Here is a 119125-nt window from a genome sequence, read left to right as displayed (position 1 = left end):
TTTTCTCTATTGCTTGGCTTTGTTGGTCCACCCCGGGAGCGTCAATGCTTGCGCATTGTTTGCGTATATGTGTGTGTATGTGTGGGTGCTTTGGCGAAACTGTCATCTGCAATGTTCGGTAACCTGTTGCGGAGCAGCGAGCAGCCGACCGTTGACATTTCACGCTGCTGCGCTTAAGTGGGGATTCATTTAAAGGCTTTAAAAGTGCTAATAAATTCAATATTCCTTCCAAGAAGTGATTTTTTCACTTAAAAATACACATACATGAATATTTATTAGAAAGGAAAAAGGATTAAATGACTAAAAAATAATATGCAAATGTGTTTATTAAGTTTACAATTGAGTTAAGGCTTGCCGGAGATATGCGGATATGAGGTATATAAAAGGCTTTGGAGCTTTTAAAATATGGCGTGCCTCAGCTAAGTAAAGTTAATTTAAAATGAAAAAAACAAGGGAATCTAAATTGTAAATGACCTTGGCTATTTATCTGCTTCGATGAAAGTTAATATTAGGTAGTGTCTGGATTATATGACAATGATCAAATTTGACCCGGAGAAATCTAGAAAAGACCTTTTCTTTGGAGAAACTCGTTTTTTATTCATCACAGTTCCTCAAGAGCGAAACATTGATTATAGCGACCCTGCAATTTTTGGATATCGCTTTTGTAGTACGATTTGTTCTTTGTTTCGAAATACGCCACAGTTTCGGCGATCAAATCATCATTCGACGAAAATTTCTTCTCAGATTTGAGAAACGGAAACCCTTGCTGTGGGAGAGATCTGCAGAATACGATAAATGCAGAAGCAATTCGAAACTGAATTCATGGAGTTTTGTCACCGTTATCACCGGCTTGTGAAACGGTACATTGTCTTGGTGGAGCATCCCTTTCTTTTCCTACACATACGGTCGTTTTTCGGTGATTTCGTCTTTCAAACGGTCCAATAACGCTATGTAATAGTCACTGTTGATGGTGCTCATCCCAAAATACAGGCATCACAATCCGACTTGTGCTTTTTTCCACGCTTTGGGGTGGGTTCAGTCCTCTGGGATGATGGAGCCATGTTTCATCCATTGTCACATATCGACGCAAAAATTGGGTTTTTTACACTTAAATATCTCCAAACACTGCTCCAAATCATTAATTCGTAATTTTTTTGGTCAAAAATGAGCTCGCGCGGCACCCACTTTGCACAGATCTTTCCCATACCCAAATATTCTTGAATGATATAATGTACACGTTCAGTTGATACCTTTAGGGTGCCTGCTATCTCGAACAACTTCACTTTAGGGTCATTAAAAATTATTTTGTAGACTTTTTTGGACCACTTCTAAACTTACCATACCAATCCTTGATATTATTGGACCAATTTAGTAAGGAAGGTTCGAGAGTACTTTTCACTAATGAGCTCTCCATCAATTTTACCTTTAGGCTAACAGACCACTGTTGTGTTTTTCAGCCAGAAGTGGCTACTATGGCTGTACACGTAATGCTACGAAGTTCAGCGTCTTTTGGGGAGAGGAGTGTGCACTCCGGCAGCAGAGCGGCATTACCAACGTTGGGCTTTGGCGGGTTATAGCGGAATTGCTGGTAGTTGCGCAAAGCCGATGTGCTTGCCAGAGGAGACAACTTTCCCGGCTCCCTACAAAATGGGACCGAGTTAGATCTCTATTCACATTTTGCATTCTAACACTAGACCAATGGACATCGCATGCACTCCGTAGGCGCTGGCAATTGGACACTGTCCAATAGGCATTCTTGCGGTAATGCTAAAAATCGTGTCTTGCCTCCTATATTGTCCAGCCTCTGTAAGACCAAGGTTGAAACACCTCGGCAGTCTTACCATCGGCGAAATAAGATATATAGCGAAACTGGCATTACTAGTTTTAACAAATTTGTGATAGACTCAAGCCACTTGTCTATACGTGAAGGTCCTATGATCTGTAATATAGGAACTAAAGGAGTCATTCCAACTGTTCAAGTGTGATCCCTGTTAGGATCGATCTCTTAACCTAACCTAACCAAATGGTCCAATTTATATGAAACTTTCGTATTCCTTGTTGAGAGTTTGTCCGGTCGGAAGCAATTCGGAGTGCACCATATCTCGATAATTGAATAAAACTGTCGACATAACCTTGATTTTTGACTTGGCTATTGCAACATTCTGAACCCTTCGGCACCAGAAATTTGATTCCGCACACAAAATTTAATGAAAGTTATTTGTTGAATAATTGCTTCTTCGTTATTGACGTAGACACCGCTTACGTGGTTATAGCCAAGTTTCGACAGTGCGCCAGGCGCTCTTCCTTTTCGCAGTTTGGATCAATTGATATTCCCAGTGCAGGTATGTCCTTCTCCACCTGATCTTTCTTACGGAATGGAGGTCTTTCTCTTCATCTGCTTTCCCCGGCCGGTACTGCGACGAATACGCTCAGTGCTGGAGTTGTTTCATCCATTCGGTCGCCGTATATCTCATACAGCTTATCGTTCCATCGACTGCGGTATTCGCCGTTGCCAATGCGCAAAGGACGATAAATCTTCTGCAGAACCTTTCATCAGATGATGTCATCGTTCATACTCCTGCACCATATAGCAGCGACGACTGTTTGTTTGATAACAGGAGATATTTAGTCTTGTCCCCGTTCACATCAAACCCATTTGCTTCACTTCCTTGCCCAGTCTAGAGAAAGCAGAACTAACGACGCGGTTGTTGAGGCCAATGGTATCAATATTAATCGGCGTACGTCAGCAGCTATTACACTATTATTTTCTTGAAGAGTAGATTGAAGAAGCCGCACCTCGTTTGGTATTGACCGGCTTAGAGAGGTCCTTTCTGATCCTGCCGGAGCTTTTGGTATTACTCAACGTCAGTTAACTCAGCCGTTTTAGTATTTCGAGTATACCAAGTTCAGACATAGTGTCATTAAGGCAGCTTCTTTTCGTGCTGTCAAAATCAGTTTTAAAATCGTCGAAGATTTAGTGTCGATCCTCTTTTCATGGGTCTTTTCGCAGATTTGGCGTCAGTTGTTGATTTTCCAGGCCGAAAGCCACACTCATAATAAATTTTTCATTGGATATTGCTTAAGACAATGTGCAAACTCCGAAGTAAGTTTTCAGAACGCAATAAACTATTCTAATCGAAAAATATTTTATTGATTGTAAGTATAGTTTAGAGAATCTGTTAAAATGAAAATAACAAAACACGAAATATTGAATATCAGCGAAAGTACGTATGTCATTCTGACATTCTCAATTTATATTTCACTTCGATAACAAATTGTTAGCGGTCAAGCAAATATCACTCTGTATTTGTACGGTGGAGAGTCTTGAGAATGTACATTAAACAACAGCCCACCACCCCTCGTTTCGCTAACTGAGCTATGCAGTTCCTTCTTTACATGCCTCTGCATTACCTCCACATTCTAACACAGCTTTCTCCCCCTCATTAATCCAATGTTAATGACGCTGTCATACTTCGCATTTCCGACGACACAAACAGCGGCAAGTGCCGTCTCGTTGTCGTTTAAAATGTCTTAATTAGTTGCCGGCAAACTGAAAGTAATCCAAGACATTCTCTCAGTTTTTTCATATTCGTGACAAGCAGGATTAACGAAAAAACTCGTTACAACATAAATTAATGGACAGTTATTATTAAAACCACAGAAGATTGATTGCCGCAGATATAGATATAGATTTTTAATGATTAAAAACCGTGAAATTGTGCTTTATTGGTCGCATCAAATTTAATACAGTTTAATTCGTAAAAATTACTGATTGAAGTGGATGTGGAACGTAAATTTGTATATGTATGTGTTATAAAAAAGTCAGCCTTGATTGCACTGCAGGAAAAATGCCCTGCCCAAATAACAAAGTTTTGCGTACAAGAACTTGATTTTGATACTTATATCATAGATGTTTATTCACCAGAACTATCTTGATGAATTTATTACTGACATTTTATTCGAAAAAAAAAAAAAATTAAATCCTCTATCTATCTATCTATTTATCCTCTACCTCTGCTTCCCCCGGCGTGAATTGCGTCTAATACTCTCAGAGCTGGAGTGTTTACATTCATTCGGACGGCATGACCTAGCCATCGCAGCCGATGTCTCTAATTCGCTGAACTATGTCAATGTCGTCGTATGAGTCGTACAGCTTATCATTTCATCAACTGCGGTATTCGCCGTTGCCAATGCATAAACACCTTCCACAGAACCTTTCGTAACTTGTCATCGTCCATGCCTCTGCACCATATAACAGGACGGAAATAATGAGTGACTTATAGAGCTTGGTCTTAGTTCGTCGTGAGAGAACTTTACTTTTCAATTGCCTACTCAATCCGAAGTAGCGCCTGTTAGCAAGAATGACTCTGCGTTTAATTTCTATTCCGATATTGTTGTTGGTGTTGATGCTAGTTCCAAGATAGACGAACTTATCTACGACTTTGATGTTGTGACTGTCAAAGTGACTTGGCAGCCTAGTCGAGAGTGCGACGACTGTTTGGTTGATGACAGGAGATATTAAGTCTTGCTCTCGTTCACTACTAAACTCAGTTTCTCCACTTCCTCGTCCATTCTGGCGAAAGCAGAACTGATGGCACGGTTGTTGAGGCCAATGCTATCAGTACCATACGCTGTACGCTCTTATAGATGGTACTTCTCTATTTAGTTCTGCAGCTCGAATTATTTCGTCTATGAGTAGATTGAATAAGTCTTGCGAAAGAAGTCGCCTTGTCTGAAACCTCGCCTGATATTGAACGACTCGGAGAGGTCCTTCCCGTCACTGACAGAGCTTTTGGTGTTGCTCAACGTCAGTGTACACAGCCGTATTAGTTTAGCGGGGATCGCGGCATAGAAGCAGCTCCTTTTTATGCTGTTAAAAGCAGCTTTAAAATTGAGGAAAAGGTGGGGGTCTTTTCCACGATTTGGCGACTAGTGAATATCTGGTCACACACACTGATAAGGTCAAATCAGTTTGATGACTATGGGCTTTAATTTTCACACAGTACGTTCGACAGAAAATGTTAATGTTGAGAAAGCTTATCCACGGGAATTGTGGGGGGTCTCCTTTTTTGTGGATTTAGCAGAACACACTTATATTCCAATCGTCGGGGTTGCAATTCTGTGGTTCCCGCCGCTTTGTCAATCTTCCAACAAGTAATTGCTATTCGAACTTCTTCATGGTCGGGCATTGGTACGACTTCTTCATCGTCATCGATTGGTGAATCGGACTCACCATTTTCTGTTGTTATGCTTTCACTGTCGTTCAGCAGGCTGGAGAAATGTTCCCTCATCGGTCGTTCATAAACTTAAAGATCCCTAAATATTTAGTCTGCCAACAGTACCTTTTGCTGTTTGAAATATACATATTTCGGATATACTTTCTTAATCAACCAGACATTGTGAAAACGGTCCTAAGAGTTATTAAGTTTTCATATTTACCGAGTATGGCATACACTTTTTTATCTAACTATCAAAAATTTTTAAAATGCATCACTGTATGGACTTCCGCTTTTAAAAATGTTATTGCGATCGCTTTCAATCTCATATTTAATCAAATTTAGGGCAAATTATTTATTTAAATATTTGTCTTTGACATAAAATAGAGTTTCCAACCACAATAAATATCTGTTAGTAAAACAGGAAACTACATAAAATGTCCTCTTAACTAAGCGAACGGCAACAGAAAGCAAAAGACGAAGAAGAAGCGTCAGGAGCGCTATGCTTGGCTGTCCATCCAAAGAGCCGACTACCGTTGGCTGCCAAAGATGATTGAAACGTTTGTTGTTTTTGCATTGTACGTGCATAATATGCGCGTCAACAGCGAAGCCTTCATTTTCTGTAAACTATTTTCCAACAGCAAAGGAATCGTAGCAATAATAATAACATCAACGACGGCTGCCGTCTGAGCGCTGACGCAGAAACGAAAGCAGGATATGGTAGCAAAACAAAAACCGTTATAAAGATTGAACCGAGGGGAAAATGTAAAATAAAATTAAATATAAACAAGGTTAAAAATGTGCACAGCTCTCTGTGTGTGTGTGTCAGTTTGTATGTAACTGTGACTACCGGCAGTTCAAGTGGGGAACTGTATCAACACAAACACATACATATGCACACACACAAGTATGTGTGCTTGTATGTCAAAAGAAGTGACCGGAGCTGTGAAAATTTCCTGCACCGGCTGACCATAGCTTCACGTCGTTGCATCCCTCACTGTTTGCAACCAGCCTTTGCAGCCATTACCTGCAATTCAATTCGCCTCAATAACTTCGTAATGGATGGAATTGTAATAATTGCTTTTTAAAACTTTCAATTAATGGAAATTCATTTAAATTGCGCTGTTGTTAATAGTGTTGATAAAGACCAGTGTTATTCGTGTTCGCTTGCTGTGGCCTCTATTGTGGCTGCGTTCGCTGTTGGCGGGGCATGAAGCATAAATGCAATTTAACGGTGTAGCCTCGCACACGTTGTAATCAATATAGCGCTGTAGCGGTCCGTATTACAAGTGTATCGAGGTGGAGTACCAAGCGTCGGCATTAATTGAGGGTTAAATCATTTTTTACATTCAATTTATTCTCACGTAGTAGAACTGTCAGGATATTGTCCTTTAGTAAGTGTTGTGAATACATGGAAGAATATGTGTAAGCGAGTGTAATGTGATAAATTTTGACAGTTGATGGACCGAGATTCGAGTGTGCTTGTAGGTTAGGTTAGGTTAGATGGCTGATCAAAGATCGCACGTGGACTACTATGCAGTCCTTTAGCAAAATGTTCAGTGGCCAATACAAATTTGAACAAGCGTTTAATTTCTTTCAGTTCGATGGGATCTCTGAAGGTATGCGCTCCAAATTGTTTAAATCTTGACCTCCCAAACGCGTGATAGTCAAGAAAGAAGTGTTGAGTTGTTTCCACCTCATCTTTTTCCACCACAGCTTTTGCAGATAGCGTCTCGCAGCATGCCCAGCCTTACTCCATGGACGCCAATAAGACAATGGCCCGTTAAAAGCCCCAAAACTACAGAATGGCTAGCCTCATTAAGAGCAGGGAGATCACTAGATCTTCCAAGCTTTTCCGAAGCCCAGTTATTTAGTCAAAGAACACAAGATGATACGGAAGCACCGATCCGCCCCCATTCTGTCCATAGCGGTTCTAGGGTGCCTTTTCTTGCTAGCTTATCACTTTTACAGTTTCCTATGATTCCACTGTGGCCTGGCACTCCTCCTAGTCTTATCAATTCTATTTATAGCATGGTTAAGCACTCTTTAACTTGCGTTGAACGCACTGTTAATGAGTGCAAGGCTAGTACCTACCAACTTTATGGTACTACAACAGTAGTTTAATAATATAGAAAATTAATACAATCTCGTAGGCAATATCGGTCGGGGATTCGATACGTTCCTGGAATGAAAATTTTGCAATGAAATCAGAGAACTCTTAGATGCTCTATAAGGTGACTGGTCATATCAATTCTGGACATGAAGAAGCTTTCCGCATGGTGTGTAAAGCGATTGCTATCTTTGGAAAACTAGCACAACCGCTAGATCAATTTACAGCAATCTTTGAAACTAGCTAAACGCAATCCGAAAGATTTTCACCGAATCATGGATCCACTAATACACTTCAGAGATCAAAGAACCATCGAAACATCCAACGAATCTGCTACTATGAATGCATAGACTGTCTTATCGACAGAAAGCCACCGTTGTCTGGGCGATGGAAGGTGTAATCCACATTGTAGACGAACAAATCAGGGCTCTGCTATGCCGATATATTGATTATATTGATATTTTGAACTGATTATATGTCGATTTGCAGGTAGAATAGAAAAGAAAATGCAACAAGAGGCAGACTTATACCAGAGACTTCATTTCTTAGAAGCTTAATTTCAATTGCTCGATATCGCTAGTAAATAATATTGACCGCAGCTATTTTAGGCACTATTTTTTGAACCACGGAGAAACCGGCTCTAATTGTCACTTTATTATTTGGATAATACTAAATTTAAATTTTATATGCACATAAATTTCAGTGTTTATGACCTGCCCAACAGCATAATCCTTTGATCAGCACTTCACTAAGGCAATTTACTTTCGATTATCCTTTTCTACCTTTCTACAACAACAAAAAAATCGGTAAATAAAAGAAAATAAAAATGAAATGTCAACAAGTACATACACATACACAGGTTTAGTATCTAGTAAACTTTCTTTGACCTTATAAAAGGCGCGCAGCATGACCTCTTTGCCATCGTTTCGATTTGCTTTGAGCGCAATTACGTAAATACAAATGTATGACTTCCCTTTCTCTTGTGCCCAAGAAATTATAGAAAGTATTATCTTTTTTGTTTTTGTTTTATATAAGGATGTAAGATTTTGTTTTTCAGAGAAATTTTATGCTCACAACTGTGACCTTGAGCCAGAGTGCGCCACAGTTTTTATACAAAGCTGTAGGTGTTTGCTTTAGAAGCTCAGCAACAAATAGCTGAGATACCAACGGTGGGGGTACTTATATTCGTATAAGATGGAAATTGCAGTTTTCAGAATTGCAGCTCATATTTTAAAATTCAGAGAAATTGGGAAACAAAATACCAGAGTTCTAGGAAGCCAAAGAATTAAGCTGAGACTTTTAGTGCACGACTAGCACTTGATGTATTTTAGTCTTTCGAAAATCTACTCAGGCTCGGTTAAGCAAAGTACCGTGACTGCAGGGTTTGTACTGAGAAACAGAAAGATAAATGGTATTGTACAACGCAACAACACTTGAGTTGAGTGATTAATTATTCGAACCCGTAGATGTAGATAAGTGGCTCTTACATGATATTACAAGTTATTTCTGAGACTCCCAGGGAGGTGATATTTTGGAGCATTAAATTCTACAGCTGCTAAGAGCCTTATACCCCCTTAGCTGCTGTAGAATTACACGTGGGTCATCACCATCAAATTAGAATTTGCCAAAGTGCAAATAATACATATTTATCTTGATATCATTACCTGTTAAACTATACGCCTTTCTATGCGAATCTTATCTGTCAAAGTTGCTGCGGCACGCACACAAGCACACATTAGTTGATTGTTGTGTGCAATCAGTAGACCTGTACGCTTGTGCGACAAAGAAGCTCGCACACATGAATTATTCATAATCACCGAGTGTCACGCTGCGTTGCACACACTATCCGATACATACCGGATATGTATATCTACGGAAGTGGGTTGTACAGCAACAAAATTAGCATTTTAATAGCGCTGCATTGGAAGAGACGTGTGGGTGACACACGCACATGTATATGTGTGTGCATATTCTGCTAATGAACAACAACAACAATTTACAAAAGCAACAAAAAGTTTGTGAGCATTACATGCAACAGCTTAATCAACCTACACGCACCAGCACACATGCGCAAATATGAGGGTGGTCTGATAAGTACTACAAAAAAAGTAGATTTAGAAAACTGTGAATTATTTCTCGACAACGAACAATTCTCACTGAATATAATTGGACTGTTGAAGCTTCGATTACTATAACACTTCCGAAAATTGGTTTTCTGGAGGTCTGGAAAGTAGTCTGTAAGTCGGTGCATTTTCGTTGTATAAAAGCTCCTTTTTCGTTTCCAAACGTCACCGTTTTTACAACATTACGGCGTCGAATGAGTCCAAATTTTCGGTACCAGAGGTCTCAAAGACCACTTTGTCTTTTTCCATGTAGTCATGTCATACTAGACATTATAAAACTTAGAAAACGGTAGCCGTCACCAATCACTCCTCCTTCTTCGAAGGAGGTTCGTATAGTATAGTCCGCTGTTTCGATACTTTTTTGGTCTCTGGTATGTACCATCCATGTTTCATCGACGGTCGCAAAATTACGTCAAAACTCATTCATGTTGTCTTCATATTGCTAAGAAGTAGTTTTATGGTTGTAGCTGTTATGCGGAGCGAACGAACGCAACGCTTATCGCGTCGACAGTTTTCTAATATTTCATGCAGGTACCTAGATAACCTAATCTTTGTTCAGCCAACTCGTTCACCCATGTAGAAATTGGTTAAATCCCTTTTAATGGTCGTCCTAGAAGGAAAAGAAAGTCACTACTTACAGGATTCTATCTCTTTTTGTTTTCACCAGGCGATCTCCAAATACTTTCCAAAAACAAAATCTTTCGAATCACCGATCAATATTACTCTTTTTATTCCCTGAGCAGAATATAACGGCGTTTTCAATAGGGACGCTACAAAAGTAAACCGATTGGTGCAACAAACGACGCCATATTTTTTCCGCTCTTTTGTCATTTATCTTCAGTAATCTTTGCCATTTCATCATGGAAAAATATACGATCCAACAATGAGTCGAAATTATTAAAATTTACTACCGAAATTCGGAGTGAATAGCCTCAACTTTAAGAGCGCTACGTCCAATTTATGGTCGTCATAATCGTCCTGTCAGATCAATAATTGAGAATCTACTGGAAAAATATTAATCCACAGGCACAGTACAACATGTTCCCATGATATGACCTTGAACACACTTGTGGTTCCAAAAGGATGGGGCCACAAGCCACACAGTGGATGTCTCAATCGATTTATTAAAAACCAAGTTTGGTGAACGAGTTATCTCACGAAATGTCAATTGGCCGCCTCGGTCATGCAATTTGACGCCGTTAGACTATTTCTTGTAGGCCTATGTCAAGTTTATGGTCTAACAAGCCAGCGACGATTGATGAACTTCGTACGAATATTGATCGTGAAATTGCAACTTGCATTGTTTGAAAACCGTCGAAAATTGGGTTCTGTGTCTAGACTTCTGCAAGCGTGCTCATGGTAGCAATTCATATGAAACCGAGTTCCATTCATAATGGCATCGAATGTACTTTTTAAGCGCTCTTATTGAAAACCCCGTTTTTAAGTTGTAATACTCAGAAGGAAATATCGAAGACCCTATAAAATACATAAATGGTCAGCGTGACGAGCTGAGTCGATTTAGCCATGTATGCCTGTCCGCCTGTCTGTCTGTATATAATCAAACTAGTCCTTCAGTTTTTGCTCATATCGGCCGATAGCGGACCACCGAAGGAAAAATTGTTTCTTCTTCGATTTTTTGCAGTCAGGCTAAGCATTTATCGAACTGTTCTCTTGCGTATACACTGGCAGCCACAATTGCCAATAAGAGACCAATAACAATAATTGTGTATTTATTTGCTAAAGATGTCATTCGGATGAAATGGTCAGTGGTAAATGGTTTTGTGGCTAAGTGATAAGAATAAAATACACATATGTATGTGTATGTATGTATGTGTACTCATTGTGAAATAGACACCTCTGTGTATATATGTATGTATGTATGTATGTGCTTTTAAAAAGCAAAGTGTCATGTGGGCACCAAATGTGTGTGAAGGGAAAATTTTATTAGGACACCAACAAAAACAAAAGAGCTAATAATTGCATGCTGTGGGCGCCACTTGCAAATCCAAATACGCTTTCTAATTAGCAGCTGCATAAGTGATGCACAGTTCGCTGACGCATGTCGCTACGTGAGCTGTACATTTTCGAGTGATTGATGGCCGAGATGTTTTACAAGTGAAATTAAGTAGATGTAGGGGATCATAATATGGAGATAAAAACTCGATGGAGCATATTTCTACCAATGCTAGGACCAAACAACTGTCCCTTGAGTCCGATACCTTATCGGGTTCTTCCAATCAGAGTGGATACTCTGCAAGAGGATGCTAGAAACCTTGCTTAAGAACAGCAACCAAGAACGGCCATATACCGGATATGGATAGCAATATGGATTCCCCCAATCTAAGTGGACACTCTTCAAGAGGATGGTAGGAACCACTTGCCAACGACGATCAACGGCTGCCACTAAGCTGTTATTCAACAAAGAGTCTATCCAATACTGGAAAGTAGTGATAGCCTGCATCATGGCGCTTTGGAGCGGCAGATCCTTAGTTCTCTTTAAAAAGAGTTTCAGGGGAATATCGCAATTTGGTATCTTCTAATCTTAAAATATATACCAACCTAAGCTGTTATTCGTCACAGATTCTACCCAATACTGGGATGTAATAGTAGTCTTACTACGTCATGGTGATCATTCTCTCGTAAGCAGAAAAGAGATGACTATATTTATCCACTTAAAGTATCAAGACACCACCTGTAAACTCTTCGTGAACATTATGGTTAGGTTAGGTTAGGTAAGATGGCTGATCAAAGATCACACGTAGACTAATAATGTAGTCCTTTGTGATGCCATTGAAAAAGAACTCCCGTGTTCGGACTTACAGATTGGCGAAGCGCTTTGTAGCCAATACATAATTACACAGACGCTTAACTTCAGCACCCACCAGTTCGGTGGGATGGCCAAAGGTATGCGCCCCCAAGTGTCTAAGTCTTGACCTCCCAAACGCGGGAAAGTCAAGCAGGAAGTGCTGGCTTGTTTCTACCGCATCTTCTTCCAAACAACTTCTACAGTCGGCATCCGGTAAGATACCCATTCTTACCGCATGTAAGCCAATAGGACAGTGGCCTGTTAATAGTCCCACTAATAATGAGAGATTAGCTTTACTGAGGGGTAAGAGATCATTAGATCTCCTGCGATCTATCCTGAGCCAGAAGGCTTTTGCAACCGCACAAGTACCGATGCTGGCCCAGCATTGAACGAGCATCCCCGTGGCCTAGCTATCTAGTAGTGGTGAAGTGAGGAAAACCGCACCCAATATAACTTTGGCAATCCTCGTAAATAAGTAAAAAAGTATATACAACTTCAACAGGCAATTAGAAAAGAAAATTAAATAGAGCCCCAAAAAACCAAGAAATCACACCAAGTTACCGAAATCTGATAAAACTATTAAAATGTCGTCGATTGTCTAACACCACCGAGCAAACCACGTAAATAACTAAACGTTGCGTAGAAAATTCGTTTTGGTGACCTCACCACCATCCCACTCTCCTCACGGTAGACGTACTATATACATACATATGTTTGGCCCACATTCAGTCGCAGGTGTAAACGCAGTAAATCGCGAGCGATAAACTTTTATCCGCGTAATTTGATATTCCTAACAGTACACACCATACGCGTTGAAATACGAAAGGCAGCAAGGTCAAGGATAGCTCAACAAGCGCCGAAGGCGAACATGCAGCACAACAAAATGAGCGATTACAGAACCGAAGCAAAGCTATTATAATAATATAAGTACCGTTAAAATGTACATATATATACACACAAGCAGAACTAGGAATACTCGGCTTAAGTCAATGAGGTGAGCAATTAGCATTGAAGAAAATCGCTGAAGATTGAGATAAATAAATGGTCAACGATTAGAAAATACTTAGGTTGTATTGATGCTTTGATAATTAATGACCAGAGATTAAAGCATTTTGATTAAGAATTTAAGGGAATTACTAATAAGAAGGAGCATTAAAGTTAAGTTAAAGGAAAGGGCATCATAATATGCAGCTGTTTAGACTTTTTGGAGCTTGGCGGATGTTTGTCAAAACATTTGAAGCCAAGTAGCTCGCAGCTCTCTTTTTTTTCAACAGCTATTAGAAGAGATAAATTACCGGATTTTAGAAAACGCACGACTGAGAGTCGCGGTACCACAGAGAAGACTTTTGCGTTTCATATTTACACAGCTTCATACACGGTTTTAGAACATCGAATTCAAATATAGGGTGATTTTTTAAGAGCTTGATAACTTTTTTTTAAAAAAAACGCATAAAATTTGCAAAATCTCATCGGTTCTTTATTTGAAACGTTAGATTGGTTCATGACATTTACTTTTTGAAGATAATTTCATTTAAATGTTGACCGCGGCTGCGTCTTAGGTGGTCCATTCGGAAAGTCCAATTTTGGGCAACTTTTTCGAGCATTTCGGCCGGAATAGCCCGAATTTCTTCGGAAATGTTGTCTTCCAAAGCTGGAATAGTTGCTGGCTTATTTCTGTAGACTTTAGACTTGACGTAGCCCCACAAAAAATAGTCTAAAGGCGTTAAATCGCATGATCTTGGTGGCCAACTTACGGGTCCATTTCTTGAGATGAATTGTTGTCCGAAGTTTTCCCTCAAAATGGCCATAGAATCGCGAGCTGTGTGGCATGTAGCGCCATCTTGTTGAAACCACATGTCAACCAAGTTCAGTTCTTCCATTTTTGGCAACAAAAAGTTTGTTAGCATCGAACGATAGCGATCGCCATTCACCGTAACGTTGCGTCCAACAGCATCTTTGAAAAAATACGGTCCAATGATTCCACCAGCGTACAAACCACACCAAACAGTGCATTTTTCGGGATGCATGGGCAGTTCTTGAACGGCTTCTGGTTGCTCTTCACCCCAAATGCGGCAATTTTGCTTATTTACGTAGCCATTCAACCAGAAATGAGCCTCATCGCTGAACAAAACACGCGCGCGAAACACATTTCGAACCGAACACTGATTTTGGTAATAAAATTCAATGATTTGCAAGCGTTGCTCGTTAGTAAGTCTATTCATGATGAAATGTCAAAGCATACTGAGCATCTTTCTCTTTGACACCATGTCTGAAATCCCACGTGATCTGTCAAATACTAATGCATGAAAATCCTAACCTCAAAAAAATCACCCGTTATAATGATTTCAATTGCTCAACCTATATATTGCGGATCAGTTACTTGATAACTCAACGAAGTACACGATTAGGTCTTCTACATATAGTTTCGTAGGGTTATATATTTTATATTTGTCGAAATATTTTTTTCTAAGTTGGTATGAGTGTCAATGACATCTATCGGGTTGTATTTGTAAGGCGGAGGTAGCGGTCTGGGAGCATATAATTGGAGAATGTTCGATGTATTCGGACATTAGGGATCAGGGTGGTATGGGGATTAGCTGGACTGATGGACGTTAGATGTTAGCGGTGTTAGGGTCGTTTGCTCGTGAATTGTTTAAGCGGTGAAAGGGTTTAACAAAATTAGGGTAAGCTTCTTGTGTGAAAGGTGTGTGCATGTAATGTGAGTATGGGGTCCGACTCTTGGTCTTCAGTCTAGAGCAATATGGAAGCTCAACTGGTAGTAGTTTCGGCTACGAGGTCTGATTTCGCAAGCTTGGGATTTTCAGGGTGCTGATCAACGCATGGATCTGATCCGCTTTTGAGCGCCGTTGGGAGAAGTCTTGCTGGCATCGTTGGAATATTAGAAGGACGATTAAAATCCGTTTCAAAGGATCATTTGGGCCTAAGAAAAGTGAAAGAATTATTGGTTTCAAAATCACTAACTTTTTTCAATAAATAGCGTCGCGTTAATGCCTGTGAAACATAACTTTCTGACTAATATTACTGGCGATGAGTCTTGGATCTTTGCTTCTGTGCATTTTTTCATTATCTACACATATTCCTATATTTCCATAGTTACTCAATAATGTATCGTGGGTCTAACATTAAAACCGTGTAAAGCCTAAAAAGCACCAAAATTGGGCTGAAACCGTCATTTGGTTTTAGAAAAACCTAAGCCAATATTACATCATACTCGATTTCATATTCAGCCAACTTAACTAGACACATTAAATGTTTGCTATAACATATTATCCTAATAAGACAAACAATATCCCGAAGAAGCTGTCAGCATCCGTGTCAATTTCGGCGGAAAACTGGGGCACATAACCTAAAAAAACGGTAGAATATTAGTAAAGCGGCGGGTTTGCTTTGCTATCGATAGCCATCCAAGCAGATATGCCGTAAATTATGCCGGCAATATGTACCGTTACACATACTAAAATATTTACCAATTTCAATTTATATGCAATTCGCAGCAAATTATAGATGACATGGAGCCTAAAAAGCCTTCTACTTGTATGTATGTATGTCGGTATGTAGACTAATGTCCATATGTAAATCGAAATCATATTTATCTGCAGGAAGTGCTCCATATTACAACAACAAAAGTATAATATAACGCGCTACAACTTGTTCAGTAAATCTAAACTACAAGGAACTCTGATAGGTCTTTCACACCTACTGATAAGCAATGTGTGTGTGTTTGTGGGGAAGGGGGCGAGTGAACATTTCGGTGCGTCGTAGGGTTTTCGAAAATTTATGCGACCGACCTTCGGTACAAGCACGTTCCATTTGAATGCACGCTGTGAATATGACGATAATTTATGCTGAAATAATATGCAAATACAACAGCAACAAATGGCCGAGAAGCATATGGGCATATATTCATATTTATGGGCGGATAAATAAGTACAAATGTGTGTGCGAGAGCTTGTATTTAAGAGCATGTATGGTATTTATATTGATGTATCGGAACGCCGCACACAACACAGCAGAAATAATATGCTGCAACGCGACGATCTTTGAATTATTGAGAATCTGGGTGATTTGGAGTAATAACAGTTGGCTTTAAGGTGTGATTTTGATATGTGTTAAGGGGTTATATTCATATGCAAGGCAGAGTAAACCCATTTTTTACTCTTGCAACCAGTTGCTACAGAGTACTATAGTTTTGTTCACCTAACGGTTGGATCACTTAAAACTAAGATAGAGATAGAAGTAAGGTTATATATTTATAAATGATCAGGAGTTAAAATCCGGTTGACTGCCTGTCTGTCCGTCAGTCCGTCCGTCCGTGCAAACTGTAACTTGAGTAAAAATTGAGATATCTCGATGAAACGAAAAAATTTGGAGTTCGTGCCACGTCAACAAATCGCCATTAACTAAGCACTAAATTAAGATATTAAATTGTAATTTAGCACAGGGTATCGCAGTAGCAAGGTACAGATGTGGGTAAAAATTTTGAAAAAGTGGGCGTGGCCACGCCTTCTAATATGTTTAATGAACATATCTGCTAAACCACTAAAACTACAACAACCAAATTTGATGAGCACAAATCTCATAAGATGTATGTCTATATGTCAAAAATGGGTTCAATCGGACCGGGAAGTATTGGTAGCCCCCATATACTTAATATAAATATTTTCGAACTTCCGGTTGATTTTGTGCCGCATATATCGGTCAATATGTGAGTTATTCCAATGGAAATAGGAGAGCGCGTGTTCCTCATAACTCATATCTTTTTGCCAAAAATAGATAAATTTCAGGATTTTCGAACATCCGGCTGATTTTACTCTATATGATTGGTTTTACAACTTAAAGTATTTCGCTGGATTTGATTTTTGCAAGTTGCATCCAAACTTAGCTCTTCCTGAACTTGAGCAGAGATCTGGAACTTTTGTAGAAAATAGACTATTGTAGAAAAAAATCATTACTTTACTCCTTCAATAATAAGATTTGTTACTTAAATCGATATTAAATGTATTTCGTGGTTATACATTCGACATTATTGAGTCTAAAGGACTCCGTACAATTTTTAGGTAGTGCAAGCTATTGTACCTTAAAAATTAGCCACAACAGTGAGCTCAGAGAAGGCTTTTCACCTTGAGCAGTAGCAAGCTTAGTAAATTCATATGCATTAAAAATCCATGCTTCGATCTTTTGGAATCGGTGTTTTTATAGCTTGTCTTCGCTATTATTTAATTAGCCTTTAAATATTATGCTTTTACTCTCTTACTTTTCAAACTGTTATCTTATCGAAACTGCCGCCAAACGTTTAGTAAAGCAGACACTTACTTTTCGAAAATAATTCATTTTTATGGCTGGTTATAACGTTGCATAAGCACATACATATTCATGCAACGGTAAACTTTTATACCCGCAAGATTACTCCATGCTGATTTCTCCTCTGTCAGCCATGCCTTCATTCCTTCGTTCTTTTTCGCTACCTCCCTTCCTTCTTACACTTGCTTTGTAACTGTTATTCAGTTGTAAATACCCCAAATTTGTAAATCCGATAACGCAAATCCATGGGCAATAAGGGAAATTCGATTTTCACGCATTTATTTTATGATTTATTTTACGTGTGGATTTGTTTGTTTGTTTACCTATGTATGTATATATTTAATTTCCTTAAGCTTGCTATGCAAAAAGGAAAATTTTTGTAATTTTTTATAGAAGATAGGCATTTAACGCTTTAGCACGTTTGTAATGAGATTTATATTATTCAGGATTTTCGTTGGAATCCTGTCAACCTAGAGCATACTAAAATTGTGGAGGGAACACTTCTTCAACCTGCTGAATGCCAGTGAAAGTATAACGCCGACTATGAAGAGTTCGATTAGCAATTACCCGTTTGAAGAACAACAAAGCGGCGGTGGCCGATGGATTGCCGGCCGAGCTATTTAAACACGGCGGCGAAGAACTGATAAGGAGCATGCATCAGCCTCTTTGTAGAACATGGTTGGACAAAAGCATGCCCGACAATAGGAATTTAAGTGTGCTCTGCCCAATCAACAAAAGGGGAGACCCCACAATCTGCGCCAACTACCGTGGGATAACCCTCCTCAACATCGCGTATAAGATTCTATCGAGCGTATTGTATGAAAGATTAAAGCCCGCCGTCAACAAACTAATTGGACCTTATCAGTGTGGCTTTAAGCTTGGCAATTCAACAACTGGCCAGACATTCACCATGCCCCAAATCTTGAAAAAGACCCGTGAAAAGAGGGTCGAGAAGATGGAAGATGAAATATTCCCTGTCGTCGCACTCCCGACTAAGCTCCCACGTCATTGTTGACAGTCATAACTACGAAATCGTAGATAATTTTGTCTATTTGGGAACCAGTATTAACAGCAATAACAATGTCAGCGAATAACGCTGACGATGGAACGATGAGCTGTACGAGTTATACGACGACATTGACATAATGAAGCGAATTAAGAGACAGCGGGTACGCTGGCTAGATCATGTCGTCCGTACGGATGAACACGCTCCAGCGCAGTTTGTCTTTATATTTACCTCAGTCAAAAAACAAATAGTATTAAATTCTTGAAATCTTTTAAAAAAAAGCTTTTCACTGTCATGTTCATACTTTGTATGCATAAAATCGTCTGTTAATTAAGGTTCGAAATTTTAACTTGATTAACTATTTCCCTATGGGACAGAATTAGCAATCGTTAAAAATGTTATATATTTTTCATATTATTTACTATATAATATTCATGAAAAAACTTACTTGACTTTCTTCTGTCAAGATGATAAATCTGGTGGTATTAGCGTAGACCTGAGAAATTTACAATAAAATTACATTATGAATTATAATTTTAAATCATTAATCACTTAAACACATTATATTTTGCGAACGTCAGCACACACACATAAGTATCAGTGCTCTTGGTTTGCACTAGTAGCTAAGCCAAGCCGACAAACAACACTACGCTACTTGAATGCATAATTCACTTTATGTTTTTATGTATAAATTTCACCAATTATCCGATTTTTATTAACAAAATTCACAGTATTCCACTATAACATAATAAAATAAAAACTTTTGGAATCGCGAAGCGGAAACTAATGCAATTTATTGACAGCTAACGGTAGCCGGGAAAAGCTGATGTTTACGCACAGGGTGACACCAGTGTTGAAAAATATAATTAATAAATAAGATTTTGTTTTCTTATTGTAATTTATATCTGTTTCAATTAATATCACGTTATATATTAAAATTACACAAATCAATAAATTTGTAATTAAAGATATTTTAATAGACTTACTCTATATCAGTAAACTACTTACACACTTTTAAAAAAATTCTAGCAAATCAACCTTAAAGAAATTATAGTTAAAAATTTGTTTATTCTAACTAATTAGTAACAATACTTATGTATCGATAATTCTGTTTGAATTGTGTTGAAAGTGGCATCATCATTAAACGCACGTTGACAGGTTAATAAAAGGAACAACAACATCAACCAAGAAAACAGGGTTGATAAGTCTAAAAATTACTCACATGACAATGTGGACAACCTTTACTGATTTTTTGTACTGTTTTGGTTTTTATCTAATATATTTCGATTTTATTCATAGTATAACGTTTATAAGTTTAAGAAATATCAGTAATATCATGCGAAATTATATATATCGTGTCATGTATACGATAATGATTTAACATTAATTTAGAAGGGTCACTGCATTTTTAGTGGTACTTTAAAAATCAACCCTACGAAGTAAAAATTAGTTATGAGAAAAATCAGCCGGGCGCAAGTTTGCCTAATTAGAACAAATTAAATTTAATTATTATAATTTAATTAACACCTGCCTTTGACATAGAAGTGGTATCGTAGGATAATACAGTGTCTATAACTAGCTCCGCGCAATACTCACTTAAAAGTGTCACAATGTTTGAGGATGCTGAGAATTTTGCGGATATTTTCCGTGGTGGACTGCCCTATCTACTGATTGCTCTACCAGTTTTACTCATTTGCTCAGCCAATCCTGTATTGGCATCCAGCGAATTCTCCGTGCAACGGATGTCACAGTTCGATGTAAATGGAGTGGCTTATGGTGAGTGGTCTTGCCCGACATTGTCATTGATATTAAAGTGATGTGTCACTATGTGCAAGTTGGTCAATAACTCCTGTTTTGACTGCTGCAATTAGGTTATGTTAGCGTTCTAAAAGTTTTAATTATCGTGGGTTAATTTATCTTTATAGTTGTTTGGTGCATGTACATTTGCAGTGTGTTCATTTATTAATTGTGTACTATACAAAACAAAAATGCGCTACTTTTGAGGTTAGAATGTATATTGATAATAATATGTAAATATACAGAAAAATTAATTAGCATTTGTAAAATAGATTTATTCTATACTTATATAACATATATCCAAGATATTATATACCGTTTCATTTATTATTTCAGGATGTCGTGCATCTGCATTATCGCTAGAGGCGAAATCTCTCTATACTTGGAGTACTGGCAGGCACTGTGTAGTTGCAAAGTAAATATTATTTTTACGAAATATATGTATTGCTAAATTTATATCTTTATTGATAGATTACAAGATTTAACTATTGATCAGTTCCGTGAAATACGGCAAAAAGCTGGAGGTTTGGTTATACTGCTACCGCAGCATGTCAGTGATATGACATTTGAGGAAAAAGAGGTAACGCGAATGTCCGCATTTATTATCAATATTTCTTTAAACTAATCCAAACTTATTCCAATGTACTTTCAGCACCTCAATTTGCTTGAACAAGCTATGCTGGCACAGCCAAATTCAATTCCCATATATTTCTCGCCGTATAACTCCGAGCTCGAGCGTATCATAACGGATATTACAAGAACAACCTCCAAAAATGTTGAGGGCAAAGCTCAACGCACATCAGCAGCTACAGAGCTGCTGTCATCGATATCGGCCAATGGTTATCAGGTTATTGTATCTGGTGCGAGTCATTTAGCTAGCAAAAATAGTAGAATACCAATTATACAAGGTGAATTGGCGGCCACTACGAAAATTTTGAAGCAAATGGAAAGTGGCGGCGAGTCCAACAGCAAATTGCCATTAATTGTCATAACCTCACATCTCAACACATTCGGATTGTATAATGTAAGGAAACCAATTGTATTCTTGGGAATATTATTAATGAATGTATTCGTTTTTCCCTGCATAGGAATATCCTTTGAACGCCGATGCCGCTGTGTTGCTAACACTCGCGGATGTATTTAGTAAATTGCACAGCACACCTAACGCAGTGCCTAAATATCGCTTATTATTCTTACTCACAGAATCCGGAACACTGTTGAACTTCCAAGGAGTCAAAAAGTGGCTCGATGAGAATGTGCAACTGCAGGTATAGTTGTTGTATTTCTTTTTTAAGAAGAAAATATTATGTTCATTGAAAATAAATATGTAAAACGCTGCGCTATGGAACAAAGGAAGACATCGTGTCTATTACCGGTTCTTTAATTGCAGCCAAGAATCCAACTAACATAATAGACGAGGTTTGACTGTCTACAAGTTAAAGGCTTTAAAAATATTGCTAACTTAACAAACAAATTGGCGTATATTGCTTGAAATCTCTATATACTCGTACTTTAATTTTAGGCTATTTAATATGTAATAATTTATGCGCTAGATGTAATGCTTTATATGTGAAACGTTTACCTTTATATTTCCCATTGATTTTTAATACCAACTTACTTTCTACTTCAGAACGTTGATTTTGTGCTCTGTTTAGACACGATTACCCAATCGTTGAACGCTGAAACTGGCAACCTTTACATGCACGTCTCGAAACCACCCAAAGAGGGCACCGCAATGAATGATTTCTTCAAATTACTTAAAAACGTAGCAGCACAATATGGCAATGTTACAGTCGATGGTGTACATAAGAAGATCAATTTGGCCGATCAGCAACTCGCCTGGGAGCATGAACGTTTCAGCATGCGCCGTTTGCCAGCTTTCACGATATCCGCATTGAAATCACCCAAAGAGCCAGCACGCGCCACTATATTCAAAGACGAAGAAGAGCAAATTATTGCGCAAACGCAACAGCATGCTAAAATTTTAGCTGAAACGTTAGCACATTACGTGTATGGTTTACAAGAGCCATATGAAATCTTTGCTGGGCCAATGGTAAGTGGAATAATTTAATAGTTAATTATATAAACTACAAGTATTTATGGCATTTTTTTACTTTCAGGGTATCAATAAGAAACTCATTAAAGCTTATCTGCAAGTCAAATCTGCGCTACATAATAACGACCTGAAGAACGCTTTCGAAAAGTACCTAAAGAATGTGAAGATCATGTACGATAAACCCGACACACGTGATCCGGACTTTATGTTCTACGATGGTCAAGAAGCACGCCTAAATGTATATCACGTGAAACCTGCCATTTTCGATCTCTTCCTTACCATACTCATATGCGCATACCTCGCCTCAGTGTACTTTGTCATACAATTCTTTCCAGCGTTATACGACACCGTTTGCAAAATGACCAAACCGCAAGTTCTGACGCAAGCCAATTCCAATAATACAAAATCTAAAGTAAATTAGAAAAAAGTGCAAAAAGAATAAATATAAAACAAAAGTAGTAATATTATTGAAGACGAAAACTTTAATGTACAGATGTACAAATGTAAAGAGACATTTTCTTGAACATTTACTAACTATATTAGAACAATTAAAATTTGCAACCAAATAGTGAGTTATATACATAATCTGTGTAAAAGGCGAAATTTTGTATGATACACAACATGGTGAATTTTATAAAAGAGAGACTCGCAATTCAAGTAAGATAAGTAATAAAATCAGTAATTCATTTATAAGTTATATATGTACATAATTTGTGCAAGAAAGGTGAAAGGTTGTTAGTAAAAATAAAGAAATTAAAAATTAAAAAAAAAGGAAAATAAAAACATGATAAACTTGATAAAAAATATTAAAAAAATGAGAAAATAATGAAAAATAAATAAAATTAAATTTAAAAAATAAAAAAATATAAAACTGTTAAGCGGTATTGTAAACGTCATTAATTTCACGACCACCTACAAGTATGTTCCGTTATCCATGTAGCACGAACAATAATTAACTCGACATAAGAAATTGTGCCATTACTGCTGCTTAACTATGCAATTTCCACCTAAATACATCGCTAAATAATAAAAGAAATTTAAAGCGTAATCATTGTGAGTAAACAAATATTCCTAGGAAAGCATTAGGCACACATTTCCACACAGTCCACATATGCATTTACACACTCACCCGCACAGACAGCGGGCGCGGCAGCAGTAACTGTAAGCAATACTTATAAATAATACATTAAATAATGAAATTTTATAACAATAATTAAAGCATAATGTAGTAGTCAAATGTTTTTTCCATATTATTTTAGTATATAATTAAAATATGCATACATACATATGTATATGTATAATGCATATGTTGTTTTGATTATCATCAAATTGTAAGTTCCAAGTAGTATGGCAAACGGTTAAGATGTTCATGATTTCCCAAGTATTACTTTAAACGAAAGTAAAACAAAAAATATAAAGACAAATCAATAAAATTAAAAATAAAAAAGCGACTTACTCCGCGTGTGCTGCTCATTTAATACATACAAACATGCAAATATGCATTGTTTAAGAATTTAGTGCAAGGTGAGTAATAAAATTGTGATGCCTTTATTCTGTTCTTTCGTTTTTTGTGGTAGTGGCTAGTGGCTATCCAAGTCTAATAAACCTCGGTATTAGAATCGCTTACAGAACACGCAATCGAACTGAAATAAGATATGAAATTCCATTCAGCCTTACTGCTAATGGTAACTTTGTACTTCTTATGAAGTTTGATCTTTTGGTAATGCTGTCCCTCGAGAGAAGAGCCAATGGTATTTCACCACTTAATTCCTTCATACGTTGGCATGTGAGATTACCTCACCTCTGCCAAACACTTCTGCTGCAATTTTAAGAAGTGTGTTTGACTACCTGACCGATTAGTAGATGAATTGGTTTGAGGTTAAGCACACGAAATGCTGCCGTCGGGCATGTGCGCATGGCACCCGACACGCAGATGCATGCAAGTTGCAGCTTCGATAGTTGAAGATCTACCGATATCTGCGATCCCTGATCCAATCCTGCCGCTACAACAACAACAACACCACTGATTCAGAGTTTCAAGGATGTTAAAGTAATTAATAATAAACAAAACTAAAATAAAATAAAAAAATATGTATTTGTAAAAAGAGAAATGAAAATTAAAAAACCCAAAAATTTTACAATTTGAAAAAAAATAAAAATTTTAACATTTGAAAAAAAAGAAAGACAAATGAAAAAAGAAATAAAAAAGAGAAAAAATTAAGCAAAGAAATATAAATTAAAAAAAAGCAATAAAAATGAAAAAAAAATAAAAATGAAATAAAAAATATAATAAAATAAAATAAATAATAAAACAAATATGAATTAAAAAAATAAATCATAAAAAAATTAAAAATATAAAAAACAAAATAATAACAAATAGAAATTATTACATATTGAAAAATAAATATAAAAATTAAGAACATTTTTTTAAATAAAAATAATTAAAATTAAAAAAAATAAAATTAAAAAAAATAAAATTAAAAAAAAAAATATTAAAATTATAATAAAAAATAATAATTAAAATTAAAACAAAATGAAAATTTAAAAACATATTAAAATTAAAAAATAATTCGATTTATAAAAAAATTTAGTTTAAAATAATAAAAAAATATTTACAATTAAAAAGAATAGTTAAAATTAAAATAAGTAAAAATTTAAAAAAGAAAAATTATAAAAATTAAAAAAGAATAAAAATTAAAAAAAAAAAAAAAATAAAAATAAAAAAAAATAAAAAAATTAAAATTAAAAAAATTAAAATTAAAATAAAAAAAATAAAAATTAAAAAAAAAAATTTAAATAAAAAAAAGAAATTAAAAAAAAATAAATAAAATTCATTCTAATTCCCGCCACTGCCCGCTGATAGGAGATTTCACTGCATTAGTTAATAACTTCAAAGCGAAATATATCTCGTGTTATATACATATTTTTTTTTTATTTATTAAATTCAATTACATACATATTATTTCAAAACGTACATATGTATATGATAACAAATTTTTTTAGTATTTCAATATTGATAAGAATTAACTCAACCCCTGCGCAAGAAAACGTTCAACAAAGAATTTATTTTCGATTTTATAAAACTAAAATTAATACTAAATATGGAAATATGTACGTATTATGAGTATGAAAATACTTAAATATATATGGAGACGTATGCGAATATTTACTTATTCAGAAGTATTAACATAACTGGAATGCGCATGCGCATCGCTGTTACTTCTTTATCACCATAAGTACGCCGATATCATTTTCCAAATTTGTGATTTTATAGCGACGGCCTGCGGGGTAAATAAACGTACATTAATTAATGTTGTATGCTAAACGCAGTTGCGCATGCGCGCCTTACCTATATTAATGGCTACCATATCACCAACACCGAAATTGGCGCTTTCACGTTCCGTGCTGATCTCAAATGAACCCGTAAGAACAACAAAGTGCTGTAAAACAAATATTGCACTTATTAAATGGAAAAAATAATGGTATTATTATATAGATATATATTGATAAAAGTATTACCAAATGATACTTCTTCGCACGCTTCGAAGGCTTGCACTGCAGTGGCTTGAAGCGCAAATAGCCGAGACTACACTTATCATCCGTATCGTAAAAGGCATAGTCTATACCCTCCAAATCGGTAAAAAATAATTTACCGGCAGTGGCTAGAAAGAAAAACGAAACACAACCACAATTAAAGTCAATGCATCAATCAGCTGTGTTATGTTGTATGACACTCACAAGGTCGCATATCCATAAAGACTTGTCGCTCATTTGTGGCCGATTGCAAATGTGATACATTCTTCAGCCACTCCAGCAACTCTTTACGATTGCTTTCCGTCGTTTGCTTTGACTCACTGTTCGCTGTACTGGTCGACGCCGAACTTGTAGCGGCCGAGCTTGAGGTTGCGGCGGATATGTCACGTGTTCTTAAACGACGCAAACGTACACGCACAGGTCGTAAGCGAACATTACTATCTGTCGTCGGAGTCGAAGTGCTCGATTCTGCACCATTCGGCATAGTCTCCCCGTCGCTCAAATTGTTGGCGGCATTTTTCAATTCATCAAACATTTCATTGAGCTCCTCCAACGATGGCGGTGGTGGCAAATAAACGCGACTACACTCCAACAGTCCTGTGCGATTTGCGGTGTCATCGTCCGGGATTTGCTCTGCTGCTTCCACTGCGTCAGCTTCTTCTTGCTGCTGCTGCTGCTGATTTTTTTTAGCACCTGTAACTGCTTTCCTGGGTCTGCCTCTTTTTTTCGGTATCGCAGTTTGCTTTCCTGTTGCTCCAGTCTTTTTGTTCCTATTTGTTGTGGTTTCCTTGGTTTTAGTTGTGGTTTTAATGTTTTTGTTAATGATGGAGGTGGAAGTGCATGGTAAATTGTTGTCATTTGGCGCTGGTGCGACTGCCATTGAACTTGCCACCACTGCTGCATGGTCATCAGTTTCTATGGATGTTTCTGGAATTGCTTCCAGCTGTGCACTCAACGCATCACTTTCGGTATTTTGTTGTGAGTGCACGGTGCTCGATGTTATATTCGTATCGCCAAGGTAACTAAATGCTGGCGCTTGCGCGATCACTGTTTTTTTAGGTTTACGAGTCCGCTTCTTGACATTAGCATCATTTACTGTGCTAGAGGCGACTGGTGTGCTCAGATCACCACCTCTACTCGCGTTACTGCTGCTGGAGCTTGTTCGGTTTGTTGGCTTCTTTTTAGTTTTATTTAATGACGTTAAATTAAACAATGATTTCAAAAGTGCATGTCCATTCCAATCGGAAGTACTCGGCGCGCGTTTCGATCGACGTAAGCCTGTGTAGTGCAAACCAAAATTTATTTTTATGTAAATGAAATCAAATAGTTGCTAAGAAATTAGATATTTCGAGTGTATTAAAATAAAAGTGGCACTTACCTTCGGTGTCATCTGTGCGCTCAGTTTGATTCACATTGCTGGAGATGTAAGTTTTTGAATCTTGTGGCCTTCGTTTACGTGAAACACGTGGCGCAAGCTTTGTGGGCTTTTTGAACAGTTCATCATCCTTTTGGCATACAACTGTGGTGGCAGCGGTATTATTAGACGCCGCGGATAATGTGTCGGCCTTTGCACCATTCGCACTAATATCCATTGGTTTGTCGGAAAATGGCGTTGGCGGCAAAACAAATTCTTCCGTTGGCAAGCTCGGCAGTACAAATGTGGAAACACTCGAATAGCTCAGTGGCGGCGGCGGTGATGGTATTTGTATATTGCTTAGCGGTGAGATAGCTGGTGGCGGTGGTATTGGCTCCGTTAGTGTCGAATTTTTTTGAAAATTATCTTTTTCACTATCTGAAGCCTCGCTATCTTCGTCAAACGAATCACCTTTATTGTACAGCGAACGCTTGGACTTGTTATACTCGCGGCGTGTTTTAATACTTTCTTCTAATTGAAAATATTTTCTTGTTACTTCAGGCTAAAATTAAGCAAAATATTTTTACAAGTGAATATATATTATTGTGATATACTAAATTTAATTTGCAATTTTTCGTCATAATATTTTTTTCGAGTTTGAAATTTATTTTACAAACAGATTTTTTTAATTGAAATTTACAAGTATTTCATCGAATCTGTAATAAAGGCCTCCGTAAGGACCTTTAACATGAATAAACGAAGAATTGTGCAAATTTTCATATCTTTCCGTGTTGTGGTACGGGCGCTATGAGAACACACAACGAAATAGCGTTTCATTTTTATATATAAAATGAAAGTGAATACCATAAAAATGTATTTTAAACGGACAGCACGATTATACCAACTTGTAAATGGCAAAATATTATTTGAGGTTAAGTACGTTTCTCACATATTTACGGTAAACAAGAAAAACGGTAACTTCGACTCTACTAAAGCTATAATAGCATTTACATGTGTATTTCCTATATCATAAGAGGATTAAGGGAAACGTCGTGGCAAACTTAATATACCCGGTTCAGAATATAAATATATGATTTTGAGTACCCTTGCATCATATTTGCGAAATAAAATTATTCACTGGTTATATTAAAACACTGAAAAAAAAAACTTTGCGCTACAATTGTGTGTTCTCATAAACATTGGATAACAATACCGCACATGCCAAAAAGTCGTTTCTAAGAGATTGAGACACACGTACACGTAAAGAGATTGACACGGTTAACCGTACTTTCTTCTACGATTTTTAACACTTGAACATTAAGATATGCAATTCAAAAAAAGCTTACACATTACCGCTAAATTGTGATTTCACTTACCAACGCTTCTGAATGTTTGCTTCGTTGACGCGTTTTTCTCGCCTTTGTCGTATTTTGAACATTATTAACTTTGGTTTGAACAAAAGTAATACGTTCACTACTCGAGTCATCAACTAATGAGTTGTTATAACATACGCGCTGTGTCAATTGTAGGAGTGTTTGGTGCAGTGCGTTTTCATGGTCGTTAGTATTAACTGCGTTAGGTGCAGCAATATCGACACAAGAATTATCTTTAAACGGTTCAGGAACATCAGGCGTAACTGTAGCATCTACCACATTATTCTCAGTTTCCAAAACTGCAACAGCAGCATCACAGTTATCCTCAGTTCTTGTAGCCACTCCACCTGCAGTATTATCCTTTAATAGTGCCGGTGTTATAGTTGCATTGTCCAAGAAAGCACCGTCTGCAGCAATAATAGTATTATCCTTGAATGCTGCAGGTGCTTGTGGCAGTTCATCTAAGATGATTTCTTTAATTACCTCAACTACTTCAGTCGCTAGTGGCGACTCGACCGTACTAACTTTGTTTTGATTTATCTCATCGTAATCCGTTTGCTGCTGCACCTCTCCCCGTAAACCCTCAGTGTTACCCAATAATTCACGACGCAAAATTTCCAATTGAATTTCTTCTTCAATTTTCAATTTCTGCTCGAGGGCCTGTTTGTTGGCACCTGACGATTTTCGCAAACGTTTACCATTCATTAAACCCATCGAATTGCGTTTGCGCAAATCAAGAATTTCATGATTTGTTAGACGTGCCAAATGCGCTTTCAACTCATCGGCAAAGAGTTCGCCGTTTTTCGGTGTACTTGGTGCTTTATTTAAGGGTCGTCGTCGCCTTAATTGTTGTACTTTTATATGTTCGACAGGTTTAACGTGTTGCAAATTAAGTGGATGCGCTGGCGGTGGTCCTGATTCGGTTTCCGTATCACTTGTGAGTAATGGTGATGACGCGAACGCTTTGGTGGATGATTGGTGAACACGTGTTCGCAATGTGCGTTTAATTGTCCGCCGATTACGCTTCGTCGTCCGTGGTTTTTCAGTGGCCAGATTAAGTGGGCCACTTTTACGTAAGATTAGCCTTTTATTCACAGTGTAATGCATATCTGCCTCCTCATCTTCATCATCAGTTAAAAGCTGTGACATTGTTTTCTCTGTAAGTGAATGCATAGTGCTAGGCGCTTTATTTGCAGTTTCAGTGGGAACTTTTGTTCTATTATTTAATGTTGTGCATGTGGAGGCATCATGATTGACAAAACTTTGTGGTTTAACAAAATTGGCTTCCAAATGAGCTGAGCGCGTAATTCGACGCTTATTGCTTTCGTTTAGCAATATCGAATTGACTGCTGTTGTGTTTGGTTTGCTGTTGTCGGCAACAGCCTCTTGATTACCGGAGGGTCTTGTTACATTCTTAAATTGTACTGAGTCTGTCGGTAGATTAGTTTTTGTTGTTGTGTTGTTACACGTAAAAGTAGGGTGATTTATGGGATGTTTAGGACTATTGAAATTGCTGGCACCATTCAAATTTGCCGCTGTTATTGTATGATGCTGTGTACAATGTGAATGCGAGAATGTGACGCCGTGTATATTGTTGCGTGATATTGCACCGGTTGTTTGATTGGCCTGCGCCTCGGACTGCGTTACTTTATCGCCCTCACATTCAGGATTAGTTTCCTTTCCACCTATCTGTTTGTCTGCTGCTGGTGTTGGTTGCGCATTGTTAAAAGTCTGATTTACGGGTATAACTATTTTTGGTGCTTGTAAATTTGAGTGCCTTAAATCAGTCAGTGTCTTTTGCACTTCCTGGAGCAAAGCCTCGGTAGCAGTCATATTACTTTTAACAACTTCGTTATCAGTTGATGCCGGAACAAGTGCTTGTTGTAATTGTTTTTGTGGCAGCTGCAAATCTGTGGTATTTATAGTAGACTCGGGCGTAACGAGTGTGTGTGGAGGATTTTCAAAACTTTTGAGTTTTTTTATTGTCTCTTCTAGTGCTTCAACCATATCTTTTATTAATGGCTCCTGTTGTTGTTGTTGTGCTGCATTATTTTGTGTGTGTTGCAATGATTCTTTATTTGGAATGCAAGCATCTATTTCCGGTGTTTTCGGCCTATTTAGTGAATTATTTATCCGTGGTGGTGTTTTTAATATATTTGCAGGTGGTGTATGATGCATTGGTGTACTGCATATTGCTGGCGACTAAAAACGATAAATTTTATTAAGGCTAAGTTCAGTTCAAAAATTTTCTGCTATGGGGTTAGGGGCAGTCAGAATTTTCAAATTAAACTGATTCATCCTATAAATGTTATCTGAAAATTTGAAGTATTTCCGACAGATACTTTTCGAGTTACTCAATATACATATCGATCGCTATGGGACGTTCGTGTAATGCTTCAAATGCTATTTTCTCCAAAAATTATGTTTTCTAAACTGGCTAATACTCAACTAATTAACTGTTGTTTTCCCCCCGAAAATATTTTTAAAACTATTTTGTTTGCTTTCGATTTTGGATGAATTCACAAGGATTAGTAACAACAAGTAGCATGTATTTCTTTTAAAATTATTATTATTTTTAAGTACTATAAAGTTCAGCCGAAAACCTATTTATTAATGCTATGATTTTATAATTTTAAATAATTACTTAATTTGTCTACCCCTAACCCCTAATACTTACAAAGTCCGATGAGCAAAGTGTACTTTCGAATTCCGAAAGTAAAGTTCGGCGACCGTTGTTTTCTAGATTTGAGATACGTTTCAACACTTGTCGACGGAGTCGATCGCCACTTCGAAGACCACCACTACGCGACAACTTTGATCGTGGTGTTTTTGGTATAATAGGGCATGGTATTTTTGATTGTTGAAATGTGCCAGACCTAGCGCTAACTGCTAGCTTTTCCCGTAGGTTGGGTCCTTCCAATAGCTGTGGAGAAACTGGGATCATTGGCAATAGTGGTTCTTCCATTTGTTTATTTGGTTCATTTTCTTCTGCTAGAATTGAGAGCTGCAAAGCTTCTGATATTTTCGATGGACTTCTTACTTTAGGTCCTATTGTACATTGCTCCGTTGGTGATTTCACAGGTGATATTACCATACTTTTAGTTTCAGGACAAGTTTTATTGTTAGCCATTGGTAACACAACTGGTACAGAAGAATTAGAAAGCCTTCCATTCTGCTCAGTATTTAATGATTCATCTACAGTTACAAGTGATTGTGGTTCATTTACTTGTGAAGCCTTTTGCTGCAACACTTCTTGTTCAGGAGACAATTCCAACTCCTTATGTTCTTTATTTTGAACATCGTTCTCTTTATCCGCATCCTGCGTTTCTGGTATGACACATTCACTTTCATTTTCAACCTCAGCTGTTGGCACTGGTGGTGAACTTATGCGCTTCAGACGTACATTTAAACTAAATCTCTGTGGTTCAGTATCGAAAATTTGTTTCACACCATTACGCACCGCACCACTTTTTTTCTGCAAAAACTGTGCCAAGCGATGACCATCGGTATCGTCAAGATATTCCGAGAATTCGCTTATATTAAAGCAATCGGATGTCCTGCAGGGATACAACTTGGTTAGTATATATTCATATCAATGTTGAAATTTGTGTATATATTGAGAAAAAATAAAAAAATACGATTATAAGCGAAGCGACGCAAAAATCACATATTTATAGGAGATAAACACGAAGCAAACACAACTACAAAACAATTTGTCAATTCCTTTGTACGCACATCACTTTTTAAAATATATTAATATTCGTATTATGCTCAATATATATATTTAACGCAGCACTTACATATCACAGCAGTTATTTATAATTTCTTGATCTAGAACCAATTTTTGTTGATATAAAAAATTATCTTCGATTCTCTGAAGCTTGTGTTTGGCCTCCACAGAGCCGTTACTGCGCCATTTTTTTAAAATGTCTTCACGTTGCCACTGTCTGTTCGTGCAATGAAATTCCACGCATTTACAACAATATGTTCTCTATAACTTTAATATTTACTGTTCAAGTAATTATATTTAATTCTTTTTTAAAAATGTATATTTATTTAATAACGTTTTATAATATATATACCTGTATGAACAATTTTTTAGTGTGCTGCTGCTCAAAAGCAAATATATAAATTATTGGCAACGCTTGAGTGTATTCCGTTTGTCGTGTGTATGAAACACAGCTTTAACCTGCATGAGAAACATTGGTAGTAAAAAAAATTGAACGTGTAATTTATAAATTTTAATCTTATGACAAATAATTCCAAGTAAAAAAATGTTGTATACATTTAGTAATAATATACATATATGTATATATATATATATAATATTAATTATTTCTAATACATTTAATATTTTCTATCAATCGATAATGATTTGCCCAACAATGCGATTTAAGAAAAATAGCATAGTGGAAAATAAATTTAATCCCAAGAATATAATTAAAAATTAAATTTTTTTTCAGATTTAATATATTTGCGTGTTTCGTACTTACTAAATTTTTAATATTTACAATTAAATTTTAAAACGTAATCGAATTTTTCCCCTATATAATAATAGTTTAACCCTTTTTATGGTGGAGAAAAATACTTGAAAACAATTTAAAAAAAAAAATACCTTGCGGAACTCCTCTGTTAATTTTTCTCAGTTTTGAGTTTTTAGCTCGAAATAGTATGGATGATTGACGAACGCCAAGTTGGTTCATAGTCCACCTCTTCAGTCCTGGAGGGAGCAAAGATTTTCCGATGTCCACAAAGGTGGTTTGCTAGGCTCAGGTGGTGTATGAAGGTCGGTAGTAGCAAGGTCTGAAGTATTTTCACTACTGAGGAAAGGAGAGTTATCGTACGATAGGACTTCCCTTTGCTGGCGGGTTTCCCAGGTTTCAGTAGTGGGACCACACTTCCGATTTTCCTCACATCAGGTATTTGAAGAGGTCAGCGACAGGTTGAGGATCTAGATAAGATAGCTTTCTTTCGCGGAGCTTAGATGCTGTAGCATCTGCATGTTAATTCCATCAGAGCCAATGGATTTGGACTCTGAACCTCCTCATCGATGAAAGTAAGTGGTGCATAGTCTTCTGGCATTTTGCTCAGCCGTCGAGTAAAACATTATTGGCTTTGCCTACAAAAGGGTGTAGTGTAAATTGCCGACTAAAATAGCTCGCGCACTCCTTTGGGTTCAAAGAGGCATGTCCATTGCATTAAATTTCAACTTTGACAGTAGTCCAAAGCTTACTCACACCGGTTCAGGTGCTCCATCCATTTTGTCTGCTTGTGTTGGTTTACTATTTGCTCAATCTCCAAATTGAGATCTCTGATTCGGGGATCACAGGGACCGGTATGGCGTAAGGTGTCGCGTTCAATCGCTAAAACAGCTGCTTTTCTCCGAAATTGGAAGAAGTTGAGCATGACAACATCTGGTTCCAACAAGATGGCGCTACGTGCCACACAGCACGTGCAACAACCGAATTATTGCAAGAAAAGTTTGGAGATTCGATTATTTTAAGAAATTGTGACATTGTATGGCCTCCAAGAAGTTGTGATTTAACACCATTCGACTATTTCTTGTGTGGTTGTTTGTAGTCATTGGTCTTAAGCAATAAACCGGGCTCTCTTCAAGCTTTAGAAGTCGATATTGAACGTGACGTACCCACTAAATCAAGGGAAAAATACTCGTACATTGAGTTCATCGAATTCGTTCCTACAAAGGAAGTCGTGGAGATCATTTAAATGATGTTAAAACTTATTTGCATCGATTGTACTTCACATTAAACAAGAAACATTAACAATTCTTGGAAAGAAATGATTTCACCCTTATTGCAACACCCGTTACGTATGTATGTATCTAGTTCAGAGACTTTTAGTGTCAAGATCAGACTAACAACTTCAAGTAGATAACTTACAAATGCAGTTATCTCTGCTCAACTTTGTAAAATATTGCAATTTATCTTATCAGCACTCCGTTAACTGCTGTTACTTAGTATTTTATAGTTTTTCATTTAAGTAATTAGTAATAAAGTTTTTATGTGCAGCTATTTTTGTAAAGCGTGACATACATATTGTCAACTAAAATACAAAATAACATAACAACACTTTTCATAAGCTTGCAGACGAAGGAAAGCGATATAATAGAAACCACTCATATTGGAACAAATTGTGAGTTTTGGTTATAAAGTGGTTATATATTGGTTACATATTGATTACATATTGGTTACATATTGATTATATATTGGTTATATATTGATTACATATTAGTTACATATTGGTTATATATTGGTTACATATTGGTTATATATTGATTATATATTGACAGCTGAAGCTGAAAATATTACATATGTTACATATATGTATGTAATATGATGTAGTGAATTGTTAGCAATAAAAAACTCAATTTAATTTTTTTTAATTATACGTTGTTTTGCATTTTAGGTGACGATATGTACCATATAAAATGTGGAAACAACAAACAATCATTTCGTTCTAGTTCCAAGTGTTGATAACCTAGCATGTGCTGCCGCCGGCTGATCGTTCAAAGTGATAGCAGTCACAGTTATTTCGATTGTCATTGTTAACAAGCCTCTCAACGCCCAGTAAACACTACGGAATGCGATAAATTTGAGCTGAACAGCCATCTACGGGATATCTCTCTATATACACATGTACCTATAAGCAAAGTCCAGTTGCTCAGAGAGTGACTAGAAAAAACCCGTTGCGAGCCCTTGCTATGCTTACGATGCTGTTCTACTTGAAAGTATTGAGGTAGTAGTCTCTTAAGTTCAGAAAATCAACCCTTACTCTAGCCTCTGCTGATAAATCAAAGCTTCGGAGGCAGCGATCTTGGCAGATTTTTCCCAAAGCTTATTAACTACGAGACTTTGCGAAAGCTGACAATAAAAAGATGCAAAAAAAACCAAACCTTCCGAGAGAAATAAAAGCTCGTCCAAACTATCAACAAAACATTGTCAATAGAAAAACGAATAAATATTTGTAACTGTTTTCTGGGTTGTATCAAATAAACAATGAAACAATAAAAATAGAATACTGTAGACTCACGTGGCAGACATTCAAATATAAAACGTGAGCAGAAAGTTAAACAAAAAAAAAACGAACGTCTTGCTATATTTTTAATCAAATAAGAGGGAAAACTATAAAATTTGCTAACAATGAAAGACTACAGTTTTGCAGTCATAAACATGTAGGAAATAAATAAGAAGTTAAGTAAATATTATTTGAGAGATCAGTGTAGTCGAACGTCTCACGTAGCTTGATATTAAGTTTGTGCTGGCATTGTTTCCGTACTAGACTATTGGTTCGTCAATTAAATTCTCCCTCGTTGAGCATACAAACCGCCGAAGCTATGGAGACTTTTATTAACTTCCTTCTGCCGCTGCAACTAAAACCACATCATTGGTTGGGTCCAATATAACTCGCCACGTTCACTACGACTTTCAAAAGCAGATGAGCGTCTTCATTTCCAATGTACCGGCCGCTCAGAGTTCGAATTAATCACTACAAAACAGGTTAGATCCCAGACAGCTCAGAAGACGACTTTGACTTATTGGATCATCGATCTCTTATAAAGGGTCATCCACTTCGAGGTTAACTATTTTTTTTTTTAAGAAAAAGTACAGAAACTTCAAATTTAATGGGGAATGTTAATTATTATTCGAAATAATAATATTATTTAGCATTTATTCTTTGAAGATTATCTCTTGCAAATGTTAGCCGCAGCTACAGCCTCAGATGGTCCATCCCTTGAGTCCAATTTTCGATGATTCAGTCGAGCGTTTCAACAGGTAACTGGCGAATGACACTCGTAATGTTTTGCTTTAAGGCCTCTAACGAAGCGGGATTGTCCGCATAGTCTTTAGCCCTTACATTTTTCGAAAACATGAAATTAACTGCTCACCGAAGTGTTCTCTCAATAAATTCATTGATCGTTGTAAATTCTCTCAATAAATCCATTGCTTGATGCGATTTGTGGGCAGTGGCGCCGTCTTGTTGAAACCAAATGTCGCCGAGAGAGCTTCAATTTTGGGCATCAAATAGTCGGTTTTCATATTAATTAAGTTAAGTTTACTTACTCAGAAATGGGCCTCATCGCCATAAAAAATTTGGCTCGAAAACGTCGGATCTTCTTGGAACTTCTCTAAAGGCCATAGAGCGAAGTGATGTCGCTTGGGTAGGTCGAGCGGCTTCAGTTCTTGCACAAGCTTTCAGCTCGAGTTGTTGCTAACGGCTCCGAATCGACACTGCGTGGTATGGACTGTAGACTTAATTGTCCCTCAGATTCAGTATGGCTACCGTCAAATAGCAAGAGAAAACAACCTTTCTAAACTTATGCTTGACAATGCCGAGCAAGCTTTTCATTTGCAATTTCGGGATATGTTCACTATATCTATGTACGATTTCCAAATATATGTACGTAATACTGAACGAAAAGACGCCCCTGTAGGAATTGATGCTTAAAGGTGTCCGATCAAGATCCGTGTTCTCCTAAGTGAAGTAGTCTAGTAAGGGTTTGTCTTCTTATCTCATTTATGTAAGTCATCGACGCAAGTAACTTTGAAGGTAGAAGTCATTCGCTTTACCTTATCGGTCCGCAGGAAAAGTTCGCATTTTCAATTTCCGCCATGCGTAAAACTTATTATCTTGCTGTTTATCTTATCACACCGATCAATACATACATATACACATTGCTCATGTACCATATATAGATGAACTACATGTCCAAGTACATACTATGTACATATAGTATGTACATTTGTCTGTCATGTCTTTGCTTGTTCTGCGTGAAAGCGAACGTTGGGAAATTTCTTTGCTTATTTGAACTTCATTTCAATTCCCGATCGACTTATTCAAGCTCAAGGTTTCGAATCTCTCACATTCGCTCACGTTGCCTTGCACTCTTTTGACTTTGCTTATTGTTTTTGCTGTTGGTGTCACGTTTAATCAGCGGATGCTTCCTGTGCATTGCGATCCATGCGGGTCTGCAGTTAGTCACTGTCGGCGGAGAATCGATTGCGAAACATCGGTGTGCATATTTAATGTCGATCGCTGTTTGTGTGCGCGCTGTTTTGGTGCATAAATTTGACCGTTAAACCCATCGGTTGGCACTTTCATTTGCTACTCACATTATATGGGCAAATACGTCCGTATATATGTAAGTATCACTCATTTTTTTTACCCTAGTGTAATATGTTTTACAAGGGTAGAATAGACTGGAAATATCAGCGATCCTTTCTTCCGTCAGATCGTTCAAAAGTGTCTAAAAAATGTTCGGAAAAACTTTTGAGTACCACTAACAACTACGATGCTCCCTTTAGAGCCAAACCGCATTAGCATATCTGAGTAAACTTCGAGAGATCTTGCTCCCCATGTCAATAGACTTAAGTCTCCAGACAGTTCTTATAGACGGACAAACCCCTAACAGTTCAAAGGGGGTGACCAATAATTAATAGAATATTCAACCGTGCATCTGTTCAACCATATCCACACACCTTCAATTTGTACATATACTTATCACTGGAAGTGGGCTAACAATCAGATATCATAAGAAGAATGAAGCCATGTGTAGAACTCAACTCGGGAGCGACCAGAAAGGATTCTTTTTCATACGGCTCAAGCAGCTCACTACTTTCGGTCTTAGACTAAGTATCCTCTGGGTAGCTAACGAACATCCGTTTGAAAGCGAGCTAAATTCAGCGAACATCCCCTCCGCAGGATAGTGCGCTGGGTTTGGGACCAGCTTCGTAAAATGAAAATGAACAACAAGCTTCGGATAAAAGACGGCCATAGCAAGTGAATGAAGGACTACAATTGGCTTGAGGCTAACCGACTTCACCGGTGCCCTAAATATGGTTATCTGTAGTACTAGATTCAAGCATAGAAAAATTCATAAAGCTATCTGACTGTCTGCGGATCGAAAAATTACCAACTAGAGCGATAAGTCTTAAGTCATAATTATTACAATAGGGACTACCCGAACTTTAAAGCTATTAATATTTCGGCTTTCAGTTTTTTGGTAAGTTATCTAACTGTGCATAGTTTGTACGATTGAAAAATTACTCCCGAGTTTGTTAAAGAATTGAGCGGATCACTTGTAGTTCATCCTTTGCTGTCTGGTAGGCTATGGGTATATAGTAGTTAAAGAGCTTGTGGGTTTCCGTTATACTTATAGCGAAAACTAGAAGCGAGAAAAATATAAAACCCTTAGTCCCTTTATGACTGAGAAGCTTTATCAGAAGTCTTTGATGCTTTCATTTCTCTTCAACCGCTTTTACTTTATACCTAGAAGCTTAATTAAATGTTCCTATGAGTAGGAATGCTTGGATGGATGAGAACACACCAGCTTTGAAAGTATTATATGCAGTCGGAGGAAGCAGAGGAAGAGTAAAATCCTTAATCCGTTGGAGACATCTGGTGGAGAAGGTCCTGGCTGCACTTGTTAACTCAAAACGGCACTAAAAAGTGAACAGAAAGAGGTTAACTCGGCTATTATCTACGCCTACGCGAAGAAGAATGCGGAGGTATTCTAATCTCGGTTCGCCGAGCAACCTCTCTATGGTGCAATTCCGCTCGAGACCGGCGCTATCTTACTTTTTATGTTATGCGCTTTCATTCCCTTGGTAAAGTCTTAGATTTTCTTGCGCTTTAATTGCCATTAGTTGGCTTTCTTTTTTAGTTATAAAATACATTGCTGCCAATGCTTACATACATACATATATATGTATGTATATATGTACATATGCGCATATAATGAGCAATACTTTGAAGTCGTTATGTGGTGAAAATTTGCCATTGGCTTTTGCTTCCGCGCACGAAGCGTTGCAATTGATTTGGGCTGGTTGGTTGCGAAATTCCAGCTGTCACGTGGTCGAGACTTGTGACTCTCAATATACATATGTATATTCAGCAACCTCCACTGCATTTCGGCGGCCGGTATCACTATCTGATTTATTTATTTGTTATTTTTACACAAACATACAAACATACATATGTCTGCATGTTTCTTTGTATGTATGTATGTATATAATCTCTAACGTCTGGTGTGCACATCACGAGTGTCTGTCTTTTATTGTTTTGCCTTACTTTTGATTTGAATTAAAACTTTCATGACAATGTGCAATGAACACTTACAGATATATAATACAATATATTTCGTGCATATATTTCGCAACGACAACGGTGGACCGGTGTAAACAAGCGACAAACAGTGGCCTGTACACGTGAGTACCCATAAAAGTGGTGAGTTTATTGATCCCGTCGTAAGCTACCTGCCCACTTACAGATGTACAATGTATGCAAATAGTTGTTTGTAATCGTACATGTATGTATGTATGTATGTATGTTTTTGCAAGCATAGCGATCGCGGCGTTCTCTAATATAATACTTGTATATATGAGTACTCATAAAAGCACTTAGAAATGCATACAGAGAACTGAACAGATTAGATAATGCCCACCGGATGTAAGTCGATTCTCGTTGTTGTTTTTTGGAGCGAGTGCCAGCCTAACATATGTAAATATATTCAGACGTATCTACACATAGTGGAGTTGCAAATTTTTATTACTGTTATTATTAAGAAAAGAAAACTCTTCTGCACCCCGTTCTGAGCTCATTATTACATTCATTTGTTATAAGTTTGGAATTTTCGCGGACTTTTATGCCCTGAACAGGTTTTGCAACGAATATTGTAATACCCAGACTTTATAAAATATATCTTATTCTGGGCCTAGCGGAGCGATGTGATCACTATTTGGAAACATGGATCCAAGGTACTTAAACCTGCGTCTGCAGACTGCTGTGGAGTCAATTAGTAGGTGTTCTGGAATTTCAGACTGTCCTGTCGCAGAAACGGCAATTTACGCAAGAAGCTAGGCTCATGTTGTGTAAATGCTTCTTTAGCTTGCAGTGACCATCTTTAAAATTGTTCCGGTTACTTAGTCCCAACTGTCGTGGGAACGGTGCCGCTTGACTATCCCTAAGTATGGTTATGCATTCGTTGCGATTGTTGCGTTGAAGGTTTATCCCTATGCACCGACTTATGGCAAAGACTTCTGCCTGAAAAATGCTCGGAATACTTCTCATAGGCATGGAGAGCTTGATGCATGGGTCTGCGACCCTGCTCGATTCCCTCCAACGTCTTCGAGCCATCAGTGTACCACTTGATCGAGTTATCTCTAAGCAGTAGCTCGAGAGTAGATCGTCTTATAGAAATGATACCGTTATACTTCGTTTGTTGCCGTGCCGTTACAGGATTGTTTCAGAAGCCCTCTCCTATCATAAAAGTTTTATTTAGACTTAGGTTTTGCTATGAATGGGCGCTGAGCTCAGCTCGCACCAAGCCGAACTCATGTAGTTGTTAGAAATAAGATGAAGAATTGTGTCAGGGTCGGATTTCTGTCGCTGTTTAAGGGAGTCATTCCGGGTGATGGCGGTTTTTTCGGAATTTTTCGTAGTCAAATGAGTAAAGTATTGAAATTCCGAGATTCATCGCTTTAATAGCACCCATGAACCAAACAGGTAGACAAATGTCGGCCATGATTCCAATAAACTGGCTAACATAAAATCAAAAACACAAATTGGATGTTAATATGTGAGTAGATGGCTATCGTATTAGGTTGGTAAAGTTTCAGATAAGTTTTCATCGAGGTCATTCAACAGTAGGCCCAGCAAACGTGCTGTTTCGACTGGGTCGGACCATAGGTAGAGGGGTGTCAGATGTGTAGGGTTAGCTGGGCATGAAAACAGGTGGTTAGAGTCATGCGGGGACTCGTTGCATGCGGAACATAATTTTGATATGTCGGGATCGATTCTAGAGTAGGAGTTTAACATGTAGCAGTATCCAGAACGAAGTTACGCAAGAGTCACTCTCGATTTTCGCGGCAACTCGAGCTCGTCATCTGTAATGGGTGGTGGTTTGACTCCAATTACGGCATTCACTGAAAGGGAGTTGGCAAATGTGTTTATGGCTCCACTGTGAATGGCGGTCAGGGCATGTCTGAAATTAATTGCGTCCGAAGGACCTCTTGATACTCACAGGAGGCGATTCCACTTCAAGCAGGTAATTGCAGGGATGATTTCTACGAAAACACCTCAGCATAAACTGCTTGGAGAGGAGTTCATTATGCTTATTGGCAATTCCCAAGACAGCCGGTTCTACATTACCGGAATCGACCCAGATCTTATCCGGTCTAGAGCGAGATCTAACCTCGTTTGGACCTTTCAAGCACTGACATGTGTGTTTCTTGTATCCTCGAAGATTGTGCTCCCATTAATATTTGTTATCTTCAGCATACTAATTTCCTACTGGGTTGTATTAGTTTTTCTGCAAGATTCGATTTTTCTTTCTATCTAAGAAGACAAAATATTTCGTCTTACACTTACTTTACCTCAACCATTTTTCACACGCTCTTCGGATGTACATATGTATGTATGTTTGTACTCAAGATCAACGTCTGCTGTCATGTCTCTATGCCATGTGCACTACTTTGTTGATATGTCTGTAGTTGAGGTTGGAGCTTTGTAGACAAGAAACAACAACGTCTTTATAGCTTTTCTTTGTTCGTCTTATTCGTATTTAATGTTTTTTTTTTTTTAGATTTGGAATACTTAATGGTGTTTGATGCAATTTTGTTTTTGTTTGGTTATTAGGTAGATACGATTGTTGTCGCTTGCTTTGTGATCGCTACACGTGCTGCCAATTGCGACATACACACATACATACATATGTATATTATGTATAGATATACTTATACGCATTTAGATATATGTATATGTATGTAACGGGTGATCCAAGTAGAGTTACTTATTCAAAAGACTTTTTTTTAACAGATCACGCAGTCATGTTCACTCGGACTGACGTATGGAATGACTTGGAGCTCTTGAAAAGTTCCAATGAGATCCGACGTTTAGTGCAGCGATGAGACCCATTTCTGGCTCAATGGGTATGTAAACAAGCAAAATTGCCGCATTTGGAACGAAGAGCAACCTAATGAGATTCAGTAGCTGTAATTTCATACAGAAAAATCAAGGGTTTAGTTTGGTTTGTGGGCCGGTGGAATTATCGGTCCATATTTCCTCAAAAATGATGCCGATGAGAACGTAATTGTCAAAGGTGAACGTTATCGCGCCATGGTAACTGACTATGCCTGAAATTGAAGCTCGACATTTGGTTTCAACAGGAAGGCGCCACATCACACCCATCAATGGATAAATTGAGAGAACGAGAGAGTTTCACGTTTGGCCGGTCGATTGGGGATATGTAAAGCCAAAATTCTATGCGGACAATGTCTCTTCGATTTAGCTCTTGGATTAAAATAACTCGCGTCACCTCGACAGTTACCAGTCGAAATGTTCGAACGAGTCATTGAAAATTAGACTCAAAGTATGGACCATCTGAGACGTGGCCGCAGCCAACATTTTAAAGAGATAATCTTCTAAAAGTAAATGCCAAAGAATGATCTTTCGAATGATAATAAACATTACCCATTAAATTTGAAGTTTCAGCGTTTTTTCTTTAAAAAAGTAGGAAACCTCGAAATGGATCACCCTTTATGTAGGTACCTGTATATTAAAGTAGTGCCAAGCGGAAAGCAAAAGTGAACATGTATGTGTGTATATTTGTAGATACAAAAAACTGAAACAAAATCAGCACATAGTAGCACAACAACAACAATAGCAATAAAACATTTAAAATAAAGTGATCTGTCTGTATGTTTGTTTACTTTGGTCTGGACGCCACTCAAACAAGACCTGCACACACACACACCTAGCACCGATGCACAGACAGCGAAATCGTCGAAATCGTACACTTAAGATAGCATAGCAAGAAAAAAGTTTGGAAAAAATTAAAAAAAAAACGAGCAAACTGTCTGCAAATTGTGTTTTTTTTTCGCCATGCATAATTCGGTTTGCACATGAGATGCCTTTCCCGACTGGTTTATTTCGCCGGCCATTATTTCGCTGGCTCGTGTTTTTGGTTTCTTTACTTTTTTGCAATTTTTTTTTGTGGTTCGCAGCATGCATAGCGCGTATGGCCATGGCGTCTGGCACGTAGTGTGATTCCCTCTCTTTGTCCCCTTAGCAACTTAGAGCGATCACAGCGGTAAATTGGGGAATGTGTTAAATGTTGTCTCGCATCAGTGGTCAATTTTCTGCTTTTACTAAGTCCGTATTATTTCTATTTATAAATTTTCCACACGCTTCGCTTCGCAAATGTCTACAGTGTTCAGTGTGGGCGAACCACTAAATTATCGCTTTTGTTGTTAGAAGTGGAAGTATTTATAGAATCGGGTAATCTCAGCCGGATAATTATAATAATCTCTGTGTGAGACAACAATGCCATCAATAATTCCTTGTAGACTAGTTTTCGTCACATAATAAAACGGTCCAATTTTTTGTGGGAACCCTTAGTTAGAACAAGTGGTGCAGTAAACTGACCCACTGACTTCAGAAAATACTATATTCATATGCTATTCCGATCCCATCTGATCTTTTCTTTGGAGCTTACAGCCTTAGGCAATGATCCATGCCGCCAAGAAGATATCTGTTCAAGTGTTAAAGTACTCCTTACAAGCATTTGATGTGATACTATAGTGGTATGATAAAGCAGCTTTTTGGTCATAAAAGCATGTGTGAAAAATTTCAGATTGATATCTCAAAAAATGAGCGTCTAGTTCGCGTTTATGAAGACGGGCGGATGTGGCTAAATCGACTCAGCTCGTCACGCTAATTACTTCTATGCGTATGAATAAAACTGTTGATATGATGAGTCGGTCGGAGTCGGAGTGTTCGAGAAGAAAGCTTTGCAGAAGATTCCAGGTCTTTAGCGCATTGGCAACTTCGAGTACCACAATCGATAGAACGATGAGCTGTTCGAAGCATACTTGATATTGGCATACAAGTAGTTCAGCGAATCAAAAGACAGCGGTTGCGCTGGCTAGGTTATGTTGTTCGGAAGGAAGAGAGCACTATAGATTTGAATGTTTTCGATTCAGTACCCGAAGATGGAAACAGAGGATGAGGAAGACCTATATTCCGTTTGAGAGATCAGGTGGAGAAGGAACTTGCTGCACTTGGTATCTCGAATTGGCGTCATATAGCGAAACGAAGAAACGACGAATAAATTTTATAGGCTCTCCAAAGTTTCTTTCTGAGTGTTACAAACTTCGTGGTAAACTTAACATACCCAGTTCAGGGTTTAAAAACGGTCAAGGCCTGACCATTACTGGGTTAGTTTCATTTTGTGGAAGGTGGTTTTAGCGAATCTCTGTCCTTCTGTTATGGCCTCATATAGGTTTTGTCCGGAAAGTAATAGGACTGAGTCGATTTAAAAAATTTATTGAATCAATCGTTACAATTCTTTAAAAATTTTTAAAAGAGGCTCCTTCTTCGTCGATGCAGCGCTGCTACCGCGATTTCCAAGCATTGTAGGCGTCACGTCTCTGGAATGTCAAGTTTGAGAACAGTTAAGTTAAATATATACCTGAAGATATATATTTGAGGTGATCTATTTTCTTTAGAAGGTTGCTATAACCATTGCTATACGAGTGTATAAAAGGTCGCTCTTCGCGATTTTATGCGAACGGACTTTAGCTTTAGATTTTCGATTAATTTAAGAAGGAGGAAGGCGGTTGACTGTGTTGTAAAAACGACGCTATAACTCAGAGCCATCTTTCCGAGGCGAGTCGCAACATTCCGGAATATTATATAATAAGCACATTAAAATATCAGAGCTTATAGTGTTACATAAAAAATTATTTCAATCCACTCTCCATCTCAATAGTTTCAGCTCCGTGTAATGCTTAGCATGTGTTAGGGAACCGGCAGAGTGGACGATTAAAGTCGAGCCGAGTGCATTTTTCCATTTACTCAACACGTGAATTTACGATCGGCTTTGCTTTGAGCTTCCAACCTGCGGGCACCTTTATGCGTGTTATCATTTACGAAGCTGAAATTCGAGAGAAATTCGTTTCGTAAAATTAATTTAGTTATGTGTTAGCTTGCACTACCACGACGACCACATGTTGTGCATCGTGTTGGAGCCACGATTTGCTGTTGCAAGTTGCATGCTTCGTTGCCTCACATTCAAGCACACAGGCTTTTGTGCACTATATTTAGATCCGTCGGCCTTGGATTTTCGTCATTTAGCCTTTAACATCACTCGCCTTCACTTGGAATGCATTCAAAGTGGGGCTGCTAAGAAATTAATGCGTTGCATGGTCAGCACCACGAACACTTTTGACATATTACAAATATATGTTCGCCCATGCTCTTGCATACATACATACGCATGTATGTGTATTTTCTATAAGTATGCTTGTGTATGACCATAAATGGGCCAATAAGTTAAATCAAAGGGTTTATTCGACTTTTGTCGGCGATGTCTCATCGAACAACAGTGGGTTATTGTGGGGTTTGCGCGAATAAAAATGGAAAAAATTGTATTGAATTGCATATTTTATTAAAATATAAAAGTAATTATCATAAAATAATAGTTTCAAGAAAAGTTCGACATATATAAGTTTGTAATGGCACTCAAAAGAGTTGATTGGATATTTCTCCAGCTCTGCTGAAAATAGTCTGAAAAAATAAAAGGTTTGATTACTTTTTGGCCAGTTCCAGACAATAAATCTTTCAATTCTATTTTATGAAACTTTAGAGACACAATCATATACCTATTGAAGGTGTTTTTTCGAAAGATCATCGATTTCGGCAACAATATCAGCAGAGACGATTTAGGCAGACCTGTCTCTCAGTGTATACACGAATTAGTCCCTCAGTTTTTAAGAAAGAGTCTGAATTGATTTCGAATACCTATTGTTATCTACAAAAAGTTGCTTTTTTGGAGTCACTGATATCGTACCAGTATAGATTACAGCTGTCATACAAACTGAACGATCGAACTAAAGTCCTTGTGGGGAAAACTTTTTTATTTGACAAGGTAACTGCACAAAAATTGGAACGAAATTTCGTTATAAGATATCGCAACAAATTTTGAAGAAATTGTTGAGATCGGACTACTATAGCATATAGCTGTCATATAAACCGACTAATCAAACTCAAATCCCTATATGAAAAACATTTTTATTTAGCAAGGTGACTTCACAAAACTTGGCGTAGACTATTATCCAAAGAAGTGCTACCATCTGCGAACTAATTTTTCAGATCGGACTACTATAGCATATAGCTGTCATATAAACTATACTATAGGAATCAAGTGCTTGTATGGACAACTATTTTATTTGACAAAGAATCTTCACGAAATTTGACATAGACTATTGCCCAAAAAATTGCTACAATCTCCGAAAAAATTTTTCAGATCAGACAACTATAGCATATAGCGGCCATACAAACCGACTAATCAAACTCAAATCCTTATATGAAAAACATTTTTATTTGGCAAGGTAGCTTCACAAAATTTGGCATAAATTATTGTCTAAGGAAATACCACAATCTCTGAAGCAATCTTTCAGATCGGACAGCTATACCATATATCTGCCATACAAACTGGCCGATCAAAATCAATATAAAAGCCTTTTTATAACACTTCACGCTATACGGAGAAGCGCGTAAATATTTTTCTTGTTTTATTACATTGAATTAATTCATATATTAAATAAAGATACTTGCTTCAACACACCAAATCACTCCGACTCCGCGCAAAGTTACATAATAATGAAATCAAGCGAAACAATTACTGGCACTCTTACAATTGTTGTTGTTTTTATTATTGCTGCTGTTTTTTATTTTTATTTTTATTTCATTTTTAATTTCCTCTTACAATCGTATAATTACGTTAAGCTTTAACTAAAATTAAATTAATTGCTCGCACATACAAATAACGGCAATAAAAAGTTATATTCCCCAACAATTTAATTCATTCACAAAACACACTGTAGCCCGCTTGTGAGTGTGTGTGTATGTGCGTGAATGTGTTCCCCTATATTTGCTTTTGTTTTTGTGCTTTTTAGAGGCGCTCGTGTGCACCAACATGCATAAATATTTCGCGTTTCACAATAAAATTCGTACACACAACAAACACACACGCACATAAATACTACCTTCATTCATACAAGCCTATGTGTATGTATATGTATGTGTAAAGACGCTTTAAGGTCAAGGTGTAGGTGCGGTTGGTGAAATGGTTTACACGTGCGGCAAAACGGACATTACACTTCTGCCAAATTCGTTAACTGTGTGTGTGTGTGTGAGTTTGAGTGTGACGGTGTTTGCTGGTGTTGGGGGAGTATCTACCTATGTAAGTGTATAGGTATGTATGAGCGCGTTAGCATTGCGAAAAGAAGGCCCACAAAGCCACCAGCATAAAACGGAATGAAATTAAAAGCGTATTATGACAATATACACTCAACCATACATACGTACATACACAAAAGCTAACATGCATACGCACATACTTGCATTCCGCTCGGCACATTAACACCACACATCGCAGTCGGGGTGGTTTGTTTCGGAAACGGTGCACCAAGAGAGCGTACCTCACTATAGTCCCGCGGTAGGGTGGGGGGGTCTTGTCTTTCATACACATAAATATGTATATTTCGATTGTGTATATGTGTGCGCGCTGAGTGCTCTGTGCGAGAGTCGTAGCGGAAATACTTGTGTTTGTCTCTCGAAGTTCACTAACTGCTGTGGTGAGTTTCGTATATACAACACGCCAGTGTTGCTGCTGCTAAGTAGCGTTTGTCAGGCTGAAATTTACTTTGGGGGAAATTTTATTTTACTCCCGTTTTATATCGGTCCAAACGAAAATTCCGAGTTCCGATGAATTATATAGTGTATACATATGGGTTATGTGGATATGGGTGTTTGGGTTAAGGTATTAGTTTTTATTTCAGCAGCGTCTTTTTCAAGATGTACCAACCTTACTCAGCCGAGCTTTTGCTAAAACGTTCTAATTGTCGTAGAATACTTGGTAATCCTTATTCAAAAGTAGAACTTGCCAGGGAAAAAGGTGTGTGTAGTAAGCTTATACATTCATAGGTATGAATGAAGGTATATAGGCCAGATCTGGCCCCAGTGACTATTTAATGTTCTCAGATCTCAAAGGAAGGCTCGCTAGAAGAAACTTTCGTCGAATGAAAAGGTGATCCCTGAAACTGACACCTATTTTAAGGCAACCGACAAAAATGGTATCAAAAAGTTGGATGGTCGCTATAATAAGTAAATCACCCATGAAGCGAATTATGTTGAATAAAATACAAAATTTCTCAAAAAATATGTTTTACTATGAAAGACCGGTCCCCCTTTCAAAATAATGACATACGCGACGGTATAGTTAGTTAAGTTCAACGTTTGATCTACAAGATTTTAACAGTAAAGGTCTAAACTGCCACAAAAAGAGAACGGGTATATGAAATTTAACTTCCGACAGGAGAAAAGAACAGCTAACTGTTCCATTCAAGATTTTTACTAAGAATATAACACCAAGCATTTCTCTATGACTGGAAAGTGTAGGTTGATTTATAATGTTAAAACGACTAGTGTATCGGGAAAGACTTAACCTAGAATCCCGTCGGAAATGCCCTAAGACGAAAAGTCATACAAATTGACCGATCCCACTAAAGTTTTTGTATGGAAAGTAAAAGTGCTCGTCTATCTCTATTATGGTGAAGACAGGCTTTTTGCATATTTTCTTAATTTTTATGGTTTACGGTGTTTAATAATATAGGATTAGTAATACTTTCAAGACCCAAAGGACGTCTGTGCTTTTTCCAAATCGAAAGCTCATATTTTTTGCATGGAAAGCTCAAAGGGTCGTTTTCTCAATGTTTTTTGTATGAAAAATTCTTAGGGCCGTTTTGTCAATGACTGGTAACCAGCCATCTGTTGGTTAAGTTCTGGTTAAAAAAGGAAAAGAAGGAATCTTAGTTAAGTTAGCCAAAATTTCTTTACCGAAACAATGAGTTTTATTTAAGTCAACCAGAACTTAACTGACAGCTGGCCGCTAACCAGACATTGAGAAAACGGCACTCGGCGCTAAAATGTGTGGTCGGCAACACTGATTTCACCACTTTGCAGCCCATTCACATCAACACGGCCAATACAAAAGCGTACGCTGCTCGCGGCTACACCACACTCGCGTTAGCTTGTTCGTACATCACACATCGTTTTAGACGGGTTTCCTTCGCATTCAAACGGTATCGCCGATGCAAATTCTAAGAAAACGAAAAGTCTACCAACAAAACCTAGCAATTTTTGCGACCATAAACAAAAGGCCAAGCAAGAAGCAGAGTGTAAACGGAGGGCACGGGCGTGCAACCAAACATAAACACAGCTAGAAAACACATAACGGGTATTTTGGCATCGGGCGCGTTTAATTCGAGCAGCTGTACTAATTTATGAAAAGGTGAATGGATAAATATTTATCAGAGCCAAAAAAGAGGCACATTGAAATTTAAATAAAAAAACATACATACATATATGTAAATTGCATATGTATGCATGCGTATATGTAAACCGAAGAACTTTGGTGCGGTTATAGCGAAAATAGTGTTCCAAAAAAAGCCGCTTAGCGTCTGGTGGGTCTGCCTTTGCGAAATTTTGCAAAATTTACCACAGTCGACGCACACGCTGCTACACACATACATAAGTACATGCAGTGGCGTTAAACAAGTTTTGGCGAAAAAGTGCAAAACGGAAAGAATTTGCTTTTGTTGCAAACCGATTGTGAGACCAAAAAGTGTAAGCCAAAATTGTGGTGTAATTCCGTGTTTAAAAATAGTCATTCAGCAATAAATCGCTTGCTGTGTCAGCGTGCTACGGCCAAACACAACAAAAGCAACACAAAGGAAAAGCATAAAAAGTTTTGAAGAAAGAAAATAAAAATCAAAAATAAAAATTACAGGAAGTGCAAAACATACAGCAATAAAAGCGAAAATACATTTTGCAGCGGAGCGTTGCATGCAGCAAACGTCGTTCAAATAACGCTGTAAGTATTTTAACCTTTAAGCAGCAACAACACACACACACACACAGTTGTAAATCCCATAAATAGTGTTGAAAAAGTAATAAATGTCTGGCGGTAGACAAATGGCGGCTGGCGGGGTGGCAACGGACGACACGTGCCGCTGCCGTCAGGGCCATTTTACAAATACAAACGCAAAAATATACATTTGTAAATCCCCAAAGTGTGCAGTTAATTCCTATTCGCGTGTGTGTGTGCGTGCGACAGCAAACAAAGCACAACAAAGCGGCAGCGACGACGCGCAGCGTTGTGGCAAACATTGTACTCATTTCTTTAGCTTTCGTTGTTATTGTTGTTGTAGTTTTCGTTTCTGTTTTGACGTAGGCTTTTGTCAATTCGCTTTCAGCGATGCATTCAAGTTGCGAAGCGCAAGCAAAGGCGAATGAAAAGCGTCTACAAATATATGCGTATATTTCTGTATATAAGTTTACATATACATATATATTCTTATGTATGTGTGTATATATTATGCCCTGAACAGGGTATGTTAAGTTCGTCACGATGTTTGTGACAGGCAAAATGGAACCATAAAGTATATATGTATGTATGTTATACAAAGCTCAATTGAAAAGTCCCCGGCCTGACACAAAGATCACGCTATTACAATTAAATCCATATGTTGAGTTAGCCCAAACCTTCAAAAGGCGTGTGTATAAATGTGACAGCTGTCGGATCATTACTTTCTGAATTATAACATTTTGAGTGAAGCAACTTTTTTTTATTGTGATAAAATGGATAAAGAGGAATATGATAAAACATTGATTTTTTGAAGGGAAAAATAAAGTGGAAGCAAAAAGTTGGCTTGATGACGAGTTTCGGACACTGCTCGATCAAAATCAATCATCAAAAATTGGTATGCCAACTTTAGATAAGGTAAAGTGAACACCGAAGACTGTGTACGCAGTGAACACCCAACAGAAGTTGTTATCGTTGAAAACATCAGAAAGGTCCACAAAATAATTTTGGTTGACCATAAAGTGACGTCGTTCGAGATAGCAGACAGTCTAAAGATATCAACTGAACGTGTATATCATATAATTCAGGAATATTTGGGTATGAGAAAGCTTTGTGCAAAGTGGGCACCACGCGAGCTCGCTTTTGACCAATAACAACCACGAGTTGATGATTCGAAGCAGTGTTTGGAGGTGTTCATACAAAATAAATCGAAGTTTTAGCATCGACACATGACAATGAATGAAACGTGGCTCCAAAATTTCACTCCGAAGTCAAATCGATAGTCATTCGAGTGAACTGCACCAAAGAACCCGCTCCAAAGCAAGAGTCGGTTGAAAAGGTTATGGCGTCTGTATTTTGGTATGCACATGGAATAATTTTTCTTGTTTATCTCGAAAAATAAGGGAATACCAACAGCGTTTATTACATAGTGTTATTAGACCGTTTGAAGGGCGCTGAAAAACAGCCGGATTTGAAGAAAAAAAAAACTGCTGTTTCACCTAAACAATCCAGCGTGTCATAAGTCAGTAAAACCCATGACAAAAATCCATGAACTGGGCTTTGAATTGCTTCCGCATCCACCATATTATACAGATCTGGCCCCACCGGTTATTTCCTGTTCTCAGGTCTCAAAAGAATGTTTGCTAGGAAGATATTTTCGTCGAATGAAGAGGTTAATCCTGAAATTGAGATAACTTAAGCTCTTGTAAGGTATATTTTGTATTTGTGAAGGGTATTATAGCTTTGGTGTAACCGAAGTTAATTTTTTTTCTTGTTATACAGATAATTTTGTACATGTTTGCGTGTGAGATCCACGTAGCAGCAACGGCAATGTTGCACTTGCCACGACACGAATGCATGCAACAACAATAACTACAGCCAAATCGTGAATTTTCGCCCACCATTGTCTACACATTTCCATTGATTGCTGAATGTTGTTTCTTGTCATCGCCTATTTGTGTTGTCTGCAATACGCATACACCCATAAAAACAGCGACGCATACGCACATAAATGAGTATTGTATTCATCGTTACTGCTTCAGCCATTTTCTACTGATTATACATTTCATTTTCTCATTCCTTTTCGCTTCTCTTCCCTATTAATATACACATATACCTATATAAAGTAGGTATATTCCAGCTTTATTGTTGCAAGCAGTCGCCGCAGTCGACTTTAGACTGCCAAGGACGAATTTAGGTCGAATAGGACAGACGTGTGAATACGCATTGTTCATTGCGCAAAATAAGCGCGCACATACCCACCTGCATATATATAAAACAGATATACATTTCATAAAATATATATATGTATATACATATATACATGTATATATAGGTGTGTAGACAAGGATATCCTGCTGTCGGCTGCTGGCATTGATTTTGAATACAAACACCAATTGGCGCGGCAAATTGTGTTCCTTAGCATCTGCTCTTTCAGATACCTACATTTATTATGTATTGAATATACATATATATATGTATGTATGCGTATGTGCTAACGAGTTGCACGTTCTTCTCCTGCTTAAGCACAGGCACACAGTGTCCTTAACCGGAATTAAAAATAGAAAATTGTGTCACAGCTATTTTCGGGAGCAAAAAAATTGATATCCCTAATGAAAATGGAAACAAAATTGAGATATCGTTAATAATAAGTTAACAGCGTCTAACGGTACTTGATAAATTTGCATGTACATATATATACATACACATAAAGATGAAAAATAACGTAATATCACATTTCAAAGTTTACAGGAAAATGAAAAACGATATAACAGAAACGACTCACATTGAAACAAAATTTGAGGTTTGGTTATAAAATGATTACATATTGGTTATTATTTCTGACAGCGATTCTAAAATTATTTCTTCGAAGATTACATCATTGTCTTGGACAATAACCCATGCCAAATTTGGAGAAGATATCTCGTGAAATGAAAAAGTTTTCCTTTCCTCTCTTCAGAGATTCCCGTTCCGACAATTAAGCAGCTCTTGATGAGGAACGGATGGTTGCAAATTTTCAGGTTGATATCTCAAAAACTGTATATAGACAAACTTCTTTCTGCTTTAGTGACCCCCAAGAGTCCACGAACTCTTCTTTTGGCAACAATCTTCAGCGAGTTATGCTCCCAGTTCCTCATCTTCAAGGCATAGACCAGTTGGTCCTTTCCACGAGCAGTATTTATCGTTTAGGATGCCTGTGCTTGACGCGAACAGACTTTGCGGCCACACTATTGATACCTCCTCCAGTTTATCATACTGTGGGGACTTCAGATGCTTACAACGTAGTCTAGATGTTGACTCTGGATTTACCTGCAGGGACATTAAAGGCCAGCTCCGCGGCTTTCGCAATTTAATTTAAACACATTTAAAAGGTTGCCTTATGCGTAACTCTGGACAGCACCAACTCCATGGCTAATTCACCTTTATGCCATGTTTACTTTGAACCTTCTTTCCTAGTTGAAAAGTGGAGTCATGTAGTCGGTGTTTGCCCAACCGCCATTACCCGCCGAGCTATGCCCGAAGGTTCTATAAATGTAAATTTTCCTGCAGCCAGCAGTCGTCCAGCCGATTTTGCTGCGCAGTTTTCAGCGAAGAGGTCTCTAGGTGGCACGTTTAGTACCAGTTCAACGGCCGTCGCTGGAGTTGTACTTAAAGCTCTTGTTATGTGCAGCGCAGTGAGCCGCTGAAACCTTTCCATTGACTACCGATGGGTCAATTTTCATACGCATATCCAGAGCATATATTTATCATATCTTGATACTTTCGTCTGAGGTTTTCTTTCGTCTGAAGACTCTTTCAGGCACATCGTTCGACATATTTGAGGCGAAAAAAGTATTGTTGTTTAGTAATAGATTCAATAATTAGTGGCCGGTTTGTGTTTTTAATTTTTATGTGACTTTTTACGTCTACAGGGTGACATTAATGATTAAAAAATAATAATTTAAATGTAATAAAAATATTATTTTAATATATTTTTAATAAAAAGCTTGTTACGCAAAAAAAGGAAATCATTAAAGTCATCATAAATTATTATATTTTTATAAATTTTTTTGCGATAGCAAGGCTGCGTGGGAAAGTAAAAAATAATAACTATTTAATATAAATTGCCAGCTAGTTACTTACATGCGCTTTCTAATCGGTCTCTGAACTTTGAGACAATTATAAATGCTATCAACAGTGTAATATATAAAAAATGTAAGACATTTATAAATAAAGAAGTACAAGATTTTCTTTTGGCTTAACCTCAAAATTGATTAAAAACTTTTTGTGGTAGTCACTCAGCTTGTTCATTACCAATACAAGTTTCGGTGATTTTACTAAATTCTTTCACGGACAATCATGTGGAAACTTGTGTCTTAAATATGGACTGCAAAATACGTAGTTTATTAGTCATAATTATCGAAGACATCACGCTGTAACCCAGTTTAGTCCAATTGGGAAGAATCGACTTCAAGAGCAACGTCGATTGATTTACGGTGTCTCTCATTAAAATAATTTGCATTTGAAAGCAATTTCGAAATGAATTAAACCTAGAAGGGTATGTACCGTGTTTACCACCATGAAGTGCTATAACTCATTGCTATTCTCTTTTCAATTGTTTAAGTCAGTCAGCCCATTGTACTTAAGCCAGTTGCTTATTCGATTTGTCGCACTAAAAGCTGACTTGCAAACAATTAGTATTTAGCATACTTATAGACTTACCGCTGATAACCTAAATATGCTTTCTCTTGCCCCAAAATCCAACCGCTGCATTTCCATTTCAAAGCAATTTCTTTGAAGCATTGATTTCATGGCCTGATTTCACCACTACTTAACCACTGTTCAGCTGAATGTCTTGCACAGCACTGGCACGTGAAACAATATTACGCAGAATGTTAATAAAGAGAATTGTAAAATTTTTACACACGCAAATATGCCGAGAGGCACACGCGCCTTTGACCGCTCGACCTCTAGGGTATATCCTTCTTGTTATTTTCTTCTTTTTCTATTTTCGTTTTGCGTATTTCTTGTCTGCCATCACGGAGGCATAAGCGTGTCTACGCTTTATTTTACAGTGGCATTTCATCCGCGTTGAGGCGTGGGTGGGTGTGGGGTTTTAATGATCTCTGTAGGCATTCGAAGTACGCAAAAGTTAAAGGAAATATTTTAACAGCGGCACGGTGTGTGGGTTGGTGCTGGAATTTCGGTTGGCAAATGCAAAAGGTAAAGTGTGTCTGTGTTTAGGGTTCCATCTGGCGCTGCATAACTTTCGCATGCAAAATAGGAAATGAGCGTAAAGTTTACAGTCATTTTTTTTATTTAAGGCATGTGTCGTAATTTTGAAATTTCATAAGAAACTGGAACAGTAAGGTAAGTTAGAGGAAAGAAGCTAAAAGAAAAGCGGCAAAGCGGGATTTACAGTTAACTTTTGTTGAGACATGTGTTGTAATTTTATATTTTTAGATGAAGCAAAAAGATTATGCTACGTTTGTGGGCTATAAGAAGTTAGTAGTAAAGGGGGAAGTAGGCGCAGAAGTACTTTCTTAGAGGTGTCTAGGAACTTATTTTTCCTACCAATCGAAAAAAAAAAAATTTTTTTTTGAATCATCCTAATATACATAGAGTATATTATATTCTTAGAAACATTTGTTCAAAAAGACTCGTAGAACATTTCCCGCATGCAAGATTTCATAAAAAAGATTTAACCCGCTGCAATGTATATACAAAAAATTTTAAGCATACCCTTTATAACTTATTGCTCTATTTACGCAAAGTAAAAATGACGTTTATTGGAAGCACCTTGCCTTCTATTGCCATAATTGTCATAAAGCTCTAACTTTCACTGTTAATGCGATAACTGACTTATTGATTTATAGTATGAATGAAAGCAGAAAAAGTGCTATTATTATAATATTTAAAACACTTAAAAAATGTTATTTCATACCTTAATAGGTTTAGGTCTTGGCTAAGTAACAAAAGTATTAGAAAAGGGTTTGAAACTTGACTAAAAACCAGTTGAATTGAGAAATAATATTTTCAGTTATGGTATATGTGATTTTCTAGAATATATTGTATTTTTTTTATGAAAAAATTGTGGAAAATTAAAAAAATGTCGTTCAACATTTGCGGCAACCAGAAAGTTAAGATTTAAAATGAAGTTTTGGTTTCCTGGTATCACTAAAGGAGGGTGAATATGAAAACTTAATTTTTTAAAGAGAGAAATCAGATTAGCTGTAAGTTTATGTTTTTCAAATAGTTATTTTAATTGATTTTTAAACACATAAAACAATATTTTAAACTTTTTTTGTTATTGAAGATGCTTGAACGAACAAAAGAACTCTTGAACAGCTTCAGCCTGTGTTTTGTTGGCAATGAATAATACTTTACAAAAGGCGTTCGCAAACGATTTCTTTGTGTTCGAGTTATCCCTGGATTTATGCGTAATCAATCACATATGTATGTATGTATGTATATACGTTCAGTATACAAAAATTCTTATCAACAACTTACTGGCATTGAATGTTGGAGTTATGTATTATGTATGTATATATACATCTTTTATACATATATATAACTTATGTACATATATCGAACAGACTTTTGTAGTATAAAATGTCAGCAAAAATTAAAGAAAAACTTGACATCACTTCTGACATAACCTAAAAACTACAATGTATTTCAGTAACCGCCGCAATTTTAGCGTGATTACTACTCAATTGATCTCGAACCGGATGTTTATATTGCACATGCTTATTAATAACGGCATTTTAATATCCGTTTGTATCATTCTGCATTTCCGGTTTACTTGTAACTTTATTTTTAGTTTTTGTCCAGTTCCTTTTAATTTTTTCAATCGCTTTAACTCCGCTTAAAAACTTAAGTTTATTTCCGGGAATCCACTAACAGTGCGAAATTCTGAAAATTATCTGAAATGTTGAATTTGTAGAATTGCTCAAGTGCTAACTTACTAAGCATGCACACTTTCAAGTGTGTTATTCATATTTATATTTATTTGGTGTAAATATTTACATATATGCCTTTACAATGTATTGTTTTATTGATTTAAGTGAATTTATATGTGTGTATTTGCTTTTTGAAATGTGCTTAGCAAGCAAATGAATAGTAAATAAGGTTGAGTTTATTATACATAAATATTTGCACATTCCAAATAAACAGTCCACAAAGTATTAACGAATTAATTAGCCTTTAAAACTTGTCTAATTTTGGCTTGGTTTTGCCTGTGATATTTTCTTTCCTTAACTTTTGAGCAGCAACAAATTTCACTCTTTAGAAGAACAATACTTTCATGTTAACCCTTTAGTCGAAAAAGAAAGAAAAAATATTTTTTTTTTAATAAAAAACATTCTTTTGAAATTGAAATCAATTAAATAAAAAAAATTAAATTAATTAAAATTAAAAAAATATTATTTTCAATTACTAAAAAATAACTATGAAAAAAAAACATTAATAATTGAAAAATGTGAATGTATATTTTTTTATTTTAATTAATTAATTTTTTTTAATTTTAATTAACTTTAATTTCAAAAAAATATTTTAATTTGATGTGAATACGCTTATTGTTTGACGCAATATTTTTGTTGGTAGTATGCCGTGAAGTAAAAAGTGCTTACATATAATATATACATACATACATGCATTTTTATATTTTTATTTTAAATATTTTTTTCTTTTTTTCACTTTTATATTTTTTAAATATTTTTTTCTTATTTTTTATAATGGGTATATATTTTTATATTTTAATTAATTATTTTTTTTTTCATTTTAATTTCAAAAAACAATATTTATTTCTTATTTTTATTTTTTACTAAATTTTTTTTTATCAATTATTGAAAAATAAATTTATTCTTAATTATTTAAATTTTTTTAAAGGTATATAATTTCAAAATTATTCTTATTATTTTTCTAATGTCGTAAATAACTTGGTTCTTACTAATGAAAATGTTAAAAAAAAAAAAAAATATTTAAAAAATCTAAAAAGAATTATAATAAAAATAAAAAATAAATATTTTTTTAAATTAAAATTAATTAAAATTAAAAAATAAATAAAATTTTTTTTCTTGGTTATTTTTTAAAAAAGTATACTACATATATTTTTAATTTTAATTATATATATTTTTTTTAATTTTAATTGAGAAAATATTTTCCATTTTTTTTTTACTAAGAAAACATATTTTTTCAATTACTAATTAATTAATTTTATTTTTAATTCTTTTAATTTTTTTAATTAAGTGTTGTATCAAATATTTTTAATTATTTAAAAGAATTTTAAGCTTAATTAATAAAAAAAATATTTCTTAATTTGTTAAATTAATAAATGTGCATGTACATATATACACACATAAGTATGTCGAATTTCCTAGTGCATACCGTACTGATGTAGGAATAACCTTCTAAAACAATTCAACTAGCGGATTTTTTAAACGGTCGAGACAAAAGATAAAACTCTAAAATTCATAAATACATCACCTTAAAAATAATTAACTTTTATACAAAACGACGCCATTAAGCATAATTTATTTAATTTCCACCATTTTTCACACTCGCATACAATTCGGATAAACACTGTCAATTGTCACCTTTGTGTTCATGGCCATTACCCAATGGGTGGTTGAGTTCATGGATTGACTCTTCGTTTGCCAAACATAAAATATTATATTTGTACATATGTATATACCGAAACTCATCTACATACATATATACAGACATAAAATATGCAGCAGGGGCACACACAGTTATTGGCGATGGCGCAATGCGCTCAGCGTGACGCTAAAAGTGCTCGGCGCGTGTGCGTCTCGGTATGTAGGCGAGTGCATTGAAACAGAGAAGATTGATTGTTATTTAACTCAATCTATATAGTATATATAAGTATGTATGTATTTACAATATAACATCGCGTATATGTTGAGCTTTATTTCTTCATTTGCAAACGATTTTGCAATGCACACAATGAATACTCCGATCAAATGTTGCCATATTGCTTCAATTAGTTTAGTATTTTCTGAGAATATGCTTATTTCTCCTTTTTTCTTCAAAACAACGCTACTAAAGCAAAAGACCTTAACATAATTTCCACTTCTTGAAAGCGCTCTCTACAAAAAAAAATATAGAAAGAAATATAGAAACAAGTGATTAAATAAATTAGTTTTTTTTTGCCCGTGAGCAAATAATTTTAGTTTCAATATTTACTTTTAAAGCAGGTTAGAGCCGGTTCAAACACTTGCTATAATCGTTTGCATTAGTTTAGTGTCTGCTGTATAGTTTAAGCATACAAATTGGAATTTTTAAGTATTATGACGTTTATTTGCTCAATTAAGGGGGTTTTTTTCCATAAACTGTAGAAGTTCACGTGCACGTAAAAATTCGTGAAAATATCTGCTTAAATGAAAAAAATTTATCTAGGTCTAATTCATCATTCGCAAAGCACATGTTTTATTTTATTTAAACAAATTGCTTGTACACACAGGTATGGTACATAGTATGTATATACATATATGTACTTCCATAATGTCTAACGCCGCAAAGTGTAAATAAAGTTCGCATAGATTAATTCATAATATTTTACGCACATTTAATCGTTGGTAATTTTCCTATCATTCATTATAAAAAACCCGACAATTCAACGCCTTTCACCAGCCACCGGCGTAATTAAAAAAAAAAATTAATTCAAATAAATTCCATCAAACTAACAAAAATTGGAATGAACTAATTTGGCGAGATAGCTTATCTTTTGTGGCACTGAAATGTAAAAATGTATGTATATATATAATATGTGTAAGCTATTTTCATTTCACGGCATATTACCAACAAAAATTTTGCGTTCAATGATAAGTGTATTCACATTAGACTAAAAGCTAATTGCTTATATTTGGAAAATTATAATTTGTGTGAAGGTTCTTTCTCATATGCTCACCTTATTTGAAGTATCCTTGTCAAAATTTGGACACCAGACTGTTAATATTTTAATTAAAAATAGATAAATACTTTACAACTTTCAACATTCTTTGTTAAACATTTCCTATCGAATTCTTCAACTATTTTGAAGTATCCTTGTCAAAATTTGGACACCATAATATTAAAATATTTTAAAAAATAGATAAAGACTTTATAACATCACTTTTCATAAGTTTACAGGCGAACAAAAATGAAACAAAATTTCAGTTTTGGTTATAAAATGTTTATATATTTCTTACATATTGGTTATATCTGACAGCGTAAGTTGAAAATTTTATATTTATACATATGTAATATGATATAGTGAATCGTTAGCAATAATAAACTCAATTTCGTGTTATTTAATTGAGTCACAAGTCATACAACTTTTGTTTTGGTTTTCTTGTTTTGTCATTATAAATATTTTTCTAATATTTTTGTGCTATGCTGATGAGGTGAATATGCCAGAGCGAATACAAATTGCGATTACGCAGACGTCATAAGTTGTGATAACGGTTTCACAGATACTCTATCAGTTCGGTGAATAAACAAAATTCTCCACAGCAGTTCACATTTTGTGTTGGAAGGCAACTTAACTGAACTTGACTTACTGAGTGCTGTTCTCAAGCGTTTATTTTGATCACGTATACATATATAAATATAATCGGTATTTATTGGATTATGTATATATGTACATATGTATACGTAAATATAATCGGTATTTCCACCTCGGCCACTTTGTATTCAAATCAAATCCTCGCTTTTAGCTCGACAATTGCTGCGTCCTATAAGTTTAAAACCACATCCATACGATTGATGGATTTCTGGAAGGTTTCTGAAAGGAAAAATATATTTGTAAGGTTGCCATTGTGTGCGACATATCGGTAAAATGGAAGAATATTTTTTGAGGAGTATGCCACGATTGTAATCCGAGCATTGCAGGGTTATTTGCTTTTGTTTTCAAGCTGAAAGCCGCATTCCAATGTCTCAAGAATTTTAGGAGAAGCTTTTTTTTGCCCAAAAATTTAACGGGAAGAACGTTATTGCCTCCTGAGTAGCAAATAGAAAATATAAAAATATTTTTCGTTGTTTTTAGAAGCCAGCTCGATGGTTTTACTAAGAAAAAAAACAAATCTTTGATATTTTATCGCAACGTTAGTTAAACAAAACGGTATATTAAAATATACAATATATTAAATAAAATAACTGATTGATACACAACACAACACAACAAATCAATCTCCGAAAAAATTATTCGGTTCGGACTCTTATAGCATATAGTTGCCATACAAACTGTTCCATCGAAATAGAGTCTTTGTATTGAAAACTTTTGTATTTGACGAGATATCTTCACTAAATTTGGTATATGTAGGTTCTTGTCCAAAGCAATAATGCAATCTCGAAAGAAATGGTGCAGATCGGATTACTATAGCATATAGCTGCCATACAAACTGAACGAAGAAAAAAAGTTCTATTATGCAAACTTTTTCATTTCTCAAGGGTATTTTTTGGTGCAACTGAAGTTAACGTTTTTTTAGTTTGTATATACAAACATATGTATGCACGTACGTACGTATGTTCCAATGTTGCGTTGTGTTATCGCCGGTATGCGCTTAACACTGATGACTACACACATTTTTCTCAGAAAGCTACGCCCTACTTTGACAAACGGCAACACAGCGACGACACGATAGCGCTGGCAATGATGACTGAGAAGCGCGTGCAAACCCATCTCTACGCACACACATGCAACCATAAAAGATGTGTGTGTGTGTTTGTGTATATTATTCCATATGCGACTTATGTGGCTTGTTAGCTTGTGTTTGTAAGCGTGTTGCTGAGACATTAACACGCTAAATTTTTATTAATTTATGTGCATACATACTTTCGCGCATGCAGACATACATACATATGTACATAAAGGCATATAGTTATGCCCAAGTCTAATACGCACACACCTTCAATAAACAAAAACCATCGAGGTGAACGCGCTAAGCAGTTTTTGTTTACTTTTCTCTATTTATTTCTTTCGTTTTTACTCTTTCGCAGAGGCGAAAACTGTTGAAACAACTACAAGAACAACAACTGCTAACAACCAAATAAGCAATAATATTAAGGCGCACCGGCATGTTGGTATAAAAGATATAATAATGCTAGCAGTGGCGGATATGTATCTGGTTAATGGCTGCGTGAATCACACACGTGCCAGTTTGGAGCGCCGGGCGAAAGTAAAGACCGCCGCGCTGTGCGTCACTGAGTGTGTAACAACATAACAAATATGTACATATATGCGTAAGATTACTGACAAACATACATACATGTATGGTGTGAGCATGTGTGTGTAGCGCGTCATCGATGACTATGTCCAATGGGTGCGCGCTTTAATAGTTATCCGCTGTTGTTGTATCCGTACGATTAAGGCCAAAAGCGGCAACACGTGTAAGCAAACTTAATTAAATATTTAACATCAAAGCTTCTTTATTTGCTTCTAGTAATTCGGTTTTGTTGCCTTTGGGGGTTTCATAGGCTTGTGGCCGACAACAACTAATACCTTTATAATACACCATATATTTTGTATATTTGTAAAGCAAGGAACTTCAACTGATTTATTTGTTTAGATTTCAATAAATGTTTACCCCATATCCCCCCTAAATATTTTAAAGCGGAAACTTGGCATTTTAGCAATAATTCAAAGTCAAATATTCGATATTAAACAAGAATGTACAAAGAGTTCCCCACACATATTTTGAAAATAATTTTAAAAGTTAAAAGTTTCTTTTAAACAATTTCACCATAGCTGTGGTGGAATTGATAACGTATGGATTATTTTATAAAGTAAGCACAGCCTTTTGAAAATAAATTTGAAATATAAAAATTAAACTTAAAAAATTCACCACGACTGTGGTGAAATTTTAAGCTTAAAGATTGTTTGAGAAATCACCACATCTTGTAAACAAGTCTGAAACATAAAAATTGTTTAAAAAATTTTCACCACACCTGTGGTGAATTTAAAATTTAAAAAATATGCATATTTTTGTAAAAAAAAAAATAAATATTCATTGTCTCACTATATACGACGCTTGCTATTAACTAAGCTAATAGTTAGTGTCATAAATTTAAGGAAAATAAAAAGGTAAATGTAAAGTAAAAAACCCTCACTATGACGTACCAAACTGGTCGGTACGTTACGTGAAAATTAATGATGATATAAAAGTAAATTAAAGTTTATTTTTGTGGCTATAAATAACATTCGTTGTAAATAAATAAATTAATCAAAGGCTCAACACCACTAGGGTGAAAAGTAAATATGTACATATACATGAAAATTTGAGTTACACTTAGATATAAAATTTTTGACAACATGTGGCATGTGGGGTACATTAGTTTAGCGTCTGTAAAAATTAAAAAAAGTATAAACGAAATTCACCACCTCCGTGGAATAAAATATAGCAGTGTGGTTGTATTGAACTCCTTTTTGTGATTATAAACAGCATTTGTGCTTTTTACTAGTAGACAACAAAAATTCACCACACCTGTGGTGAAAAACTTTAAATAGTCTATTTAATTGTGTTTGCATATGATGTCGTGCCAGAAAATCGCTTGGGTCACAAGAAATTGTATCATCACTGAAAATTGTATTCTTAATTCTTAACTTTTTTGCAGAAGAAGCAATGTGTTACTATATAAATTGTGCTAAATGACTAAACCCCGCTGTGTTAATATTTCGTAGCGGCGCCTTGAAGCGTTTTGTACACCACATGCGTCACCTAAAAGCGCTCATGGAGGTTTGCAACCAGAAGCCTTCACAATACGCAGCTATTTTAAGCTAAATGACAAGCGGTTCCTTACCACATGTCGACTAATAGGTGGGTCATTATTATACATACATACATACGTATCTGAACCAGCATGTCAATACAATTGCATATAAAGTCACTCACAATTAATTTCGACCACTAAACAACACGACTTAGAATGACGGTTCTACGCTTATAATTCCATTTCACTCGGACCTGCGTTAATCCAATTTACGTCATACATGTCGTATTGGCCCCGTGCAGTTTTATTTGCCTGTCCGATGATTTGCTGCGAATGATTTTCATTTGAAATATTTTTTAACTGCTGCTTGATAGCATAAAGTCGCACATAGTGTGGCGCGTTGATGATTGAAGAGTATATAAATATCATATTGCTTTCAAGATTGAATTAGTAATGCTGGTTTGTATTATTTTGTTGTGCTCCTGCATTCCTGTTGCTTCACTCTGTCTTGTGATAGTATGTGCTTAGCCTTGGCATTCTTCCAGTTTTATAACTCAATATTATTGCGCAAGCAAGCGTGTGATTGACATCCAGTGGAGATTTATAAATAGCTAATTTTGAATTAGAACTTAGATGTTATAGTTAGTTTGCTAGAATCGTCAACTTAGCAGGGAAGAAAGCATGTAGTGTGCTTCGTGTGGTGAAGGCAGCTTTGGTGAGAACTGGGAAACTATCACTAAATTATAGATTCAGAAAATGTTCATAATACAAAAAATTTTAAAAATTCTCCATAACAAAAATGATGATAAATCATATTTGAATATTTTTTTTTTTAATAACTCAATCAACACTTTAATGATATAATATTTAAAAACTATGTTTAAGAGCCAACTAGTGCAAAATTGTTTAAAAATATGTTTTTCTACAAAATACAAAAATGCAAAAAATTCAAAAAAAAATATTAAAAGTTCGTTTTCGTTTTTGCAAAGCTAAACAAAAATATACCAATCGGTTTTTTATTCACCACAGTTATAATACATATTTAATAAATTAGCTGTGATAAAAATTTTAAAATTTATGTACATATGTACACATATTTTGTGAACTGAACTTGCTGCAAATACAACAACAAAATGCCATTAGCCAGAAATTATTAGCTTTCGAATTTAGATTGTTTTTTGTTTTTTCTTTTTAAAAAATAATTGCTTGTGCGAGAGCGAGATTGGCAGCCGTAATATTTTCGGGGAGTACAAAACATGCAAAACAACGGTTGCAATAGCAACTGTCAAATATTTATAATAAAAAAAAAACACAAAAAGCACAAGAACATTGCAAAAAATCCAGCTAAAAGAAAGGAAGACAAAAAAATATAAGAAATTGAAAAAAATTTAAATTTTTATCACAAACTTCTCTATTTTTAAATTTTAAATTATAAAAATTGAATTCATTTATTAAAAAAAATTTAAAATAAAAAAATTGACTATAAACTTAAAAAAGAAAAAAATTTAAAATAAAATAAAAATTAAATAAAAAAGTTTTGATAAATTTAAAAAAATTAAAAATGAGAAGTAAAATGAAAATAAAAAGTAAATAGTTATTAAAATAAATAATATTTTGAAAAATATAAAACTTAATTTAAAAAATTTAAAAATAAAAAGTTAAAACATATTTTAAATCAAAACATTTACGATAAATTTGAAAAATAAAATATTGAAAATAAAAAATTTAAAAATTGAATAACAAAATACTCAATAAAATTACAAAAATAACAACCAAAACAGGAAAGGAGGACGACAAAATAAAAGAATTTAAAAATAAAAAGTTTACGTTAAATTAAAAAAAAGAAAATTGAGAAAATTATAAAAATAAATAGTTATTAAAAATAAATGAAAATTAAAAATATAAAAAATAACAAATTTGAAAAATATAAAAATTATTATAAAAATTAAAAATAAAATTTTGAAAAATAAAAAAGCTTTAAAATAAAATAATTTCTGAAACAAAAAAAAAAATTACGATAAATTTCAAAAATAAAATATTGAAAATGAAAAATATAAAAATTGAAAAATATTAAATTTAATATAAAAATTGAAAATAAAATTTTGAAAAATAAAAAAGCTTTAAAAATAAAATAATTTCAGAATAAAAAAATTTACGATAAATTTCAAAAATAAAACGTTAAAAATGTAGACAAAAAAAATAAAAATTACAAATTTGAAAAATACAAAAACTAAAATAAATTGAAAATACAAAATTTTTAAAAAGAATTTTAACATAAAAAAAATTGCGGTAAATTAAAAATGTTACAAAATAAAAGAGTTTTAAATTAAAAAGTATTGACGATAAATTAAAAAAAAAATTGAGAATTGAGAAAAAATAAATAGTTGTTAAAAATAAATAATTGGAAAATATAGAAATTAAATTATAAAAATTAAAATAAAAAACATTTTTAAAATGAAAAAAATTGTTTAAACAAAAAATTGTAATAAAAAATAGAAAAAAAATAAATAAATTTAGAAATAAGAATAGTTTTAAAATAAGTTAAAAAAATTAAAATAAAATTGTTAATTTTTTTTTTTTAATTAAAAATTCAAAAATTTGTTTAAGAAAAATATATACATACAATATTATAATTAAAAAAATTGTATAATAAAAAAAAATTAAACAAAATTTAAAATAATGCCTATAAGCGTATTCAGAAAAACAACCCAATAATCATTAATCATTTTATTTGCCCATATGTTTTTTAAATTCTATGAAAATGCCATGCCCAATGAACAAAGATAACAATTGCAACCAAACAAAAATGCAAAATAACAACACACCGATGAACGTACAACATAAACAATATAACACGAGCGACAACAACAACAACAACAACCACTAAAACAAAAGCAAAAGTCAAAGCAATAAAAAATAATAAGCAGCGGCATTATGTATGAATGTTTAAAAGCGGGCTACACGCGCGCATGTTTCTCTCACGCACACACACATACATACGTACGAGCACAGGAGAGTATAAACATGCATATATAGAAACACAAATACATACAAATGTAGATGCGCATATCTGTGACCGAGTATTTGGGCATAATCGTGAACGCGAAGCCACACGCGCAACCATTTGATATCAATGACAGCATTCAACGGCAACAATAACAACAATGCTGTTGCGGTTTTGTTGCTGTTGTTGTTAATATTTTAGTATGTAATTGTTACGTAGGAAAGCGTAAAATAAATACGCGTGTGGAATTTGAATGACACCAACGAAGACATAAAATGAAATGCGTACAAGGCAGAAACAACAAAAATAATAACAACAACCAAAATAACAACAAGCAATTAGTTTAGGAAATTAGAGCTGAACGGAAACGTCGACACGTGCGAATGAAAAATGTGTATGTTTGTATGTGAATGCACATTTGTTTATTATTAGTGCCGAAATGACCTTACCTACCCACGTACATATGTTCTAAATATACTTATGTACATACTTAAATGCACATATTTGTATGCATGTATGTGTGGAGAGTTCTCCACCGTTGACTGCTGTTTGCGATTTCAGGTAATCTCGAAGCCACGCTTGTGTACCATTTTAAAATTGTTTGTAGAATTTCGGAATGCTCCGACGTGCTTTTTCAATATTTACTATCAACACATGTGGCCAACTAAATGAGATGTGTGAAATAAATAGTTAATTGCTTATGTGTACAATCTAACAATAGTTGTGTGCGTAAAAATGGCATAATAACGACATTTAAATTTTTGCTCAAATTTGTGTTTAGAAAATTGTGAGAATAATGTTGAAATAATGAGTGACAAATATTTATATAAAATCAAATTAATTTTTTCATATAAATATTTTTTGTTTTTATAAACGTGTAATTTAAGTAACAATAATCAAAATGATCTCAGTGACTGACGGCTGTCAGAGCATTTTATATACATAAATATTTACTACTTTCATATAAGTACATTTATTAATTGTTTAATATTTATTCTATCTAAAACTCAAATCGAAAAAATTATCCAAAACACATTCCTTTTTCTGTTAGCTTTGGTTGAAACCTTTTTTGTTAGCAAAGTCTTCAACCTCATGCCCGAATCGCGTTTCATCTCATTTTTTAAATCATATGCTTAAGCCCAAATATATATTACTTAAGTCTATTATATATTATTTAAGTCTAATATATATTATTTAAGTCTATTATATAATACTTAAGTCTATTATTGCTGGCTTTTGTGAGACTTTCTAAAATTCCGATACCAACCAGAGGGAATTCCTTATATTCGGCAAGCTTTTTCAAAAACCAGAGTTGTTGACCCTTTATTCCGGCTTCTTTTTATAAACAGCTGGGTTGCAAGGAATTCGGGGAGCATCACACCGGGATAACCGAATAAAACTGTCAACATAACCTTGATTTTTGACCAGCTTTGAGTGCTTTTTTCGGCTTCAGCTCAACTTTGCTATGACATTCGGCCGATTGACAGTGTGTTTTCGGTCATAAGCATAGACCCAAGACCCGTAATAATAAGTTCCATGACATCCTGATAGTTGGAAAGCATTGTTTCACAAACGCTCTTTTTTTTAAATTTAGTGATTTTGGAAACAATCGTGTTTTTACGTTTCTTAGGCTCAAATTATCTTTCAAAATGGCTTTAACTGATCCTTGCGATATTCCAGCGATGCCAGTAAGATTTCTGACTGTTGATCGTAGAGTCTGAAGCAACAATTCCTTTATTTTATTGATGTATTGATCATTAGTTGATGTTGTAGGCCGTTCTGGATGTGATTAATAGAATCTGAACCACACTCAAAAACTTGCTTTAGAGAGCAAATTATATAACTTACTATCTAGTTACTGTAGTATATAGTATACCAAAACTTATTTTTAAAAATTTAACCAAAAACCTCTTCAAAAATATTGAAATATTTTCATGAAATACAATTTTTAGACGCAAGCAACAAGTGATAAACGTTTTTATAAATTGATTTGAAAACTACTGTTTTTCAACACACAACTAAAATTATATACATATGTGCATACATATTTATACTTATATGTATGTATGTATGTGCTTTCGTATGCAAAAGTGCTTAACTCTAGTGGCGCGTGTGAGCCACCACTAATGCAATTCAACTCCAACAATCCTGCCCATACGTGTGCGCATTATCATCGTGTCTATTTTGCATTTTGCCTGTAATTAATTTAATTAAATTACGTTGAACGTTATTGTCGTCGATAATAATCGCTGACACGTAACTACTTAACCATAATAATAATGGAGGGGAAAAAGCGTGTCCCGAATGACACGGCAAATATGCACATGTCTTCCATTATGGGTATTAACGTATAGAGGTATGTATGCATGTAAAAAAATACGATAATCAGCAAAAGGAATATTAAATAGACCCAACAACGCTTTGTCAACATTAACTTTAGACTTTAGGAGACATACATAGTAACTTGCTCCCCAGAGTCCGTAGATCGTGAGCAGTTTGCTGAGTGACTGAGCAAATGTTGCGCGTGGAGTCTTGAAAGAAAAAACTACGTACTTATACTCAAATATTTTTCTCAGTATAAAGTGTGTAACGGTAAAGACGGAGCTAGTTAGCTCTGAGGGGTTAAAATTTGTTGGAAATAGTTTTGGGCAATATTACCGCGTTTTAATGCTTTGTTTGGCTTTCTCTGTTATAAAAAGGTTTTTATGGCCACGAATGAAATTTTCAAGAAAAGTTGTAGATAATAACTCTTACATACATATTAAGTGCGCAACTAAGTTCTCACTGCTTTTTTTTGTGAAAGTGCGATTTTATTATAAGGAAATGACTCCAAATGAATTATTCCTAGTATAGATCGATCCCCTCTCACAGCTGGCGCCAACTATTGACAAACAGTGGGAACTTAGTTTTGCATCTAATAGTAATACTGAACCCTTGTCAGTCATTTAGCAGCGTTTCATCGTAGTTTTGAGACGGTTGCGCAGCGTTTTAAAGTTCAAAGTCACTCCGGCCGTGCTTTAGCATTTATTAGCAAGATTTTAGATAAGAGAAAATTATGTAAGGCTTTCCCAGTGAGAGCCACTTTTTTTTTATAAAATGCAGTACTTTTTGAAAATAATTACAGTCATGTCACTAGGCATGAAAACATCATAGTTATATATTAAATACTTCTCGATAGTCGAATGCGCTTAGAAATCATTGTTAAGCTGAAATTGTTGTTGCTGTTGCATGAAAGAATAGCTGAATATGTCAAAAAACAAACAATGTTCGATGCTATTGCCATTTTCGTTCATTAGAGTCGGTGGATTCTGCGTTAAACCTACCTCATACGCCTAAATCTATGCTACTAAATGTTAAATGAAAATTGACGCTTGCCTTCTGAATGGCGTGTTGCAAACATAATTGCTTAACGCATTCAATTTCATTATCGTTAACTTATCCGGTTATCCGGTTATACTTTTAGACTTTGTTATTGCCTTCTTGCTTCCGCCGTAACCGTTTATCTCTGTGGGACAATCACCTTTAACCGAACCTAACCTAAACGACAGTAAGTGACTTACACATACACCAGTCAAGTCTATGTATATGTGTCTGCTGCATATATGTTCATGTGTGTGTGTCTGCATATGTGTTTAGGTGGATGTATGTGCTATTTACAGCGTACAAAGTGTCGACATGTGGTTCATTAGCTGAATGTGATACCTTGCTGAGACGCATATTTGTCGGCTACTTATTACAGTATGTGTGAAAATGTGGAAACAACAACCACGACAACATCAACAGCAGTAATTATAACAATAGCAATGGCATATTGTGACTTTGGTTGCAACAACAACAGCAAAACGCTAACGAGCAAGGGAAACATCTAGTAAGTAGAGACGTAAACAGCAGGCCCACCATTGTTCAAACACATGCATACATATACAAACATGCATGTAGTTGCATCATTACACAATAAGTCGAAGGCAGACAATATTGTGTGAGCCATTAATGACACACACGTGTCTTCAGAATGACCTAGTTGCCATTCGCTTTCGACATTGTACGTACACACACACATGTAAATGTATTTACGTATGCATGTATGGGTGTGTCTGTCGTCAGTCGTCAGTGGTGTGAATTAAAAGCATCAGCACAAACTTATGCAAATCACTTTAAGTAAATACGTGTAATTTAAATAACAAGAATCAAAATAATCTCAGTGACTGACGGCTGTCAGAGCATTTTGTTACACTTTGTAGTTGTTACTTTGTTCTAGGCAGCTCGTCTTTGCGCAAGGTGTTTACCGGCAGCGAAGTGGTTCATAAAGTAATGCAAACCCTTGTCGTGGAAATGAACTTCTCTGAACCTCGAAACTGTTGTATGACTTTACACTACTAGACCGCAAACGACGCCATATTTTTTCTTTTCTTTTTCTTTTGACATTTATCTTCAGTGAGGGTTGCCATTTCATCATGGAAAGATATACGATTCAAAAACGAGTTGAAATTATTAAAATTTACTATGCTATGTCTTATTTATGGTCATCATAATCATTCTGTCAATTCAATATTTGAGCGTCTAGTGGAAAAATTTGAATCCACAGGCACAGCACAAAATGTTCCCGTGCCAGTGAGATTGAAGCCGCTTGACCACCATGTCGTTGTACGTTCGTGAATTTGACTGAAAATTATCCGGATTTTGATCTAAAAAAAATCTTCAGCGAGGAGGCTCATTTGTGGCTGAAAGGCTTCGTCAATAAACGAAATATGCGTTATGTGTGGATAAAATGTGGGACTTTTAATAAATGCTTCCAATTCTAGCGATCGCACAAACATTGAGCTTCTATGCATTGCAGCGTTCAGCGGAAGCTGGAGTTCGAATAACTGTCGTGGACTCTCTTGGTTCAAACCTTATTTTAGAAACAATTTTCGTTAGTTGGTATTCTTATTTGAATGAAAAGTGGGTTTTCTCAGCCCAACTTAAAAGCTTCGTGACTTTCTAACTTTTTTAACCCGACGGAAGTCGAGCTCGCGATACTGTAGCCAAAAAATGAAAAAGTGGGTTTTCTCAGCCCAGGCAACAAGCTTCGAGTTTCAGTGATTTTCCAAATCTGACGGAAGTCGAGCTCGCCGGACTGTAGCAAACTCATTGATCAAATGCGTTGTCACCGACCAATGCGATCGTAGTACTTCTAGGTTTGAGTATGAGTAGTATGAGGGGCAATATGTCGCACGTAGACTCTCAAAAACACCATTTCATAGCTACTACTCGTACTTCGGATTCTATGTACTACTTGTTGTACCTGACTAATCAGCCAGGTGTTTTACCTAAGTGTCTGATTACTTTCTATGAGACAAGCAAACTTTGGTCTTTATATTTGCCATAACGGTCGCGTATTTCCGCAATAAAATTTTATCATTTGCACGAGCGAACATAAACGTTTCGCGAAACTTTCCACGCATGTTGGCACAAAGCAACAATAGCAATGGATTAGAGAGACGTCGAGTGAAAACTGGCATGACGGCCAATAGGTAGGCGATGTGAAGTTTCCGAAATTAAAGTACCCTTTCAGGTCTATGCATGAGTGTAGGCTCGTGTGCCTCAATAGTGGCATTAACATGCGCATGTGCTTAGATAATGAAATTAGCACTTTTTTCTTCGAAAAAATGTGAGCGCAAACAAATATCCACTTCAGTCTGGTGCCCAGCGTTTCCAGTGAATTATGTATAAGTATTATTGTTTGTTTTATTTTTTGTTTTGCTGCAAATTATTGCGCACACGCGCGTTACGCACACACGCAGACTGACCGCACACATACAAGTGAATGTATACTTACACATATGTACATACAATGCTACGCCATTGACCAACTGAGTGCCGGCGACTTCGCGCTTGGGTCGGCTAAGTTCACAGGAAACGCTTTGTCAACGCTCGCTCTTGTTGGGCGATTGCAAAACGCTGTGGCTGGCAGCGTTGTTGTTTTTATTGTTGTTGTAGTGCCATCGTGATTGTTGTAGTGTCATCATTATTGTTGCCGTGCTGTATGTTAAGCATTCGCAGTAAAGTTGTGGGTGTCTGATCACAGCGTCTATAAAAGCACACGCGAAGACATACATACACACAAACACGCCAAACGACATACACGCGCACACCTTTTCAGCGCTTTAATTATGTGAATTTCAATTTTCTAATTTGCCATTTCCTGCGATTGTTTCTGTGTTTGTTCTCATGCCCCTGACAGACTTCCCGTCCATCTTATTTGTTTGCTTGTCTTGCTTGTTTTTATGCGCCCGCAACATGTTGCTACAGAGTATAACTGTTTTGTTCAACTAACGGCTGTTTATAAAACCTAACACTAATCAAGATATATACATTTATACATATATCTATGTATGTACAAGATGATCAGTATGATAAGATGCGTCGAAATCTGTGTGATCGTCGGTCCGTCTCTTCGGGCTAGCTGTAACTGTGGTTCAAAAATTTTTAAAAAGTGTGCGCGACCACGCCCTATAGTAAGTTTAATGCACATACCTTCCAAATCCATAAAGCTAACTCACTGAAATTTGCACAGGATATACATTTTAACCTTCCTTGCACTTGTATAGTGTGAAAATAACCACGCCCACTCCCCATATAACGGTTATATTAAAAACTACTAAAAGTCTTATAAATCTAAAACTAAAAGCACGAGAGACATTCAATTTTACAACCGAGTTGGTACGAAAGGGCTTTAGCTGCTGTCAAATTTGGATGATGGGCGTGCCACCGTATAGTAAAAATCAAGAAGCAATACCATAGCAGTATAGTGATGAAACTTTGCACGAACAGTGTCTTTGAGGTGTGACACCTTATGACCAAAAATTGTTCAAGTTGCACCAAACCTATTCAAGTCCCTAGATACCGAATATGTGAACCACATCCAATAGCAAAGTTGTTATTGAAAATAACGGTCAACCTATCAGATATATTATTAAAATTCCAAAAAAATTCCCGCTTTCATATTTGAACATTGCGAGAGTATAAAATGTACGTTTACACCCACATTTAGCCCCTCCTTACTAAGTAGTTATATATGTATATGTATGTGTGTTTTTCCATTGTTTTATTACTTCGCTGCTTCAAAATTTGTCTTGCTTATCGAAGACATGCGCCGTTGCTTTTCTTTTTGTGCATTCATTAGCATTTCTAATAGCTGCGCGAACTGCATGTGTGCGCACTGTTGTCAAAGGTGCGCCTGGCAACAGCGTTTCGGAGCGCCGCTAGGCTCGGAGTTTCCGTCAATAAATTATTGTTCCAAACTTAATTGCCACCAAACAAACAAACAAGCAAACAAAAATTGTGTGTTTGTGTTTGCATGCATTTGCTGTTGTAATAAACCAATACTGGAGCCGAGCAGCAGCCGACGACGATCTTGAATGAAGTTCGCTCAGTGGCGCATTTTGCACACTTGTCATCGTGATTCATGCTATTTTAAGGCTCGCGCGTGCATTGTGTTGTGTACAAATAATCAGCAAGCACTTTCAGATAGCATTTCCGTTAGTTCGACTGTAATGATATAATAACGTTTAAAAATGGCAACTGTTTAACGAAGCTGTTCCAGCAAATTTCGGTTTGCAGCTACCAACAGTTGATTGCTTTTTAAAATTTTGTGTAAGTCCGAATAATATATTATATTCAGCGGATTGCACTTTTATTTAGCCACAAATCCGAATTAAGTTTTAAGGAATTATACTTATACTTACATATTGTTATCTAAGATACAAAATAATGTAACATCACTTTTCATAAGTTTACAGGCGAAAGAAAATCGATATAATAGAAACCACTCATATTGAAAGAAGATTTGAGTTTTGGTAATAAAATGGTTATATATTGGTTATACGTTGGTTATATATTGGTTACATATTGGTTATATATTGGTTACATATTGGTTACATATTGGTTATATATTGGTTACATATAGGTATCTAATCTAAAAATTGTATGCTACATACTTATGTGTACTTACATATGTACTCGTGCTACGATGTAGCATTTGTAAGCAATAAAAACCCCAATTTCGATTTTTGGATGATATTTTGCATTTTAGGCGACGATATATGTACAAGTATAACACATTTATTTTGCCCAGCATTCCGTCAGCTGACACCAAAGGAGGTCTAAACAGCAACATGCAGATATGTATATAATATATGTATGTATATATATGTATGCATATACATAAGTATGTATATCTCCCTGCATACACATATGCTTGTGTGTATCTGCATGTATCTACCTTCTAATTAACACCACGCAGTAGCCGCCTCTCGAGAATGACTATACAAACAGTCGGTTTTGACAAGCTGTTGGCCAAATTTAAGCGGTCGTGTGCGAACAAATTAAACGAAATACCGTGAGCCTTCAGTCACGCAGTCATACAGCGGCAAAGCCACACGCGCATAACCTCGTTACCTCTATTGCAACGAAAACAAAAAATACCAAAAACAAAAGGCAAAATAATTGACGAAAAAAAATGAATCACAAGTAAGGAAGGCCTAAGTTGAGGTGTAACCGAATATCTTCTACTTTTGGAACTTACAAGCCGGCTGAAGGGGTTATATGCAGTTATAAGGCCACAAAAAGCTAATTTTCCATATTTTTTTTCGAAAATCTTTGAAATTTAATGATAAAAAAATTTGTACACATATTATGGTATCTTTTCACTGTATTGTAAGGGGTTACCTGAGTTTTCTCGAGAAAAAACAGCCTTCTTTCAAGAATTTTTTCTCATGTAAAAAATTAAGTATTTTGTTAGAATTTTTTATTATAAAAAATATACACTATTGACAAAGAAATTCTGAAATTTTTGGAAAAACATATTTTAAACTCGGCCATTACGATACCATTTTCGGTGAAGCATCGGAAAATAGAGGCGCCCGCGTTGGCAGGACAACTCTTTACACGATCATCTAAAGTGAGAAAATATGTGACGAGGGAAAAAAACTGAAAATTAGATTTTTAGCAGATATTTTTACAAAAAATGAAAATTTCAGTGAAAATTTCGGGACATTTTTTTAATAGTTTTAATCAAAAAAATTCTTCATCCAAGCCTTTAAGAATTCTATGTCAAAGACCTGTATAAAATTTCATGAAGATCGATTGTGTAGTTCACGAGAAATCTTGCCTTCCGATTTCAAAACACATGAGAAAAAACACGTTTAAAGACGGCGCACTTTGCCTAGCTAGCCTCGAGCACACAAGTTTTAAAGGTTGTATCTCCGAAACTATAACTCGGATCATCTTAAAAATTTAGGACAAAATTTTTGAGGTATTAAAGAACTTAATAAGGTAAGATAAAAAATTCGACTTTTTGAAATCCGTAAATTCAAGTAACCCCTTAAGGTATCTCACTAACCATACGAGTACCATTTAACATATTTTCAACCGACTTTTTAACCACAAAGATGCAACGTCTTTACGAACTCCTACCTACTCTTTTCCAAGGAAAGAATTATTTAAATTTTTACTCAAGCTACAGCTGACACGGACAGACAAATGGACGGACGGACCGGCCGACCGACGGACAGGCATTCACTCGGATTTCAGCTCGCCTCGTCATCCTGCTCATTTTTATATACTTATCTAACCCTCTATCTAACTCGATTGTTTTTAGTTGATACAAGCAACCATTAGGCGTACAAAACTGTTATACTCTGTAACAACATGTTGCAAGCGTATAAAAATAAAGAAGAAACTCGTAAATAAACACGCGCGCGCATAAAATAATATTATTTGCCTTCACACACACACGCAAAGACACATTTGTTCATACAGGCATGCATTAAAGCCGACAATGCCAGCTAGCATTGCCTGCGATTGCCAAATAACGCGATAAACAAGAAAAATGAAAGAAGAATCACACATTATAATAATAATAACAGCAACAACAAAAATTGTTGTCGTCATTCACGAAGCGCATTGAAAAAGATCAATAAAACTTCAAGTGGGTTTGTGTACAAACAATCAAACACAAACACACACACACGTATATGTATATATGTAAATGGAAAATGTACATATATACCATATAGATAATAAAAAAATATAACCAAGGCGCGTTTTGGGCATAACAATAAGCATATGGCCCGCTAAACGGGTCTGCACACGCCGCTTACAACGGGTAGGCTGGTTGGCTGGCAGGCTTGGTGTTTGATAGCGCGTGTAATGAGCGCACACACGTGTGCAAATACTTGTCGCTTTGTTGGTTCAGCTACTAGAAATGCTTACAGCAGTTTCGTGCCATTTACTAGCTCGCTTTATAAAATATACATATATGTATATGTATGTATGTCGCTATGCCTTCGAAGATGTTCAATTTCATGCCACAATGACTTTCTGGGGTTTTACGCCTAATTTTATGTGCTGCCTTCGATTTGAAATCACTGCTTGAGGACACATGCGCTCCAAGCAAACGAAAGGGCGACTTACAACTATTTAGAAGCACATGAAAGGCGCATTATTTGGTAGGAGGGGATGGGTAGTTGGCAGAAGGGCGAAAACCATGGCAACCACAGTTATGAAAAGCAATAAATCGGCAAGTTTGCACACCGTAACTAATTAAAGCTAATAGGCGCACACGTTTGACCCTACTTTTACCGTGCTTCCTTGTACGCCCTTCATTGCAGATCCATATATACGCAGAGGCGTGTGTGTCTTATCATAACAAGCCAGGCAAAGCTCAGTAAGTCTCGATATCATAACATAACAACCGCTGCCGCATGCCATGTTGCAATGCTCGAGTAACGGTTGTTTGGAAAGTCATGAAGCAAACGTGATTACCTTAAGCACAACGACAACAAAAGCAACAGCATCGCAGCCTCGGTAAACTTTAGTTTGGAGATGTTTCTTAACCCCAGTGGTACTATAGATTATATTAAAAGCGGTTCAGTTGTAAAAACCAGCAAAGTTTGCGAGTTCTCGAATCCAGAAAGAGGAGGCACTATGACCTTTTATACCCTACGGCTTAACTTCCGACAACTAGTCTTGAGTTAACTTTAAAATGTTGGACGTCAATTTCGAGATCTCGACAAAACTTTAGTTGCGCATAAGACATATAGTAATAGGTTAGACTAGGTTAATCTGGTAGGCCAATAAGGCACGCATATACCAGTTTGGTGCTTTGCGATACCAGATGGAGTTTAGTTGCTAGGTCCAAGACGAGTATTCATCCTTTAGGATGCCTGCGCTTGACGTGACTTTTTATAGACTCAGCGCCTGACTATCCGTGGGGTCCCCAGTACTTAAAGCGTAGTCTTGCTCCATTGTTTCGCGGTGACTTGTTCTAGGCATTTCTTGCAGTCCTTTCGAGCTGTTAGCTTCATCCTGATGACGTGTGTCGCCATTTTGTGTACCGATCTACCATTTTGCATATGACTTCTGCAGTTTTGCACACAGGTAGCTCGTTCTACGGATTTTGATTTTCTTTGCCATGGTACCGTCGAGATCATCGTATAGACAATGCAAGGGTTTGCCAAAATTGATCACGTTTTCGGATGATAGCCATACAATATTCTTGGACAATGTCGTTCACTATTTCATTGCCCCATATTTTCGTAGTACGATTGATCCTGTCTCGTTTTGTCACCATTAAAGGTACCTTACCGTACCAAAAATCTTCAAAACTAAACAAATAATAACACAGCTTCCAAACAAAGGTCTTCGAAACTTTTTAATGGAATCTCTATAGATAGAATTCATCATATGTGTTTCACTTTAAACTACAAAAGAAAGACGGAACAATATATAAATCTTCTCTAAACAACATATGGGGTTTCAGTGAATTTATGTATGTTGGAGATTTCCTTAGAAGTTGGACATATGTACATATGTATGTATGGATACTATGTTTGATGAGTGTCGATATCATGTATTAACAGAATAGGAAAGTTTCGATCGAGCAAAGCGACAGAATCTCATTCGAACTTTGAACTGGTATAACATTTAAAGTCTTGAGTCATAAATCTATTATATAAGTACAAAAATATATATGCATGTAATGTGGCTTTGATTTCGAAAACTTGGGTGAGTGCGGAAACGAACAGACAACACGAATAAACTGGCATAATTAAAGATAGTTAAATAGATAAACATTATACCACTTTATAGAGGGTTGCTCATTCTCTCTTGCGTTCACTTCAATTAGATGACTTTATAGTTCAAACATAGCGAGCTGAGATGTCGTGAATTGAAGGCTGATCGAAATGGTCTAACTGGTCTCCGAAACAACATATGCAACATGTTGCTGCAGAGTAAAATAGTTTTTTCACCTAAATGAAAGAAGACGTCAGAGGCTTTAAATTTTACAAGAGGTCCTTTTATGAATCCAGGTCGGAATTGTATGACGAGTGTGGCACCTCCCACATATCACTGACAACTACACTATACTACATATCTCGGAACTTACTCGACTGTTATCGACCAAATTTGGTATACAATATTTGAGTTATATGAATAAAACTGATGGACCTTGTTTTTCTAATATCGTAGCATCTTTCTGCCGAAAATCGTTAATATCGGGTGAAAAGTTGCCCAATACCCCATATACATAACTTACAAACCTTATGCCAGTTTCAGAAGTAGTAAATGTTCGGTTATATACGAACTTAGCCATTCCTTACTTGGTTTTAAATTCTATTATATGTAATTGCAGACGCTACACGTGCCGTCGTTTTCCTTCCGTCATACAAATTTACACTTAGGTATGTCTGAATGAGTTTTCGTTCTGCTTTTCTGGGCCAAGTTGCTCAACACATAGTATATATATACAGTTATATATGTATGATATACAAGCACGTACTTTGATATTATTGTTGTGCGTGTTTACTTTGCCCTTTAATGTTTACAACGCTTTGGCTTAGAGAGTTAATACATATGTACATATATATAAATGCATGGCACGCGTTTGTATATTTGTTCAGTGTCCAAAAGTCGACGATTTAAGTGCACACGAGTGTGAATAATCTAATCTCGCGTAAAGAAGCAGTTATAAAAGAAAATGAAAATAATAAAAACTCCACGCTTATATCTTTGTTGATTGTTTGATCCAGGTTTACCAGGCAGTTTTGCTGCGCGTGTATTTGGATATCACAAGTTTTCAGCTGCTTCCGGTTCTGCTGTTGAAATTTAATGGCCAACTTTTGGAAGGTGGTTGACCGGAATAACCTGCTGATCTTTGGCATGTAATAGAAAAAATAAGTATATATACATATATACATATATATATAGGAGTGTTGACACCTACCATTTGGCTAAATTGGCGACGTCTTAACAGCACATAAATTATTGTCCTACTTTCATTTTACGCCCAGAAAGTAAATCAAGTAATTCCACCTACGAGAAAAATATAAAAAAAGCAACAACGAGCGACATCTTCTACAAATACTCTGGGAAAACGTACAGCTACTGTAAAATACCGCTACTTAACACTCAATTCAAAACTTGAGTGTGTGTTGCAATTTTGCTTATCCCCTCGCTTACTGCTCACTGACATTTTGAGCATTCTCTTGAGCGTGCTTACAAGTATTAATTTTTAATTTCACTTTACATGGACAAGGTATTATAATTTTATGCAGGCACGTGTGGCATACTGTCACGGTCGAAAAATATTTAAGGTTTTGTGTGTGGGTTGACGGCGTGGCTATGCCGAAAGTGGTTTGGAACTTGACTAAAGCGAGAAATATAGTCGTAAAATAAAATAATATTTCAATAAAATTGACGTAGATTAAATTGAATTGAAATAAAATAAATAATAAAAATATGGAATTGATGCAAATGTGGTTCTAGGGTAGGTGGCAGATGCTTAGATGGGATGTTTAGTGACCTGCACGTGGCACATACTTTTGCTGCAACGACAGTACTGACGATGCCGAAGGCTTTTCACCTTCTCACCCGCAAAGCAAAATTAATTAAAGTTAATTAAATTAAAATAAAACAAAATAATATAAAATAAAATAAAATAAAATAAAATAAAATAAAATAAAAATATAAAATAATATTTTATACAATTTATGAAGAAAGCTAAATCAAATTAAGTCAAATTAAAACGAATTAAATTAGATTAAATTATATTTAATTTAATGTATCCAAATGTGGTTCCAGGGTGGGTGACGGCTACTTAGAGGGGCGTGCATTTTCCACCCCCAAAAACAAAATTAAATTAAATATATCAAATTAAATTAATTAAATCAAATTAAATTAAATTAAATTAAATTAAATTAAATTATATTAAATTAAATAAATTAAATTAATTAAATTAATTAAATTAAATTAAATTAAATTATATTAAATTAAATTCAATTAAATTAAATCAAATTAAATTAAATTAATTAAATTAAATTAAATAAATTAAATTAAAATTCAATTAAAAAAATACATTTATTTTAAAAATTAAGTTCTTTAAACTTTTATCTATATTTTTTTTAACTATTTTGCAAAAAATTCAAACAAATTTATTTTTAACTCATCAATGAATATTTTCTACTTTCAAATTTCTTTGCAGACATACTGCATCTACAACAACAACAGATTTTAATTATTAAATTACACAGCTGAAGCTTAGCTACCATGGCGCCCACAATCTGTTCTGAGAAAAAGCCGCGCCAGATACGCGCAAATCTCAAGGAAATACGCCGCCAGCCAAATAACGCAGCCAACGCTTTATTGTCAACGCTAGCGACGACCGGCAGCGCTGCAACAAATGGTAGTGGCACATCCAGCATTATAAATTACGGTAAGTGGGCACGTTGGTGTGCGTGTTTTTTTGTATTACAACAACTAAGCAACTAATTAGTTAGGGGTGGCCGCACGCGGCATGCCACGGCGTATACGTAACGTGCACGCGTACGACACCATATGCCAGCGGCATGCGAGCGTGTGAAACTGATTTTACATAAGCGCGCTCATCAAGCTCATCTACATAATATCGAGAGCTAGCCGCCAGCTAGGCTTGGCGTACTTACAATTCCGCGCTGTTGTGTGGTGAAATGCATTTGTTGTACGTCGCGATTGTCGTTGGCTTGAAATGTAAATTTCATTTGCGTAATGTTAATTTAGCTGCGCTTGTTACGCTACACGTGGCCGCCCGTTATACCCTTCATATGCAGTACGTTTTCACGTTTCTCGTTTTCTGATTCCCCTTTTTTGTTTGCATTAATTCTCAACTTTTGCATATTTGACTGTTGTCGGCCGATTGCTGTTAGTGTTGTTGTATTTTATATAGTTGTATAGTTATATTACTCGTTATGGTCACGCTGTGTATTTAACATTTTTCCATTTCTATTGGATACATATATATAGTATGTATTGTTTTTGATTTTATGAACTCGCTGCTGGCTGCCTTCGGAGAAAGTAACAAGAAGCAACAGTCTTTTGCCGCTCTTTACCTAAAGAATAGAATTTTTAAAATTTTTTCCCAAATACCGTTTCTGCAAATTGCCTGACTCATCATTTGCTGTGCGCCCACATTTGGGAAAGTGCAATAAAATAGAAAATGACAGCAAACTGTAGAGAAATTCCATTTGTCATACGCGACTGCAAGTCATCGGCGCGTAGCTTTCTTTGTTCGTTCATATTCGCTGTCATTCCTAGCATTTAGTACAACGAGGCGGTTCATGTTTTTGTTGTAAAGCACTAATGTATAGAACTTAATGTAAAATTTTCATTACGTAAATGCAATTACTGTCATTTGGTTATGCATTCCTTTTTTCAAATTCGTGTTATGCAAGCAAACCTGATGTGAGTTGTTGTATATGGAATGTTACAAAACTATTTGAAACCAAAGAAAAGCAAATAATAGAAATAAATAAATATATTTGATTAATGAACGGTAAACAACATTTCTAAATTTGCTTGTGTAATGAAAAAAGCCTTTTATTAAAAGTCCCTTTGCAATAAATAATCGATAAAATAAAACTTAAAAACTTAACTTAGTTAATTTTAAAAAATTTAATTAAGCCTAAAATAAGTTTTGAATAATTTTTTAACAAATAAAAAAAGAAGAAGTAATGATAAAACTAAAATAAAAAAAATTAAAAAATTGATTAATATTTATAAATTATTAAGAAAATCGAAATTACTCAAGTTAAAATTATAATAAAAATTTCTACTTAACTAAAATTTAAATCAAAAGCAATTTACTTAAAATAAATAACAAAATATTTGAAATTATATTTAAATAAGAAAAATTGTTAACTTCTGTTGCAATACCCTTCACAAATAAAAAGCTTTCCATAGAAAAACTTGATTTCGAACGTTCAGTTTGTATGACAGCTATATGCTATAGTGGTCCGATCAGAACAATTTCTTCTGAAATTGAGGTGTTGTTTGAGATAATAGTACATGTCAAATTTCGTGAAGATATCTCACCAAATGAAAAAGTTTTCCATACAAGTACTTGTTTTCGAACGTTCAGCTTGTATGGCAGCTATATGCTAAAGTAGTCCGATCTGAACAATTTCTTCGGAGATTGCATTACTACTTCTCAAAATAAACCATGTTAAATTACGTGAAGATATATCGCCAAATGAAAAAGTTTTCCATACCAGCTCTTGATAGTGGTCCGATAACGACGATTACGACAAATGCGCAGCTTCAAGGAGAGTAAAGAAGGTTTGCAAAATTTCAGATGTATACCTCATAAACTAAGGCTTTAGTTCTCGTCTACACAGACAGCAATTTTTTAATGCGAAAAAAGAGCGTGTCTCTATGCCTCATTGAAATACCATAACTAATAACTACCTATCTCTTCTTCATTAAGCCAGTACACCGCATTTGTACCCGCTCGCTTTCGCTACACGTTCATAAAACTTTTTTTTTTAAAGCTAAATGCTTAACTTTCCTGTAGTTGTCATTCAAAATATTTATTTTCCAATTACTCATTCGATGCGCCGCTTTGCTAATACTCAACGCTTAAAACAATGTTTATATTATTGTACACAAGCATCATTTTCTTTTCAAAACAACAAATAAATCTTCCAGTTAATCAACAGAAATAACTATTTTAAGCCACACCTTTCAAAGTGAATGACATTTCAGTTGTTGTTGTTAATACCCATGACTAGAAAAATTTTAAAAATAATTTCCGCGTATGCATTTGTAATCACAGGCATTAACACAGCTTTGATTTAGTCAAATAAACGTTTTAAAGCTTCCTGCAGTCATAAAAATTCCCAACAAAATGAAAAATCCACAAACTAAACCTTTGACAGCTGCCGTTAACCGTTAGTTGGCAGCGAAGTGTGCGCCGACTGCGACAAATACAGCGGAACTGATCCCACGTGCCTGTCTATTTAGGCATTCAAGAGTTGTGCGCGGCAGATGCCTTCACGTCAGCGTTGCCAGATTGTTAAAGTTTTATTATTGTGATGTTTAATTTCTTTTGGTAAAAGAGTGGAGAGTTTTTCTTGATGAAACATTGTAACGATTCTGGTGGAGCAGGAATGCTGCACCTCCATCATATATGGTATACATACATACATATGTACATATAGCATATGCATAATTCCACGTTATTCACTATTTAAACGTCTCACAGCCACATCATTAGCTACATAAATGAACACTTTATATATTCACATGTTCCATTAATTATTCTGAGCCACAGCGAGCATAATTAACGTGTTTTCCCTCAATTCTGCTTTTCTGTTTTTCAAAATCACATACCCGTAATGTGTGCGTGTGTGTGTTAGTTTCGCAAACATTGCTCACCTGTTAGCAAATAAGAGCAACTTATAAATATCAAGGCATAAAGCTTTTGTACGATTAATTTATGCCAACACGAGTTTGCTCATGGCACATTTAGCTACACGAGCGGCGCAATCAATAGGCCGCTTTATTGGCAGCTTGAAGGGCAGGACGGCGCAGTGCACGAGGGGAGGTAGTGTGAGGTTTATACGAGTTAGAAATGGAAATAAGCGGAATACTTGTATTATTGGTTGATTGCGTGCTGCACAAACATACATACATACATACGCGACAGTAACATTGCTAAGTGAGTGTGATGAGTCAGTTAGTCAATCAGTTAGGTGATTGTGAGCTGTGCTCACATTTGCTGAATAAGTGAAGTCAAGTGAGTGAAAATGCGCGATTTGCTAATGATTTGTGCAAATACATAAAATTATATAATATTATTTTATGAAAATGTTACGTTATTATATTTTTAGAATTTTAAGCTAAAATTAGTTATTTTGTTTGAAATTTAAATTTTTTAACTTAATTAAATTTTTTTTCTCTATAATTTTTATTATTATTAAATTTTTAATCAATTCATTATTTATTTATGTATTAGTAAATGAATAAAAATATACTTAAAATATTTAATTTTATTATTTTAATTTGATTTGAAAATTTTGAATTTTTAATAAAGTTAAATTTTTTGCTCTAATTTTTATTTATATTAAATTTTTAGTTAATACATTATTTAATTTTTTACTAATTGTGCAAAAATGTCTTAGAAATATTATATTTTTTTAATTTTTAATATTTTTTTTTGTAATTAATACATTATTTAATTTTTTTAGGAGTTAAATAAAAAAAATATTTAAAAAAATTTAATTTTTTTATTTTTAATTTGATTTGAAATTTTTTTTAATTTTGAAAATTTTTTTAAGTTTGGAATTTAAATATATATTTTTTTTAATTCAAAGTTTTTTTTTTAACTTTTTTAATTGTTTTTAATTATTTTTTCATGAGACTGATTTTAATAACTTTTTCTCTAACATACATCATAACTTGAAAAATATCATTATCAGCATTCATCGCACAAATTACTCCACATAAAATAGAGTTTAGCTTTATTATCAATAATTAGGAATGACAAATGATGTTTTGAAAAAACGTAAGCTTGCAAACTTTTACACATACATATATATGCTTCCCCGTCTGTTGCGTTGTTGCTTTCCCGTCTGTTGCGTGAGCATCAGCAAAGTAAGCAAAACAATAATAAACACCGCACATATGAACATACACATACAGATTACTGTAAAAGTAACAAACACATGTGCAGTAACGTGGAGAGCAAAGTGTCTGAATTGAGCGAGGGTTAATGTGTATGTATGTATGTATGTATGTATATATGCATATATTTAGATAGAAAGGGAAAAGCCAAAAAGTCAATAAGCAACAATGAAATCAACTGTGTTCAACTCCGTGCATTGCAACGGGGAATTGCATAAGGTCAGCTGTGCTCCATGCCAACATCAACAAGTATAATTCCAAAACAAAAACAACATAGCTGACGCTGCAACTGCGACAAGCGTTGTACAGCAGTCAGCAGATATTGCACAGTGTGCAAAAAGTGTCTAATCTAGGGGGAAAATTGGAAATTCCGTTGATATATAGATGTATGCATGTAAAAGTTAGGTTAGGCGAGGTTCTATACCTAATTTAAAATTAAAAAAAACCTCAACTTAAAATTAAATACACAGACTTTTAATTTTTTCGGAATAGGAGGGGCTTAAGAAGATAAAAGTTATTTGAAAAAGTTTCAAGCTTAAAAGTTTGTTCCCTTTTTATTATTTTATAGATTTCCGTTAACCAATAAATTAGTCAGCGAGTCTATGCGTCACTTATTTTTAACTTATTTTTTACTGTAATTCTAACTAGAACTCACTGGCAGTGCAAAAACATCTTGCACATGCCTCGAACGTAGGTCTACTGATAATCACCTGCCCTGCCTGTATATAGTTCATAGTAGGCTTTCATAACGAGGCCACTTGACTTGAGCTGACCTGACGTGCGGCTTGGCAATGTGCAAACAAAAATGCCGCAACAGCAAAAGTAACTGACAACAAGTCTGTACAGCTAATTACATACACATGAGATAAGATATACGATACATATATAAATATTTATAAATTACAAAACCTTGCGTGGTGTTGGCTTAAAAGAAAATGCATGGAAATGGGTGCGCTCTCAATTTGTTGCGTCAATACGGGTCAGCTGTGTGTTTAAAAAGTAAAATAAATATCAGAAAAGCAAGATAAAAGCAGGAACAGTTTTCGGACAACTTTAAGTTATATTTAAGTTATACTTTAGGTTATACTTTAAGCTATATTTAAGTTATACTTTAGGTTATATATACTTTATGCTATACAGGCAGCTCACTGAGTAAAACAGAATCCAACAGCTGGCCAGTGCTGATATAACGGGTGATTTTTTTGAGGTTAGGATTTTCATGCATTAGTATTTGACAGATCACGTGGGATTTCAGACATGGTGTCAAAGAGAAAGATGCTCAGTATGCTTTGACATTTCATCATGAATAGACTTACTAACGAGCAACGCTTGCAAATCATTGAATTTTATTACCAAAATCAGTGTTCGGTTCGAAATGTGTTTTATCGACAAATTTTGTTCAGCGATGAGGCTCATTTCTGGTTGAATGGCTACGTAAATAAGCAAATTGCCGCATTTGGGGTGAAGAGCAACCAGAAGCCGTTCAAGAACTGCCCATGCATCCCGAAAAATGCACTGTTTGGTGTGGTTTGTACGCTGGTGGAATCATTGGACCGTATTTTTTTCAAAGATGCTGTTGGACGCAACGTTACGGTGAATGGCGATCGCTATCGTTCGATGCTAACAAACTTTTTGTTGCCAAAAATGGAAGAACTGAACTTGGTTGACATGTGGTTTCAACAAGATGGCGCTACATGCCACACAGCTCGCGATTCTATGGCCATTTTGAGGGAAAACTTCGGACAACAATTCATCTCAAGAAATGGACCCGTAAGTTGGCCACCAAGATCATGCGATTTAACGCCTTTAGACTATTTTTTGTGGGGCTACGTCAAGTCTAAAGTCTACAGAAATAAGCCAGCAACTATTCCAGCTTTGGAAGACAACATTTCCGAAGAAATTCGGGCTATTCCGGCCGAAATGCTCGAAAAAGTTGCCCAAAATTGGACTTTCCGAATGGACCACCTAAGACGCAGCCGCGGTCAACATTTAAATGAAATTATCTTCAAAAAGTAAATGTCATGAACCAATCTAACGTTTCAAATAAAGAACCGATGAGATTTTGCAAATTTTATGCGTTTTTTTTTTTTTAAAAGTTATCAAGCTCTTAAAAAATCACCCTTTACTTTACTCAATCAACCGATATAATATAATCTGGAAACAACTAAGCATATCACATTGCTGTGAATCTGAATTGTACTCGTATAATTTCAAATCCTTCTGACTCATGCTTCCAAATTAAGTTAAGTGATGACTTAAACTTTATTATCTTTAAATTTCTCCGTCTTAAAAAGGTTATTTGCTTTGATTTTCGACAGTTTTTAAGTAGTTAACTATATATTCGTGAGAAATACGCCGTTTCATGAACTCAAAGAACCCAAGTTTCCTTTAGTCACACACCGATCATTATCACCGTCTAAGTTACTGAATTATGATAAGAGCTTTCACAAATTAATCACCATTAAAAAATTTTCAACTGCACGAGATCTTGTCTATATAAAGTTACTGACGTTGGTGACTTTCATCTATCGTAAAGTCGGGAAAGTTGCAAAAAAAAAATATGCTCACACTATGATTTCTTAAGACTTGTTCGCTACTCAGCTGAACCCACTTATAATTTCTTATCTATTTTCGACACAAACTTTGTCTAAAGTTGTTAGGTTGATATCAATAAAAGAAGGAGAGTATTTCTTGCATATTTTGTTGGACAACAGCAAAGTTTTTGAGCTTATTGTTTAATAAGGGAAGTCGACGGCGAATGTTTATATCCCTCTCGTTAGCCATCTCCGTTGATATATAATATAGAGATCTTTGGTGGAATGGCCTTTACATTCGAATGTTTCTTTCCTTACCTTTGCTTTCCTTTCTATTTTTTCCCTCCTCTCCCCTTCTTTCCTTTCCGTTTCGTTTCTTTTCTTTTCTTTTCTTTCTTTTCCTTTTCTTTCCTTTCCTTTCCTTTCCTTTCCTTTCCTTTCCTTTCCTTTCCTTTCCTTTCCTTTCCTTTCCTTTCCTTTCATTTCCTTTCCTTTACTTTCCTTTCCTTTCCTTTCCTTTTCATTCCTAACCTTTCCTTTCCTTTCTTTTCCTTTCCTTTTCTTTTATTTCCTTTCCTTTCTTTTCCTTACCATACCTTTCATTTCCTTTACTTTCCAGTCAGTTACTCAGTTGTTTTAGGATTCAAACCGACGAACTTTAAAAAATCTGGTGCTAATTTTAGGACGAGAGTTCATTCAAGAAATTCAAATTTCCAATGGGGTTAGATCTGGCTGTGGACATACGGATCACAGTTAATTATTTCTGTTCTTCAGCAGGATTGTAGGTCCAACAGGTTCTTTGTACTCGAATTTTATTTTTAATCGGTTCAAGCTTTTGCTACTATCTATCATAGATATTTATGTGGGTATGAGATTCATTTTAAATCAGTACTATTTCTGTATAACTTCGACCGCGTTTTGGAAAATCCACTCAGAGTTTTCAAGTTTTGTCTTAAACGGGTTTCGAACTGACGTTCATAAGATCGTTAGTCGCTCATCCAGTGACGTTCACTTAACAGAAAGTGCTGGCCACTTCAGTCCAATCAACGTGCTTACAATTCAACAGACGCATGTTTAAGTGACCTCATTCACCAGTAACAAAGGCGAACTCGTTAACTGACATGCAGACACAGCGACTGCACATAAACTCTGCACCCAGATCTATATTTGTGCTACGAGTATAAACTTGACAGCAACGAGAACAATGAATCATTTGAGTGGGTCAACCGCATTTTACCGCTACTCACGCGCTATATATAAGCACATACTACATATTTATTTATACAACTGCTGGCTGGCCAACCCATAAGCCACACTGCGCGCTTCCTCATTGCATTCAACGCTGCTCAACTGACCGTGCTGCATTCATTGCCGTGGCTTCTGGTGTGGTCACGTTTTCGACGCGTATACTGCCTTCAGCCGCTGAGCGCATGAGACTGACACATTTTTATTGCTTATTTACTCACACTGACGACGCTTTTCTTATTTGCGAACGGGTGTGTGCACATTCTGAGCTGTTGTTGTTGTTGTAGTTGTTGCGCATACCGAAGTGCGCCAACGTCTGCTTCCGATTATCAACAGCAATATTGCTAATTAAATGCAACGCTGCGTAGCATCGCACGTAACTGTAAGATTTAACGCTGTGTTGTGACCCATTTTCCGGAATTAACTCGTGTGCCGTGGCGCATGTACTTATGTATGTATGTATAGACAGATATACATACTTATGTATACTCGTATACAACAGGCGTTTGTGTGTTTTGTGTATTTTAATTGTGGCTGCGTGAAATGTTGGGCGTTGGTTGAGAACACGTGATCCACTGGGTAGGCAATGCCAATTTCCATTGCTTTTATTACAATTCGGTTTTTTAGCAATAAAATTTCAATTAATTTTATGAGCATTTTGATTAAAATTTGCGTAATTAAATTTATTATTAAATTTGTTTGCTTAGTGATTTTATGGTAATTTTTTTATTAGGCTTTTGTGTATATATTGTGAATTTTATATTTGTTTTGATATTTTCAATTTATCTAACAAATTTCTTCGTGATAAGCGGTCGAATATCTGTGTATTACGTCGAGACTGAACTCATCACTACCAATAACTTATAGAAAACTTTTTTCGTATTTTCCGATGTTGCATCCTTATTTCATTTTAGGCTTTTAAACATTTTTTATAGTATGAGCTCCAATTCATCTTCGTCGCTGTTCGAATTTTACATGTGCCCTTTCGAATAAGAGCGTCCCTAGAGTCAAATATTTAATATTTCTAGTAGATCTAACCAAACCAAAAAATTATAAAAAAAAGTTCAAACTAACAATCCTGAAAACTCTCCTCATTTAGCGTCGCCGATTAGGTATAAGCTTTGCTCTACATTTGCAGCATGTTGTACGTCTTTTGAACGATTGTTAGTCGTTTAAAAATCGGTCTGGAGCCCGGGTCATATACTTGTAGCATGTGAGCTCCCTGATCCATCAATTTTTAAAAAAAAATTCTGAAAAGATTGTTATAGCTCATGAGAGCTCCGATCGCGGAACAGATCAATTGAACAGTACCCGGACTACCATAGTAAAAGACATTTTTTTTCGTTTTTTATTCAACATAGTTCTGATTATAGCGATCCTCCAACTTCTGGGTATCATTTCCGTAGTATGAAATCTACGAAAATTTCTTATCCCCGAGCATTCTTTTGAGATCTGAGAACAGAAAATGGTCGGTGGCGGTCAGATCTGGAGAATACGGTGGATGCGGAAGAAATTCAAAGTCCAATTCATGGATTTTTGCCATGGCTTTCACTGACTGGTGACACGATGCATTTCTTTCCATTCCATTCCAGTTGGTAACAGCCCTTGATAGAACTTTGTCCGTTATTTATTAATATTTTGTCATAATTAACTGCTTTCAGAGCTCTTTACACCTTCTTCAACTAATACGCTCCCTCACTCTCTTCTACTTCCAGTGGCAGGTGGACGCATCTCATCCACTCTGCGCGTACGTGGCCCAAGTGACGACAGTGCAGCCGACATATCCTACACAGAACCGTTACGCGGTGAACGGTTGCATATGGAGGACGAGGAGGATGAACACGAATTATCCGAGAATTTTGTCTCTTCATCCACCATGGGACCGGAATTGGTGCGCGCAATAATCGACGAACATATGGAGCTGGACAATGACACACTCGATGAAGAAGACTGCGAAGTACATTCCATAACAAGTGGCGCGCGCTATCACAATGACATTGCTGCCACCAACAGCAACAGCAATAACAACAAGCATAGTAGCCAAGCACGACAAATGCTGCATTGCACCGTTAAAACAGTATTCCCAGCACCAACGCTGAGCGACAAACAAATGCTGGCAACACACACAACGAATTTGAGCGCCAACAAGTGCAACAACAACAGTCACAAGCGTCTTTACGGCAGCGATGAAGAGGACACCGACTCCGACACATATTCCAGCATGTGTGAGATCAAGAAAACCGAAGGACTGCTATCGATAGCGTTGAAGACGATCAAACTGGTGAAACGTAATCAATTGTTGCAACGACGTCTGGCGCAGCTGCAGGTCGAGACATCGGAGTTCATACAATCGGTAATGGCAAATCCGGAGAATCGACACATACGCGGTAATATGAATTCGCCGGCAACAACAATATCGTCAACACCGTCATCACCTTCAATGCCTTCGCCTTCAACCGAATCACCGCTAACACCGTTACAATCGCCAACAACAACAACAACAACAATGCAGCATAGTCAAAATGCCGCGGAGGCCTAAAATGTTGCCTGGACTGGAGATAGCCTAAGCGTAGTTTTATTGTAGCGAGCAGCATGTTGCCGACGCTTGGCAACATGTTGCTGACGTTCGGAAACATGTTGCACAAACACTAAAACGTAGCTTAGACTGGAGATAGCCTAAGCGTAGTTTTATTGTAGCGAGCAGCATGTTGCCGACGCTTGGCAACATGCTGCCCACACACTTCAATGTTGCGAAGCACAATTCAACTAACATTTATACATATACTTATACATAGGTATCCACCCACATATACGCATATATACAAGTACATCATTTGAGTGATTTGCTTTTGCGCGGCGTGTTTTTGTTTTTGGTTTTTCTTATGTTGGCAGTCAGCCGAGCTGCTTGCATTGCATACTTGCAGGCGTACCTCAATTCTCTTTCAAAATGTGATAAATCAGCAAAAACAATGCAAGCACACCACAGCGTAGCCGCTTTTTATAAATATTATAAAAAAAATCAAATCATATATACGCATAGACATACACATAGACATATATAATATGATAATATATAATATAAAAAGTAAATTTATGTATATAAAATAGCTATAAATATGCTACAGCATATACTATACACACATACATAAGTATATGTGATTAAATATCAACAAAGCAAAGTTAAAGAAAAACCAACAACAACAGCAACAAAAATAATACAACAAACATTTGAACACAGTGAAACTACTCATTTTCTAGCATTAAAGTATGTAACTAGTCACAACATACATAGCACCCAAAAGAGGGAAGAGGGCTTCAGGAAAGGCTGCGGTAGCGCTGCAAGCGACCAAATGTTGTTGGCAACACACTCAGCATACATACATACAAACATATTTAGCAATACCGTTAGCATTGTAGTGATCTCAGACGAAAGTTTTTCTGTGCGTTTAAAGCAAAAATGAAAAACTGAAAAAAACTCACAAGAAAAAAAATTAAAAAATTCCTCTAACAATCATTCAAAGCGCTATAACACATTTGTTGGCCACATTACTCCCATTACGCATTGAAATTAAACTTTGAATAATAGAATTTTCAAAGTTTTTAAATATTTAAAAAAATTAAAAAATCTAAAAAATATTAGTGAATTTTGAAAACAAACACTGCTCACACAAAGAGCACATTTTCTGCTTACAATACTATATAAACATATATTTTAATGCATTTTCGCCTTAATATTAACGCTTTTTGTACGAGAAACCTTTGCTGCTCCTAAAAATATGCCAAATATTTCTAAGCTTAGTAACGTAGCGTCTAGTTTGGCTTCTAGCTTTGTTCAATATCAATTGCGTTTTTGTTATTGTTGCTTTTCATACAAACATGCTTTTGTAGCACTGAACAACTATAGTATTTTAACTGGTTATTGTATATGTAGCGCGTAATAAACTCGTATTTATAATTTCTATATAGAAAATGTACTGATTGATAACTAAAAGTTTAACATTTTATTGAGCGTAGTGAATAAAATGTGAGCATAGTTCGTAAATGGTAGTGAGACGTTGAAAATTTAACATAAGAAATGCTAAGTAATAGCCTCAGCAAGTAAGAAATGTAATGTTTGTCAGATCGGCGAAAAAAAATACAATTTAACAATAAAAATAACTAATAAATAATAATTTGAAATTCTTTTATTTTTTATATTAAATTTATGGCGACGCTCAAAGCTAAAAATTAAAAATATATTTTTAAAGAAAACAAAAAATAAATAAATAAATCAAAATAAAAAATATTATTTTAATATTGTCTAAAAATTATATAAATGAGTAAAAAATCGAAGATTAAAATTGAAAATATTGTTTTATAATAATATTGTCAAAAATTGTATAAATTAGTAAATGAATCGAATTTTTTTTTTAAACTCAAAATAAAAATTTAAAATCAGAAATTTTATTTTTATGAAAAAGTTAACTAAACCAGCCAAATGTATGAGAAAATGTGGATTTTGAACTGTCTTATGCCAAAATTAAAAAATAGAATCTATTAGATTTCTGGAAATAAAAAAAAAATTATTTAGTAGTTTTAATATTTGTGCCGCTAATAGTTTATAAAAAAAATAAATTAATTTTTGTTTTTAAAATTTAAGAAAAAAATTGATTTGTTACAGATTTTTAGCATATAAAATTTTATGCTTGATATAAATAATAAATAATAATCATTTTGTAGATTAATTAAATGAAATTTTATTTTGAAATTAAAAAAAAAAAACACTTTATTTTTACAAAAACTTTCATTGAAATTACAAATAATTTAGTTAATAACTTGAGCATAAAAAATTTTAAAAATAATATGAATTAAGATTAATAATTTATTAAAAAAAAAATGTGGTTGAAAATTAATTAACAATTGTTATAAATTAAATTTTAATAATTTTTTAAAAATCAAATATTTTTGCAGAAAAATTAATATAAATGATTAAAATTTAATTTATAATATTTTTTAATTAATTTTCATTAATTAATAACTTAAACTAAATTTAAATAATTAATTAATTAATATATGTATCTATTTGCTGCAAATTAATTTTTTCTACTAAAGTTTTATTCCTCTTAAAATAATTTGTAGTTTCAGATCAATTATTTTAATTTTATTGAATTTATTTAAAAAGTTTTTGGTAATAATTTCGTTTTTCCTGAAATTCTTTGTAGTTATAGAGCAATTTTTTAAATTCCTTGCAGTTATTTAATAATACTTGACTAATTATTTTAATTTTCTTGAAATTATTTAATAATTTTTTGCTAATAATTTTTTTTCTGAAATTATTCACTTATTTTTTTTTTAAGTTTTTTTGAATTTATTTGTAACTTTAGATGAAATTTTTAAAATTTTCTTTAAATTTTTTACTAATTATTTTAATTTTTTTTTGGTATTATTAATAATTTTATATCAATTATTTTAGTTTTCTTCAAACTACTTTTATAAAGAATTCGTTTGAAAGAAATTTTTTTTTGCCAATATAATTAATTAATTAAATTTTTGAAATTCTTAAAACAGTGATTTTGCAAATTTAAAATTTTTATTTGTCTGAAAATTAAATTTTAATGAAACAAAATTCAAATTTAATTAAATATTTAATATTAAATTTATTTTTTTTTGCCATTAAAAATTTTTTTGTCTGAAAACTGAAAATTAATGTTAAAAATAAAATAAAATTCAAATTAAATTTTTAAAATTCCATTAAAACATTGATTTTTTTGAAAATTAAAAATTAATGAAATAAAATTCAAATTAAATTTATTTTTCTTTTCCATTAAAAATTTACATATAGTTTTTTGAAAACTAACAATTAATGAAATAAAATTCAAATTTAAATTAAATATTTAACAACATATAAGTTTGAAATTAGAATTTTATTATTCGATTGGTTTAAGTTGAGTAATACAGTTTAAATACGGCTATAACCGCGTAAGCGGTTTCTACGCCAGTAAAGAATAAAAACAGTTTAAAATTAATAATATTTCAAAAAAAAAAATAAAATAATTAAATTTGAAAATATTTTATTTTTCTATTCATATAAAAATTAAAATTAAAAAAATTACAAAATAAGCCTCAGATTAAAAAAAAACGTCTTTATTATATTTTTTAGAAAATAAATTAATGTTTAAACAAAATAAAATTGAAAATAAATTAAAATTTGTTTATAAGATTTTTGATTATCCGTTTAGTGCAAAATGTGAGTATTTAAAATATCTTAAGTTAAAACTGTATGTTAAAACACACACACACACAAAATCAATCTTTAAAAATACATATAAATATTAAGTTTATAAAAAAGGAACATTAAGTAATAAAAACTCATATTTTTGGACTTCTTTAGCTAAGTGCTCTACATATGTATGTACTAAGTTTTATTCATTTAAATTAATTAATTTTATTAAAAAAAAATGTATGAGAAATTTAAGATTGATTGTGTATTAAGGCTAACGCTAGAAGAAAAAACTAAGCACTATACAAAATAATGATTTCGACTTATAAAATACTTCATTATAATTAAAAATAAAAAATAAAAAAAAAATAAACAAAAAAATTTCGTTAAAATTTAAGAAATAATAATTAATACACAGAACTGAGTTGCAAATTTATTTCAAATTAAATTTTGTGAAAAACTAAATTTATTTCTTTTAAGAAAACTTGATTTAAGAAAATTATTGACAAACAAATTATTGTAGTTATGATATGAAGTTTTAAGCCAAACATTTTTGAAACCAGAAATAATTTTTTTTGTAAAACTTTGAAAATAATTATACTATATATAAATTCCTCGTTGATCTTTCTTTAATATGGAATGGGTTCAAAAACTATTTTTTATTTAATATGAAGAAAAACATATTTTTTTTAATAAAAATACAAAATAAAAAAAAAATTTATATATTTTTTATTCTCTACTTGATTATTATATTTTTATATTTCCTATGTTGCTAAAAGGCAAAACTTGTTAAACAAAATAAAACTCATTTTTTATAGTTTATTTATATATTTCTATTCTGATTCAACATTATTTGCTTTTTAACAAAGTAGAATGTATAAAAATACAATTAAAAAGTAGAAAATAAAAAATTATAAATATTTTCATTTATATAATTGTTTAAAAAATTTCGTAAAACTTTTATTAAAGTTTAAAAAGTTATTGCAGTGTTTGCATTATGTTTATTTCATAAGAAGATACGAAAATTTACAACAAATTACATAATTGAAAAATTTACAACAACTCTGCAAATAGAACAGCACATTTAAATTTCATTTGTAAACAAATAATTTTAGCTTTGACATTACAAATTTAGTTTAAAATTTCATTAATTATTGTAATATTAACCTCACTGAGTTTATATAAACACTAAGTTTAATAAGTAATTAAGTAAAAATAAATTTTCAGAAATTATTACTTTCTTGTTCTAAAATATTTGGTTTAAGTATTACTTTTAGGCTTGAAAATTATTTACTTTTGTTTAATAAAATTGTATTTTGAAAAAAAAGCAATCTTGGCATTTAATATTATTTTTTGTAGACGAGCATGCTCTTTGGGTAATTTTTTTAAGGCATTCTTAATTAATTTTTACTAATTTAGTTTTATTGATTTTTTTGTAATATATTTTTTAACTAAATTTTTTTATAATATGTTTCTTTTAAATTTCATTATTTTATTTTTTTTATTGATTTTTTTAAATTAAATTTATTAAAATTTTTTTTAATTTAATGTTTTATTCTTAATTTTCGTTTAGTTTTTTCTAATTTAATTGTTTTTAAATTAAATTTTTAAACTTAATTGTTTTTAGCTTAAACCTAATTTTTTAAATTAAAGTTTTTATAATTAATTTTTTTTATAATAAATTTCATTTTTTGTAATTAAATTTTTTATAATAAATTTAATTTTGTTACTTAAATTTTTTAAAATTATTTTATCTTAATTAGGTAAATTTGAATACAATTTTTTTTTTTAACTAAACTTTTTTATGCTTTTGGTTAATTTTTATTGTTTTTTAAATTAATTTTGTTTTAATTTTAATTTTTTTTATTTAATTTTTTTTTGTAATTAATTTATTAAATTTTTTTTATAATTTTTTTAATTTATTCTTTTTATATATTTTGCCTTCAATTAATTTTTTTATTTATGTTAATTAAAAAAAATTTATATCTAAATTTATATCTAATCTAATTTTATATCTAAATTTTTTTTAGTTATTTTTCTAATTTAATTATTTTTTAATTAAATTTTATTAAATCCATCTGTTTTTAAATGCTTTATATATTTTTTTAATTAAGTTTTCTTAATTTAAATTTTTAATTACATTTTCATAATTTAAATATTTTTATATGTAATTTTTTAATTAAATTTTTGAAATAATACTCCAAACAAAATTCAACATGCTTTGTTGAACTAAAGCGGTGAATATTCATATTTTTTTGGTTGGCAAAATTTATATACTTATGTATAGATTTGGACAAAAACGCACACGGAAATTGTATTTAATTCACCGGCTAAATAATATATATTTCAAAAACAGTTTCTCCTGTAACTATCCTTAATTACTATGCCAACTACGTCCGCGATCTGCCAACTAGTTTGTGTACAACAGTTGCTTAAGTCGGTACACCTCAGTAGTGTGTTGCGATTTTTCAATGGATAAAAATATCGAACAAAAAATTTGTCTCAAATTTTGTATTTTAACCAAATTTCGTGTGCGAACATTGGAAAAGGCTCACTGTGACTCAAAAACACGAGCCTACGGGTGATTAATGCCTTTCAAGACGGTCGAGAGATCGTTGAAGACTTTCCTCGTTCTGGACGACCTTCGACCTCTTCAACTAATGAAAATATAAAAAAATCGCCGAAATTGGATCACTATAGTACGTAGCACAGTTGGTATGGCAGCTATATGCTAACACCGGACCACGTTCGGATTCAAATATTTGTAAGAAACACTTTTTATTTAAAGAGAAATCATCACCAAATTTGGCATGAGTTATTGCCTAAGGCAACGATGTAATCTCCGAAGAACTTGTTCAGATCGGTTCACCACAACATATGGCTACAATTCAAACTTAATGTGTGAAATCAAGTTCTTGAATGGACAACTTTTTCATTCAAGATATTTCCTCAAAATTTGGCATAGATTATTATCTGAGGTAAAGCTACAATCTCCGAGCAAAATTTTCAGACTGGACTTCTATAGGCTACAGTTGATTTAACTAATATACATTTTTTGTTATACTCTATGTAAGTTTTTAATAAATTAAAATATTTTTTATTATATTTTTCTTTTTGCAGCATTTGCAATAATTTTTTCTTACTCTTTTTAAATATGGGGTATTCCATACCATATATTTACCAGTAATTAAAAACGTTTATGTGTAGATTTTATTTAAACTTAATCATTTTATAAATAGTTTTTTCCAATAACTCCCCGGCATTTTTGCAGCCCTAAAAAATCAAAAAAAAAAAATTAAATAAAACAAAAAGTAATAATAAGAGATAAATAAACTAAGTTATTAAGCAATTTCTCAATAAGTAACATTTTTGAAACAATTATGTTCTTAGGCGAAAAAATCGTATAATTTTGTTATTATAAAACAAAGCAAATATATAAAAAGCTAAATTATATTGTAATTGGCAAAGATATGAACTATTTGTACGTAATATTTTAAACTCGTTTTTCTTGTATACATCTTTTGATAAAGTAACATAAAATAATTTGATATATAACATATGTACATTAACCATATTCATATATATTTATATATCCATGTGTACTATTTATATTCGTATAATATAAAATAATTTTTATAAAATATTTCTTATTATAAAATGTATTTGTAATTGTCTTTTTTATAGCTGAAAGTGTTGGCAAGCAAGCGATGTTCGAAATGAGTGCGCCGAAAATGCTTTGTCAGAACTTTTTATTAACAAAAAACTATAAGATATACATATATACATATACACTTGTTCGTATGTAAAATATACGAATGCGTACATACAAACATATGTATGTATGTGTGCTAAAGCATATGCGCCATACATTTCAACTTTTACGAAAAGCAATTTCACAATAAAACACTAAGAATAAAATACCAATTAACTAAGTTAATATATTCTTAATTACATACATACATATTATATACTTATACAGATATATATCGTATTGTAGGAGTTGTACGAAATAAGTTTCGAAATATAAATAAATATTTGAAAAAAAAAAAAAACAATTTGAAGACTCTTTCATAATTCCGGAAGTTCCAGTTTCATACCCTTAAGTCGCAATTCTTAGATGTTATTTGGCTACTCAGAGAATACTTGGTCTAAGACCGTAAGTCGTGAACTGTTTGAGCCAGATGTAAAGAATCGTCACATCAACACTATTCTTTTGTATGCATGCCATCTGCGCAATGTGGCTTCTACATTTTCAATGACGCATTGTATAGCCGCTAGGGTTGATCTGCCGTGTTGTCTAGGGGAAAGTCCTCCAGCATTGTTGATTGCCACTTCGAGCCTGGGTTTAATTAGCCTGTTATCCAGCTTTCCGGCTGTGTCAAGCATGCATAATGGACGTTATGCTGATGGCAAGTTGAGATCTCCTTTTCCCTTACTGGTTAGCATCAGCCATTGCTTTTCCTAGGGTTTAGGGAATATTGAAGCTTCGAGGCAGACATTTTGTACACGTTCGGTAGTACTTTCGGCCGCTCTGCAGCGATTATTTTCAGGATTTCTGCTGGGATCCCGTCCGGGCCAGGGGATTTGTTGGCCTTGAGCTTGCCAGTGTCCACTTGAAGCTCTTCGAGGGTAAACTGGCGGTTTTTCAAAAATTAACGCACATTCACTCACTTAACGCTTATTAAGTACGTACAAATATATATGGCATTGCAATTTTCTGAATATATTAAATAAAAAAAGAAGTGAAAAACAATTAATGCGATTTGTTTCGCTCCAATTCGCGTATTTGCTACGCAATTGCTTGGAATTTACGCAGGTAACAGTAAAATGACCATACTCATTACAACAACATTATCGTCAGACGATTTATAAACAAAACAGAAAAGCATATTTACATTTATTTATACACATGTAAATATTTGCTGCAAATTACAACAACAAAACACATTAAAATGACTTACAATGTCTGACTCGTTGGCGCAGAAGCAAACAAATCGACCACCCACCTGGCATTGGCCATCAGCGTACAAATTGCGCATAATTCACCGTATGTCAGTGGTGTGTTGTTGTTGTCGGTGGCATGTTTATGGCTCAAATTCAAATGTACCTGCATGGGATGACGTTCGAATATGTACATAATTACATATGTTGTTGTTAATTCATGTTCGTGATAGTTGTTGAGTTTTTGTTTGAAATCATTGAGTCCATAAACCTTTGGAACGTAGGTGAGTTAATAGTTTAATATCTCAAAATTACTGTAAATTATTTGTTTGGCTACGAGAAATAAGAAATATGCTTTTATATAAAAAAAAAACAAACAAACGGGTATAAAATGAGGCGATAAGCAATTGAGCAATAAAAATTCAACTCCCGTAACACCTAATATTGACCTTCTATAGATATATGTAAAGGATCTGAATTACAACTTCATTTTAATAACATTTCTTTGAATGTCACGTAATACTTGAATTGATAAGTAGTTTGCCTGCGAAAACATTGATTCAAATAGACTCCTTCTGCGTCGATACAGCGCTGCCAGCGCGATCTCCAAGCATTGAAGGCGTCACGGAAGGCATTCTCAGGAATAGTATTGAGAGCCGAGGTGGGTGAAGGGTTCACAAGAAAGGCGGTGCGAGCATTGTTTTTACTTTGGATTTGCTCATTCATCAGCGATCTCTTCCCAACCCTCTTAAAAGGCCTGGTGCCACCGAAACACACAACACATGACAATATATAAGTACCAAATTACACTTGGATTTGCCATTTAAACTATACTCGACCTGATATAGCTTACGATATGAGTCAGAAAAATATTTTATTATCACGCCGAACTGACGAAATGTTCGAACGAGTCATCGAAAAATCGGACCCAACAGATGGACCATCTGAGACGTAGCCGAGGCCAACATTTGAAACAATTAATTTTCAAAAAATAAATACCAAATAATGTTCTTTCGATTGATACAAACATTCCTGACTAAATTTGAAGTTTCTGTGTTTTTCTTTAAAAAAGTAGGGAACCTCGAAATGGATCACTCTTTACTTCATAGAGTCTCCGTTCTTTTCTTCGGAGTGTTACGAACTTCTTGGCAAATTTATCTGTTGCGGATATGAAAGTCTTATTGGATAATTATATTCATCTTCGCTATTTAAAGTAGATGCTTTTAAAGAAGATTACAAAAATTATATTTCAATTCGCAGTCATTGACATTACCAAACTAATATTTGATGTGATTTGCTGCTGGATTACATTGTTTGCTTCCACGCATTGCCGCTCAAAAAAAGTGGATAATATCTGAAAAACACCTTGACAGATACTGGACCGAACTTTTGCTAGTGATCTAGTGGGTTTTAAGAAGACTTTGGTCAATTAAAGGCTTCTTGGATAAATGTATATGCGGATACTAACACTGGTTGCAATCTCATCGTTCATTCAAACACTTGTTCACATAATTTTGGCACTGTAAGTCTTCTTGGTTTCGAACACACAACGCACCGCGTGGCAGTCACACACGAAAAGCACTAAACAAACGAACTTTAGGTAAATATATTTTGTATGTATGTGAAGTTTAGATTTGTTATGAATGAGCTTTGATAGTTGTTATTTGCCACCGAATACGCTCGGTGGTGTCAATAAACGTTATTGGATGAATTTCATTAGCGCCTAGACGAGAAAATCCCACTTAAGTGGCTCCATTTAGTCATATTTATTTGTGGTCTTTTGTGTTTATTTTGGGTAACAAGTAGCAGAGCCACGCTTGAGTACTCACTTCCGGCTAATCAAATTGAGATTTAAGCGCAGACTGAGCAACAATCACACACGCATTCACGCGGTGCAAGCGTAAATTTCACGGTCATGGTTAATAGCCGTGGCTTTGCTGGCGGTTTAAGCGTTTTTGTAATTGTTGTAGTGTCTTCATTTGTTGTTAGCTCGTTGGCGCTTACGGCAAGGTCGCATACCAAAACATGGCATACACAAACAAACGTGTGTACGAAATGAAGAAAGTTAATCATCTTAAGGGTCACGATAAGCGGCGCCGAATGACGCGCTAGCCCAACCAGCTCTTGGCGCCCTACCGATTCCCAACGGCAGCAGCAGCAGAAGCCGCGTCTAAAAGATTAACATAAATTTGTAATTATGTATTTTTTGTTTTTATTGTTTTGTTGTATTTTGCGCTGCCCACGCTGCGCCTTAAACCAAGTGTGCGTGTGTTTTTTTGGCGAAAAGTGGGCCAGAGCAGCTTGGCGCTCGGCGCTTTCACAATCAACCCAACAGTTGACCCTGAAGTCTTTGTTGTGGTATGAAAAATAGTAAAAAAAAAAGTTGAGAGTCTTGTAAAATTGATCTCCACTTTTGCAAATAATCGACGAAAACCACGAAAAAAAGCTTTCGAACTAAAATATTTATGCAAAGTCACTGATCATTAAAGAGTTGGCGCTCAACGCTCGATTGTGTCTTTGTCACCAGTTGCTTTGTTATTGTTTCGCATTTGAAATATATCTTTTTTACTCTTGATTATTTTTTCCCTAATTTTTTGTCTAATTTTTGGGTTTTGCCTTTTACAAAGTGTTAATAGTTGCACTTACTTATGTTTTGCTATGCGTCACAACAACAACAGCAACGAAATGAAATGAAAAAAATGAATTAAAAAATTTTATTGCAAAATATCTATCGGAAGGAGTAGTGAAAATCATTTTATAAGATCATTTAGCCTAAGAAAAGTTAAAGCAAAACTAAATCACTTAATTTGTTCGAAAAACAACGTCGCGTTAATGTCTGTGAAACAATACTTCTCGGTTACCAGGACGTCATGAAACGTATTATTGCATCCGATGAGTCTTGAGTCCATACTTACGACCTGGAAACAGACGATCAATTGGCCGCATATCTTGGCAAAGGTGGGACGAAGCTGAAAAAAACTACGTCGAGGCAGGCCACAAATCAAATGTTGGTAGTTTTCGTCGTTCTTCTGAGTGTGGTGCACTGCGAACTCCTTCCGATCGCCCAAACTGTCAACAAAGAATACTACTTGAGTGTTATCCGGAATTATGAGCCGACAACTCTTGGTAATGCACCATCGCATGCTGTATTGATTCTTCGTGTGGTTTGCGCCATATTTTCAACCGATATCGTGCCGCATCCACCGTATTGACCTGATTTAGCTCCGTGCGACTTCTGGCTCTTCACTAACCTCAAACGTCCGCTCCGGGGAAACTGTTTTAATTGAATTGCAGACATTAAACGTGGATCTTTATGCGCATTGAAGCTTATTCCGGAAATTGATTTTAACAACTATTTTGGGGGTTGGAAAAAACTTTGGCGGAGGTGTATTAGGGCAAAGGGGGTTAACTTGAGGAGGACGACATAGATTTTGAAGAATAAATATTACAGAATTTTAAAATCAAGAACAAGGTCTTACTATTTATTGCTCAAAGCTACACCACCTTAAATATTTTCGCAAAATATTTTTCACCGGTCAAAATTGAAGAATTATCAATCTCATTATTACATAACTAAATATTTCTATATAAGTACATATATTTGTACATATCATTGAGCATTATTATATTTAATTTATCGCATTTAGTTCAACAACACAAAAGCTCTTTCGAGTGCGAAGGTGTGCTGCGTGCGCAGGCGCACATTGTGCCCAGCAACGAAATGAAATGATTGTGTGCATTAATGCTGGGATTTGAACTTGAAAATCATGCACTGTCATAATTTGCAAAGAGCAGCAACAACAACAACACACTTAGGTGATATACACCGAATTAGAAAAGGTTGCCAACATTACTCCACTTGGTTACGCACACATACACACACTAACAGTTAAATGTATAATTAAAATGATGATGACTACGTGCGCCGCGCTGCCGCCAGCTACTGACCGCTTTGGCGCAACCGAGCTGACGAGTGCAGATGCCGCTGACCACAGCGATCAATAGCAATCGAACGGTCGAAGGTGTAACGTTTGCGCTTGCGCTGTGCAGCGAACTGATTTGCTACTAACAACTAACAACAAAACGAAACGCGAATACGAATGCGACAAAGATTAATGTGTGTTTGAAAATCTGTGGAAAATTTCGGTGTGATTTATTGATAAATTAGTACGAATCGGTGCATGTGCTGTTTATTAGTAAGAATCTATTAATACAAGAAGCATACAAGTGAGCAAAACCAACAAAAAATAATAACAATAAAAAAGTAAGTGTAAGATTTTTCAAAGGATAAATTAATTACAAAATCTTAATTTTATTTACGAGCTGGGCTAAAATTTGCTTACAAAAATGTGAATTATTTCTAGAAATATAAAATAAAAACTAAAAGTAATTTTCATTCAGAATTTTACAACAGAAAAGTGAAATGAAAACAATGACATAAAAGCGACAAAATTATTCCATTTCTTCAAAAACATTAATTATAAATAATTAAATAATAAAATAAAATAATAAATAAATAATTCGGTAAGAAAAAATATATAATAATTAAATAAATAAAATAACTTAAAAAAGGCAGTGAAAATAAATATTGATTTAGCTTTACGTCGTTGAAATAAAAAAAAAATAAAATAATATTTATACAAAACTCGTATACCCTTCTCCAGCTTCTCGACGTCGAAACTTCTCTCGAAACACTGGAGATGTGTCTTTCGTCTATCACAACAGGATCGGTCTTGTTGATGGCTTTTCGATCCGTAAATAGCCTTGTAGCTTGATGAACTTTCCTTTCGCTTTTCTTTTATCTTTGCTCACCCTGGCCTTAAAGTCGACAAGCACGATTTTGTTGGGCTTCTTGAGAAGTATAAGTTTACACTTTTCGCTTTAGAATAATTAAATTAAAGACAAATATATTATTTATTGCTATCGATAAACTTATAACTACAACAGTTCAAAGAAAAAAATTTTGAAAAAAATTCAAAACCAAATATACATTTTTTATTATATTTATCTATTATTATTATATAGCCCCATCAAATTATAATAACAAGGCAATAAAAAAAATTATCTGCCTCGCATAAAATAGATTTATTAAGTGATAATTTAATTAAAATAAAATGATTTTTAAATACACACAATAATGGAGTTCACATTGGATGAAGTAGCCATTCATAGATAAAATTGTTGTTATAAATACTTTTAGCACCTCACTACTAATTGAAGTATTTATTGTTGTTGTGTATGACATATGAAGATAGCAAGTATGAACTCATGCACTCAAAGTGAAGAGCGAATCAAATCACCAATGTTTTTTGTTGTTGTTCAAATACTATGATGTGCCCTGAATGGTAATTAAATGAAAGTGTTCTGGTTCTCTGCTGCGGATTACGTGCGGGAAAGTGATCTAGAAATAAAAGCAAAAGAAATTAGAACTTCAATACAAAAAAATAATTAACAAATTTATGTATCTGTAGATATATACATATATGTATATATATATATATGCGCATAAGTGCAAATGCTTACATTGTCTATAACAGTTGGTTTGCCTTTGTAAAATGTGTCAGTGAAAATAAAAAATGCAAAATTGATCCAACAAACCAATTAAACGGCATTAATATTCCAAAGAAGTGCATAAATCGAATATAGCAGTGCTGTCGTACATGTGAATATTGAATTTAAATCCTAATTGACACATTTAAAATGTTTTGTGCTATTATTTTTTAAGCACATATGGACTATATATATTACTATAATTTATTGTTTTATAATTTGTACACCCTCAACAGAGCATCTACGGCTATGAACAAAAAATAATTAGACTGTGTTCATAATTTTGAACTTCTTAATTTATTCTTCAAAATCTTTGTTGTCCACCTCAAAGTAGTCCCCCTTTGCCCTAGGGCATTTGTGCCTACGTTTTTTCTAATTCTCGAAACAGTTCTTAAAGACAATTTCCGGGATATTATCGTGGTGCGTTAACCCAGAGTTTTCGGTCCATAATTTCGGCCTCGTTTTACGAATACCTGTAGCTTCGTGCAAACGATGCATAATACTGAAATAGCTTTCCTTGTTGAGAGTTTGGTCCATTGGAAGGACTTCGTAGTGCACCACACTCCGATAATCGACGAAAACTATCAATATAACCTTGATTTTTGACCTACCTTACGTAGTTTTTTCGGCTATGGCTCACTTTTGCCACACTATTCAGACCAGTGATCGTCTGTTTCCAGGTCGTAAGCATAGATCCAAAACTCACTTTTCTTGATATATTAGTAGTTTAAAGCATTGGCATTAACGTTATATTGTTTTTCGAAAAATTTTAGTGATTTTGGAATGCCTTCTTTTTCTTTGACCAAAATGATCTTTCAAAATAGGTTTCACTGAACCTTCTGATATTCCAACCACCTGCATCAGTAAGATCTCCGTCTGTAATCGTCGAAGCTCAAGCACTTTATTTTATTGACTTGTTGATCATCAGTTGCTGTTGATTTGATTCAACACAAAATTTAATGGAAGTTTTCACTCATCGCAAAAATCGCCGAATGCATTTCATGTACTTCAGAAAGACAAGGGTATAGTAAACACTAAACATAAAATTAGACTCTTTAATCTTACTATTTTTTCCGCACATATATCAATATACCGGTTAAGTTAGATAATTCTAGTAGGCTCATAAGCCACACATAGATCAGTTTGGTCCTTTGCGATACCAGATGGAGTACAGTTCCTAAGTCCGAGAGGAGTAGTCATAATTTAGGATATCTGAGCTTGACACGGATCTTAACAGACTCTGCTGGCTGGGGACTCGAGATGCTTACAGCGTAGTCTTGCCAATGCACATGGATGCTTATTGTTTTCCTAGTGCCCGGCTCTAGACACTTCCAGCAATCTTCTCGTTCTGTTAGCCGCATCATGCGGGCGAGGGTCGCCACCAGACCAGTTAGTATTCCCATCATGTTCCTACAGTCTCTTTTATTTGCCAATATGAATAAGCTATTATATGGATATAAACTGTATATTAAGCTTGCTAAAAAGCTCAAACTGAAGTCCTTGCATGGAGTATTTTTTTATTTGGCCAGTACCTTCGCTTGATAAAATTATAAATTTTAACTTTGTAGCAGTTTTCTGTGAATAATTTAATACTCACCATGTGGTGGATACGATTATTTGTTTTATAGATATTTTCTTAGTATTACACAGGGATTGAAAATTATATATTTACTTATGCATACATATATTTTCATTTAGTAAATATTTGTTTAAGGGATTTATAAAGGTCAATATTATTGTTTTGTAATATTTTTTATATTTTAATACTCAGCGAGTGGTGAGAATAATACCTTTTAGTTTATTGGTATCTAAATACTCCCCATTTGGTGAATAAAATTTTTTATTATCGATATTTTCTTGGTATTTCACCACGTGGTGAATATAATATATTTTAATTTTTGAGACTTTTACTTAAATATTTTATTGATATGTTATCATTATTTTTTATAACAATGTTGTTTACATTTTAATACTCAACTATTGGTGAATACATTACTTTTTAATTTTGATGAATATTTGTAATAATTTTGTAAATATCTTAATACTCACCTGGTGGTTATAATAATACTATTTAATTTTTTGAGATATTAATACTCACCATCCGGTGAATAATATTTTTTATTATATGGATATTTTCGTAGTATTTCACCACGTGGTGAATATTTTATATTCTATTTTGTTAGACTTTTGCTTAGATAGTTTATAATACTGTTTATACTTTGATTCTCAGTTAGTGGTGAAAATAATACTTTTTAATTTTGATAAAGATTTTCTAATAAAAATAAATATTAATAATCATCAAGTAGCAACTTTAAACATTTTGATTTCCTGCTTTTTGGCAACACCGTGATGCTAAAGCTAGATGGCTAAAGTTCCATTGTTTTTACAGACGACTTCGAATGCCAAACTAACAGTATTAAAATACTCCTTAAAAATTATTTGGGCCAACAAATTTTTGTGCTATTATGGAAATTTTCGAAATTAATTATGTTTAATAGTATGAAACATTTCTCAATTAAATTCATATTTCGTGCAGCACCAATAATTCCAACTATGTCAACCTAGCCTATCTTTTAAGTGAGCGCAGTGAAGTACGGCAGAATATTGAATGAAAATATAAATAGATTCCGTTTTCGAAAAAAAGACTTTGCTATATACTCAATACATTGTAGCACTTTGTAGTTCTACTTTTGTCAATTTGTATGCATATTTGCCGCAGTGAAGGTCTTTTATTCTCGGCAATTCTCATTAGAATTACAAACATTTGAAGTGTGACGCGCGTGCGCACCATTAGCACGCATGCACGCACATTTGTTTGCTGATGTATCCTCAATTTAATTGCATTTACTGTAAACAATGACGTCAAATGCATTCCAATTGGACAGGGTGTTGCAATAGCAAATTATATATTCAAAGCTTTACTCAACTGAAGCTATAACATTTTCCGATTTTAGCAATTTATACTCCATCTTAAAAGAACTGCGCCAGTGGCCAAACGTGAATCAAGCTAATTTTTGGTGCCCTGTAATGATGTGAACCGAATTCAAGTGAGGGTATTCTGCATCGATCAGAACAAATGGTAGGCATAAGGCGAAGGTCTCGACTGTGAGGTAGGTGAGGCAAGCTTTCCAACTTCTTTTTTTTTCAATTAGTATTTAAGCGATCTTGCAACATGAGCCAAACGTTGCCATGATGGTAATTTATTGTCTTGTGTAAAGTTTCTAATTTCGCTTTAATTTGATGAGTTGTTCTATATAGCGTACCCCAGTAATGGTTTCAGCGGTTTTAGAAGTTCATAACACAATGATCCCACCAATACAGAGTATCCTGCGTAGAGCCAAAGAAACCTTCTTTTCTCACCCAGGCGTTTAAGCCGAGAAGCACGATTTTGATATCATGGCGAGGCAGTTGTTATAGGTGCGCTTCAAGCGCTCACAAAAAGCATTTTTGGTCACATTATTCTTCTCTTCCGGGAGGCGTTCCCTAATCATGGCTTACGGGGTTATTTCCTACATACTATTAGAAATGTTATTCTTATAAATTAACATTAATATATAATCTGACTAATACATATTATTTAACTACAAAATAATACAGCACCCTGTATAAGTGTGCAAACCTGCAACTAACCTCTCAAAGGTTTGCCGCAGAAAATTGAAATGTCAATATTATAACTATAAAGCATCAAACGCGATCTCAAGCACCCATATCATTACAAGTTGCTACAATCATGGTCAGCTCAATCATCGAGCTAAGTGATTTTTGACACCAATAAAATGCTAAGCTATTGCGAAAGGTGCTGTGCTCTTCAGCTTTCATGAAAAATGCTGTATTAAAAGCGACAATCCGCAATAAATTTGCAACAATAAAAACAAAGCGAAGCGCAAGCTTGCAAGTGTTTCGCATTCAAGCATTTCTGTGCGAAATTGTCGGCTTTTATGGTAAAAAAATTAAAATCGATTCAATCGATCGAATATGTACGTGCGTGTGTGTGCATTCCGCTTACATACTTATGTACATGTGCCCATAATGAGCGCTACAAAACGGTTGCTTTACGAAAAGCTTGCACGTACATATGTATACTATAACATTATAATTGTTGTTGTTTTTTTACGCATTTCGCCGTTTTTGTTTTGTTTTGGCTGAAAGCGACGCTGAACTGGTCTTTGCCTTTTCAGTTTGTTTTGATTGCCGTTTCGCATGCAGTGCATCGTCGATTTGATTTTGTTTTTTTATTCTTCTTTTGCCATAATTCGCGCTTAACTTATGGTTTTGGAGTTACTTACCTGTTGTTGTAGTGAGTGTAAGCTGGCGTCCATTGCATTCACTCGATTTTGAACTTGAGCTGCTGCAAACCGGTTGCCAAGTTGGTGGTACAAGAGCAAAACTATTGAACGGTGCTTCAAGGTCAAGAATCTTTCGAATTGACAGTGGATTTCACAGAATTTATTTTATTGCTTTTTAGGCTTTTATTTGTGAATTTCATGTACATAAGTGATTTTTTTTTGAAAGAAGTCTTTATATTTTATATCGATTTGTAATTTTGAGAGCAAGCAGGAAGTCGGTATGTGTATATCAAGAACTCTTTTGGAGTGCAAAAATGATATAGTGGAAGCTTGGTTTTAAATGTGTTTAAATATAATTTGAACTAGTTTAAGTATGTTTGTAATATCGAAGATCTGTTTTGTGCCGCAGAAGATCGAGCGATATATTAATGATTTTATCATAAGTATTTTGAATTCAAAAGCAATTTTTATTGAAAAATGTTCGAAGGCACAGCTAATTCTCTTAGCCTTTTTTATAGCAGGAGGAAGCCGGTGTGCGGTGTTTTAATCCGCTAAACCTAACCTACTCTCATCTCATGTCTCTCTCACGGGACTACTGGACAAAGTATTACTTCATGGGAGAGTAGAGGACATCTAAGTCTTCTTTATTGTACGGAACTGACTGTCACATGATCTGTTGTGAATGTCTCATCTCATCATAATTAGAACTGCCGCTTCGCTGACAGCTTTCTATTTTACGGAGAACTCGCACATAAGTGCAGTCAAATTTTCCACCGTGAGACTACCTCCAAATGTGGTTTTCAGCCTTGGCCTTATACTTGAAAACCAAGAGAAATGTGCGTGTTCAGAGTATTTGTAAACGAAGCTTCTAAAGCATCCATGGCCACTGACTGTTTGGATTAGGTGGAAATCCATGTCCCCATGTTGTCCATCTATCCACGAATGTATGTCCGGAATCAGTCTGTGGGCCCGCCGTCTTTTGCATGAAGTTTGCCACCGTTGACGTCTCTGATAAGTTATATATTCGCGTCGTCGAATTCATCTCCCTGGATGTCTTTGAGATCCTTTGTTTGATGGCGAAGGTATTTCGGCTTGAACACGTTCACCCACAGACCATTGTTCCTTCGAATATTTTTCTAAGTTTGATAATGTCGTTGTTGTTGCGGCGAACTAATTTTATCTACGTATTTGTAACCCAGAATCACCTTAATATTATTAGCTATCGCTATATTTCTAGTATAAAATCAGACACAGGCACTTACATTCGGTATTTAGTTTAAAAGGCTAAAGCCTCACTTCGACCATATTTTAGAAAAGATTTTGTGATATTTTTGGTATAAAGTGAGCTAAAGGCAATAAGGCCCTAATATTCAGTTTATAAAGTCTAAAAAAGATATTTTCCTACAGCTTTGATATGAACACAGCCATGGGCAGTTAGATTCTTGTATTCGATATTGAAGTCTAAAATCCTATAGTCTAAATTCTAGAATTTTAAATGTGCTTTTCCGAATACTAATACCCAGTACATAATTTCTCTATAATATTTTCGTTAATTTATCTAAAGTAAAAATGAATAAAATGTAATTAATTACTTGAAGCAGGGCTGGTTGCATTCCACATATTGCAATCACCGTGCTTAAATACTAAAAATATTTCTGAAAATAACCGAAACAGCAAATAATGCACTAAATGATGCTCAAGGCCATGCGCTAATTACCTGCTTAACACCACTCAGTATGTGAATTAGAACTTAATTTAGAAATATAAGTAGCGCATACAATTAGCACCATAACGCTAAGTAGCTTTGCCACTTATTTGCACGCATTAGTACATACATACATACATATATATCTATGAAACTGAACAGCGAAGAGTGTTTTCACAACTTCATTTTGCAATTGCAATGTTTTGTTTATGCCTCTTACCCTCCACTTCTAACCGCAGGCACAGTTGCTGCCGCTTTTCCATCCATTAGTATGGCAACGAGCTGCGATATGCCACACATCAGTTGGAGCTGCATCAGCCTCTGGCTTGCCACTTTGCCGCTGCTAATGAATGCACAGCCACTCGTCGATTTGGCACGCAATTTCGAGACGTCACTACTCAATACGCGCCTACCCGATACTCAAACATTCGAGGAGGCTTATGATTTCATAATTATTGGCGCTGGTTCGGGTGGTTGTGTTGTTGCCAATAGACTAAGTGAGATCAGCAATGCAACGGTGCTGTTGCTGGAGGCGGGCGATCAGGAAACGTTCTTGAGGTAAGTTGAATATTTGCGGATTTCAATTCTTAGTAAGCTTTGCAATTTTCGGTCCTCTTTTAAGGTCCGTCACAATTTATAGATTAAGTTAGATAGAATGAAGGTTTTATAACTCTTTCGTTTAATAGTTTTGTATTTCGGCTATGAGGTTTGAGGGTTAAAAGAAGATGGAAGAAATCTGAAAAACTGTCATTTTTGCCATCGAAGGTCGAACCTATAATTTCGCTAGATCATGGCAAAGTTTTCTATTAATAAATTCAGCGCAAAATAACTCTTGCCAAATCGGACTGATAAGGAATTGAGAAGTAAAGTATTGAGAACTAAAGTTCTCTCTTGACAAATAAAGTCCAAATTCTACAAGTCACTCATCACACCCGTCCGGCTTTATGCTGCAGAGGCATAGACGACGACAATATCTGATGAGTCAGCGGTACGAGATTTCGAGAGAAAGGTTCTGCTGAAGATTTAATGTTCTTTGGGCATTGGCAACGGCGAACGCCGCACTCGATGGAACGTCGAGCTGTGCAAGATATACGACGACATTGACAGAGTTCAGCGAATTAATAGACAGTGGCCACTCTAGCTAGAACACGTCGTCCGAATGGACTCTCCAGCTCCGAGAGTGTTCGACACAGTACCCGTCGGTGGAAGCAGAGAAAAAAGAAAACCTCGTCGGTTAACACTGTTGGAAAGGCCAGGTGAAGAAGGACCTATGTAGCTACACTTGGGATCTCCAATTGGCGCCGAAAAGCGAAAAGGTAGAACGACTGACGCGCTATTCTAAACTCGGCTATAACCGCGACAGTGATTCTTTGCCATTAAAGACGAAGAGTGCTCCATGAAAAACAAAAGGGTCTTTATATCGCTATATCTTAAGCATGTTTACAATGCCAAAAAAGTTCAATAAAGACTTAGATTTATCGCAACTCTGAAAGTTGTCCCTAATCACTTGGGTGGCTTTAATAACTGTTCTCTCTTTCTTCATATCCCTCTCCTTAGTGACGTCCCCCTTACCGCCGCGCTCACCCAGATGACACGCTACAATTGGGGTTACAAGTCTGATCCAACACCGAATGCTTGCCAGGGTCTGAAAGGTGGTGTCTGCAATTGGCCGAAAGGACGTGGTATTGGCGGTACAAGTCTCATAAATTTCATGCTTTACACACGTGGCCATCGCAAAGACTATGATCACTGGGCTGCGCTTGGCAATAACGGTTGGAGTTATAAGGAGGTGTTGCCATATTTCAAAAAATCGGAAAATATTGGCATCGAAGAATTGCGCAAGTCGCCGTATCACGGACGCAATGGTCCGCTCGATGTCAGCTATACCGACTTCAAGTCAAGCATACTAAAAGCCTTTCTGAAATCAAGTCGCGAAATGGGTTACGAAATTACGGATACAAATGGTGAGCAGTTGATGGGATTTGCGCGTGCACAGGCAAATCTACGCAATGGCCGACGTTGCAGCACAAGTAAAGCATTCATAAGACCCATTGCTGCGCGACCAAATTTACACATATCAATGAAGTCTTGGGTCACGCGTATTCTTGTGGATCCGGTGAGTAAGATAGCGACTGGTGTGGAGTTTGTGAAGCAACATCAGCGTTATATAGTGAAGGCGCGAAGGGAGGTGATACTCTCGGCGGGTACCATCGCCTCGCCGCAGTTGCTGATGTTATCTGGCATAGGACCGCGTGAGCATTTGGCAGAGCTAGGCATACCCGTAATGCGAGACTTGCAAGTTGGTTATAACCTACAAGATCACGTGACGCTGAATGGACTGGTGTTTACGGTGAATGACACGAAGACTTTAAATGATCGCCGCCTAATGAATCCTACTGATATATTACACTATATTTTGGAGGGTAGAGGACCTTACACAATACCCGGTGGTGCTGAGGGTTTCGCTTTCGTGCGTACGCCAAACTCGACAGTTGGTGGGTATTTTTTGTTGGTAAAAATATTTAGGGAATATTTCATGCGATCATTGCAAATTATGCAGATAAGGACTATGCCGATATGGAGATTGTTTTGGGCGCCGGCTCGCTGAGTGGTGATCATATGGGTTCCTTGCGTGACTTACTCGGAATGCCCGATGAATTTTACTATAAAGTTTATGAAGGTCTCCACGAAAAGGTTAGTGTTTCAGTCACTTAATATTTCTATCGGAATGAAGTCCTTTAATTCCAGGAAACCTTTGGTCTGGTGCCGGTTCTGCTGCGCCCCAGCAGTAGAGGTCGCATATCCTTGCGCAGCACAAATCCTTTTCATTGGCCACGCATGGAGCCAAACTATATGCAAGATCCCGATGATATACGTGCCATGTTGGAGGGTGTACAAATGGCAAGTTGCCTTCCCGAGCAAATTCCATAATGCACTGTTATAATTAAATTTCCTTGCAGATTTTTCAAATCACACAAACAAAAGCTATGCGTCGTCTCGGCACCACATTCAATGCGAAACCGTTCCTGGGCTGTGAGCATCTGACCTTTCACAGTAAGGCTTATTGGAAATGCTGTCTGCGTCGTTATGGTTCCAGTCTGCAGCATCAGGCGGGCACTTGTAAAATGGGTCCACCGACAGATGCTGCTGCAGTAGTGGACCCACAGTTACGTGTACACGGCATAAAACATCTGCGTGTGGTCGATGCTTCCGTTATGCCTACCATACCGGCTGGACATACGAATGCTATTGTGATAATGATTGCAGAGAAGGCGGCCGATATGATAAAGAATTCTTGGCGTATGCGGTACTAAGGTGCAACTGTATACATATATCGTAATGTAAATATTTAATTTATTATATATAATATATATGATATTATAGGTATATCAAGTCATTAGTTTTAGCAATTATTTACTCAAATGTATTCATGAAAAATTCTCGCCATCAATGTGATCAACGAAACCATTAACTGCCATTAGTGCTACTATTATAAGAAACATATTTTATGAAGCTTTAATAAAAATATTTCAAAATAAAAAATACCATATTGAACAAGAAATATTGGAGTTGCGGTTTTTATGTAAATTTCTAATTGGCGAATCTTCACACAATGACTCCAAAACGAAGAGGACTTAGATCATTCCACGACATAAAAGAAAGACTTACGAAATATCTGTCTTACCAAGCTCCCTAGAAATATTTAAGTTGGAATTGGCAGTTTCGTTTCAGCGAAACAACAAATACGTCAATAATTCGATCTTGGACAATAATTATGATATTCCAGCAGTTTTTAGGAGAGAAAAAGATGTGTGTACACCTCAGATAGAAGAATCACTGATTGGAGGGTTCAATATGGTCCAAGACAACTATTTTTCTTTCATATTCACTTTCGAATTTATGAAAAAAAATGTTGGATTTTAGATACTGTTACTTCATCTCGGAAGTTATTGTACTCATCCAACGATTTTCTAGTTTAAGCCTTAATAGATATAAGTAATATGATTTCTAAGTGTCATTTCGGCCATTTTTAACATTTCATCACCTTTTTTTCATTACATTCAATAATGTTTACAATTTCATCTTGGAAAGATATACATACATACATGGTTTGTCCGGAAAGTAATAGGACTGATTTTCTTCCGCCGCGACTGTACTTCGGAGCGTGTGCGCATCGACTAGATTCGGTAAAGGTCGTTTCTAGCTATCGGGTACAAGGAGAGTCAGGACAAACATTTTCGGGCGACGCGTTTCTGTGCGTGGTGCAAACCGAAAATGCAGCGTTCGTTAGAGCGCGATTAAATTCTGTGCGAAACTCGGTAAATCTGCGACAGAGACGTTTGATATGATCAAGCAGGCTTACCCAGATGTTGCTTTAGCAAGAAGTGGTGTGTTTTGGAGGACCAGGAAAAGATCGCTGATGAAGACCGTGCTGGGAGACCTGCAACTTCGACAATCACCGACAATGTGGCTCGTGTACGCAAAGTTTTGAACTCAGACCGTCGACTAAGTATTCGTTTCATTAACCAGATGTTAAATTTATCAAAATCTGTGGTTTATGAAATTGTGTCGGAGCTCTTGAACATACGCATTCATAAAGAATTGTTCTTACTCAAGAACTGAAGCAATTGGAGCACCGTGAATGTCGTGAATTTGGTGATTTTGCTTTGGAACAATTTGATAACGATAACGATTTTTTTTAGGAAAATTGTTTTCGCCGATAAGCCTAAGCTTCATATGAGTGGTGCGGTAAATAAGCTAAAATGTCGATTCTGGTGCGAAGAAAATCCACAAATTATTCATGAGAAACCATTACATTCACCTAATTTGACAGTTTGGTGGGGTGTTTGGTCTGGTGGAGTCAACGGTCTATACTTCTTTCGAAATGAAGCTGGTGACACGATTACTGTCAATGGAGAGCGGTATACATCGATGATAACAAACTTTCTATGACCGCAATTGGAAGTAGTTGATCTAGACAACCTCTGCTTCCGACAAGACGGGCTACGTGTCACATAGCACGTGCAACGACAGAATTTTTACGAAAAAAATTTTGAGATTCGATTATTTGGAAGGTTGTGACATTGTAGGGCCTCCAAGAAGTTGTGATTTAACATCATCAGACTACTTGTGCGGTTATTTGAAGTCATTGGTCTTTAACAACAAACCAGATTCTCTTCAAGCTTTGGATGTCAATATTGTACGTGTTATTCCTGACAAACAACTTGATTTAGTGTAAAAAGTACTTCAAAAAAAGCTCTTTGTATTAGTTACGGTACATCGGGACTAGAGTCGGTCGTTGCTTTGAGCCTAACCTTCATAAAGTATAATAGAGCACAGGTATTTTATTTAGTTATTGAACGTAGTTTTTCTGACAGACTTAAGACTAGAAACCATTTGATTCGGAAACTCAATGAAGAAGTCGAGAAAAGTTTATAGGAATCAGAACTGAGATTTTAGAAATATGTGTCAAGTAAGGCAACTAGGTAGGCGGTTTTTAAGGAGTTACATGGGTTTATGGGTTTCGAAAAATCAACAGCCTTAAAAACTCGTGCGCTAGAGGCAAGTTAGGCTAAATGCGCCGTCTTTAAAACGCGTTTTTCTCAAAACTGTATTTTTGAAGGTGGTTGGCAAGATTTCTCAAGAACTACTCAACCGATCTTCATGATATTTCACACAGGTCTTTGAGATACAATTTTTAAATACTTGGACGGAGAACTTTTTTGTTGATAATAACTTGTGATAAAAATGGCGCGAAATTTTCACTTCATAAAAGAACTAAAAAAATATTATCTAAAAAGCACACCCTGTGTCCATTAAGGTATGTGTCTCTGCTAAAGCTTTGCGAGTTAAAAGCTTTGCTCCTACCGGATGCACGATGTTTGCGTATGAACAACAACGGAAATTATAAAGGCGGTGCCAATGCGCAGGTATTGTTTACAACAATCAAACACACACACATACGCACGCATAATGAAATATAATTGAAAAAGGGAAAAAATCAAATAAAAGGTAAATACTAAAAGTGACACCCAATTTCACTAAAAGAAATTAGTCCATTTGCGGTATTCGCAGCGAACGGAAGCTGAACCGTCGTTCTTGTGCGTCTCGAGGCCGGTGACGGGAGTGAGTGACAAGCCAAGAAAAGTTAAGCAGAAAATGTTTAAAGCACCTCGTGTGTCCTGTTATGTGACAATTGAAGAGAATATGTGAGAAAAATATAACGAAATTCAATGGAAATTTAATTTGAGTGCAGAAAAGTTGCAGGAAAGCAACTAAAAATACAGTGGCAACGTGCGTAAATAGGCGTGAATAATTGTCTTCAGCAAAAAATTGTTGTGGTAGGTAGGTGTA

General features: G+C 35.1%; 4 protein-coding genes and 1 long non-coding RNA gene across 9 annotated transcripts; 3 read left to right on the top strand and 2 right to left on the bottom strand.

Annotated features, from left to right (window-relative positions):
• Window positions 1-19791: 19791 nt before the first annotated feature.
• LOC105222493 (nicalin-1) lies at window positions 19792-23887 on the top strand. Of its 2 annotated transcripts, XM_049447589.1 has the most exons (8): window positions 19923-20359; window positions 20717-20795; window positions 20852-20960; window positions 21033-21404; window positions 21469-21648; window positions 21734-21799; window positions 22011-22433; window positions 22501-23887. In XM_049447589.1, the coding sequence occupies exons 1-8, from the start codon at window positions 20194-20196 to the stop codon at window positions 22855-22857; spliced, it is 1752 nt and encodes a 583-aa protein (XP_049303546.1). In that variant the 5' UTR covers window positions 19923-20193; the 3' UTR covers window positions 22858-23887. The 2 variants fall into 2 exon arrangements, with proteins under 2 accessions (XP_011198144.1, XP_049303546.1); XM_011199842.4 differs by lacking the exon at window positions 21734-21799 and having other exon boundaries at window positions 19792-20359.
• Window positions 23888-25343: 1456 nt separating this feature from the next.
• On the bottom strand, window positions 25344-32730 carry LOC105222494 (uncharacterized). The gene is made up of 8 exons (XM_011199843.4): window positions 32498-32730; window positions 31375-32254; window positions 28701-30899; window positions 27349-27886; window positions 26175-27248; window positions 25956-26098; window positions 25786-25876; window positions 25344-25717 (listed from the first exon to the last, which is right to left on the bottom strand). Coding segments are annotated over exons 1-8 (4992 nt in total). The 5' UTR covers window positions 32500-32730; the 3' UTR covers window positions 25344-25652.
• Window positions 32731-34863: 2133 nt separating this feature from the next.
• LOC125776858 (uncharacterized) lies at window positions 34864-37544 on the bottom strand. Its single transcript, XR_007422031.1, has 3 exons — window positions 36779-37544; window positions 35358-36720; window positions 34864-35291 (listed from the first exon to the last, which is right to left on the bottom strand). It is a non-coding gene; the product is annotated as an uncharacterized LOC125776858 (long non-coding RNA).
• A 173-nt stretch (window positions 37545-37717) lies between these two features.
• Window positions 37718-94501, top strand: LOC105222495 (uncharacterized). 3 transcript variants are annotated; one of them, XM_049450503.1, is made up of 3 exons: window positions 37718-37857; window positions 81858-82088; window positions 91806-94501. In XM_049450503.1, the coding sequence occupies exons 2-3, from the start codon at window positions 81923-81925 to the stop codon at window positions 92627-92629; spliced, it is 990 nt and encodes a 329-aa protein (XP_049306460.1). In that variant the 5' UTR covers window positions 37718-37857; window positions 81858-81922; the 3' UTR covers window positions 92630-94501. The 3 variants fall into 3 exon arrangements, with proteins under 3 accessions (XP_049306460.1, XP_049306459.1, XP_011198146.2); XM_049450502.1 differs by lacking the exon at window positions 37718-37857 and adding an exon at window positions 49774-50067; XM_011199844.3 differs by lacking the exon at window positions 37718-37857 and adding an exon at window positions 49774-50649.
• A 10721-nt stretch (window positions 94502-105222) lies between these two features.
• On the top strand, window positions 105223-116654 carry LOC109579295 (glucose dehydrogenase [FAD, quinone]). 2 transcript variants are annotated; one of them, XM_049447879.1, is made up of 6 exons: window positions 105223-105494; window positions 113011-113329; window positions 114329-115266; window positions 115332-115465; window positions 115520-115672; window positions 115732-116654. In XM_049447879.1, the coding sequence occupies exons 2-6, from the start codon at window positions 113043-113045 to the stop codon at window positions 116083-116085; spliced, it is 1866 nt and encodes a 621-aa protein (XP_049303836.1). In that variant the 5' UTR covers window positions 105223-105494; window positions 113011-113042; the 3' UTR covers window positions 116086-116654. The 2 variants fall into 2 exon arrangements, with proteins under 2 accessions (XP_049303836.1, XP_049303837.1); XM_049447880.1 differs by lacking the exon at window positions 105223-105494 and adding an exon at window positions 110805-111187.
• The last annotated feature ends 2471 nt before the right edge of the window (window positions 116655-119125 follow it).

Source organism: Bactrocera dorsalis, chromosome 2 (genome assembly GCF_023373825.1).
Source record: "Bactrocera dorsalis isolate Fly_Bdor chromosome 2, ASM2337382v1, whole genome shotgun sequence".
NCBI classification, from domain to species: domain Eukaryota; kingdom Metazoa; phylum Arthropoda; class Insecta; order Diptera; family Tephritidae; genus Bactrocera; species Bactrocera dorsalis.
Note: the sequence above shows the minus strand (reverse complement) of the source record. Positions and strands in the feature narration are given on the sequence as shown.

Coding starts and splice junctions, on each gene's coding strand:
- LOC105222493 (XM_049447589.1), top strand. CDS start 20,194: ATGTTTGAGGATGCTGAGAATTTTGCGGATATTTTCCGTGGTGGACTG. Junction 21,405..21,468: donor ACACATTCGGATTGTATAAT/GTAAGGAAACCA, acceptor TTCCCTGCATAG/GAATATCCTTTGAACGCCGA. Junction 21,800..22,010: donor CAACTAACATAATAGACGAG/GTTTGACTGTCT, acceptor TTTCTACTTCAG/AACGTTGATTTTGTGCTCTG.
- LOC105222494 (XM_011199843.4), bottom strand. Junction 27,887..28,700: donor GCAAACATTCAGAAGCGTTG/GTAAGTGAAATC, acceptor GCTTAATTTTAG/CCTGAAGTAACAAGAAAATA. Junction 26,099..26,174: donor CTTTATGGATATGCGACCTT/GTGAGTGTCATA, acceptor TTTTCTTTCTAG/CCACTGCCGGTAAATTATTT.
- LOC105222495 (XM_049450503.1), top strand. CDS start 81,923: ATGGCGCCCACAATCTGTTCTGAGAAAAAGCCGCGCCAGATACGCGCA. Junction 82,089..91,805: donor ATCCAGCATTATAAATTACG/GTAAGTGGGCAC, acceptor TTCTACTTCCAG/TGGCAGGTGGACGCATCTCA.
- LOC109579295 (XM_049447879.1), top strand. CDS start 113,043: ATGGCAACGAGCTGCGATATGCCACACATCAGTTGGAGCTGCATCAGC. Junction 115,267..115,331: donor TACGCCAAACTCGACAGTTG/GTGGGTATTTTT, acceptor CAAATTATGCAG/ATAAGGACTATGCCGATATG. Junction 115,466..115,519: donor ATGAAGGTCTCCACGAAAAG/GTTAGTGTTTCA, acceptor CTTTAATTCCAG/GAAACCTTTGGTCTGGTGCC.